General features: G+C 42.0%; 14 protein-coding genes across 14 annotated transcripts; 5 read left to right on the top strand and 9 right to left on the bottom strand.

Annotated features, from left to right (window-relative positions):
• The first annotated feature begins 11,635 nt into the window (after nt 1-11,635).
• Nucleotides 11,636-12,933, top strand: LOC131281621 (proliferating cell nuclear antigen). The gene is made up of 3 exons (XM_058310967.1): nt 11,636-11,764; nt 11,865-12,367; nt 12,433-12,933. The coding sequence occupies exons 2-3, from the start codon at nt 11,872-11,874 to the stop codon at nt 12,717-12,719; spliced, it is 783 nt and encodes a 260-aa protein (XP_058166950.1). The 5' UTR covers nt 11,636-11,764; nt 11,865-11,871; the 3' UTR covers nt 12,720-12,933.
• A 90-nt stretch (nt 12,934-13,023) lies between these two features.
• LOC131283130 (DNA replication licensing factor Mcm6) lies at nt 13,024-15,896 on the bottom strand. Its single transcript, XM_058312704.1, has 4 exons — nt 15,749-15,896; nt 14,630-15,663; nt 13,322-14,535; nt 13,024-13,257 (listed from the first exon to the last, which is right to left on the bottom strand). Exons 1-4 carry the CDS (start codon nt 15,838-15,840, stop codon nt 13,150-13,152), a joined length of 2,448 nt encoding a protein of 815 aa, XP_058168687.1. The 5' UTR covers nt 15,841-15,896; the 3' UTR covers nt 13,024-13,149.
• Nucleotides 15,897-32,223: 16,327 nt separating this feature from the next.
• Nucleotides 32,224-36,183, top strand: LOC131284779 (short neuropeptide F). Its single transcript, XM_058313641.1, has 5 exons — nt 32,224-32,311; nt 33,588-33,745; nt 33,862-34,047; nt 34,184-34,396; nt 34,781-36,183. Exons 1-5 carry the CDS (start codon nt 32,224-32,226, stop codon nt 34,835-34,837), a joined length of 702 nt encoding a protein of 233 aa, XP_058169624.1. The 3' UTR covers nt 34,838-36,183.
• An 8,888-nt stretch (nt 36,184-45,071) lies between these two features.
• Nucleotides 45,072-53,255, bottom strand: LOC131293273 (serine/threonine-protein kinase 11-interacting protein). Its single transcript, XM_058321357.1, has 12 exons — nt 53,037-53,255; nt 51,861-52,922; nt 50,887-51,024; nt 50,268-50,795; nt 50,085-50,199; nt 49,747-50,012; nt 49,420-49,650; nt 47,778-47,819; nt 47,074-47,269; nt 46,149-47,006; nt 45,906-46,081; nt 45,072-45,838 (listed from the first exon to the last, which is right to left on the bottom strand). Exons 1-12 carry the CDS (start codon nt 53,161-53,163, stop codon nt 45,291-45,293), a joined length of 4,287 nt encoding a protein of 1,428 aa, XP_058177340.1. The 5' UTR covers nt 53,164-53,255; the 3' UTR covers nt 45,072-45,290.
• Nucleotides 53,256-54,317: 1,062 nt separating this feature from the next.
• On the bottom strand, nt 54,318-57,676 carry LOC131281531 (uncharacterized). The gene is made up of 6 exons (XM_058310868.1): nt 57,480-57,676; nt 56,424-56,550; nt 55,246-55,424; nt 54,791-55,164; nt 54,532-54,723; nt 54,318-54,468 (listed from the first exon to the last, which is right to left on the bottom strand). The coding sequence occupies exons 1-6, from the start codon at nt 57,630-57,632 to the stop codon at nt 54,318-54,320; spliced, it is 1,176 nt and encodes a 391-aa protein (XP_058166851.1). The 5' UTR covers nt 57,633-57,676.
• Nucleotides 57,677-58,305: 629 nt separating this feature from the next.
• LOC131293628 (protein disulfide-isomerase A5) lies at nt 58,306-60,872 on the top strand. The gene is made up of 6 exons (XM_058321705.1): nt 58,306-58,332; nt 58,433-58,867; nt 58,930-59,150; nt 59,211-59,649; nt 59,713-59,854; nt 59,917-60,872. Exons 1-6 carry the CDS (start codon nt 58,306-58,308, stop codon nt 60,555-60,557), a joined length of 1,905 nt encoding a protein of 634 aa, XP_058177688.1. The 3' UTR covers nt 60,558-60,872.
• Nucleotides 60,873-61,976: 1,104 nt separating this feature from the next.
• LOC131283072 (large ribosomal subunit protein eL24) lies at nt 61,977-63,266 on the bottom strand. Its single transcript, XM_058312635.1, has 4 exons — nt 63,125-63,266; nt 62,972-63,047; nt 62,599-62,846; nt 61,977-62,286 (listed from the first exon to the last, which is right to left on the bottom strand). The coding sequence occupies exons 1-4, from the start codon at nt 63,127-63,129 to the stop codon at nt 62,154-62,156; spliced, it is 462 nt and encodes a 153-aa protein (XP_058168618.1). The 5' UTR covers nt 63,130-63,266; the 3' UTR covers nt 61,977-62,153.
• Nucleotides 63,267-64,444: 1,178 nt separating this feature from the next.
• On the top strand, nt 64,445-65,213 carry LOC131281648 (transmembrane protein 138). Its single transcript, XM_058310995.1, has 3 exons — nt 64,445-64,591; nt 64,683-64,930; nt 64,994-65,213. The coding sequence occupies exons 1-3, from the start codon at nt 64,458-64,460 to the stop codon at nt 65,098-65,100; spliced, it is 489 nt and encodes a 162-aa protein (XP_058166978.1). The 5' UTR covers nt 64,445-64,457; the 3' UTR covers nt 65,101-65,213.
• Nucleotides 65,214-66,060: 847 nt separating this feature from the next.
• Nucleotides 66,061-69,923, bottom strand: LOC131282815 (Krueppel homolog 2). The gene is made up of 5 exons (XM_058312357.1): nt 69,788-69,923; nt 68,384-68,545; nt 67,060-67,309; nt 66,852-66,985; nt 66,061-66,753 (listed from the first exon to the last, which is right to left on the bottom strand). The coding sequence occupies exons 2-5, from the start codon at nt 68,542-68,544 to the stop codon at nt 66,513-66,515; spliced, it is 786 nt and encodes a 261-aa protein (XP_058168340.1). The 5' UTR covers nt 68,545; nt 69,788-69,923; the 3' UTR covers nt 66,061-66,512.
• A 550-nt stretch (nt 69,924-70,473) lies between these two features.
• LOC131282816 (protein-lysine N-methyltransferase CG9154) lies at nt 70,474-71,322 on the top strand. The gene is made up of 3 exons (XM_058312358.1): nt 70,474-70,668; nt 70,732-70,897; nt 70,957-71,322. The coding sequence occupies exons 1-3, from the start codon at nt 70,522-70,524 to the stop codon at nt 71,319-71,321; spliced, it is 678 nt and encodes a 225-aa protein (XP_058168341.1). The 5' UTR covers nt 70,474-70,521; the 3' UTR covers nt 71,322.
• On the bottom strand, nt 71,127-71,836 carry LOC131282817 (prefoldin subunit 1). The gene is made up of 2 exons (XM_058312359.1): nt 71,816-71,836; nt 71,127-71,740 (listed from the first exon to the last, which is right to left on the bottom strand). The coding sequence occupies exons 1-2, from the start codon at nt 71,834-71,836 to the stop codon at nt 71,375-71,377; spliced, it is 387 nt and encodes a 128-aa protein (XP_058168342.1). The 3' UTR covers nt 71,127-71,374.
• A 3,141-nt stretch (nt 71,837-74,977) lies between these two features.
• On the bottom strand, nt 74,978-75,951 carry LOC131281040 (uncharacterized). The gene is made up of 2 exons (XM_058310292.1): nt 75,485-75,951; nt 74,978-75,407 (listed from the first exon to the last, which is right to left on the bottom strand). Exons 1-2 carry the CDS (start codon nt 75,811-75,813, stop codon nt 74,978-74,980), a joined length of 759 nt encoding a protein of 252 aa, XP_058166275.1. The 5' UTR covers nt 75,814-75,951.
• A 588-nt stretch (nt 75,952-76,539) lies between these two features.
• LOC131291401 (mitochondrial import inner membrane translocase subunit Tim23) lies at nt 76,540-77,683 on the bottom strand. Its single transcript, XM_058320612.1, has 3 exons — nt 77,550-77,683; nt 77,210-77,459; nt 76,540-77,148 (listed from the first exon to the last, which is right to left on the bottom strand). Exons 1-3 carry the CDS (start codon nt 77,602-77,604, stop codon nt 76,857-76,859), a joined length of 597 nt encoding a protein of 198 aa, XP_058176595.1. The 5' UTR covers nt 77,605-77,683; the 3' UTR covers nt 76,540-76,856.
• Nucleotides 77,684-79,406: 1,723 nt separating this feature from the next.
• On the bottom strand, nt 79,407-117,124 carry LOC131281093 (insulin gene enhancer protein isl-1). The gene is made up of 8 exons (XM_058310347.1): nt 116,977-117,124; nt 90,942-91,131; nt 90,696-90,826; nt 90,419-90,631; nt 84,170-84,290; nt 81,746-81,908; nt 81,460-81,672; nt 79,407-79,613 (listed from the first exon to the last, which is right to left on the bottom strand). The coding sequence occupies exons 1-8, from the start codon at nt 117,122-117,124 to the stop codon at nt 79,407-79,409; spliced, it is 1,386 nt and encodes a 461-aa protein (XP_058166330.1).
• Between the last annotated feature and the right edge of the window lie 4,055 nt (nt 117,125-121,179).

The following is a 121,179-nucleotide window of genomic DNA, read 5'->3' as shown; positions in this document are numbered from 1 at the left end:
TGCCCTCAACGCTATAAACACTCGCATTTTCCTAAATTACTCTTTTTTTAGTACCCTTCGAACAAACGATCCTTCCAGCAAATGTAAATACTGATTGGCGAATAAAACGTCACTTGTTAAACTAAATTCCTCATTACATTCGCTACAGAACCCTGATTTCCGAGTCCCCCTGGAACCAATATCCGCAGCGGCCGTGATGATAAACCATCGGTACGCATTCCTCCTTATTTTCCTAGTGTGATACTTGGGAAGGAGGGGTTGATTTGTTTTTACTCCTTACACCAACCAGGACATTACCAGGCCGGACATTGCGAGAAGTCGGAAAACGGTCAATAAACAGACTCCTGGTCAACGGGGTTCAATAGCTGAACCGCAAACCTAACCAGCAAGAAACAATGCAGACAGGTAGAAATTATTGGCCTCCCGAGGTACTAAACTTTCCGATTCAATGACTTCCGGATATGGTTTTCCTTTCGCCTATTGCGCATTGCCGCGCGAACCTGGTCGGATGTTTTGTGGTGATGTACTAAATTCCGGCAACTTTTTTGGTCAAAATACCGCAAAAGCAAGTTTCAAACCAAGTTTTTCTTTGGCCTTACCTATGTTACTCTCTGCAACTTACTTACACTCGGTTTATGAGCGGGCGTTGAAAAGATTCCTCAACTCGATCATGAACGTCTGTTCTCAGTCAGAACTGAGCTAAACTTGAGCGACACTTCATTTCCATTACGTCCGGCTGACCAATGTCGCAATGCTAATTTCCACCGAACAACAAACGGCCCGTTGGCGTGTGTCGCGCGGTTTGAAATAAAACTAACGGCCCATGTGTAGTCAAGCTGGCAGCTCGGAACATTTCCCGTCACCAATTCACTTCCTGTTCGAGAGCACAGGAGCTGCCGAGGGTGATAGGCGAGGCCACTACATACTGGTCCTCGAGCCGAGGGCTAGAACGTGAAACTATTTTTATGACTTTCTGCTGCTGGTCACCAAGGCATTTTCCGAATCGTCTTACGAAACGTCATCGTCTTACGGCTGCACCGTACGCCAGCACGCGACGCGGTTTGATTTCCACTTCCAGTACTGTTGTTTATTGTCCTTTTTCGCGATTTACGATTATTAGCGTTCGGTTGCTGTAATATTCATGATATTGCATATAAATCGTCGTTAATATGATTAACTTCCCACTTTCTGCAATGAATGTCGCCACACCTGGCCTGGTCAATACTGAGACAGGGCAGCCAAATGAACGCATATTCCTCGAAGGAAGCAAAAGTTCAAAGGAAAGGCGGAAAAACAAGATAAATAGAATACCCCTTTCGAACCCTTTCCCCCACGCCTCACGGACAAACTATATACCAGATATGTACTAATAAATGAAAGCAATGCAATTGCAATTGTTGAACTTCGTTTGCTAACTGTGAGCTATGAACAATCTAATACGGTGCTCTTCCCACTTACAAGTTTATATATAGACCTTCAATTCTAATTCAGTAAAGTTCCAAAGTTTCTTCAGCACAGAAGAATCCTGCAAACAATCCGCCTGTCTTTGCGATGAGAATTTCAATAGGAACGTAGGTAACCAAAAACTAAGCAAAACCATCAATAGCTCGACATTCATTCCATCCATTGCTTTAATTACACGGACCGGAAAGTCAAACAGAAACTGTCTGAGCGCATAACTATCATTAAGAGAAGTCGAGCAAAGTCAACTGTCAAATGGTAACAAATATTTGAAAAAAATTGAAAGTGTACTGCAACCTTTTATAAACCATTATTTATATAATAATGGTAAGCAATCGAGGCACAAAAGTTCGTTTCTTTGATTGCTTTATTGTATGATTTAGTTTTTTTGGATTCGTTTAGGATATTTTCTGCACAGTTTGTATTGTATTGGTTTTCTTTCTTTGTTTTTCTATAAAATCTTCGCTTATCTATCTCTTGTCAATTACGATATGTTACCGTTATAGAAATTTTTTATATTAGTTTCTTTTCCAACGACGCTTTGCTGAACTCGACGCATTGCTAGAGTATTGTAAAAATAAAGTATAAAAATGTATTTGGCTTTAGTGTTTGTCGTGGGCAAATTATTATTTCACGCCATTTTTTATGAGCTATGAAAGAAGCTTACTAAACTGTTTGTTTATGAAAAGATCTAGGAATTACATATAAAGAAGACATGTTTTTTCTCATCTGGATTGTGCTGATGGAGTGGTTTTATAGGTGATGATTTCCTACATTTACCAACACAACATTGTAGTAGCTTAGTTCATGTTTCTCATCTAGGCCACTAATTTTAAAAAGGCATCAAATCCTTTCACCTCAGTCGCGTGAAGGTCCTGGAATGAATTTCCATAAGAAAACTGAAGTACTCAAGCTACGATTCTTAAACATTACACTCAGAAACGTGCGCGCGGGACCTCTTCATACCATGAATACAACTCGTTGAGTAGAAGACTTCCGGCTAGAACCGTCGGGCCAGGACGATGTTGTGTCCCGGAATGTTGAGAATTGCTTGCAACGGAAGGGATACAACATTGGACTTCTTGTAGCGTAGAAAATGTATGTATCTTTGAAGTTCTGGTAGTCAAACATAAAGCAGACTTTCGTTTCAGTAGAAACAAAGTTGTCATACCATGAGCCACCAATGTCCGCTAGTTGCATAATAATTGATATTCGGACGATTTGAGACGTTACAGACGTTGCGCAAAGAATGGCCTTCGTGTCGTCCAATCGCCATTGATTGGAAATCAAAACGTTAATAATGCAAAAACTCGCCCTCATCGAGATGATAAATGAAGCCAGCAGCAGCAGCACCAGCGGGATCATATTGCACACGTGCCTTGGCATCCGGCATGCAATGCGCGACACGTTTATTTCATTATTTTGCAGCCCGTTCTTCTATTATTCATGAATTATGTGCTCGAGACAATCGAATTCATAAGTTTATTAAATTGTTTGCTCCTCAAGCTGAGACGTACACGGCACCGGAAGAATGTCGCTGGCGGCATTCCCACAACACCGCCGAACAGTATCGAACACCATTTGGTAAAACAATAGTCATAGAGCATCGGGGTGCACGATCTTGTCCGTTGTCAAGGTTCCGTGCTGGGAATTGTTGCGGGCGCATACTATCACACTAATAGGAAAACAACAGCCTGACTCCATTGCATGCCATCGCCACGCATGCCATCTTCCCAGAAACGACTACGAACCTGCATTTTACCAAACCGATAGACAAAACAGAGTTTGAGCGGTAATTAAATTGACCCGATTCAAGTTCAATCTGTTCGAAATTATTCGAAATGTAGATTTTGGGTCAAAAGGGTTTGTGTATAGATTGGGTGTGTTGGTATTGGCATCTATGTCTAAAAGCATTAGCTTCTCATTTAGGAACGCACGGTGCATGTCGATGAGGCCATGGTGGTACACTCCTTTGAGATTTAACAAAACGTGTACTTCCATCCAAATTTGTAGGAAAAATTGTCACAAAACCAACGTCTAGAATAAACTGAGCCAATTATACCATGGTTGTATCGCAGCTTGGAAGGTTTATCACTAGAACTTAGTTGAGACATACTGTTTCGTTTTACATTTCTTCCTCTTTACTCCTGCCTGCCTCCTCCAAACTTAATAAAACAAATTATATGGCCTGTAGTCTATATGTAACAATTTTCTTTCTTTCAGCTTGGTTACAATGTTCAAAGAATGTCGAGGAGCAAAAGCGTGCTAAACAACATTACATGTTTGCCCAAGTCTCACTAATGAATCTGATAGAACCCTTGATGACAATTCATGACGAAACCCTAACGACCGCCGGAAAGGAAGTAGTAAAACGTTACTGACTTTTCTGTACATAAATCACCAGTGCAGCAAAAATGTCTTCCAGTTCCATCAACTTTACGATTCATTCATCACTCACACAAGAGATTTCAATTAACAGCAAATCAAGCGGCTTATCAAGCACGACTATTTACAGTACAGATATTAAATGCCGCTGGTTCATAGCGGTGGTTTCTGTTTTACACCCCAACCATCACATTTAGAAGATTAAGCTGAAAAAAAACACTGAATGTGTGTAAAGACAAGCAGCAAATAACAACATGAATTCAGCGAATGATCGTGCAAAAAGGTAAATCTGTTGATGCGTTTGTTCCAGTTCTCCTCGGCCGCTTTCCCATCCATTTCTTATCTCATTCTCTTTTCGACCCTTTCAGTACTTATTTTTGTTTTAGAATTTATGCCCGTTTTTTTCTTCCAATTCTTCCAATCGTGCACCAAGCTGTTTCAAAGAACTGCTCATTTTCAACGTTGAAAGAAAGCGGCAAAAATGCTCTATTCGAAGGCACTATGAATGGCTAGCGGCCATGATGGTGGAGGTCGCCATCGAAACCCTCTATGATATGATTTATAACGAAAACGTCCATAATACAGCCGCGGCCCATCAGCCGAGCCATACCACCATGAAGCGCCTCCCGGAAGACACCGCCAGTCGTAGTGACCGCCAGTCGGTCGGTAGTTGTCGATGCTTAAAGAAAGGTTTAAGCATAATTGCACAGACTACGAAAATCCTTACCACAAAAATCTCTTTTGATATAACCTTTCACGCTGATGAGAGCATTCTGCTTACAGAAGAAATTCCTTTTCCATCAAACATAGTCCCTATTTTACGCCCTCGCTGTTGAAACTACAGTTGTTTATAGCGAATTAGCTCACCTACTTTATCCTTTAGCTGAAGAACATTCATGCTTTCCGCTTCTCTTGTCCTACATTGTACATTAATGGAAATGTAGAGTACATGAGGCTTGTTAAGAAATATAAAGATGTTAGTGGTAATATAGTTATGTTTTGAATTTATGAAAACTGTGAATCGTTCTAGCACGCTCTTTCGCATTTATAATCATAAATGGAATTCTTTTAAATATGTGCTTGTATTTAATTTATTTTATTTCAATGTATTTCAATATTTGCAACATTCAATAGATTTGATTGTCTTTCATTATTTCCTTAATATATTTTATTAAACTTTTCGTTCCTTTTTATTACTTTCATATTAAACAGTTTTCACAAAGTGCTAATTTAAAACGATTTAAACGAATTTAAAATTTGTGTAGCAATATAAAAAAACACCCTGCATCGTGTCTTAGCTCTTTTCTAGATGTCATATTTAATTTTGCTCTTTACAACCTTCCAAGTATATCATAGTCCCTAACACAGAATCACTTCTATAATCACTTCTTTTCACCAAAACCAACCTTCGCGACTCTCCGGAAAGGTGCCAAAAAGGGGCCAAAGTGCAACGGCAAAAAACCCATCGCTCAACGGCCACTTAAAATTGTTGAACCGTGGTAGCCTTCCTATCAACCTAGCCATGTTGCCGATCGATGGCGGTCATGTGTGAATGAATATCCCCATCTCTCTTCACCTCACAGCCTTATAGAGTTTTGAAGCGAACTAGAACCAGGAATTCGGTTGCGTTATTGAATTCCGCCGTGCGTCAGAACGGAGTTGGCTGGATTGGTGCTTCCGGTGAAAAACTTAGAAAACTCAGATGAACGCTCATGCATGGAAAATCAGAAATCGATACGTTACCTTCACTTGTAGCAGGGGCGAGTGCTAGCCGCAATGACTTCTTAAAATGATTTATATGTTAACTTGTTCTGAGAAAAAATACTTCTACTTTTGGGAAACTACAGCAAAAAGACCGAATTTTGCGTTTTAACATCACATCTCATCATAAGCAGCAACCAAAAAAATGGATGTTGTCAAAGCGCAAACAATAAACCGTTTTAGAAATGTCACACAAGATAAGTGTTTTCTTTGCTCAAATGCTTGCCACCATTTGTTACAGGGCAGCAGGGGTATTTATTCGCGTTATGCGCGAAATAATCAACATCCACGGATAGAGTATCATATATAATATAAGCTGACCGTGTCAGGATTCGTCCTAACGAGCGCGCATAAAAGTACTGAACGAAATTGCTGGGAGCGCTTTTTTCCTCTACTCGTATTGATTTCTTATGGCAACTGCAACTTTATACCTTCGACCCTGTGTCGACAGGCCAACCTCAGGGATCATTGATCCTGCGATCCCGGCGTGATCAGTCAGCTGATCGCTGAAGTACCCTTTTCTTTGATCACTATCGATCGGGCTATATTTTCTTTACCCAATCGATCCATCACAATACCAGCACTTCTTACGAAAGGGTTTTCTCAATCCACGGAGAACAAACTGTAGCAATTCCATAAAGAAAGGCATACGACCTGTAAACTTGGTTAGGTGATACATTATTTTTGATGATTGGTGAATAGACCAATATAAAAAAATGAAAATTACTCAAACATGCTGGTTGAAGCTTGACATGTGTTGAAGCTTGCTTGTTCAAGCCATGTTTCAAGTTTAAAAAAGGTTTATTTCATATTTTTTTTAAATGTGTAAAAAAAATCCTTTCATAGTTTTGTATATTGATTGGTTATTTGACGGTGGTTACAGTACAAGTACAGTCTAGCTTATTAAATAATTTTATTTTGTTTTGGGAAAGAATTCTATACATGATAATGCTTTAATAATTGTGATTGCTTTTGAAGCAGTTTGAAACAGAAACGAGAAACCAAATATTTCTAGATTAATATGAAACAGATAGCTTTAAGGGACATTTACTTGAAGTTTAGTTGATACTGTTCTTAATTTTTACAATCAAGGGGAAATTATTGTTTTGTTCATCGTAGCGATATTCCAAAGTAAGGTGAAACAAACCCGATCTCGTACACATTCGACTGGATATTTCAACAAGGTCTATTCATTCAATATACTTGAAAAATATCGAATTCATACAAAATTCTCATAAATGTGCCTTTCCCGATGTAGGCCGTTGATTTACCTGGGTAAAAAAAATACTATTCAACATATATGTTGACTAACATTCCCCACCATCGATACACAGAGAGTGACCCTTGCAAACATGGACAGTTATCATCTGTTTGAAATCAGTAGACACTGCCAGGGTAGGTTATGCTTTCCGATATTCAATTTCAATCAACGTTAATAGCAGTTCCGCTGAAGATGCGGAATGCGCGTACAGGTCGAGAATCGCGCGCTCACTATCCATTCACATCACGTTTGGCTGCGCTAATGCATTGATGGTATCATGTTTAATACGAACGGATGCAGCAGGGGAAGCAGAAAGTGCAGAAATCAAAGAAGTTTCGCTGTGTCGCTTTCACTAGCATTCCTGTCCGGGTTAATAGATGTATCGGAACGGAGAAACGAGGCGCTGCTTGAGTATCGCAACGAAAATATGAAAGGAAATCAATGTCCAGTTTTTGCTTGTCCATTACATGGGCAAATTGTTAGTCAAACGTTAAGTATCGTACACAACATAAAAACAAATAATTGACTAAGATGAAGCTGGGCCAGGAACAGGAAGACATCCTCATGGTATGCAGTGCTGGTGAAGGTTGCTTAAAGAGTTGAAAATAACTGCGCTTATTTCCTTCTCAGGTGGAGGATGTAAGTTACTGTAAAAATGCCCAATAAATCAAACCGTTCGTCTGTTTCTTAAGGTGATAGCATGCTGCTTTCGGTAAACTTTCTAAAGTGATGTATTGCTCCCAGAAGAAACAATCGAGCTAGTTGAGATCGTTTGTAATGTGCTGCATGCTAGGAAGTACAACACCTCAACATCTACGATGGAAACTGGATGACGACAATGGCGACGTCGACCGCAGAGCGTTAGTAAACACCAATTCTAGTGAATTTTTTCCCCCGTGGTCATCGTCTTCACTTATCTTCCGGTGAGTCCACGATGAGTATACGATTCCCGCTGGCGTAACAGAATGTTCGCAGTATATAGGTTGACAGTAGCTGGCTAAAACAGATGATGATCATGTGGAGGAACAAAAGAGTTGAAAATTAGATAAATTTTCCAGCAAATAATGACAAATATGATTTGTTTAGTAATAACGTGATTAGTGTAGCAAATATCTTCCTTAACTCTGTCAATCGGTAGCAATGCTTTTTTCGGATATTATGATAATTGTGTTGCATTCATTTCCGCAAATTTCGAGTTTTGTAAGCTCTTTTTAAAGTCCTTTCAATTGATCCATTTATTTCGTTTAATTTAATCAGTTGGCTTTTAATTATTTCCAAGCATATTGTGTTTTTTTTATGCTGGACATATAAAATAGTTCGTTATTTTTCTACAAAAAATTATTTTGTAAATTATTTCAAACTAGCATTTATGTTTCACCTGACGAGAGTACAGAAATTGGTTCTGGAAAAAAAACAATCAAAATAAATAATATGTAACTGTCGTGTATAATACTATCGCGTCTGAAAAATGTAATATTATACGCACGAAAATACGGTAAATAGTTTTTTCTAATATTTTTGAAGTACTCATACGCCTATGGAGTGATAAAAATTGAGCGAGAATAATATGTAAAACTGTCTGCAAATGCATTCAAAATTACCGTTAACCAATGACACTATCTGTAGATTGCAGGCTTGCCATTTGCAGGCTTGCAGCACGAAGACAAACAATTCACTTTTCCTTTTGCTTATTCACGCTCATTAGCTCATCTTCCTTTGTCCATTCTTATTCAAAACACATCAATCACTTGAGTATGATTGTATTGGAAGAAATGGATTATGTAAACTTACAGACATCTTCCAGGTGGGAAACTCTTTTCTTTTGGTCATGTTTAGGCTACGTGAGACAGCCTTTCACCAACTACTTCCCCTCTAGCATATCTCAGGGAACTCAGTCGGTGTTTTTTCCGTTCGTAAAAACATTACTTCCAGCGCATGCTTACTTTGCAGAAAAACACGTGTTTAACGACCATCTACGGGAAGTCGGTAATGCCGGTGTGTTCGGATTGCTTTGGGGCGCAAGCATAAACCATAACATGAAACAGCACCGTACAACATGAGGTATGAAACACGATGCCATATAAATGTATTAACGCGCGATAGCGTCAAATAGAAGAATCGCTGCACCGGCTCGTAACGCCATTGTAAATCCGGGGGACATTTGTTGTTTCCATTAGTCAAAAAATCTCGGACCGATTTATGCAAGGGCTATTCGTACCGTACGCCTAACGTCAACCATGCTGCCTCGGTTCCTACCGATTTGACGTAAAGTATAGTCGAACCTACGTAGTTGCATTCGCAACCGAGTCGGGTTTAGGTGCAGCAAGTGATTCGTGCTACATTGCCACAGGCTTTAGGTCAAATCGGTAGCATTGCAGGATGGAAGAAAAACATGCCCACAGCAAAACCTACGCACCATAATGCAAATGAAAAATACCTACGACGTTCGTTCAACGCAACAAAGGATATCTTACTTGAAGAACGATTTCATAGTATTTTAACCCATTTCAATTCTTCTCTTTGCTTTTCTAAAGTTTGCATGACTTCAAAGTTTGGTATTCTTCATTTAAAATCTGACCCATTATCATATTTATGCAACGCTCTGTTACGCAAAGTGTTTTTTTATGAAAACATATTAAAATGCATCCGCTTTGATCTACCTATGCAACATTGAACTATAAAAATCCTATAGATGTAGTTTTTCTCTTCGGGCTATGATTTATTTTTAGACTTCCACAGTTTGCGTAATGCGAAACTCTTTCAGTCGCACCAGGAAAAACATTTTGCACGTTGCAGTTGTAGGCGCCACGATTGTACAAACTATCAATATATCAATTTTAATGATTGTTCCTTCCACGTTAGCCTACAATATATAGATGTATCCGTTTCGTATTAAATTTGAATACTTTTAAATTGCCACCACATCATCCTTTATCCTTTCATAGCTTCCAACAGCGTACCGAACAGTGAGCCTTTATCGGCTAGCCATTTGCTGCCCCGACGCATTACGCCTTCCGACGTTTTCCAGGAAGCCCAACCGACCGTGGCCACATTCTTCAAGACAGTGACGACCCATACTCAAGCACTTTAACTTGAGCCATCAACACCACTGACCAAAAGGTTTATACGAACGTATTATGCTCAATTATATGCAAATTAGATAACACCGATCAAATTCAAATTTACATACATCAGACACGTACACCTCAAGCTTTGTAATTAATTTCTTGCAAATTTAAACGCATCCTCCAAGTTCGTGGTGCTGTTTGTGAACATACTTGCAAACCTTCTGAGCCAATGTTCAGCGAACAACCTTCTATTAGAAAAATGACCGAACATCGACTAGCATACGTGGTACATCATATATCACAAATCCGTCGTACTTATCTATAACAACGTGCCGACAGCGGCGAAAGCACCATCAGACACAACAACCTTCGCCAACAGGAAGACGAAAATGGTGGTCAAATTTTCGTCCACATATCCATCAATTTATTCAGCATCGCGTGAACGAACGGAGGCATCGCATGCCATCTGTTCTTTTTGAATACCTGGTAACCATATACCCTTCGCGGACGTTCAAGTCCATTTTTGAACAATCGCTAGTCGGTACGGTCCTTTTCATTGAGTGAGTGATCTGACCGTTTTCACAATACCAGGTGACTACAATTCTATAGAAAAATACAATAGAACATTATAGACATCACACAGACTGGACAGATAAATTATTTGTTGTATTCTGTTCCACACATTTAAATAAAAACAAATGATTTGGATCTAAACAATCCAGCCACAGTGTGAATTGTTTGTAACCCATTTTAAAGTCTTTTAATAGTGAATTGATACCAACATAAAACATACATAAATAAAGCTATCAGAGATGACGAACATTCTCCATCTCACGAACATTCTGTAAACCACATTTGGTATTGTCAAATGCCATGCTAATAAACCAGCAAACAGTAAGTAAACCGAAATTAATCCGTCTATCGTAACGATCCGTATAACAGTGAAGGTCGATATGGTAAACACAGGGCGATTATCAATTTAGGCAAAATTTTGTCAATTTGTTAATTACTTCTGATTCTTTCAACCGATCTTCACAATTGACACCTTAAATGAAAAAAAATTGAAAAAGACACGCAAATTGACGTGAGATTTTCGGTCCTGATCAGTTTTCACAAAACGTGATGGGAAACTCCATCCTGAAGCGAAATGAAACAGCACCCTGGGGGCGGATAGTGAAAGCGATCTTGAAGACCATTCGCAGAATCGAAAACATTTTTGTATCAATCAACACTTGATTGTCTAATTGTTTCTTTAACACCAGATATGACAAATCGGCAAGTTAGATGTGCGCGAATGAGATGACGGATTATGATTCGGATTCAGAGATCCGGATCTCCCAATGGATTTGAATCGAAAGATTCGAATCCAGCCTTGATTTGATTTTCCCAACACTAGTTGGGAGCTTTAAAGCTCAGCTATGTTCAGGTGATCCAAAACACTACCAGCACCGAGTGTTCCGGAACTGGTAAAAGAAAAACAATCGATTGTTCCTAAATTATTAAGTAACAAATTAACAACAGTGCAGTTATTAAAGACCATTTTCCTTATCGTAGTTACTGAAGATTGAACGATTCATTTTCAATTCGTCTGGCAATTTTTACTATGTCGATATTTACATGGAACTAAACTCATCATTCCATAGTTAGGAACGGTGCAAAGTTGTAGGTTCAATTTAGAACTGTCAACCCTACACTTCGCGCCAAATTGTTAGCATCGTCGTGTTGAAATTGCAGCAAAAATTTTCATTCATCTTCCAATTGTCGTGTGAGCTGAACGTCTGTGCCGATCTCTTGAATATTCCTGTCTGTTCAAGGCCTTGCCCTACTGGTAAGTATTCATTTTGCCACCAAGGCTTCGATATCACTTTGTTGTTTATCCACCTATCTGTACTCGTAAACTTTCGTTTACGTCTTGTTTCAATTTACAGAACCAAAATGTTCGAAGCGCGACTCAACGCTAGCAGCGTCCTGAAGAAGGTGCTAGATGCCATCAAGGACCTGTTAAATGAGGCCACTTTCGATTGTAGCGATTCCGGTATTCAACTGCAAGCGATGGACAACTCCCACGTTTCGCTGGTGTCGCTATCGCTACGCTCGGATGGATTCGATAAATACCGATGTGACAGGAACTTGTCGATGGGCATGAACTTGGCAAACATGGCCAAGATCATGAAGTGTGCCAACAACGACGATACAATTACCATGAAAGCACAAGACAATGCCGACACCGTGACGTTCATGTTCGAGTCACAAAACCAAGAGAAAGTATCCGACTACGAAATGAAGCTGATGAACCTGGATCAGGAACACCTGGGCATTCCGGAAACCGATTACGCCTGCGTCGTTCGAATGCCCGCGATGGAGTTTGCCCGCATCTGCCGCGATTTGTCGCAGTTCGGTGAATCCGTCGTTATCTCCTGCACCAAAGAAGGTACGAGATTCTTCCGCCTGGTATTGAGTCTGATTCAATCTAACAAACGCTTACCTTTACTACAGGTGTGAAATTCTCCGCTTCGGGCGATGCAGGGTCAGCAAACATCAAATTGGCGCAAACCTCTTCCGTAGACAAGGAGGATGAATCGGTTATCATTGAAATGCAGGAGCCAGTTACTCTCACTTTTGCCTGTCGCTACCTGAACTCGTTTACTAAAGCCACACCACTGTGCAACCAAGTGCAGCTGTCCATGTCTGCGGACGTCCCGCTGGTCGTCGAGTACCGAATCCCGGACCTGGGACACATCCGTTACTACCTAGCCCCTAAGATTGAGGACGATGAGAACTAAGTTAAATAATAACATTCGCCTATATTTTTTAACAAAATGTCTTTCTTGTCTTGTATTTGCGTCACGAAGACCAGTAAACTTTTAACGGAAAAACGATAAAGTGGAAACAAGCACAGAAGCATTTTGAATTCAATCATACAGACAGGAAGTACGTTGTGGTCGTTACCGATAAGAATTATACATTAATAAAATTATTGAATCCGTTCAACACCTACATTATAAGTGTTTCGTTGTATCTCATACTTACCTGAGAAAACCTTCGATCAACAACAATACAGCATTAAATAGACAAGCTTCGTTCATGGCATTTACCTAAGTTTATTGAATTCAGATGTGTAACGGCATGTGTAATTAAAAGGTCAGTACACACACACACGATAAATATGGTAAAAAAGTATAAAATACGTCAAACAAATTGAGAAAAAGAGATTTAACTTTCCACGATGTAGTTCGGATGCACGACCAGCAGAGGATCTTCATCTTCGGTTAACGCCTTTTCGCCCAATGTTGCCATTTTCAGTGGAATGATAACTTGGTCCTAAAATAAAAGTAAAACCGAATTTGTCAAAAGAAAAATACCCATCATTAAATCCCATACTTACATGGTAGATCAGACGGTCGACCACCTTCTCGATCAATGTTTTTCTTTCTATGAGCTCTTCTTCGGATTCAATCTGCTCGGCTACTTGCTCCAAATACCAATTGATCAGTTCCGACTTCTTTATGCCCTCTACCTCCGCTTCCTCCGCTTCCAAGCGGCTTTCCTCGTTTCGCATATGGATGACCAGCATGTTCGACAGGTTTTTGTACTCTTCAAAGGAAAGTGTCAGCTTCTTCTTGGACACCGTCGCCCCTCCATCGTGTCCGTTCTCATCCGTTCCATTCGTATGTTGCGGCGTTCCGCTGGCCGTGTCCTCCGCCGTGTCCATCATCGCAATCTCATTACCTTCCTCTTCTTCATCATCCAGATGGATGTCGGGTTGTTCAACGCGAATGATCGATTTGTTCAACAGCCTGTAGGCTTCTTTCACGTGCTGCACGGTGACCTCCTCGCTGCACTCCATCTTGGCCATAGCCTCACTCAGTCGAATCATGCTCTCCAGCTGCCTAACAGTAATGCGCCAGGTGCTCTTACCAGTCGTGCCCGTGTCGCGTTGCCGCAAATGTCCGTAGTTCTCAACGAGCAGATCCAACGCTTCTGGCGTGATGATCGGCTTGAACTGACGAGCAAACATAATGTACCGAAGGACGTCCTCCCGCGAGTATGCCTGCTCGACACGATCCTCAATGTGCGAGTGTAGATCGACGATCTTGCGTGCGATCGCGTAATCTACAAGCTCGTTGCATTCATCGACGAGAATAAAGAACAGATCAAAACGCGACATAATCGGTGCGGTTAGCTGAATGTTCTGTTGCAACGATTTCGAACGGTCATAGCGACCTCCGATGGGATTGGCGGCAGCCAGAATCGACGTACGAGCGTTCAGTGTGGCCCGCACACCTGCTTTAGCGATCGAAATTGTTTGTTGTTCCATGGCCTCATGGATTGCCACCTGATCGTGTGGGTCCATCTTGTCGAACTCGTCGATACAGCAGATGCCGTTGTCGGCCAACATAAGTGCACCAGCTTCGATAACAAAGTCGAAGCTTTCCTCATCGCGCACCACGGCGGCAGTGAGACCGGCAGCTGAAGAAGCCTTTCCGGAAGTGTACACGGCGCGCGGAGAAAAATCGGCCACTTGCTTCAAGAACTGAGACTTTGCCGTACTCGGATCGCCGACAATGCAAACGTTGATGTCCCCACGAAGTGTAGTTCCTAAATTCAATCAAATAATATCAAGAGAAGAACATGGATATTTTTGCCAAAATATTTAAATAGAGTTTTGCCTTTCTTGAAACGAGATACTTACTTTCTAGGGTAGTTTTGGCCACACCTCCGAACAGCATTAATAGGATTCCGCGCTTCACTTCGTCATTCCCATAGATAGACGGAAAAAGGCTATTAATGAGGTGCTGATAAAGTCTCGAATCTCGCGACATTTCATAAACCTTGTTCCATTCAGCATCCGTCATGTGCTTCTTCATGTCCTCCGCAGTGACTTCGCTCATGGGCCGATCGGTGCCTCCGAAACGCGATGAGGTCACTTGAACCGAACAGGCAAGGAAAGCCATTTTATAGTTTAAATCTCGCACACCCAGTGCCTTCAAGCCACGCACTCCCTCTGCCGCATTATCGCCCTGCTTGTGACGTGATCCAATCTCAGCCTTTGCCCCCGGCAGCTGCAGGGCTCCTACGTCCGGGATGACGATCAGTGTTCCGGTGAAATCGTATCGATCGCCCGCTTGCACCGTTTCCACCATCTCTGCGCGTAGGATCACCTCCACCGAGCGGGGAATGCATCCACGCGGAAGTTCTGCTTGTGTTTCCTGAATGCGCACTTTCTGGAAATCAACGAACAGCGACTTGTCCACCTCGAGCATGAACCTGCGCCGATTGGCACACACCGGATTGCGACAGATGGTGGGATTGGTGAACTTGAACTGCTGCTCCACGTCCCGTATTTCTGTCTGACAGTCAAGACAGACGAACGTTCCCGTCACCAGCTCTGGGTGAACCGGGTGCGTGCGTACAACCTGGCCGGAGATGCGGATAAGCGTACCAATTTTGGAAGTGCTTAATTCGCGCACCTTGTGGCGCGTCGGCACGTCCACGAACGATACGTAGCATTCCTTGGGCTTCTTAAGGTTGGTGCGGTCGCGGACAAAGTGCGACACCGACTGACACAGGTAAGGGAATATGCGGTAGTATTCTTCGACGATGGCAGTAGCGAGCGTTTGGTTGTACTTTTCCACATCGTCGAAGCTTACTTCCAGCGTCGAGCGATCAGGATTGACCAGACCCTGCACGGTCGTGAGATACTTGATTTCACCGTCTTCCTTATACCTAAGACAAATTGAAAGAAAAAGGAAATAACACCTGGTAATCGACGCCGGGCGTACAAACAACCAGCCAGTGGGCAGTTACTTACTCTTCCAAAAAGTCCAGGAACAACTTTTGGCATCGAACTCCAACTTCGTCACGTACTCGAAGCTGCCCAACGTGTGCATCAGCTACATCCATGATTATTGCACGAAAGACACAAAATAAAACAGCTTAGAAAGTTATGAAAATGGTCCAGAACAAACAGTGCCTCCACAACAGAGCCCGAAATATTTACGCTTTGGGCGGGCGTGCTTGTCAGTTTGCGCGCCAAAATATAAGCCACCACCTGAGTTCAAAGTCGTATTCCCACCCCTACTGCCTATGTAAAGTGTGTATTAGAGTTGGGAAATGAAGCTCCGAGAAGAGATACAATTTTCACGCTCCGATCCAGGAAAGGAGCGAAACCCTTCATTATCTCCGGGCTCGCGAATAGACAAACAAAAGAGCCCTCTTAGAAAAGAGTCACCATATCGTTGCATTCATTGTATCGATCATATAACGATAAACTTGGTATGATAGTGTACAGTAGCTTTCGAAGCATGTAATATAAATCACATTTTTGAGTTTATTAGTTATTTACACTAAAAAACTATCATTTCAACAGTTTGTCAGTATTTTCTCCCTCTTGTATAAAATTTTTGGCCAACTTAAAAAATACAATTGGTAAAATCCCAAATGAGGCCAAGCCGTCGCCGCATCGTGCAATAGGTGGCACATCTATTCAGTTAGAATATTTGAACCGTTGAATTTCCGTTAGAAGCTGTAATGATTCCAACTAATCGGTTAAACTGGGCAAGATGGACAGCATAAACCAATGATTTGGACTGAGTTTGAAATGGAGTCGCGCCAGATCTATCGAAAAAGGGAGTTTGTTATAAATTTGTGAAATAAGAGGAGCCCGTTGGCACCCCCCCCTCATACCGCACTCCTAGGTTGATTGCGTAGTCGAATTTTCATAAACTCATGCAAGCAAAGCATGAGGGAGTTCATGTTGTACATCCTTTCCAGTATAACCATAATCTTTAATTTAACGAGAAATTCAATTCAAACGGTTCACACAACGGCATTTGTTTCACTCATTGCATACCTTTTAGGTACATCCGCTCACAAATGGTGTAGCCACGACAGCGATTTCGGCTAGGGGGGCTTCATTTGGAATTTTAATTACGTATTTTATGTATTTTATTATTTAAATAATTTTTAAAATTTGACCCAAACCGGGAATTGATTTTCCCAACACTACTCCCAACAGACTGATGTGTACGCAGCCTAATATTTATTTCAAAATTGTTTCGGAGTTAATTCCAGCGTAAGGAACTAAGTTTAGAACGATCCTTACAGGAATGTACGCAGCCGAAACATTAAGCAACCGGCTGAACCGGTTAAAAATATTCAATTTTATGACTGATCCGTGACTGATTTCGGTGAATCAAATCACCGACTTTGATTTAAATAACATGCGATAAAAGTAATCAAACCCATCGTTTTCTTCTCTTTGTCTTCCGTAGTGTATCGTTTATTTGAATGATATTCTACATCTTAGAAACCGGAACTGTTTGTTGTGTGGTACTCTTTTTTGGTATAAGTTTCCGTAGTCACAAACAATTTCATAACATAAAGACACTTTGCATTGAAATTATCTTAATAACATATTAATTATCTCGTCATCCTTGTTAGTGCATATATAAGTTTTCATATAAGAAGTATTAAAGGAAGTCCTGATTATGGTCAAGAAAGGTGCACCTTCCAAACATTTACCTGATATAGTCAGAAAGTTATTGCACCATGCCCCTGAATGTTTACAAAATAATGTCGCTAAATAATACTGGATTTTTCATTCGATTTTAAGTTTTCATCTTAATGAAAATGCAACAGTTTCAACGTTACTTCAATTAAAATAAAGAAAATGTGCCTTATTATAACATATTTCCGAAGGACTGTCACTTAAAGTCAACGTCCTTGTTTGAATGTAACCAGTTATAATGATGTTAATGCGTTTTTAGTTTTTTTTTGCCATTCATTCATAAAACTCATCAATCACTTGATGTGCGAATTGAATAGTATTGAATATCATTTTAATGATTTCCATACACGAAAAGAAGGTACCCTATCGACTCATCTTCAATGTCTCTTTTATCTTACATTACCCTAAGGTCAATTGTTGATGTTCACCATTCTAAATCCATATGCACAATCATTTAAATAGGTAAAAAGTTTATAAACAAAATAAACCTATTGTAGTTTGAAGATACAGAGCTTAGAGTCGTGCACAATTCGGTTAAATATTCAATGTGATATCTTCTAGAAATGTTTAAGTCATATCAAATGTACCGAAATGAATGAAAGTGTTTTAAGAAACATTTTCACAATATTTCACCAAAAAAGGAGAATTATAACCACTATGTAATCTCAGCTGACGTCACCCTTTCATCTTAATTTAGGCCTATAGCGACTTCTATCCACGCAACGTAGATAATTGCAATAAGTTCATGCCTCGGAAGCATATGTGAGCACGGGTAATATAAACGTTTTGTATAGAACTAAAAGCATCATGTCAGATTTCAATAAGAATAACACTACCGAAACAACACAATACTCCAAGTGATATAAACATCAGACCATGAAAAACCAATGGATTTAGTTTGGGATGTTGTCTACATGGTCTAATTTTAAATAGTAAATGATAAATACTTGATAAAAATAGAACAAGTAGCACGAATTTTCGTAACAATATTTAATATGATGAAGTTTTAACATTGTGTTTTGTGTTACACTAAACGTGCTTCGTCGTAGCTTCGGTACAGGAGTGCTTTTCGCGCCATACTTCTGCGCATTGCTACTGCGCTGCTAGCAACGGATTCGCAATTGAAGTTTTGTCCTCGTTCTAAATAACCTATCGAGTACGATTTCGTGGAACTGAATGCAGCATCCGCCCGTGCTTTTTATAAATACGTGTGTACTAACGTTATAAGCGCCATAAAGTTCCCACAGTGCGGCGGGAAAACACAGATAGACCTCCGACCCAAGTTAAACTTACTTTTAACAATTGTTAATATCCTTATTAATTTTACTGAAGGGCGGTATATTGTGGAGTGCCATGTGTTTGTGATTTAAATAGTGTAACCAAACTACAAGTGAATTGTTTTCACTTTGAATATCACTTAGCTAAAGTTTCAGTGATTTTTGAATACCATTGGAAAGAAATACTACGGTGAGCTATTATCAACATATATGTTGCTGTGTATTAATTTGCCCCCCAATATGGTACGATGCTAGTGGTCTTTTGCAAAAACAAAACTAATATTTGTCTCTAATAAGCGTTACAAAACAAACATTCTGAAGCAAATTATTGATTTAAAGCACATTAAACGAATAGTGATTTGATTCATAATAATGTCTATACTTGAAGTGTTAACTTCATAACTCACGACCATGAACAATATTGCCATGAATAAACTCTCGCCAATGCTTAATGTAAAGAATGGCGACACAGAAATAACAGCTTGCATTGAATGAAGCATTATAAAAGTCGGCAATAAGTTTACGCACCATTCTACCTAAGTGATGTGGAATCTGCAGACGGCTGCACGTGTCTTGAACAGTTGATATTCTTACACCTGCTCGTGAAAACCTTCCAATGTTCTGCTACGCGACAATGTGGACTGCATGATTCAATTTAACCATTAATTTTGTAGTCATCGCAATTGCCGATATTTTCCTGTGAAATCCATGTCCTGCGTATTCTCATCACACAACATGCAAGTTCTAATGTACGAGTGTGTACGCATAACCATAATGATCAAATCGTTTTGTATAATCATTATATTAGAAAAAGGCCGTATTATATTTTGTTAAATAATCAAAGCGTTTGAAAAATTTATTAAAATGTAAAATTTACATATTTTTAAATGCAACTTATAGTTTGTTTTGCCAAAAACTACTACAGTCTAATGACTAATGTTTCTATTGCTTTGAGATAACTATGTGTGAATTATTTGTTTCCATTCATATTGCATTCTCATTTGTTACCCTTTGTTACACATATAGAAAAATACCGTAACTTTCATTCATTTTAAGCGAAAGTTTCGAATGATGTGTGTTTGATATATTCTCAACTATACTTATTATTACGAATTAAAGAGTCTGTTCCGTACGTCTTTCACAGTCATTATTTCTAATCTAATAATCTTCTTTGAGACAGCCTTAACATATGCATTCATCGAGGTGTAATTTAACCTAAATTTCCATTTACCATCGCATGAAGTCAGACGGGCTCCAAGTTTCGGAGCCAGGTCGGCAAATCAATTTGAAACTCTCAAATTATTCACATCAGGTATCGGAGTGGAAGTTTCTTTCTAAAGAATTCTTTTGTCACAATTTTGTCACCACGGAGAAGCGAAGAACAGACAGATGATACCGGTGCGATAAAAAGCAAATCAAACCACGCATTCAGTTACCACCACGTGTATTGATCAAATGAATCGGTGAATTTAATTGGTGTAACAGGTGGCAGACTGCTTCAGGTAAAATGACGATGGCGTGGTTTTGGAACCAAAAAAAGGATCACCCTCCAATAGCACATCAAACATATGATGATGGTTAGAGATAGGACACGGAGTGTTTACATCACAAGATTTATTTATAGAATGCGTTTGTAAAAAATAAACTACGTGTGTCCCAGTCGCTGTCTAAATGTTGTTCATACCCTTCCCTTTGTTGGACACCGTTTAAAACTCGTATGCCCTCGTATATGCTTCCTAAAACCCCTGCCATAATAACCACCATTGCGATAAATTACGCACCCTCATCACGTGGGTCTCGCGGCAAAAGGTGGTGAGATAAAACATGCTCCATCAATCCGATGACATGAACGATAATTGCTTTAAATCAAAGCTGACATGAATTCATTATTTTCGCGACTGGAAGCAAACACTCATACGGCCCCAACCCCCGAAGCTGTATTTACTGTGTGAAGTGGATCCTTTTCCGGAAATTATAGTTCCTACCTCGTCAATTGGCGTCAGATTTGTTTTGAAACTGAACAAGCTTTTGTTTGCGAAGTACAAGACTGTTAACCGCTAAAGGAGCAATTGGCGAGTCCAAGAAGTAGCTTATGGTTGTGTTCAGCTAACCACAGGAAATCAACTAATTGGTAAGTTGGATTCTAGCTCTCGTAGATGATATCTTTCAACACTCGATAGAGTGTTTGGGTTAACACAAAATAAATGTCCTCGACATTGTTCTTAAATAACCTATTCAGAGACGCTGCAAACCGGATAAATTTTCAATTTGATTAGATTAAGTTTGGTTAGCATAATTGCTGATTTTATCAGGCATTTAACAGGGCTGTGCATTATAATTTCTCCATGCATTACAAACATATTTTTCTGTACACCCGGTAGGTGTAGTAAATTCAGCTAGGGCCGAGTTTTTAAAGATTTTTCTAATTTATAAAAAATGACGGCGTTTATAAGAATGTCATTTGCGCAATAAATTGAACTATTTATTATTGACTGCATTTTCCCGTGTATAATAACGTCTTTTCTATCCTCAATACTATTTTGGAGAGTACGGTGGTGTTCTACACAATCCGTTTCACCTGTCTTTATTTCGTAACAATTTTCTAATATGCTGTAGGATTCCGCGACCAAAAGACGACGAGGAGTTTTGGCCGGTAAAAATCTGGCACTAGGCACATCTCTTTTCTAATGTTAAATTTTCAACCATTAACTTTTTGTTTAGTCAATAATAATAATAAAAATTAATATAGTTAATAACTTATTTAAAACATGTTTTAAACGTAAGAAACGTACAAAGTTTAACAGGTGAAAATACGGTAGTTACTTTATGAATATTTATTTTGACAGAAATAAGTTTATCTCCTTAGAGTTATGATTAAAATAGCCTAGACCGCTCTGTTCGTTAAGGGCAATTAATTAACTTTTAACACGACTATAGTTCAATTATGATATTTTTCCGAGCAAATCCCATGATAGTCTTGTAAATCCCAGTATTAATTATTTCAAACAGTTTCCCGTTGTCACATGCAATTGTTCAATTGAAGATGATATATGGCGGAATATTTGAAAACTTTTCCCCACAACGCTGTCCATATCGCAAAATCCCAAAGGGCACAAGCTGCTTTCTAAAGGGAATCGACAAAGGTAGGGAATCGTTTTCTCAAACTCGTCCACGGCGTCGTGCCGCAAGTTTTGGGACTCGATGTCCGGTTCGCAAGCATAGCAAATTACCTTCACCAATATTTGATGGACTCAATATCCCCAATCCGGGCCGTTCTAAAGTTGGCGCGCTCATTAATTATTATAATATCATTCAAAGGTGCGGGCCCTGGTAACGAGTGTCCCTTTCACCTTTGATTGCAAATTATGTTTGCATATTATATCGAACCCGATGACGCCTGTCGATAGCGTACAACAATGCGTCCACAGTTTACCGGGGTGGTGCTTGGGGGTTGAAGAAATATTCCAAGCTCAAACGGGGCAGCCTTGAAGAACCAAGGTGCCAAGGAGGGGATACAGGATGGAGAAATTTATAAGAAAACGTTCATCAAATGTTCCCAGCAAGGAATGCGTTATCGATTAGCGTCGGTGCCCAGAAGACACGCGAACCCCGGCTAAAATTGGGCAACAACTCCGGAAGTGCAACAGGTTCGGCAAGGTGTCGGGCTGAACGGAACGCGATGAGTATCGGCTTACGATTTAACGATTTAACGTTTGGAACGCCCCCGTTGGAGCAGTCTACAACAGGTCCCAGTCATGCACTCGCGGTAGATCACCTCGCTGAATTTTGCTTCTTGTGCTTAATTACCTGCGTTTAAACTTGACACGTGAACCGTTAGGGAAACGGTTCTACGCTTCCCAGTGATCGCCGTTGTGCTGAGGTGTGCGTTTGTTGATGCGAACGGCCGCAAAGTTTATTTCCTCCTGTGGACACGTGGGTAGCGGCGGCACATGATTTATGTTCCTCAATTTTTCATCCCATGCACGAGCACACATACACCGCCATACGCCAACTGGCGCTGGTGGTAGGACTTTTTACGGCAATTCTGTTCCCTATTCCCTTATCGTATAATGAAGTGATAATGAATTGTGAAAACGTGCAATGATATACCATTTTGTAAACCATTTAACCATGGAGCTTTCCCATCAGTCTCAGCGTCGTTTGTTTTTCAGTCTTGTTTCACTTCGTCCGTAAAAACAACCTATCTTGTTCGTCCCATCTCTTACACTCCAATAGGCGCTACTTGGAGCCACGCGCCACGCCGAAAAGGGAAAACATAAACATCCCTCATCCAAAAGTCCATTCATCCTAAAGGGATAACGAGCGCAGGATGAGCCCAACTGCATGTGCCTTTTTTCCCATCCAGTGGTCATTTCGATGTGATGTATCTATCGGCCATGATTCAGTGGATTAATCGGCGGCGTAAATTCCGAACCGTATTAAAGAAGTTTTCAAATTAACAGTTGCTCTGTAGTTCATCAACAATGTGGCTTCTTTCCCCTAAAACCCGGCGTTTTTTGAATTGTGTTGTTGTTCCTGTAAGGAATAAACATACAATTTAGCATAAAGGGCATATGCCACTCTCAATAAATGCGACATCCTTCGCTCAACGGTGTCCACCAAATGCTCTCCCAACGCATCCGGATGGTGGAAATTGTGGGAAATTTAATTTTCACAACAAAAAAAGTTTTTTGCACAATCCGGCCAATCCATCATTCTCCGCACACCGAGGCTCCATTACAAACCCCGTTAAAAACAGTTACACTGTTGGCAAATGGTTCTGTTTTATCCACACACACATCCACACGAATGCAAACAAATACAGTTCAGGATGTTTGGTGAAGTTGCACGATGGAGTTTGTTGAATAAATTATTTAAATAATTAAATTGTTTCCCTTTTCGCTCGTAAACGACGAAGGCGAATGTATTCTCTCGGCAGCAGGTGACCAGACCCTGCATCTGGGAATGTGCCCAGCGAAGCGTACGGCATGCCGTTGCAGTCCCATGAAAAGGAAGAAGAAGAATCTGGCTAAAGCGTGTCGAATGATTCGTGTAAACCAGGTGAAATTGTTGAGCGTTACACGCTGGCCGTTGGTACTGAAGTTTTCAAATGAATCGGTATGGTGGTGAAACTTTTTTCCTACCATTCATTTATCTTCTAGCTGCGGCTGTGCTCTCAAGGCATCTTCTGTTTGGTTGATTTTCATGAAGGGCGGTCAACGTAATCAAAGAAAACTGTATGGAGTTCATTCAACTATCAGCTTTTTGCCTAATTGCTTGCCACAACATTGAGTGAGATGATATAACACCTGCTTGTATGAAACTTCTAATGTAAATTTTGATTGTTTATTAACTGTCTGATGACTATGAACAAAAACATGTTTATCGGGTAAAAAGAGACTGTTGATGTTCAATGTGAGGCGTTTGAAACGACGAACCCACTTTCGGTCAAGCCACTTTCTGCAGGAACCAGCAATCTCGCTAGGAAAAAGCGATGACAACCAAGTGCATGTAGTCACTTTACAAAAGAAAAGCCGAGATAACATTATACGCTTATCGTCCACAGATGCCTTGCTTATTATAAGCGTTCTACCAGCAGTGCAAGACGAAGGAGCGTTCGGCTATTGTTGGGCGCAAAGCATCCCGACAATGGGGCACAATTGCAGCAGAAGAATTTTCATTGTCCTCACGCGGAGGGTCCTACATAGCATGCCTCGGAATGTTGACAGGCGTTCAAGTGTTGATGTAGCAAATGCTACCACGCCGTCTGGCTGAGTGACTGCTTGATGGAGAGATGCTCGCTGCGATACTCCCGGCGGTCCCAAGTGGCGAATGGAGTGCTGCAGCTTGGAATTGGAACCATGTACGAAAGGTGTGAATTACATGGACGTAAATAAAATAGCACCAATCTGGGGTTAAACAGCTCATCTCTCATATCTACCTTGCATTCGTCGCATCACATGCAAGACCGTTGCATTCCAAACAAGAGATTATTTTCGCGATATCTATGCGTAACTGAGTATCATGGTAACATAAATGAACATGTCGACATTTTTGTCTTACTGAGGTCAAACTTTATTTGGTCGACGTTTGAGACAACGAGCACGCTTAAGTTATACTTATCCCATTCGAAAGTTGCTTCGTGTTTGTCAGCTTCTCGCGTATTGTTTATCTACACAACAGATGTGTATACGAGTTGCTTGACAATTCTGACAATTTTTATTTTAAACATGTATCGGTGAAAGCCCCGGTCAAATAACCAGACTTCAGTAAAAATATCTCAGCATGGTCATGCTTTTCCCTAGACCGTGGGTTGACAAAAATATGGACTCTACCATAAAGGTAAAAAAATAATCCTTTTTGCTAACCATTTGTGCACACTTGTTTGCAGTGAAAGGAATCCCATGCCCGACTCCCAGAGGCGTATAGGATACCAGTGCGTGGCAAACGAACGCCACCGATGTTGACTGTCCCTTTTTACCAGCGGCATGCAGCTAAAACAAAAATCTAAAAAAAACAGCCTACCCATGCCGCTGAAAATTGTGACCCGAAAAGCGTCATCCGGTCTGCACACGCGATGCGATGGTACCCGCGACGATACCAAATTCAAACATTCGGTTTGTTTGAACAGCGATTCATAATTTATGAAGCCAGTAAGCTTATTTTCCTGATACTGTTCACTTTCGCGCCATGGCATGCGCTGGCATCATCTCATTTGGTGTCTAAGGACGGCAATCGTGTATTGTTTTCGTACGTCAACAAGGCGCGACGACGTCCGGAGCGTGATGTAGGCGACACATTAAAAAGTGCACAAGAAAAAAAAAACAGGAAAGCGCCAATGGAAACCAACCTTTTCCACCTACACGACCTACACACCTGGTCGGCTCGTAAAATGGATAGGAAATGATAACTTTAGAGGAATACTGCCTCGGAATCGATTTTTTCCGTGTTTTACACTCTGAAACGATGGCACCGAAGCCACAGGTCGCGATGCCACCCAAACGGTCATAGAAACGTTGGCATTGGCTCCATTTCAGCGGCAGCTGAGCACAATTGCCAGCAGAAGTCGCCAGCAACGTGGAGAAATAAATGGCTTAGACTAAAATCAACCGCGAGCCACATATGGGTCCCCGCATGCCAACCCCCAGACTGGTAGGCTATTTGTTTATTTAACTGAAATTTTTCACTCCATTAATTTTTCTATTTGCCACTTTATTTGCTTCCACTGGCAAGTGTCCGTTCCATACGAATAATCCAAAGAAATCATTAAAACACTGCAAATGTTGTTGTGAAGGAGGGCAGAACATACAGCGCGTAAAAAATAATTACATTGCACTCGTTTGATAGAGTTAAATATTTTGTTTTACGCGGAAATCCTCTTTTACTGAAAATGCGTATAGTAATTGAATTATACATATAGAAAACATAAAGCTATCGTGAAATCTATTCTATTCCTGGTTGTTATGCATTCGTTGGAGAACATATTCTTCTTCTTCTTCTTGGCGTAACGACCTCTTTGGTCATGCCTGCCCGTTAAGGACTTACGAGACTTGTTTCCCTATTGTACGTAGATAGTCAGTCCTCTCGTACAGGGGAGGGTCCGGTCTCGGTTGGGATTCGAACCCACGCCGTCGAGGTGGGGAGTCCCGGCGCTCATGGGCCGATTTTCTAACCGGCGCTACCGCTCGGCTGTCGCGGACCCCCTATTAGAACATATTAATCTACTTAAATAATCTTTCTAAGTGTTTGATCTCGAATGGTAGATCGATTTTAATTTATCCTTTAACACCATTTGGGCCACCTAAGGGGGCACAGTGTTGAAACACATGCTTTCGTTACCAACCGCCACCGACGGAGTCAGTGTGTCCTCATGCAGAGCTTGGCGGCTGCATTTAGGACGAAATTAATGGAACATATGCTATTAGCAACCATTACCAACCCACTGGTGCTCATTCGCTCACTTCAATGCAATGTTGCCCCAAACTGAACGAACCCACAAGAGATCAACTGTGCATGGGCACCTACTATTTGCTTCCAGACCCGAAGTCAATATTCAAACATAATGTCAGCAGCTTTCGGCGCATCGTTGAACTGCGGGACTCTTGTGCTTAGCAGTTTTCATTATTGCAATGCTAATCGCATAACGAGTACACAGTGCGGTCGTAAGCGAATGTAGCAAGTGCGATATCAAAGGTGTTTCGTACAGGTGCGGTACAGAATACCATTAAACAGGACGGCCTGGTTGCACTAAGTGACCGGTGCTACTACCCGCATTCATGAGATATTTATCAATCCATCGTAAACCTCGCTCCGTGACACTTAATAAAATACCGATGGGAAACTGGAAATAATGTGTTAATGAGAGAATATGTAATGAATCGTCGATTTTATCCTTCTTAAGTTTATTGGGAGTTTTGATGTTAATGTTTCTCCTAAATGTTTTCCCATACCGTTATTTGAACATGTTGATTTATTATAAACATAAATTACAATAACACTCAAAAAAGAAGAGTTTGATTATTTTCTAGTCCATGCATCTTATCATTTCTTTTTATTATTTTAGAATTTCAAATAATTAGTATTAGTATTATCATTTCAATCAAATCTAGTCGCAACATTTAGTTATGCTGATCAGATCTTTCTGTTTTTCTTAAAATGAGATGAATTAACCAGAAAAGCACAAATCCTAAAGAATCTCACAAAAAGTAAGGTTTCCTGAGAAAACGTCAATGAATAAGAACCGAACGGCTAACATCTCTGGGAAGCCTCACATAACTAATTTTACATTTAAATTGATACCCCCTACACGCGCGAAAGTGGTAATCACTTTGTAAGTTGATAGACTTTCTTTCAAAGCGATCCGCTTAGCTCGGATGATTGCTTACGGAGATTGTGTACTTTAACACCGGAGCGTCTACGATGTACAGAAAAGAACAACTTTTCCTCTTTTAACTCCAGCCTTCCCAACGCGCTAGCATATCTTCGTGATTCCCTTCTCGATAAACCTTTTCACCGATTATACAAATGCTTTCGTATTTGTGTGGACAAAATAAAAAGGCGGCTATGAAAGGGAAGGATTACTCGGGGCGTACATGTGAGCATTTTCATTTGCATTTGGAGAGATGAGCCGACTGCGGTACAGACAAATGGTTTGTTCAGTACATCGCATTTTAATGTAAGGATAAGCCACACTGTGAGATCCGTAATGATTTGGTCGTACTAAAAGTAAGAACAATTTTGATCTAGAGCCAACGAAGCCGAGAGCAAAATAAAGTCATATATATAAGAAACGATTTCATGAATCAATTTTAATGCAGTCAAATTAAATAAATCAACACTTAATTTTTAAAATAAGGAATCATTACATAGTTACATTATAAAAACGCCTGGTTAATAAATCCACCACTTATCTGATGAAATATGACTGTCTCTGACTGTGTGAATGGAATCATTAAAACGATATTTGATCCCACTCAATCAACGAGCTCATTTTCCCCTTCGCTATACGATGGAATGGTATTCACTTCATCATCTGCTCATGCATAAGCGATTACAGATCGGTCGCATCAAGTAACTAAAACCTCGCTGTCACTACCTTGCTGCTGCCTGGTAAAAATAATATCGTGTCAAATATAATAATTGAGCCGAAGATTGATTGATCTTATGCTTCCAAAGCTCGAGCAATATGTGATGGGGCGACACTATGGACCGATAAGCCTGAGCATTTCAATTCGCAGCTTCGTTCGACGACAACACTGATCAATTAAGCAAAAGCTCAGATCTGATTACTATTAAATGACCGAACGTGTTACATATATCTACCGATATTGTTGAAAACCGGTCAGTTATAGACACTTGGGTTTTTATTTTTATTTTTTCCACTAATCAGAGATTCAAATTCATTATTTTCTTTCTGCTGTCTCTTAAAAAATCTCTAAATATCGTGCTACTACATTGTAGCTTAAAATATCACCAGGCGAGTTGTCTAAGGCCCTTGAGATAAAAAAAGTAAAACCTCTTCAAATGCGTCAATTAAGATAGCTTGTAGGTATTTTCACTGCTATACAGGCATTGATTATCATGCTTTCGAAAGGGCCAAGTGATCCATTAGGCGACAATAAATCGATATAACTTTATCCTTTATACAACGATCCGAGATGCATACGATAGGGCGTATGCTAAAATCGATGTCCATTAATCTATTATCTTCTCTTAGCTAATAACACCTGATTGTACCTGGCACGCGCTGCAGTGTTCAAACATTATAAGCACGTAGACGTACGCCATTTAAAAGTCGCGTGCAAAGGAGTTAAAAATTACAAAATACATGATTTAGTAGCACTTCTAAAGTTTCAAACACTAAACAATACTGCCTTTTAACTATAAGAAACATTACAAAAGTAATCAATATCATTGTAGTTACGGTATTCGTTTCTGCTTAAAACCGCATGTTGCCATGTTTTATGAGTTTACAATCACCATGAAAATAACAGTATTGAAAGTTGTCTTCTTTTAAAACTTGTAAAGTTCTGTTTATGATGTAAAACAATGTGGCAAAAAGTAACACAATCGAGAAAACAGGAGCACATAATTCATCATTGTCGATCCCGACCGGGCTCGTGGCTCATTACTTAACGTCAGGCGATTCATACTCATTACTGCAATGAGTAGCATGATTTTACACGGTGTTTAGAGACGCGTTTTCTCTGAAATGCAACCAGCCGAGCCGTGGTTCATTCAACGATGAATTATTTTCCCGCCTAACCGTACCTGGCCCGTTGTGAGCCATTTTCACCGTATGTAGTGCTCGTTTTGTTTTATTATGTATCTCCCAGGCGCCAGATACGTTCCACCCGTTTTGTATGACAGGTTTGCGCGCATAAATAGAAAATCGCGGTTATCAGCATGGCCGCAACAAACCGTTTGAGGCCAAACCCAACGAAAAGCTATAGCTTGCTGCTTCAACCATGTTAGGCAGAACACGCTGGCAAAGCGACGGTAATGCAAACTCAGTTATGACCCGTTCGCCACATGCACTATAATCCACTAGGCTTCCTCCTCGGCCCGGTTGTGCGGAAAACAACACAACAAACTCCGCGTAAAAGTTTTTCTTTCATCTTACCCAACGGCAGCACAGCAGGAGTTTGATTCAAGTTTATTCAATAACATCAATGGGGCAGGGGAAAAAGGCATGTTGCCCAACACTTTCCTCCCGTTTTCGTTGGACTTCCCACCGACGGCAATCAGTCTGATCAAACCTGTCAAGAAGGATAATTTGGCAATTTGGGCGCCCTGCCTGATACCAATCGGTGATATCGTTATTGTTTTGGGTGTACCTAATTTTGTTTGAGAAAAGTTCAAAACGAATTTCCTTACATTTTAACGTCACAGCGTGTTTTGGCTATGGTTTTCCTGTTCCAAAGAAGAGTACATGAATAAACTTACGAAACGCAATTTATCTCTTGTTGAAACTTTATATTATCATCATTTTTCTGAATACAAGGCCAAACATGTGTTGCAAAATTAAATATAATTTCTGTACCCTAAACTTACTACAAAACGACCAAAAAAGTCTAAAAGTGTCCCAGCATAATAACGAATACAAAATATGCATCGTGAAGGTGTGCAAATGAGGTTTTCATACATTTTTCAAACATGCGTCCATTCGAAGCCAGTGCTCGCAGCAACATTTTAAATTCGCATCGCTCCGTCGTCGATGCAAATGGTTGACGTGTAAGTGTTCTTGCCCGAAGGGTCAAAAGGAAGGATGATCCACATACACACACAGAGGACCTGTTGCTTGTCGATAGATGCAACAGCGTGGCGTAGCGTTGTTTCATCGTTTTACTGTCCTCTTAAAATGATCCAATCAGATTTGTGAGGTTACATTTGGGAAGGGGTGTCCGTGCAGGTCGGTGAAAGGCAGGGGAATGGAAGTAACTTGGCCGCTTTTGCTGAGATCGTTCGGCATAGCGTTTAGCGCCCGCCATGGGTTATTAATATTTTATTGATTTTACATCACTTCCACATACCTGATACTGATGTTATCGGTGAGGTTGCGCCTGAAGTCCATATGCGCGCCTGATTCCGTCAGGCCGAGGCCCGAGAAGAATGTGACGCTCCGGTTCAAGTCGGAGGGATGGCCGAGGCTTCGCGGCAGATAAAGTGGCGGAGTGGCGAAGCAGGCAAGCTGCCAGAAGCTCTCCGTAAACGATGAGCGAAGAAAGATACCTGTTGATTTTATATCCACCCGGATCGACCCGGGAGCAGGTCCAACTGCTCTTATGCTTCCATCCCGCTGCACCGGGCGTTGTAGTTTGTGAGTACTTTGGCTTTGGTGCAAAACGTGAAGATGGGCCAAAGCAGCTAGATACCCGACTGTTTAAGACTAATAAAAAAATAAACCAACGAAAAACAATAGCACAAACGCTCGGCTGCAAATGTCGGCCTGCGGACAAACGCTGCAAATAAAAGGAAATAAAAAACGGTGTAATCTTCTCTAATACGACTATCACCGTCGTTACGAACATACCCTTGTTAATGGCGGGAACGTGCCGTACGCGGAAAATGGCACAAACGTTGATTGCAGAAGTATTGTTGCGATAAACAAATCCTTGGGTACGCCGACGACAGATCCCTTGATTCGATCACCTGTGAGTCGATACGCAACCCAACCATGGTACCTGTTGCGTGGGATGTACCGAATAAAAACAAAGGCCACCTATTTAAGTGCATCCACGTCACCGGTGTAAGATATCAGCAAATATTTCTTCCAAAACGGTTAACAGTCAACACTTAAACCCCAACATCCGACCTAACCTATGTCTTCTTATACGAGGCGACGCAGCTCGTCAATTGCACTTTTATCGTCAACCATCCAGATTCCGGGTTTTATGGTAAGAGGATTTTGAAAGTGACAATTCATTTTACGAGCAAAACTTTTCCGGTGAAACATAAAACAAATCATCTTGTTGAACTTCTGCCGCTTTGTTAGGGTATACCCAATATATGAGCAATAAGTTTATTGAGATACGATGAAATGGTAGACGATGCAACTGAAAACAAATTTCAAATTCATTAACAGCAAGACGATACAGAATAAAATGCTAATAAAAATATTTCCAGTATTAATATTATTGTTCACATAATCAATATAGACTTCAGACTTCCTGATTCCATGAAATCAAAAACTGAACATAAATTGATGAATAAAATATATCTTTATAATTGAATTTAAAATTTTATTAAATTTAGCTTTATTATCAACCCAATTGCATGACTTTATACATTTTTTTATAATACTGTTTGTATCAAAGTACTTGTTTTTCCGACAATTTGGGAATGGTGGTACCATTTAGAAAAAAAAATACAGACATTTATAGTAATCAGGTTCATCTTAAGTGCCTATTCTTTGAAATCCAAACAAGTTCTTCAATCGTACCAGAGGAGTAATATTGATGATACTTTTTCGTAAATTTCCTCCCCTCTTTTTTGCAGACAATGTATCGAATAAATGTAACCACATTCACATTACTTCTGGTGCTCACAGTAGGAAGCTTGATGTCCGAGACTTTGCAGCCATCCGACGGTAGGTACTGCGGGTGACATTTCCTTTCTTCGTTGCTATTATAGAAGAATGCCAGCGGCAATTGGTATCTTGGTGTGCTTTGAGATGAAGAAAACTTATTACGAGCCATAAACCATGGAAGGGTACCAACCAATCATCGAAGTAAGACCCCCTTTTTAACCAGGCATACGGTCAAAAATTAACACCATGCCCGAAGACCAACTTAAAAGTCAAGAAGGCGAAAAGCAGATTAGGTCTTTAAAGTAGCTATATTTTCCTTCATCCTGCACCGAGCCCACCCATCCAACCTCCCACAGGAGTTTAGAGGCTCCAAGATGTGAACAACCTCCACCTCCAATTCTGCACCGGGGGTTAGGAGCAACAGTTAAGTAATACCACAGCCTCGAAACCTCAAACTCCGCAATTGACCGCACCGGATGAGACGACGACGGAGAAGTAAATGGGGCACCAAGCATCTTCTCGAGGATCGAGAGCCAAACACCCCTCAAAGTACTAAATGAGAACCAAGCCACCAACACCACCACCGCCACCAACAACAGGAAGAAAGGTGGGAAGGTCTTTTGTGTTTGACTTTTGCACCGTCTTTGAATTACAAATGCTGTGCGCGAATTTAACCCGAAAGTTTCCGGTGTCACCCAAAGCAAGTATTTACTTCCTGCAGCTTACGCCAATTCCTTCGGGCGATGGCCACGTGGTTGACACCGAGCGCTGGAAAGACGCCCCAGCAGATGGGCCAGGTGTGAAGCAACCGGTCGGTAGGGTGGTTAGCAAACAAATGCCAAATGGATTTTAGTCCCACGAAAGTCGCGTAGTCGTCTACTCCAATGACCAATGATGAAAAAATTGGAATAATGTGCACGGTATCGTTGTCACCTATAACGACACTCCGAACAATACATGGGTATATTTGTACCCATTAGGGGTTATTATGGAAGTCGCTATCTGCATCTGGGACCTGATGAGAAGTTGTTGGTAGTACTAATTGTGCGAAGACTTATGATGTCTAACCTGGTTTGTTAATACTTAAAGAAAATGAGCTATCCTTTTCACTATAGGATTTATCCCCATAGGTTGACCATTCGCCATTGCTGCAAGCGGGCATAGATGCAAGCATATAATAGTACAGCATTGAAAATAACTGCTTCGTGTATTTAATTATGATGGAAAAAATAGTAATGCAATAGTTGGTTGGAATTGAAGAATCCAGTTTACTCTTGTTTGTGACTTAAATCTTTTTGGCAGCAGAAACTAATTTGAAGCTTTCGTTTTGCCTCAGGTGCGATCAAAGATTTGTACGAATATCTGCTTCAACGGGAATATGCAGCGCCAGTGTCGTATGCAGATCACCAAATCAAGCGAAAAGCCGTACGTTCTCCCTCGCTGAGATTACGGTTTGGAAGAAGAAGCGATCCGTCGATGCCGATACGGCCGGACGTAAGTTTGGAAGGTTTTTGTCGGTAGCCGATTAAAATATTCATCCTGTCGTATGATGTCATTTCGATACCAAAAACTATTTCAACAACAAAAACTCCATCTGGCACAATACGCAGAACGATGACCTAATGGAACAGAAAGTCATCCGGGCGCCTCAGCTTCGTCTGCGTTTCGGACGGAACGACCCTCTCTGGAGCTCGTTCAACGAAAACGCGCTGCTGGAGGAAAACTTCGAAAAGCGTGCTCCATCGCAAAGACTGCGATGGGGTCGGTCGAACCTGTTCGGGAATCTGGCCAATCAGGTAAGATGCAAATATGGGAAAATTGGGTAAACGCGTGCAGGATCTGCTAAGGAATTGTTATGGAACGAAGCACATCGGTTTATAACGCACGCTCCCCCGGCCCTTGTCCATTCCGATTCCATTTCATCTCATTCAGCAGGACGACGTTATGCAGCAGAAAACCATACGGGCACCGCAGCTAAGACTACGCTTCGGCAGAACCGACCCATCCTGGGCCATGTACAATGAACATCAGATCAACGCCGACCCGGAAGCAGCGCTTACCAACGAAGCCAGCGAAAAACGAGCGCCAACGCAACGGCTTCGATGGGGACGGTCGGATCCAGCGCTGGTGAAGGATTTGACGGAGGTAATCAATTGTATCTCATTATCTCGACAAACCAATCATCTTAACATACTAATTCTGTAAAGTTTGGTACTTTTATCGCCTAGATTCAAGCCAATAAACTTTCTTTTATTGCCTTTTCTTGTTTAATCATAACTGATATTTACTTGTTTTTAAAACACAGATTCAAGTACTTTGCCAAGAGTTTCGAATTTTCCAGTAGGTAAAAAATAAACCACAGAAATTGTCAGGCAACTCGGTAATGTAACAATTCCTCAAGACAGAAGAAAAAGATAACGAAAACATTAACTTAAATGGCGAAAACGTATAACCGCATAAGACAATGCACGTTTTCACACCTTCAATTGCACTGACATAGCATTATGTATCCACTCCCATCGCCCACAGGACAACAAGGCTCTGGACGCGGAAGAAAGTGAAACCAACGTTGCTGATGACAAGTAAACACTCGCCGTAATTACCTGAACCCCCTGAAATCCCGCCGTTATCAACTGCATATATATCCTCGTGCTGGAACTCTTCAAAGAACGCCCTTCTACTACTAAACAAAATAACCCAAAACACACACCTAAACACAAAACTACTGCTGTTATAGGCTACCATGGCCCTGCACCGAGAACGCTGATAGGGTCTGCAAGTTCCGATGCTAGATCCTCGTAATTATAAAATGTTAAAAAACTAAACGAAGGGAAAAGATGTAAGGTAATGGATGTTTGTTGGAAATTTTAACCGTTCTACTCTCACATTTTTGTTTACGGCCGATGACGAACGGTCGAGGGAGTTCTTTCCTATGGCTTCACGAATGTCTGCACGTAACATGGAGAGCATTTTCATCGAACAATTACTTACCACATAAGCCCCAAAAGATAGGCCAATAGAATGTTAATCAAACGGTTCACTGCTGCCGTCACTTGCGACACTTGTCCAGTTATAAGTAGCTCTCTTACCGTCATAGAAAACGTACCGAAGCGTTGTTGGGCGCGCGTTGAGTACCGAAAGCGGCAACCTGTTGCGATTTTGCTGTGTTATGCAGTGTAGGTGTAGGGAAACTCAAAAGAAGGCTTTTTAAGGGAACCGCCCGGTGCAAAACCGGTGAACCAGCACGCGCACCAGAGCACGTAAGAACCGCGTTGCCGGCGAAAAATTACCTCGCGGCTCTTACGGTGAAAGTTTATGGAAAAGTTTTCGTTTCTATAAACCGTCGGTTGAGACAAATATGAAGGAAAAACAGGCTCCGTAGAGGAACGGCTTCTCTGCCCGCTGCTAAACACCCAAACAGAAAATAAATAACAAACAGAGCGAAAAAGATAACTATGCTGCGCGAAGAATGTGCTCTTCGGGATCATTCGATTGTTCTACAGCCGTTAACCTCTTAAACATACCCCCCATACATGCACAGTAAATAAAATAAGCAAACATTGCTGCATCACCTGCTTGTTTAATGTGGCGGTGCTATGAGCATACGAGCAGCAATCCTGCAGGCGTGCACTTGTACGCATTCCATTCCAGTCTAGGACGAGCGAACGAAAAGAATTTGTAGCCGCCAACAGTTTAACATATTCCCACTCAACTGCCGGAGTTAACAAACAACCTTGTGGCAACCATAAATACAAGCATTTCCTCAGACTATTACCACCAACCGGATGGAAGCAGTGCTGCACAGTATAGCTGTAGATGATTGAGCCGTTAAAGATGTATACTTCAAATATATTTTAGAGTTCTCTGCAGTTAAACGAAGCAGCAAAACACAAACAAGGAGACAATGTTCATCATGTGTGTGTGTACATATATTAAACCAACATTAAAGTATTACTTAGCGGATATAACCGTAACAGAGTTCATTACTTTTTCTTTCAACATGATGACATTATTGATTCTGTTTTCTCGCACATGTAGTGTACTGATCCCAACCATTCGTTAACCTTGAGTACAATAACATGTTTGCCAGCTATACAAGTTTAATGTAAAATATTTAAAAAAAACGATAAACCATCGGCTTCGTAGGGTGGGAAACATAAGTTAGCTTTTTTGTCGTAAAAGTAGCGCAAAATTCATTGCATTGAAGCATGTTTGCAAAAATGCATGAATCTCTCCTGCGTTGGATGGTGAATTTTATCTCCGCTTTCGTACCAGCCATCGAACGGCATGCGTATATTGCCCGAGCAGTCGGAGAGACTTTAACACGAGAAACACAAGAAACATGGTGAATGTTAGCCTCGAAGAAAACATGAAATCTGTATACAACGAGAAGCACGTGTCGATGTATTTTTTTACTTTTTCTCTGTGATAATAAATAAAGGTAAATTCCATGAGGCACTGTGTTTTTTCTGGTATTAAAGTGTTGTACGATTATACGCGAATTGATATTTCCTAAAGTAGCTACAGTTAAGTTAGCTCAAAAGTGTTTCATTCATTTTAATTGTTCCAGGTACAAAAACAGTGTTGCTCGTTCCATAATGTAGTTTTCATCCTATTAAACCACCGCAAAATCGATCGGCTGCTAGTCATCTCTAATCCCAAGCCAAGTTATTTTAAATCCACGAGTTCTTGATTGTGGCGCCCGTCAGGGTAGAAAAAGTCTACAAAATTCACTGCCCTTCGTTTTCTTCTGAGGCCTGCGGCAGTGAATAAATGAGATAAAATTGTCCCCCAGCATCCTCTCAAGTTTCTGAATGTCCGCAGCAGCACCTACGACCGTTAAACGCTGAATGAAAGTAAAACAACGTTTATCGCAACTCCAAAGTAAATAATTACCTTGTCATGACCAATCGTTCACGAATTGTAACACACCAAGCAAAATTTTGTTAAATGGCAAATCAATTCCTGTCATACTGATTATTCCATATACAAAGGAACTTCCGGTTTTTTTTAATGATTTTTTTTAGTTGGTGGATGCACATAGTTTGAAGTAATTATCATTTGGCAATGAAAACAAGTAGAAGTTTTCAATTTATCTATAACACATCGATTAGTAATATTTTGCAGGGACAATTGGAAAACACTTGCCGTAATAATATATAAACACATTCCTTATCACCTATTTTAAGTTTTCAGCATTTTAGGAACAATTGGGGAAAACTTTGGACGATTATATTTAAACACATTTCCTATCAACTGTTCATAGATATCATTATGTATGCACATATTAATGGTGATATCATCAAAAGCTAGGATTGGTTGAATACAAACAAACATTCAATACATGTTTCACAACAATAGTGCCTTCGCGTCGTTGAACAACTGGCAATGGTGTTGTTAACGCGTACGGTCCCTTAGGTGTCGGATAACTTTCTTCGACGAATTGCCATTGCCTGTTGCAGGTATGTTGACTTCATGTTAAATTTAATTGCCTACATTGCAAATGCTCCCACCTTTGCCACGGACTAGTAGCAGTAGTAAGTCTCTTTTTTGTGTGTGTCAAGCAATCACCTTAACTCCTCGCATGACCGCTCATCGCCAGTGGCCATTGTCACCAACCACAGCAGGACACACGGTTGACTAGTGCAGTACACTTTGGGGGAATCTTACGTCTCTCATCACGACCAGAAACGAGCCAAATCGTTCTGGATGTGAGCGGTGTTATTTATTATTTTATTACGCCCGAGCACCGCCTCGGTTGATGCTGGTGATGATGACGATGGCGATGGTGCCTCCGGAGCTGGTGGTCGCATCATATCGTCCCGCACGTTACTGGTATGGTTCAGCGTAAGGAACCGAGCGGGATAATGACCGGAATGGTTCGGAGGTTACCTACACACTTCCTGGTGTGCATAGTTTTCTCTTCTCATCCACATGTTGTGGACAGTTTCATACTCCTGGAGCGTGTGCATATTTTTGTAGTTGTTAGTACCGGCAAACTGTTGCTAACCTAATGTAGCCTACACCTTTTTCCCATGTGCATGATGATTCAATCTGGGACGAATGCGGCCTAACCTGACACCGTCTGTTCGTAGACGTTCACTTGGTAATCCATGCAGTTACCGTTTAAAACATACATAAAACCTTGGCTGATTATGAGCAGCACTGTTTCATTAGCATCTTTTTATAATTATTTAAAACTTAATTAGCTTTCGTAGTGGCTACAAATTCAGACAAAGCTGACGGTGTCTATAGTTATGAAAAGAATTTCTAGAAAATACAAGAAGTACTCCTATTAACTCGAGTTTGAACATAACTTATATATTGATACTGACTTAGATGGCCCAAAGTAATCATTAGTAATGATTTTCCGTCATAAATACAGTTTTAAAAAGTTTTAAAATAAGTTTAATATTTTTTCTAAAATAAGATTAATGCATTCTTTTGTGAAGATTACTTTATTTTCTTATATTTCTTATATTTCACGAAAAACCAATAATTCTATGGATCTTGTACGGCGCTATTGAGAGCCTCCAAATTAAGTACTTTTTCTTTTCGTTACAATAAGAATTTCACTGCACAATAAGCCACTTCCGGTTGGCAGCAAACGGTTCCCAACAACGGATCTGTTCATAGCTCAAAATGCGTCCAAAAATCAAACTATGGTACTTGGTTCGCGCGGTTGTAATTTGAAACATCGATTTCGCTTCTAATGAACAACACTTGATGGCTGCTGTACAGCCTCTAACGGTACACAGTGGGTTGCCAGTTACCCTTCGAACGGGTGTATTGCCCGAAAGTGTGTTTCGTTTGGCGTTAAATGGCCGAAAGCTGTTCCACAACACCCAGTGCATGCAATCGATAGCAATTTCCGGATGGACCGTGTCCATTGCAACTCGTTGATCGGCGGTAAAGATTCATGATACCTGTCAAGGCATCCGGCTCAGATGCAATTTTGGCAAGTAGAAAAGGACGATACACGATAGGGCAAATGTGGCAAAGTTGCATTAATTAACTGCACTTTCGATCGGAAAACAAGAAATCGTCGAGAGCCATGCTTAATACTTGAAGTGTGTGGAAAAGTTGCATTTCTCCTGAATCACATTGTTTCAAATATATTTGTGCGGCATACATTGTCATGAACTTGATTCATGGAGACGCCTGGTCTTTTGTGAAGTAAATCCTGAATGTTTAGAAAAGGTGTCATATTTGATTGATTTTTATTTGATATATTTTTATAAAATGTAGTATTAAAAGTTAGTGACCTTATAAGTAACACTATATATACATATTATAATCTACAATAACTGTTGCATGATTTAAGTGATTTTTGATTGTAATATTTCATTAGACAACCTTGTTCTTTTGTCATAGTTCTGCACATTTTCTTGTTATCTATGTTATGCTTCGTGCCTAACAAAACAGTTCTACTAGGTTGGCCAATTCGTTTACTCGCATGTATATGGTAAAAACAGTGCAGCTTTTTTCCACACTAACATTTACTTAGAATACATCAATTGAGGTCGTCAGAGCTCACATACAAGTTTGGTTGTTTAAAGATGTGCAATGCACCATGTTGGCTATGGTTCCTTTGCATCCTTCATTACATTATATGATAGGTGCAAGATACTAGGTGCACTAAATATTAGGTGCAATAAAACTGGTTGAAATGAATATCTATTCCAACCAAAACTCTATACCCACATACTTCATGAACCGAAATTTTAAACTTTGAAAATATCATGGAGCGAATAGTATAGAGGTCAAACTTCAAGACTCAAACAACTCAGCAGTTGCATCGCCACATTGTGTGTTGTGGTCTTGTTCAGGCCCAATCTGTTATGTTTTCCAAAGAGATGAAAAATGCAGTAAAAATGTGGTAATAATATAAAAGAAGATCAATCGGAATTCAATCCATTCGATGATGGTCACAAATGGCAATTTAATCGAAGATTTACTTGCTTAAAAACATTGACAAACAATTCCCTTTACAATAAATAAGTAAAAGAGGTAAAAGAGTAAATGAGGCTCCGGGCTTCGTTTTTTCGGTCGTGGCTACACCTTTTGTGCGACGATATACCTAAACGTATGCAATTGGTGATACATTAATTCGTTAAATTCAACATACGAGTATTTGACCCGTAGTGTGTACCGTTAATTTCGATTACGCATTATTTCTCAAATTTATAACAAACTCTCTTTTTCGGTAGACCTAGCGCAGTCCGCTCGCTTCGCTCGCTACGGACGCGCCGCCGTTTCCAAATTATTTCTTCGGCTAAACTCATTGTTTCATGCTGTCAATCATGTAATCATGTATGGTATAATTTACAAAGTAACTTAACATGTAAAAGTATATTAACCTGCATTTAACCTCCACTGCGTGATTAGTTTAAACCGTTATGTTCTTTTAAGCGAACCGTTATCGATCAAATATACGAAAAGAATGCAGGCGTCGCACTTTGCATAGCTTCAGGTGCTTAATGTGAACCAGTAGGAAGAGGAGAATCTAGCCCGAAGCCTCATTTACTCTTTTACCATAAAAAACTACATCCTAAAATTGTTGGGGGTATTTGAAATGTTGTCATTGCTAAATGGTGGAAACTTTATCACGCATACGGTACACCCTAGCAGACCACCAAAGTACAGAAGACCTACACTGCGTCCCAAAATGATAGCCTCACCTAGTTTTTTCTGTGCAGGGCAAATACCGAGTATAGGATTTGTTTCAAAAAATACACAAGTATTTGTAAGTATACAATGAATACTTTTCATAGATATTGTTGAAGAAAACGAGTAAACAATCCCTTCTGCACCAAGAAATTCAAACCAGTTGTGTCCCAAAATGATAGCCTCACATTTTTTTTATTAAATTATGAACAAAAATAGCATAAATGGATTAAAAAGTCATGATTTAGTAATCAGTGGGTCTTCCATTATGATTCATTGCTTGACATTTTTTTGATGGAATGCTCTCCGATAATTTTTCTAACGTATTTACTGATAAGGAACGCCAAGCATTTCGGATAGCATGTTTAAGGTCCTATATGATCTCGTAATGTCTCCCATCTTTATAAATCTCTTGAACTAGCCTTCCACAAACATTTTCTATTGGATTAAGGTCTGGGGAAACGGCTGGCTAAGACATTGTTTCGATACTCGATCGTGCATGGTGAGTTCTTGTTATCTTGCTTGCGTCCACGGCAGCATTTTCTTGCTTAAAAATGAGCTGTTCAGTGTTGTGATTTTCCAGATAAGGCTTTAAATGATTGTCCAGGACGTCGATAAACATATCGCTGTTCACACGTGTTGGTACATTAGCCAATTCACTTCTACTATGACCACTGAACGCAGCCCAAATTATGACCGATTCACCTTCAAAATTGCGACTAGAGAAAAAAACGTGGGTAACGTCTTAAATCGCTCCGGTAATGGATGTTTCCATCCGGTCCATCAAGATTGAACATTTTTTCATCATTATAATCCACCTAACATGAATTATTATAACAATACTACAAAGTGACAACTTACGTTTCTCCACCCATTCTTCCATGTCATATGTTCGGTAGCAAACTCCAATCTGTCGACTTTTTGGTGAAGTTTGAGGGCAGAAACTTAATTCATGGACTCTCTTACAAAATCAGAATAAGAATTCAAAGCTCGCAACACAGCATTTGTGTGTACATTCAACCAGAAATCGTTTTTTGTCCTACGGCAACCTTTGGTTGAATTGAAAGCAACTTAAAAAATCCTCCGATTATCACGCGAGAAATGATTTTGAAGACGATCAGGAGACTTCTAAAGCCCATATTAACTGGAATCTTTTACATAATCGTTAATGACGTTTGTGGATCTATTTACGAGGGCTGACAATAAAGTAAGGTCTCCAATTTTTTTTTATAGAAAATTACATTTATTTACAAAAAGCGATACACCGTTGGAAAGGCCAAGGTCTTGGCTAATTATCGCACGTCGGTTTTTGAGCATTTCTGCCTCCACTGCTTGAACAATCGCATCCGAGACCGACGGTCGGCCACTTCTCTCCTCGTCGTGAACATTAGTGCGCCCGGAATTGAACTCGCGGCTCCACTTACGCACGTTTTTTATGTCCATACACTTTTCTCCGTAAACTTCAACTAGTTGACGATGGATTTCAATAGGTGTCACCTTTTTCGCACTCAAAAAACGTATTACAGAACGCAATTCGCACTTGGACGCTGACGCGAGGGGTACCTCCAACGTTGACGGCTGCTCAGCCAAGACTGACCGGTCGGGGAAGCCTCACCCAGCAGCAAAGTGGTAGTGGGGGAACCAAGGAACACGGCGGTGTTGCCAGATTTCGCCTAGCGCGTGATCCGGCGAAGTTGCAGCTTTGGAGACCTTACTTTATTGTCAGCCCTCGTATTAGCACACCAACTTCACGATTCGACTTGCCATTAAAGTTATAGGCATCAATTTGACTTTTTTCTCGTTCCTAGAGTTATTTTCCGCTTCCAATGTTCTAATAAAATTACAAATTAATAGAAGAGAACTTATAAATTACTTTTGGTAACTGGGGACGTGGCTAGGAACTGGGTTGCTTTGTTAATTTGTATGATTTTTGCAGTGAGGCTATCATTATGGGACACTCAATGCTTTTAATTTTTGACCAAAATGTTATAAACAAATATGTTTCTGATAAACTAGAACTGAAATACATTTCTTTTAGATAAAGAAATATGTTTCGGTCGTTTATTTTACCTTGCGATCATTTAAAGTGGCATAGGAATGAAAAAACTAGGTGAGGCTATCATTTTGGGACGCAGTGTAGCAGGCCGTTCTGTGCTCCAAGAGAGGTCCGTGAAACAGCAGGTCCTAACAATGTTGGCAGTACGTATAGGTGTTCAATCTAAATAGAAAATACAATGTTATTTTCCTTGGAGCTGTCGTCATTTTAAGACTAATGTTTTCTAAAACTTCAGGTTTATGATATATTGGACTATTTAACCCGTTTATCGAGAAAAGTGGCTCACAAAAAGCGAATCTAACTGGCACTGACCTTTAAAACAAAAGAACACTGTGGAGCTTGGCACTCGGGCATGTTTTTCCTAGCTGCTGCCCAAACTCGTTTAATTTTTTGCTATAGGACGGCTTGCCTCGATTCGCTCATTACACCCTCATGCGTTAATAGTGAAATGGTATGGCCTCTCTGGTCAATGACAAGTTGAAGCGCTCAACCCTGAAGATGCAGTCAAAAATTTACGTCGATATCAATGGCTGATTCATGTTACTACGCTACTGCTTCTGCTATTTTTCTACTCTGAACGCCTAAATTGAATCACTACATCTTTTGAACAAACAGAGCCTCGACTTAGAGTTATAGACCACGACCCCAGTAGCGTTGCATTCGCTGCATAACGTTGCACATGCAGGCGATTCTCTTCCAACAAGCTTATCAAGTTAGTGAGCTCTTAATGAGTAATCAAAGAAAAAAAAATAAAAAGTCTGGTAAAACTGTAACCATGAATTGTGCGGACGTCAAAGTGTTAATCGTCCTTATTGGCGTTGCTGACTTTATTCGGCCCGTAAGAAAATGTTAGTGCTTCATACAAAAACCCCATCTCAATTTTTAGCGGATTTGTTCACGTTTTCTTGCCAAGAATGAAGATTAGCATTGTTGAACAAAGTGTTCTTGTTATATGTTGAAAAAAAATTAAAATTCAACAAAAATAAATATGAAAATCTTTCAAAAAGTATTACCCTAACAGTTTCAAATATTTTATCTTTTGCCTCTTTTAATGTAACTTTACTATTTAGAAAGCTTTATACTCTATTCAAAAGGGTACTACTTTCAAAACAATAAATCATCGTTTAAAGCAGGGATGTCAAACATACGGCCCGCGGGCCACATGCGGCCCGCAAGCACATCGGATCCGACCCGCGACCCCTTTGAAGCAATACATCAAAAGTTTGGATCTTTGAGTATTAGCTATTGTTTGAATAGCAAAATGTTTTTTGTTGAATTGAATGAATTGCAAGAGAACTGAATGAACGTCAATTTCAAAAATTTCTTTAAGAAAGTGATAAAAAACTTTGATCCACATCACGCCGATATGTTGCGGTTGACAATAGCAAAGATTTCACACAGATTTTCGAGACAAGCGAATAAATAGTGTTCATACAAACAAACGTCATGAACTACAAAAGCATTCTTCATAAAATAACAGATGTGGAGCAATAAGTTAGCTGTAGTAATAATGCACATTTACTTTTTTTAAATCTTTACCAAAATGCACAATAGTGTTAAAGAAAATTTATCTTTTACTGAAAATTGTAAATTTTATAAAAAGTAATATAATATTTTAAAAATTTGAAGGTGTTAAACACGATTAACTGTTTGGATCAAACCACACTGATAAGAACATGTTTTCATCAATCCAATCAATTTTACGTTTTGGCCCGCGAACCTATTTTGGGGCGAAATGAGGCCCGCGAGGGCAAACGAATTTGACATCACTGGTTTAAAGTATCCGGCCAGCGCTTTCGGTTTCTTTTTAAATATCTGGCCCTTCTTAAGAAATGTATGTCGACTTTAGACCATGGAATTTGATGTACGCCTTTCTGGTTCAAATTGTTTTGTATCTTTGTTATTAGCTTTTGTGGCAGTCAGAGCATTCTTGGCTTGACTAAGTCCCACTCGTATTTACTCGGTTTTAAAATGAAAACTAAAACATAAATTTTAAGTGCACTGTAAAAACCAAAGTCTTCTGTAATCTCATCGATTCTGTACACCACTCCGTTATAGTTTAAGAGAATGAAAACGAAATTAACAATCTTTTGAGTTTATTGAGACACACATACAATGTTTGATGTATAACTTACAATATATTTTGAAATATTTATTTTGTTCTACCATTAACTGAATGGGTTCAAAAGTTGGTACAGTAATTTAAAAATTCCGAGACAAGATATTGCTAATATCACCTTTTTACTTTCGTCGCTTCTACTGTCACTTACATAATCAAAACACACGTAATACGTTATATGATTTCCCTACAAGATTTCAACTAATGTTATTATTGTTGACACTTTTGCTACTACTGGTGTTACGATTGAAGTTATTGTTTTCACTGTTTGTGTTGGTATTATTGCTCGCTATCGCATTGTCGTTCATCAAAGGCACACCGAAAATATTTTCCCATAGATGGCAAATGGTGCTGACAGTGCTTTCTTTCGCCGTTGACGTAGCAAAATCGAGACTCCACGTTTCGTACTTGTCCTCTTTTTCGTCCATGTAGTTCAGCCGACAGGACAGCTCGTTCACGTCTTCCAGCTCAACAATGTTTGTCAAGAGCTGAGTAAATTTGGGCTCGATGGGATAAGCAGAACTCTCATTGAGCCACGTGATGTCTGGTGTGAGCATGAGTTTGTTCTCTGTAACCACCAACGTCGATAGCTGCACGCTTTGTAGCTCATCGTTCGAAAGTACATCACAAAAATTAATGACCATAACCATTTTTACCGATTCACCGCCCGCCGCCTTCCGCAGTTTTCCGTTCAACAAATCCGACGGCTGATAATCGAGCGTGCAATATTGTGGAAGAGGATTTTCTGGAAGTAGACACATACAAAATTGTTAGATATCATTAGTAAATTTCAAAGCTTCCGCAGTACATACCGTTAAAAAACAACATTAATTTATCAGTTCGAACAATGTCTTGTAGGACAAGATGCACTCCACCAATCGCACTGATGATAAATTTAAACCCAATCTTCCACGGCAATGGTTGAGCTATCCCAACGCGGTTGATAGTGCCAGTTATATGTTTCTTCATCCACGTCGAAGGATCATCGCTGTAATTGGAGAATGTTATTGCAAAAATATGGTCAAAGCTCTCTGGACAGGCGCAAGAGTACATACTTTTCAGCAGCAACTTTCTTCATCACGTAGAATTTTGTTGTTGACATTATGAACAATCCATCAAAGCCAGAAGGCCATTCATCTACTCGATTGTCATCAAAGACAATGCAAGACACTAGCCATTTCAATGATTCATTGGCATCCTCGAACAAATTCTGGTACAGATACAACTTCAGTCGATGATCTACGTTAGCGAAATCGTTATAGTTGTATCGTATTGGTTCGAAGAACTTTTTCAACAAACTTTCGTCAGACTTTCCCTTGGGATTCTTGGCCATGAGCATGTTAGTGGACTGAAATAGTCCTCCCAGTACACTAGTTAGGACGGAACTGTCTGCCTTCGAGTTACCTACAGCCACCGTCGTGGAAACTCTGTCAACTGGCTCTTTGCTTGCATTTGACGTAGGTTCCAGCAATGGAGGCGGCAGCTCACTTGCTGCGGTCATGGAGTCCTTTGCACCTGATTTACCATTCGGACTTTCTACTTGCAAACCTTGCGCCGATTCATACGCTGTACACACACTGTCCGTAACCGACCCGGAGCTCGAACTTTCCGTCAAATTTACGTTGAGCAAGAAACCTTTCTTCCCAACATGTGCTGCCGTCTGCTTTGCACCACTTGCAGCTTTCGTAGCCGATACATCCGACTTTCCTTCGACGTTTATCAACGTGGCAGAGGTATTCTTTAGAGTATCGTTAAGATTCAAATCCAAACTTATCTGGCTTATTTCAGAACCCAGTTGCTTGACTTCCACACTTGGGATGGTTGGATTCGCCACGGAATCAACAGTGTTATCATTTATGGTTTCCAGACTGGATATTCGCCGCTCTTCCGAAGCTTTCCTGCTAGGATGATACCTACAACAACAAAAATTCATAAATGCAACAGTTCTCCTAATTTTCCTATCACGAACCGTACACTCACCCACGATCAAGCACCTCAATACTACTCTGGCTAGGATTGCTTAGAACTTCAATGTCGCTATCGTTGCCAAGCAAATCGGCGTCACGATCGCGCTCGGAGTTCGTACTTCCCGCCACACTCTGATTCGAATCGCAGGAACTGCCAGGGTGTGATACGCGAGAGCACGATGATGAATCATTAAATGACTCGCTGGATTCTAACGGAAGAATGGTTTAAACATATATATTACAAAGCCATATTTCAATTATACAAAATAGTGTCTTCCGATGTACTTTCTTATTCTAGGTATTGTAAAAGATAGTGTAAATATATGTATGTTAACCTTCAGCTATATGTTGAACCAATAAATAAATTCTATGATATTTTTTTTTTACTCGAGTCTTTTTTCCTCAAAGATGGTGTAAACCAGTCAAGGCATTAGAAGTAGTAGTTCAGTAGTTTACTTAACAATTAAATGAAGACTAATTAGACTAATTGAGAATTAGTTTTACACATCAATACGTTAACTAGAAAAAGATAAATAGGCACAGAACTGTTTAACTATAGTGTTAAATTTTGCATTATTTTGAAAATAATTCTAATAAAAACCATTAATCCGACATGGGACATTTTAGTTCAAAGTGTAATAATTAAAAGGGTTAATTCTACGACATGATTCTAAGTTGGTAGTGTTATGGATAAAGTATAATTAATCAAGTGCTTACGTATTTTATTTTTCACCGGTGATTTCCATGCTCCCGGATGTCCTAGCCACGCAAACACAAGCACACGCACACACACACGGCACACAGATTTCGGTAGACAGTATTCATAACAGCATTCAACATGTGGTTATTTTTGTTAATTCAAACCAAGTTCCATATGTTTTAAATCGTTGTTGCCATAATCAAAAGAAGATTAAAGAAAAGACGACCATCAAACAAACTATGAAATAATTTGATTCTTTAATACGGAAAATGAAGCTACGGAAAAGTGCAAGACGCGCGAAAATGGATTTCTTAGAATGGTGCAAGCAAGCGAAAAGTGGTTTAAGAAAAACTGTGGTTTAAATCTTTATAAGTTTTTGGATTATTAGCTAAATAGTATTTCGTATATTCGTATGAAAAACATCACCCTTCTATAACACCACCTCAGTATTTCATCTGTTTTACTGAGATTTTTTTTTTGTAACAGAATGTTCCTTCAAGATTCTCTGTATGTATTACAAGGAGTTATTAAAATTATTTTGTATGATTTGGTAAAATATGTTAATCATCCTTAATTGATGTGCATTAAAAAAGTGGTATTACACACGCGAAAATACGATAGTTTGTTTTTTCTAGATAAAATGAAACTATCGGGTAGAGCACGGACTACGACCGGATAAAATCTGTTCGACGGTCGGTGAAAAATGAACTCTGTGCGTTTATACCTTACATGTTCAAAGGTTCCTTTGAAGCCTCCAACTTCGTTTATACCTAAGGCGTTGAAGTGTTTCAATGTAATGGATGATTGTTTCTTTTCAAACGAAGTCGTTGGTAATCATTTCAATAATTACACAATAAGATAATTAATTCATAAAAACTACAAATAGGATCCCCAGAAAAGCGATTAACACTCTTTTTTTAAATAAGCACCCTCAAATTTGCGAATTCGTTCAGAATCCGCGGCTTAAAACCTCGCGGATTTCTTCCCATACAAACGGGAACGAACGGATTTGCCCAAAGAGCTCATTTCGTTCACATTCAAAATGGCAGGTAAAATGAACATATTTAAGGGGAGATGAGTGAAATTTTTCCCGCGCTTTTTCACTTGAGTGACCTTTGACAATTCGATTCGAACGTATATTTTTCGATCGTGGTCCGTGCTCGACGCGTATAATTTTTGATTGAAAATACAGTAGACTCCCGATTATATGCGGCCGAATTATCCACTCGTCGGGTTATATTTAGTAGTTCCAGTTTTTACATTGTCGTTCTTTTATGTTATCAAAAATGTTGAATCAATTTTTCTGACCTTCGTGTAACACCTTGGTGCAATAATTCCCCGAAGACGACGGACAAAATATACTCACTACTGAAAATACCCCTCAGCACAATGCTATATTACAGAAATTTCTATTTCTCTTTCACAAATTTGTACTTGTTTTTAGATTATGAACATTTTGCCGTTTACAGGGAATAATCGGGAGCCTACTGTAATTAATTTTTCTTCTTCTAAAATGTTATAAATAGTAGCATAGGAGAGCGAGAACTGGGCGAAATATAAATAATTGATTTATGCATCAAATTAAATAAACTAAACATTTTTAACACCTACACAAATGCACTGAGAGTTTTGCGATTTTATGGAAAGAACAATACATACCTAAACTGGTCTTGGAAGGGCTCGTACGAATCGCAGCCGGCTCCACGGTACTAGTACCAGACGGCCCGGGTACTACACTTGACGCATCACCAGCACTGCCTAGCGTTGCACAGTTAACCTGATTTAAACTTGCTTCTGCCGGATCAACTACAACGAATGCAGCATCCTTTTCCAGAAGTTTTTCTTTGATTTCAATACAGTACCCTCCACGACACTCCGGACACTGCAGATCTGCATTTTAAATTCCAATGATAAAGCAATGTTATATATAGATATAAGCTGTAATAGTAATTCAGAATAACAACTCTTCTTACTTTCTCAACTTACCGTCGCTCATACGCTTCGAGTTGACTTCTCGAGAAAATTTGGCGTTGCACACTACACACTTGTACAATCTTTGATTCATTTCCGATAGCGGACGTTTCGATAATATATTCCGAAGCCTATACTCCAGCAACTGGCAGTCGTGTGGGTCCATCTCATACACACGCTCCCTTTTATCCCGTTTCATGGTGTCAAATGTAAGCGTAATCCGGGACGAGGTGGACCTTTCACAAGCTTCCAGTGTTTTGATACCCCAACGAGTTTTTGTTCTGTGGAGGTAAAAGCAGAAAACAAAAATTTTAAAGAAAATGTACAATTGCCTATTGATCTAATCTACGTACTTTCCCAACATGTCTTTTTCTTTTATGCTTTTATCGGAAACCACAACCGATAAATCAGTTCCGTTTTCTCGCGTCGAAACATGGTACAAGACTTCATTATCTTCGATTTCAGAGTCTGTTGGAGATTTATGAAACATTATGAAAACATCACGAACAATATTAATGCGCTGTATAATTGTTTACCTTCATCAATTTCCTCCCGGTTGCTATAAATATCCGTTAAATTCAATGAATCCCTCGTTGTAGCTCCCACCGTTTCCTGATCTACTGAAACATACCGCGTATCATTGTCTTCACCCGGGACACTCTTGTAATCTGATTCGGTCGTTTTACTATCTGATGACAACACTTCCTCCCGACTCTTTGCTATCGGTGATTCTTGAGCTGCCTGCAATTGGAACGATCCCTGGAGGTCTCCAACCGGCGTACTTGTACGTTGAACTTCTTCTTCTGACGGGTTTGCCTCTTTACGCCCGGCTGGTATTTTATGAACATTGTCCTGGCCAGCAGCGGTGCCAGATTTTTCCACTTCGGTAGAAGTTTTCGTTCGATGGTAGTGTGCAACACTTTCGAACTCTTTCGTTTCGCTCGGATCAAATCCGATAACACTCCGCACCATGTGTCCCGCCTGGCTTTTCAACCAGTCATTGCCATACCGTTGCCTAAGCGTCTCGAGCGCACGCTTGGTTTCTAGATGTTCGCGATTACTTTCTAAAGAAAGAGAGAAACATCCTTAGTTGGTAGCCGTTTACCAGAATAGTATTGATCTTTTGCTATTCTGAAAACAAATCTTCGTTCTTACCTAAATTTAAAGAACTTGTAGGTTTAGATGTATCAGTGTCATATTTGTTTATCAATGGAGCTTCGTTATAATCTTCTGAAATCAGAGCCCGTCGAACTTTTAATTTCTTTTGACTTGAGACAGATTGGTTCATAAAGTCTAAAAAAAGAAAGTTAGATTATTTTCATATCACACTTTACTGCCCATACTCGCATATGAGTCCCATTTGCAAAATCACCATTTTGAGAAAATAACGATTGAACATTTTTACATTAGAAATTGTTTTGCTGTTATTAGTGATACAAAATACATGATTGGTTGATCACAACTATTGTATTGTAACATAAACATTTCGCTGAGAATGACATTTTATATAAAATACACGTTTTTAATATTAAAATGGTGAAAATAAACTAGATGGGACACGATATGCGGGTACTTTCGAAGGCGAAAGCAAAAGTACTCGCATATCAGTCCCATCTTATAGCATACTTTGTTTACCTTGCTCGTCAAAACGTCGATGTTCGGGATTTCATTCCATACGGATATTTGCAATTTAACAGTGTATAATTCGTTAAAACCACTTGAATTACAACCATTTGTTGATTATTTTAATTGCTTTATATTACAAAATTGTTGAAGTTTCAATAACTAGGACTTTTCTTTAATTTAAGCAAAGTAATCATATATGGGACTGTTATGCGGGTACTTTCAATATGGGACGCAGTCAATTAGGTATTTTTTTCACATTAGCATGCACTAAATGGCCACTTTGAGATTTTTTTTGGAAAATATATTGAAAATGAACATTAGTCATGGGGCTAACTCAAAAGTGATGAAAAGTCAAATGGGACTGATATGCGAGTATGGGCAGTTTATATCAAGCTCAATTACTTCAATTCAATTACTGTTCCATATTTTATGCATGATAGGCATGATAAAAAGCTAGAATATGCAAGAAAACGGTGCTATGTTTATCAAAGGCTAACATTTACCTTTCTCATCAGTTGTTTTAAGGCTTCCACTAGCAGCTGCTTCATAATCTCCCTCGGCCGCTATGGTCGAAGCATGCGATGCTGGTGTATTGCGACCACTCGAATTTAAACTTGGCCCTGGAACCGTTGTGGGTACAAGTATCGCCTTGTAACTGTCGTAGTTGCCAGTGAGAGTTTTTTCATATCGCGAAAGCGGTTCGTTATCCAACACAAACTTCCCATCTGAGGTCGCCTTGTTCAGATACCTGGCAGTTGCCTGTCGATGCTTGGGATGACACGCAAGTGGATTATTCAGCAAGTTAACACTACGCAGTGTTACCAACGTGCTTAGGGGCAGCAACGCCCCATGATCTACGATGAAATTCCCGGAAAGATCCAGTTCCTTTAGACTACCAGAAAGGCATGCTACCCCTTCGAGATCTTCCAAAAAATTGTTGGAAATCTGTAGCACCTGCATTTTGCGCATGGCCTCTGGGTGAAAGACTGGCACTTGATTCAGGCGATTGTAGCTAAGGTTGAGCTCGCGCAAATTGGGCAAACAACGTATAGCAGATACGCTTACCAGCTGGTTGTGGCTCAAATTCAGTACCTCCAGCCATGGTGTAAACTCCAGCGAACTATCAACGTAATCCAACATGTTGTATGCAAAGTTAACGCTGTGCAATGATCGCCAAGGTTTTCCTTCGTCAGTCTTATCCCCTCCACAGCCAATCAGGACATCCGCAATATCGGATATGCTTCGCACACAAGCCAGGTCGTGCAGCTGCGACCGAAGATGTTGAAGGCCAACAATTTGATTCACCGGAATCTTTTGAATCTCTAGCGTTCGTAAGCTACGAAACTTGCTAATATCCACCGCAAACGCATACGGGTCATCGTTGACGAACTGGTTCAAGCTGAGGATGACAGTCTTTTGCACGAAATCGTACACAAACTGCAAATCCCTGAATACATCCGACTTTGCATTGTTCGGTTTCACTACCTGAAAGCTCTGGGGCGGAAGTATCTCATTTTTGTCCACGATCAAACTAAAGGAATCATTCAGAGCCCGCAGCAGTGATCCTACGGAAAAAAGTTTAAAGAGAAGAATAACATATATGGAAAACAAGCGCAGTTTTAGTCACTCCTTATCGGTTACTAGTGATTTTGTAAATACTCATAAAAAAACAACCGTACCTGATAGCGATAGTTTGAACTGCGAGTTCAGCACTTTATCGCCACTTTCTTTTAACAGCTTCGCCAACGCGGTAATTTGTGTAGGATCCATTTTCGACTTTTGATCGTTGCTCACCGATTTTTTCATACGTACACACACTTAATCTACAACGTTAAATCAAACCACAATATTTGTTCATTCACGATTACGTAGACGTTGTATGATGACACTAGCGATCATATTTTGTTCACTGACCCGCAAAACTAAACAAAGAAAAAAGTGGACACCAATGATTCACTTACTCCACCCGTACACCCCAACCAATGCGCAATGATTCTGTTTGTTACTATTAATGCTACTTTCATATTCCCGAACTCAAGATTCACTAGTTATCAATCGCCCTAGAAAGATTGTAAGTTGAATCTTGAAATATCTATCGCAAACTGAGTGGAGGAATGTTTCGCTCAAAATAATCTTCGCGGAAGTGCAACACAGCAATTGCGACAGAGACAACATTCATGTACAAACATTAGAATTGTTTAATCAACAGTGCACTATACCACCAACGAACTGCAATATTTTCTTTATTTCTTCCGGAGAATGTAGCTAATAATTATTCTAGCACAATGAACGGACAAGTACATTACAAGAACGAAACGCATCCAAAACAAAGCTTGTAGCACACAAAAAATTATTTTCATCTGTTTTCATATACAATGTCATTCACTGTCAGCTGGCACGACAAGAGACACGTTTAAAACTGAATGTCCAATTCTGTTAGTTTTGGCAGACCATGGTCCTGCAGGATTCGGGAGACTCTCGAAGATTGGATCCCATTTGACGGATTCGGATCAGTTTGATTCGCTTGGGATTTGAATCAGATTTGATTGGTTTTGGACTCTATTGAATCGATTCTGACTTGATTTGGTACAGAATTGATCCGAATCTATTTGAATTTCATGTTTTGTGATGTGATAAAATGTAAATATGGTTGATTCTAGATCAAGGTCTAATTTACAATTTTACCCTTGGTCTAATGTAATACTCATTATTCATGTATTCATAAACCGTGAATTTTACCGTTGTCTTAAAGCTTTTTTAAAGCAACCCCCAGATGTCACGAACATTGATGGTTAGAAATTGGCCTTTAGGCACTACCTCGATGGCGTGAGTTCGAATCCCAATCTAGAGAAAATTTGCTCTTTTACAAGAGGACTTTCTATCGACGTACTGTAAGGGGTTCTCCTATTGTACACAAACGAGGACTGCATTGGCCCATACAAACGATGTTGGGTTTAAAATTATATAATTGATTTATTGATTAAATTTATTGATTCTTTTGACATGTCAATTATTCGCGCTACTTCCATTCTTTGTTGCATCAATATCTGTTCCAGCAGCTCATTAGTTTCATTTAAATTTGACACATATTTTTCGTAATCGTTCAATTTGCTGCAAGTAAATAAAGGAAGAAATTATTCATAGAGCCCAAAAATTAAAGACCATGTATCTTACCTATCATTTCTCTTTTTACTTTTATCAAGCACTTTCTGTCGTACACATAATTCTTGTTGGCGTTCTTCCAAATGCATTTCAATCTCTGTGCAGTTTGAATTGAGTGTATCAGCCATACTCAACAGACCATTAAATTTTATCTCAGCCTTGTCACATAACGACGTTAACTGCTCTACGTCACTGCGTATAGTCCTACAATTTAAAAAGATAATTTTAGAAAAATGTGTTAAGACTGGGATGTACGTGTATAAAAACATACTTCCAAGAGTCATCTAATGTTGACTGGAGCAGTTTCTCTAAAAGTGTTATGCAAGGTTTCATTTCACTTATAGTTTTTACATGAATAGCGTTTGTTCTTTGCATTATTTTTTCACTTTCCGTTAGTGATTCAATATCCCGTTCTAGTGCCTCATATGTAGCTTTTAACGCACACACTTCTTCGTCTGTGATTTTCTGTTCAGTCAGTTCGACATACTCTAGTTTAAGCAGCACTATTTTGTCGGCCAGTTCTTGCTGGGCTGCTTTTAGAGCCACTAGTTTTTCATGTAAATTCTGTTTACATTGTTCTTGCGATTCAATTTGCCGACTCATCTCAGGGAGTTTGCTTTTCAAATCATCGATATGCCGGTTCATCTATGGTTGTTAAATATAACAAAACAATATTAATTACATGTTTACTGATTTATAAAAAAAAAAAAAGAAATTACTACATACATTACATGCTCGAATTTTCTTCTCCTCATTTGCTGCTTGCTCCTGGTTTAGTTTGGCATTCAATTCAAAATAATTTTCGATGCAATTGTTGGCATTTTCCAAAACAGTCTCTTTTACCATGTTAATGTAGAACAAGTAATTAAGAAGAATTTTAAGCAAATGAATAACTTTTTTCGCCGCTGAAATGAAAAGTCAAATTCATATTTTAATCATTGCAAGCAAGCTCAATTCTGTTTTACATGCTATTCGTTACTTTGACTGAGTTGGGTGAAAATATAGTGGTACATTCCAATGTTTATTACCGATTCCATATTCCAAAATATATAAGCCAGACCATATAATCAACTCAATTGTAAAAAGTATCTTTGCTCTACCAAACATTTGTTATGATTTATATTATTCTGTCTATTTTTGATATTCCACAAAACACTGAAAATACTTAGATGTAGGATATTCGAGTATCAACAAAATTGCAGCGGTTTAAGTCAAATTGTTGGAGTCGTAAGTTGAAGGAGATACACTACATTTTATATTCTTGCCTTCCAAAGTATAAATAGGGAAAGTGCTCCTATAGTGGTGCTAGTACCAATAGTGGATGTAGTGTAATAAAATTCCAGCTCTACGAAGATGAACCATCCCATTTCGTAATAAATTAAGGCTCCAAAATTAATATTTTCCGAACAGGTTGCACTAATATGCTGGATTTCATGAGAATTTATCAGGTATGCTATGATTTCCTTAAGGCTATAAATCACTACAAAATGCATTGGTTTGTGAGAGGTCTATGAGGCCAATGCATTGGTCCTTGACCAAAACAATGCATTGGCCTATGAGTATTTGACTGTTCTGTTTAAAATATGCTTCAAAAATAACTCACAGTCAAAATATATTCAGTCATTTCCAAGTACTACTACCACTATAGAAACGCGATACCACAACTATACGAACCATACCACCATTATAGGAGCAACCAACTCGGAAGAAATATACGCTTTTTCTCGTCTTTTTTTAATGTTTTCGGGGAAAATAAATGTTTTCTAGAAGAAAAGTCGTGTTTTGATCATAATTGGTACAAATATGTAAAATATTGTGTTCTTTTAACACTTATAAATTACATCATTTTGTTAGTTACATTACTAAGTGCATCACTATTGGTACCGTTACACTAACATACTTACTAGGTTTCACAAGATCGACATAGTAAAATGATGTTTGCTTAGAATCCGAGCATAATTGGTAAATGTAATTGATCCGGGCCACGAACTCTCTTTTAACAGTTGAAGTATCAGCCCCCTCGGTGTACATCTGAAATATGAGTAAAAATAATTTACAGTTACGCCTACGTTCAAAATCAACTAGACGAATGCTAGTGCACCGCTGCTAGAAATGAGCCACCCAAAGCAAACCAGAATAACCCTCTCAACCACATATCATATGACCATTCTCAGTACGATCTTGGTTGTAACGCTGTTCTTAATGCCAGGAGAGAAAATCCAACAGATAAAATATAGCATTTTTCCTCGTTTCATTCTCACTTTTCCTTCCAATTAAAATACATTTGCGTTACTATATACAACACTTTACTGACATTTTTTCCAAACTCTCCAAAAGTTTGCATGTTGTAAGATTGTCGAAAATGTTCGCGATAACATAGGAGCTTTGAAAGATGAATCCAAATTCCAAGCTATTTGGGAGTCTAGAATGGTTGCAGCAAAAAATATGTTATGGTCTCAAAGTATTTTCATAATTGCTTGCAGTTAACAAGTCGTATTCTAAGTGTGCTCGATGATAGAAAATCGGCCACGCTCAAGAAATCATTATAGGTTTCAAGCTCGTGAACTTTACTCCTCCAGGATCTTCGTCATTATTATCCTTTATATAGGACAATTCTTGGATGTGTTCCACCAAAAACATACCATCAAATGGATCTAGTTCACAACGAAAACATATAGAAAATCCAACCGGAGTACCGGTTTTACGCCAACAGCGACGACATCGGAATTTGCTTCTATTTGTGGTTCAATTTATGAGGACAAACGAGCTGTAGGAATTGCGGATCAGAAAAACAGCAGAAAGAAAGCAAGCAAAGCATCGATGACGGAATCAAAGCTATTACAAATGAGGCTTATTGTGCCGGGCGTCAATCTAGTATGCATCGGATCTCAGACCAGATTATGAAACTCTAGTAGCAATTACATAGCAACGCATAGCATAGCATTACATAGCATACTCACATGTTCGTAGATCGATACATCGTAATGCATCAATTTGAAAATATGCAGCACTGCTTTGTACAAAAATTGCTCAGTTGGTTTTTCTAAATCTGCAGCCTTGATTTTGAACGGGATAATGCTATTCCAGTCGTCGATAAAAGCCGTGTTACTCATGTTAACTTTCTCACGAACGATATGTTTTCACAAATGGTGCTAACCACAACTGATTCAACTATTTTTACAAGAACTTTCGTCGATGCACGGAATCGAAAGACGCTGCGTGTTCGGTTAGTCTTGTTGTTTTGAAAAGTTTTTCCGTTACTGCAGAGAAAAGTTGTTTGGCAACTAGGACAAGGTATACGCAGTTTTGCAATAGGTAGTGGCATGCTCAGCATTTTGACATCGATGATGAAAAACATTCAGAAGCGAGATTTGACGCTACGAAAATAGTTATCTCTGAACGATTCAATTTATCCACTTATCAAATAAAATCTTTTCAGCTACATCACTAAATATTTCTTCCATACGGGTAGCTTCAGTTGTTTACACTCGATTTGGTTGGCGATGTTTTGTAGTGTTTAATTCCTTAGTGTCAGACCACACTGTTCAATTTCGCCTCAAGAAGTATGTATAAATTTTGAGCTGGCTTACAAAAACCGGCTGTCATTAAGAAAACGTCAACGTCAGCGAAACTAATAAAAAAAGAATACAAATCAAACTACAAAGCGACTATTTTGGCTACATTTTGGAAATCTCCAAGTTCAAAGCAACATAATCGGGATATAATACGTGTTCAGTGAATGGTCACAACTTCCCTGAGAGAAACGTGTATCTTACAACGTATGCGATGAAGCTATTTCATTGCATTGTTCTGGTAAGTGTACCTCCATCAAGCCATTCTCTATGTTATCAACCGTCTAGACGCCAAACTGTAGGCTAGAGAGAAAAAACATCTAAGGAAATTTCTTCCACAGATTGTCTTTCTAGGCGTTTGCCATGTGCAGTCGAAAACACAAAAGAGTTCCGTCGTTGATGGGATAACGGATATGAAGGAGCTAAAGAAACTATTCCGTACTAAAACAAACGTTTTGATACTGTTTGTGGCCGGCTTGAAGGAAAATACCGCGGTGTTAGCATCGTTCAAAGAGGCGGCTGAAACTGTAAAAGGACAAGGAACGCTGGTTCTTTTTGATTGCAACAATTCAGAGGTTAAAAAGATTTGCAAAAAACTGAAAGCTCAACCAGCGCCATTTGTTTTGAAGCACTTTAAAGATGGTGACTACCACAAAGACTACGATCGGCAGCTAACGGCAACTAGTATGGTGAATTTTATGCGTGATCCTACAGGAGATCTGCCTTGGGAGGAAGACCCGATTGGAGTTGACGTCGTACACGTCCCGGATGCGGTGGTATGCTACCGACAGAGCTCGAAAGCGTGAGAAAAGTGATAATAATACTTTACCAATTTTAGACCTTGGGCAAATATCTTAAAAAAGAGACCAGGCCGACTTTGGTAATGTTCTATGCACCATGGTGTGGGTTCTGTAAAACACTTAAGCCAGAGTTTTCGGCTGCTGCAACGGAACTGAAAGGACGATATGTCCTAGCAGCAATTGACGTGAACCGGCCCGAGAATTCAATAATTCGCAAACACTACAACATTACTGGGTTCCCGACGCTGTTATATTATGAGTAAGTACCAATTGTAGGTAGGTCCAAACGAACGAAAATGTAACCTTTTCGATGTTTCAGAAACGGGCGTATGAAGTATACGTTCGAAGGCGAAAACAATAAGGCTGGTATCGTGGCATTCATGAAAAACCCATCCGCTCCTCCTCCAGCCAAACCAAAAGAGCCGGATTGGGCATCAGAAAGCTCATCGGAAATTGTCCATCTAACGACTGGTAATTTTGAGCCCGCGCTCAAGGACGAAAAGTCGGTTCTGGTTATGTTCTACGCCCCGTGGTGTGGCCATTGCAAGAAAATGAAACCCGAGTATGAGAAGGCGGCTGAAATTATGAAAATCAAAAGCATTCCCGGTGTGCTCGCTGCCCTCGATGCGACCAAGGAACCTTCCATTGGCCAACAGTTTGGCGTGAAGGGATACCCGACGGTAAAATATTTCAGTAACGGCGAATTCAAGTTCGACGTCAACGTCCGCGAAGCTGATAAGATTGTTGAATTTATGCAGGTAATGAGAAATTGTAGCCTAATCAGTGAAGAGGTGTTTTTAACACAAATTCATTCAATTTAGAATCCGACTGAACCACCACCGCCGCCAGCCCCAGAGGCCCCATGGGAAGATGAACCGACCGAAGTGGTCCATTTAAATGACGAAACGTTCAAACCGTTTCTGAAGAAGAAAAAGCACGTACTGGTTATGTTCTATGCGCCATGTAAGTTTTTGTGTTAATGCTTTGCTTGAATGGACCATTGTATGAGCTTGTTCTTCACACAGGGTGCGGTCACTGTAAACGAGCTAAGCCAGAATTTAGCCGAGCAGCAGAACACTTCAAGGAAGACTCCAAAACGGAACTGGCAGCGGTCGATTGCACCCGCCATAGTGGTGTGTGCTCATCTTTCGAAGTGCGGGGCTATCCTACGATCAAGTACTTTAGCTACCTTAAAACAGTGCGCGACTACAACGGTGGCAGAACAGAGGCAGACTTTATTGCCTTCCTTAAGGATCCCAACGCTGCCCCTTCGAAGACTGAGAAACCAGCCGAACCATTCGGTGATTTTCCTGGCTCGGATAAGATACTGCTCCTAACGGACGCAAACTTTGATGAAGTTTCGAAAAAAGAACCGAACCTGTTGGTTATGTTTTACGCCCCTTGGTGCGGGCATTGCAAACACATGAAACCAGACTTTGCAAAGGTGGCTCAACTGTTGGACGATGAGAAACTGCCCGCCAAAGTAGCCGCTCTTGACTGTACGATACACACGAAAGCGGCAGAACGGTTCCAGATTCGTGGCTATCCCACGCTAAAATATTTCTCCAAGGGTCAATTCTTGCGCAACTACGAAGGCAAACGCACAGTTCAGGATATGTTGCAGTTCCTACGTAGCGGTGGTTCGCGATCTAAAGATGAGCTGTAGAAAGGTGCAAACAATCTTTAGGGACTGCATAAACACGATAAATCGGTCTCATTTTCTTCTTAGTCTAACAAATCAAATCGAACAAAAGCAGTTACAGACTCATTAGTGTAAATGGGTAAGCCGCCAGCTGCACTCATTTGCACCACCATGCTCTCATAAGGATCATTTATCTAACGCAACATACGTCTACCTCTTTTCTTTACCTACTCGATGTTCTTAGTTGATTGAGTGTATATATTACCTTCTACATGTCGTGTGTAACGAAGAACATGCATTTCTACAGTTAGCAACTAATAAACAAGGTATTAATATGTATATTTTTCTCTTGAAAGCTTTATTCAGAAAGAATTCGACAATCTTAAAGTATGTACCAGTTGATACGTACGAAAAAGTAATTAGGGTAAGTGCTCCTATACCTGGTAAGGTAAAGTAAGTGCTGCTAGTACCAATAGTGGTTGTAGTGAAACCAAATTCCAGCTCTACGACGAAATAAATACAATGTAGATATTTGTTCTTCTATGAAATGTTCTTTGATCTTCTGCGGAGTGTTCAAAAGATAAACCTTTTCATTCCGTAATAAATTAAGGCTCCAAAATTAATATTTTCCGAAGAGGTTATACTAATATGCTGGATTTCTGAAGAATTTATCAGGTATGCCATGATTTCCTTAAGGCTATAAATCGCTGCAAAATGCATTGGTTTGTGAGAGGTCTATGAGGCTCTATTGTCTATTGTCTTAGTCATAGACCAATGCATTGGCCTATGCGTATTCTGGTCGTTCTGTTTTAAGTATGCTACAAACATATTATAGGAGCAACCAACTCGGAAGAAATATACGCTTTTTTCGTCTGTTTTTAATGTTTCACGGTGAAAATAGATGTTTTCCAGAAGAAAAGTCGTGTTTCGATCATAATTGGTAAAAAATCATATTGTTAGTTACGAATACTTACTAAGTGCATCACTATTGGTACCGTTACCCTACCTGTTTTAAATCAAATCAATCATGTTTCAGTATCATTCAAAGCGATTATGCTAATTTTTACTCTGAATAAACATATTTTAATGATCCTTGTAATAGCACAGATACTGGATCAACTCAAACTTCTACTGACGCTATCGCACGTTTCACTTCTGTGGTTAATAGTTTTGACCACTACAATGGATACAATTAATTCTACAAATGAATTACATTGATTTTGTGATCAATATTGATACAGCGAAAATCAAATCAGTTCAATGTTAAATCCTCTTCAAACGATTTTACTACAAAAGTTTGCTATAATTTCACCTACCTGATACATGGACAATGTTTATCAAACTTCAGCATTCCCAGAATAATGTCTCAGTTTAAAAATATATCTTTTAATGAAGAACAACTAGTTTCGGATAATATTAATAACTACAATAAATTTCTTGGCATCCACATTCAACAACCTGTAGCTGTTTTCTTATTTCACATTTTCCAAGTTACATTTCGATTGTGTCTGTTGTGACCGAGTGTAGATGTTTTAACTTAAGCGTCCCAAAAACACAAAAATAAAACACCCCAGGTGTGTTTACGGTAAATGACGAAAAGGGAAAATTTGTTCTCACTTTTTATCGTTTACCTCCAACGCGCGGGGCGGCCTTCTGTGGACCCTTTGTGGCCTTGGTTTTCTGCTGCTTCGGGTTCGGCTGGGCCTTGACCTTCTTATCAACCTGCTTAGCCTTCTTGGCTTCCTTCGCAACCCTAAAAACAAACAAAATTCGTCGACATAAGAGACTTTCAAATCTTTTTCCAAACATCCGTATCGGGTGATCCGCACAATGAAGAGGAAATGTTTCATTTTGAAAGACTACCATTTCGAGCCAGTGTGTCCTAGTAGCTGATCACACCCTAGAAATGGCAGGTGAACAAAATGAATGTTAACCATTTCTTTGGCCCATCGTTTCTGCCGATCGATGCATTACTTTGTCAAACATCTGACCAGTCGCGCGACGGGCACTTCTCATCAACAAACGAAACTGCTAGGCCATATCTGAGGCTGAAATGTCAACTCACTTGATAGCCTGATCACGCTGAGCCTTTCGCACTTCAGGCTTCATATTACGCTTGGCCATGATGTCAGCAATCGAAGCACCAACAATGGCACGCTGGAACTTTTGCGTGCGGCGGGTACGCTTCTTGGTGGCTTCCTCCACAAGACCCTTCTTGTGCTTACGACGGTACAGGACCGTCCACTTCACTTTGCGCGGGTTGCGCTTCATCAGGAACGAGCGTTCACATTTTTTGTTCAGGAACGTAAACGTCTGAAAAAAGTTATCAACATTTCGGTACGCTTAGAACAATTTGGCCGGGATGTGGCTGTTTGGCACAACACCACACGATCAGCGCTACACATCCATCGCCTCTCTCTCTCTCTCTCTCTACCCACCTTTCCATCGGCTTTCACCAGTGTCTTACCACTGGCCGGGTAGATTTTGAACCCGCTGAATGCGCACAGACCGATCCTGCAATAGAAAGTGGTACATTTTAGTGCCTTCCTTCACAGTACATACACATTCAAGCGATTGATCACGATGATTACTTCATTTTGCAAGCCGAAACTAGCTCGGGTTCACAACACGCTTGTTTCCTTTCGAAACGTGGGGCAGAAAAGAACTTGGTCTGTAATGTCACGTCAATTCAAAGCGCTTAGGTTGGTAACACTTGTTGTCACTTTAGTTACCTTTCAGCAAGGTAGACCAACTGTCAAACGACCAAGATTCTTAACGCCACTGACCTCAACAAAACGTCAACAAAAAGTTAATTGCCGGCTAAGGCTGGTGTCAGTGCTTTGCCGCGTCAGGTTTTGACAGACGAAAATGTATGGGATGTTCATGGGATTATAGAGATTTTGACCGATTAGGTCATTCATCTAATTATGGGATGTGACTGCTGCAAGCAAGCAAATCCAAATCATTTGATTTTATCGGATGGACGCATCTAATTAACCGCTGGTCACAGCTTTGCGCAACCGCATGCGGTTGCGTTTTTTCCCATGGGAGAGATAGGAGCTGCCATGGGCTGTCACCGCAGACGCAAGACCTTGCGGTTTCTGTACTAAAAAATCAAACGAGTTTGATTCTTGCCGCAGACTCTTGCGTTTTTATATGTCAACAGTAAATATTGTTCCTAGTAGACTTTAATGAGATTGTATGCTCATATAAGTGGTATATTCAAACATTAAAGTATTATTTTTGGCAAAAAGCTGTGCTCGTTTGACAGATCAAAAACATTCCGCATGCGGTTGCGGAAAGCTGTGACCACAGGTTTACCGCAGGTCCACACGGCGCTGCGACAATCCTGCGACACTTTTGACATACGAGACGGCCGACCTAGGCTATTTTTTGATTACTTTGACACTTCCGTGTTCGCAGAAACCCCGGTCGCAGGAAAGCCATTGCCGAGAATTATTCCCGGTTGACAGAAATTTAACTTGTTGCTGGTATTATGTAGTTCCAGCAAGAGTCCCAGCAATCTGCCATGGAAAAACTTGCCGTAACTACATCCCTGGTGGCAAAATCATCATGCTTTCTCGTTCTGGTGGTATCAATTGTCAATTGGACAGAATGAGAAAGCATGCTGATTTTGCCACCGGCGATGACAGCTGCACAAAATTTGAATTTTTGTCAACCGGGTTGTTATCGTCTGGTTGGACCTAATCAAATCTTTAGAATCTGTCAGATGGGATTCGAATCTTGGAATCCGTCAAATAGGATTCGAATCTTTGGAATCCGTCTAGGGATCGAATCTTCAAGTCTTCCAAATCCAAATCGGAATTCTGCCAACACTAGTTAGGTTTCGGATCCGCATCGCAGCGATTGTTTTCATTTATACGTAAATTGATCTTACGTTGCAGAAGGTTCCACGGCAGTAATATGCTGAAGTTATCTTTAAAACGGTTCGCCACGGTGCTGTTTTTTCAAATGCTGTTTCTGGTAGTCGACCTGGGTATCAACAGCTTCTCGTATCTTGCCCGCGGCAAGCATGTTGCGGTCATTTTTCTCTTCATGTAAGCATAGCAAAAATGCAGAAACTTGTACATCGCGGGTTGTACCAATAGTGAATGATATTGTTTAACACTTTTTCTTTCCATCATTCAGTGCCCAAGACGTTTGTTTGATGCTATCATTTACGGCGTTCGTGTTCAGCCTGTATTCGACGTATGTGTATCAGGCTGGGATGGCAAACGTGCTGTACGAAAAGTTTCGCACTCCTCTGATAATCAGCATGACGTACTTCTTCCTAAGCATTGCTCTCCATCTGTGGCAAGTGGTTGGCCATGCTGAAGCCCCGTACCAATTCCAGTGGCCGAAGGCACTAACGGCGTTGTTCATCATTCACAGACTCTGTAAGTGTGTCCGGATGCTGTTAACATGATGATGTTATTAATTCTTGTGCTATTTCTTTTTAGTCTCTCCAATCTACTACTACTTGTACAAGAAATCGGCTTTAAAAATGAGCGATCCTCGATTCTATGAAAATCTAGATTGGATTGCATCCCAACTATCTATCAAATAGAAAGATATTTCGTTCGGCAATGAACAAGACGTGGCTGATTCATATTACTACGAAATCCAAAATTAATGTCCAAATTATCTCCCTAATTGTAGTGGACATTAGCAATTCTACAAAGCGTTCTTAATTAATGGTTACGTTTTCATCAACCGTAGCATCAACAAAGGCAATATTGGGAACATTTTTTAGATTGAGTTCATGCAGTTGATTAAGTTGTCTATTTATCATTTGATAACGTTTTTATTTTTATCAGAAAAGGATCTCATTAAAAGTATTACCGAAATATAATGCAAGTAGATTTATAGAGGCACGTGACATCTAACTACGACTTTATGTGTATCCATAGATTTCATAATCAATTTCGTATGGAATTTAACAAGTACGAATATTAGCGTAAACAGCTGTAATTGCAAAAGGAGTTTTAATCGTTGCTCCATTACAAACCAAAAGCTGTTTTTCTAGTCGACAAAATGAAAATATCTCTTATGTGAAGCAAATATATAAATGTGTTAAACATATCACAATAAACTGTTCTAAACGGAAACACATTTGTGTAAATCTTTTACTCGAACTAACCGGATATTTCATAGCTGTACAACAAATTTGCGCACATTCGGCAGCGACGAACAGTCTTGTCCTATGACGTTCAAGGCGTCCATACTAATGGAAATAGCCACAGATATTAAAAAAAATGTTTTTGCATTCCTCGTAATGTCATCACGAACATGGCTCAAATCGTATATGTTTTATTTTCGTCTAACCAACAATAAAACGTTTAATTACGCTTGCCATTAGATGTTTCAGCACACACAGAGTGCCCTAAGGCTTAACGGGTTTTTTATTCGTAAAACTAGTACATTTTTTCAGGAAGGCTTAATTTAAAGGTCTTGTTTCTAGCCAATGAATTACTCAACCTCTTTAAACAAAAAAGAATGTTCGGGAGTGATAAATGAAAAACAAACATCTGTTTTGTTTTAGTATTTATTTCCATTTCCGTAATGTTTACAGTACGAATCATTCACCCTAAACATATACAGTAATTAACAAACGGTATGTGTGTGTATGTGTGGATACAAACAATGAAGAGCACGAAAGGGAAATATAAATCGAGCAGGACCCTAAATTTTACACCACAAAATGTGCATGTTCTTGCGGACCAATAGTTGCTCCCACCCCAGTAACATGCTAAAAAAAAGACCTTTCTAGGCCTTGTATGAGTGACATCCAGGGCAATAAAATACAACCCGCACAATACAATTAAATCGGAGAACAGCAGTCAATTAAATTTCTACGCACAAAAGCACAGTAATCTAAACTGCTTAAAAGTAACATACGATGTGTTTTATGTGTTGGTCAAGTGAATGTAGGTGGTGTATGCAAAACAACATTAAATGGGTTTCCACTGTTCCCTTTGTTTACTGTTGCTGCTGCTGCTGCTGTTGCACTTGCGTCGGTGGCGCTAACCGGCTGATAAAGCCGATGCCTCCTTGGAGGGCTTTGCGCAAAAAGGGTGGCGTGCTGGTTCCATTGGCAAAGTTTTCCGCCACCAAACGCATCTCGTAGAACATGTTTCGCGTGTAAGGATTGCGTCGAGACGAGTAACGCAGCACAAGGAATTGGTAGTACACCAGTGGGGTCATAAGTCCCGCTTTGCCACTGTAAAAAAGAGTAAAAACAAAGAAAACAAAATCAAAGAAATGCTCTTTCTCTCCCTCTCTCTCTATAGCATTTTAAGTTGAAGAAGAATTACTTACGAAAATACAAACAGCACCGTGATGGGCATGATGAAAATTTCACTGAACGCGGCCAATCTGAGAATGTTGCGGGTTTGGAACTCGACCAAGGAAATCAGCAAACGCGCACCCCACCATGAGTTTTGTCCCAAAGTCTAGAGTAGAAGAATATTGTTCAACAAGATTACTTAAAAGAGGTTAACGATTTGCATTACTGCACTGTACGTACATCCAGCAGGGTCAACGAGTAGCTCGTGGAATGCAGAACGGCAAACAGCACAACGGGGAAAATGATAAGCAGCATCGGTTGCACGTACAAGAATATTAGCGAAAAGAAAAGATAGTGACAGGAATCCTCCAAAAGAGTTTGCTGCAGGTAGGCACGGGATAGCTGGAAGGGAGGCAGGCGCTGGTGTAACCGAATGGCACTGGTGGCAGCATTTGCCATCAGCACTTTGTAGTATGCATTTATCGGGTTTCTGTGGAAAGATGTTTGCACAAAACAATGAAAATGTGTAAGACATTTTGCATTTGAAATTAGTAGATGATCCTTTGATTACGCATTATTGAATATAATCAACTAAAACTCTCATAAACGTAGCTGCTAGCATAACGGGGAATCTCTTGATCAAGTCGTTGATAAAATCTATAATGGTAGAGGGTAACAACTGTTTCCAAGCGTAATTCTTATTGAATTTCATGTTTTTCGTACACGCTCGTGCACAAATCTCGTTTCCCTCTTTAAGCCATAGCTGGCAAACTTTTGTTATTTAAAAAAATCTTAACATCACTTTACTCGTGCTGTAATTTAAATATTTATTTTGCGTTTCATATGGCGCACCTGTATATTTTACTGTTATAGAAGTCAATGCGCAACTAATATACTACAGCTTCTTGTCATGGGTTATCGAAGGAAAAATATATTTGTTTTCAAGAAGAATAACATTTTCAAAATTGACTAAAAGCTAGCCTCCCTTTGCAACCTAATTTACACTAAATAATATTTCATTTCTGTAATTTGAATTATTCTTGGAGCACCCAGATTAACGAAACTTTATTTAGATAGTTTGCCCTTCGTTTACCCAAAATTGCAATTCCTTCCAGTAAAAACTCAAAGCAATTTTACAACATCTTACGCTTGTATGAACTTATGCCTTTAAGCGTTTTAATTTTTTTTGCTAGTATCCAGCCATGCTATCGTAGTACCCGTTGCCATAACTACACCGTTCGTTCCTCACATGGAGCTAGGAACTGGTTGCTTCGCGATTTCTTTTTCCATTTCATTACGTAAGTTGATATAAGTGGCATACGAGTGAGGCGAACCTGGTTCGTCTTTATGGAGGGGATAGGTAGGGGGTGTGATGTGCAAACGTATACGCATAAACACATTTTTGACCCGCTATCGCCACCGCCAACGATGCAATGCAATCAGGTGTTGCACTTTCAAATCTAGTATCTCCCTCCTTGGAGTGTCGTAATCGGAGAACGTTGGAACGACATATCACCTTCGCCGCGGCTGAAGGCAGACATAATGAAATGTAGTACAAACTTACCCGTAGAGGAACGGTAGGACATATCCAAGTGCGAAGTAGATGGTTAACACACGGGACGCCCATAGCGTTGTATCCAGTTTATTCGCTTTAACATGTGCTGTAAGTGCCTCTATGGCCGATGCCGGCCGTTGCGGCTGTTCATCTCGCTGCTGATCGCTCATCCTAGGTAGGTGGGTTAAGGAAAGTATTGACTTAGAGATACCGAGTACGGAAACACACAGTTTGTGGTAGAGAACTCTACACATTGAAAGCAACAAGTCTCGATTCACTGCGAACCGATTGATAAGCGACGACAGTTTACAGAGCCCTAGCACATCTTACACGTTTATCGTTATTATCAGTTTGAGTTTCGATTTATTGTATCACGGCCCGCACCCTATCAGTTGCTCAACTCAAACTTCGTCCATAGTGAGCCGCCACACAGACCTTTTGCTATTCACAGCCCCTACTAAAACGGCAGGAATTTAATCAAAAGCTGGGTCGAACTTTCTGAGTTTTATCTACTAGTAGCTTTGATCGACGGATGCTATAAGAACTGAAAATGTTAGCAACCATTCCCTATTTAGCTAAATAGTACAGCTTTCTTTTGAAGCAACAACAAAAATACCCGAAAGAAAATGAGGAGAAATTTTAAATGAAAGTACCCGTTATGGTTACGTTTCACTGAGCATTGTTGCATGCGAAGCAACATGTTTTAACAAAAGCTTCAATTTTCTGGGCTTGGCCATGTAACACGTGAATCATGTTTATTATCCCAGCAATACAATTCGTGATTAGTGATTAGCGCATGATAAACGCATTATGTTTTTCCAGCAGATAGGACAAAATTGTTTTTGAAGTAGTTCAAGTGACGTCGCCGAGAAATCTGCGAGCCGTGATCATTCCGTCTTGCATCCAACACGCATTCGCGCATTATCCAAGCTTGCGTATCATTGTACGCAGCACAATAAAATAGCTAAAAATAAAACTTTCCCTTTGGTCGCTGCCCGGACTAGCGCGAAGTAATTCAATATCAATATGTTTCCGACATAAGCGACTTTACTTATGTTTTAATAATATTAATGATCCTCAATTATGAATAATTGAACTCCAAGGGGTGTCCTACAAACATCCATACACACACAAACATGCACGAAGGCGCATTTCACATGCACCCGCGCATGATTCGAAAGTCTGGTGAATATCAGCTGCGAGAAATGGATTCACAGGTGCATTAAGTGGTTGTAAAAGAGTGCCAATAGAAAACTTGCTTTTACTACACTGAGTCTGCACTTTTCTTCCTGCTTCCACCACCCTACGCATAATTCCATAGCACGCTTTACGGTGATTCGTCAACCTCTTTTGATGCGCTGCTGCGAATCTATTTCACAGCATAACTTTATGGAATGATATGTTTTCAATTACCTGTTGAACTATGGGATATATTGTCAATAAACACTTTAATAATCCGAAAGTTCCAAATAGTCTGGAAGTACCACACAACGCGAGACCACAGCTCGTCCGATGACTCGTAGTTTCGTAAACTAAACTTCACGACGTTTCGCTTACAAATCACAATGTGTCGACTAGTGTTGGCAGAATCGCGATTCGGAAGATTCGAAGATTTGATCCCTAGACGGATTCTAAAGATTCGAATCCCATTTGACGGATTCTAAAGATTCGAATCCCATCTGACAGAATCTAAAGATTTGATTCGATTAGGATTCGAATCAGATTTGATTGGTTTGGGTTTTTCATTAATTGGTAGTGGCCAACGATGGCAGTTTCTTCGGGTAACCGATAAAAGTAGCTGCGGTAACACGATAATTGTTTCGATACATTCAGATTTTCAACAATCCATTTCAATGTGTCTGCGCCGGCGGTGCAGTGAGCTTACCTTTTCAAGGAATCTCCTTCAGCACCTTTACTCGTACGCTGTCCGTTTATACCATAGCGTGTTCGTACTATTACGTGTAAAATGCACTGCTAATCAACGTTCAAAGTTGTTTGAAATTAATCGTTTCAAACAACCTTCAAATGAGTTGCTGTCACTGGTCAAGTCTATCTCGTTCTACACATACCGCTTGACTGTTCGCACGCCCCATGAGCATTGGAAGGCGTAGGAAATCAAAACAGAAGAATCAATCTTGGACCAGATCATGGAAGAATCTACCGGTGTAATTGGCGACGATGAGTGTGTTCTACCAGAAGATACGATGCTAATATTGCAGCAATTCCTGCAGGAGAAAGCAATGAGGGAGCGGTCGGAAGCTACGGAAACAGATGGATGCTTTGAAGAAAACTGGGTATGTGTGCATCAGATCGTGCTCGATGGAGAGTGGCTAAAACATTGCATTTCTTTTTTGCAGCAACTAAGTCAATTCTGGTACAACGAGAATACTAAACAAAAGCTTGCCCTTATCGTGGAAACGTTACGAAATCGTCAAGTTCCATTACTTCCCGAATCAAACTTTAAAGTCGCATTACTGTCGGCGCCTTCTGCCTTGAAGCACGTGCAAGCTGTTCATGAGGATGGTTAGTATTTCTGTCCCTGCTGCTTTTTCCACGAATGATGTCTTATTTATATATTTTAGTAATTTTGTTTGAATTTGACGAACGATTTACGAAATACGGCGAAAGGTTTCGCAAGTACGACTACAACAAAGCATACGAACCGGAATACATGGACGAATTTTGCCATCAGTTCGATCTGATTATTGCTGATCCCCCATTTCTGTCTCAAGAATGCATATCGAAAATGGGTACAATAATCAAAAAAATTGCAAAACAAGACGGAAAAGTGGTACTTTGCTCAGGTGCAGTTGTACAGGATTGGGCCAAAGAGCACCTTAATTTAGATTTATGTGATTTTCGACCAGAGCATGAACGCAATCTAGGCAATGAATTTCGATCGTATGCGAACTTCGATTTGGATGGTATCTTAGATAAAGCAAAGTGAAGAATAATTAATTTATTGTTTCATTGCCAAACAAGTCGACACTCCCCGCCCTTTCACTCCGCCGGTTTCCCATTTGTTTCGACTGTTTCCGCCTTCTTCTGTTGCACCAACTCGCGAAGGCTTTCTTCCTGCTCCTTGAGGTTTTTGATGAGAAAATCTTTGTTCTTTTCGCACTGCGCGATCATCTCTTCGTACGAGGTTTGCTTCGACTTTAGTTGTTCGGTGAGCGAAGGAATATCATCCAGTACGTACATGCGACCCACAGATGCGTACACTTTGGTGCTTGGATCGAGTATAGAAATGTGTTTGTTCGTAACCTCGGCCCGTTGCTTCGATAACTTCAATCCCTCCGTTTTGATATCAAGAAGCCGAATCTTCTTGGTCGATTCAATCTTATTCACCTGCATCTCCGTGAATGCCTAAAAAGGGAGAAGTTGATAGGTTTGATATTCCTAGCGACTGCTAAATTACCGATTCCTGGCATTCACACTCACTTTCTTCAACTCCAAATCCATTTTTGATGGATATTATTACAAAAAGCCGAGCTTAAATGTATGTTAAATGGATATTTTTTCGGCAATCAAGACTTGTTTTCGCATGTGCGGTGTCTTGGCGATCTTTGACGATTTTCGTTTGCCAAGGATTTGTCATAGTGTTGGCAGAATCGGGATTCGGAAGACCCGAAGACTCGATCTCTTGACGGATTCAAACACGGTTTCCAGATTGCATCGTCGCGTAACGCGACTACGCCTGACAGGCGCTGAACTCCACACAAAAAAAAGTGACAGAAATCGCGCTAGGTTTTTTTTGTATAGAGTTCAGCGCCTGTCTCGGGGTCCACACCACAGCGCGACATCGCCTGACAGGAGCTGAACTCCATATCACGCTTTCCAGACTGCACCGTCGCGTAACGCGACGTCGCCTGACAGGCGCTGAACTCCATGCAAAAAAAACCTAGCGCGATTCGCGCGACATCGCGCAAGGTTTTTTTTATATGGAGTTCAGCTCCTGTCAGGCGATGTCGCGCTGTAGTGTGGACCCCGGGTATAAAAAAAACCTTGCGCGATGTCGCGCTAATCGCGCTAGGTTTTTTTGCATGGAGTTCAGCGCCTGTCAGGTGACGTCGCGTTACGCGACGGTGCAGTCTGGAAAGCGTGTGTCAGGTGACGTCGCGTTACGCGACGCTGTAGTCTAGAAACTCGTGTGATCACATATCACCCGGGGTCCACTGTAGTGTGAGTGACAGCGACGTCGCGCTGTAGTGTGGACCCCGGGTCACGTCAAAGGAACCGAACCTTTCACCTCGCTTAGGACCCCACCTTGGTTTACATCTCCTCGCGACTGTTTGATGGATTGGGACTCGGATTTGGGGATTCGAGTCACTAGAGTACGATAGCATTCTCTCGAACGTGATCTTTAGAAATTCCCAATTCCGATCACAATGGTCGACAATTCCGTGGTTATCAAAATCCACGACCTGTCCGATGACATCACGGACCAGTGCGTCGCCGAATTCTTCGCTCGCTACGGAGAAGTACGGTCAATTCGTTCGGGAGTATGGCCCAAGCCATACCCGTGTGCCGGAATCCCTGACGGATACCGCTACGTCACAGCGGTTCTTTCTAAGCCGGTGCCGTCATACGTCTCGGTTGGAGGGGAAGAGACGCTGGTGACCTACCGGGGACAGCAGAAAACGTGCCGGAAATGTCGGCTTTCGACACATCATGCGATGACCTGCACCCAAGCCAGGAAACTTGTAGCACAGAAAGCGAACAACAGCGAGAGACTGTCGTACGCTTCGGAGGTGCAGAACGGCACCGAAACACCTGCTCCAGAAACAATCTCTCGGGCGATCACACCGACCTTCCCGGCGAGCACATCGTCCGGCCCAGAGCACACCGTGGCGGCGTCCGAGTCACACAATGGACGCACCAGTACCGAGCAGTCCGGTGCAGGCCGCTAGCGTTGCGGCTAGTGCGCGGACCGTCCCGGTAGCAGCAACCTTCATCCGGGCAAGTGCGTTGACCGGCAGCATCGACCAGCAATAAAATGGCCATCGGTGGACTTCAGGCGGGCACCGATGCTTCATCGACGTTCAAAACTCCTCATGTCCTTTCTTCTTCCCCTACAACTGCATCCCTTTCCTGACAAACAATGGCAGGTAAGAGAAAGCCGGACGATCATACGGACAGTGACGCGTCGTGCCAGTCTGTGGAGGAACCGGCCAAGCGTAAGGCAGGTCGTCCTCCAAAAAAGACTAACGCTACGGCAGCGAAACCCACAGTGGTAACTGACATGGATACACTGTAATTTGGTGAAAATAGATGTATCGCTAAAAACGATCACTATCGCATCGATCCAACTCCACCAAATTAGACGTTAAACGAAGCTTCCTGTGGAATATTGATGCTGACGTTATATTCTTGCAGGAGGTTTATTACTCTGACTTGAAACTTCGCTGGGCAGTTTCAGTTCGGCGTTGCATCAGAGCGGATGGTTAGCAGTGCACGAGGTTCCTGAAATAGTTAGCGGAAAAGTAAGCCACGACCGCGTGGTGTCGCCGAGCAGGAGCTCAAGTCAGAGAAATCCTAGCCAACGCACATCTCGTGCTGTTTGAGTCATCAAGCGGATCACGAGTTTCGTGCGGTCTGACAAACGGAAGGAAATATTCCTTTCGTGACGGCAGGTGAACAGCCGCATTTTGACTGCGCACTAGCGTGGCTGGCTAGCGGTGCTCCTGGCCGCATGGTGGCAGTCAAAATGTGACGCCTACAGAAAATCAGAACAAACACAGAAAATCAAGACATATGGCCTTTAGTTGCCAGTCCTTAAACAATAGAGGTCTATGTCTCCAGGTTAGCTTGCGAAGGCCCAGGAAGCTGGATTCAATAGCCGTACTGGAGTAAATCCTCGACGAAGAGAAGAAGAAGAAGACACTCGCTGGGTACAATATTGTAACGAACGTCGACCACGGCGTCCCAAGGAGACGCCACGCTCAAGCAACAACTTAGCGATAATATCGTTAAGACCATTTTTGTAAGCTCGTAAACTATTTGATAATAAATAGTATGTTTTATGAAAAAAAGGAGAGAATAAATGTTCTGATCACTTTAAGCCTGAATATTTGGCGGGCTACTCAACCCTGCGGTACTAAATTTTTACTACATGTTTGACCAACATTTTTCATAGATTTCAAAATTATATGAAAATTCTAATCAAATCCGGTCGGAGGATCGTCATAATACGAAAAACTAAATTGCTATCAAGGCCCCTAGGGGTATTTTTATTCAATTTTAATAACTAATCGTGACGCTCGATAAAAGTATTTATTAACTCCTAAAATGAAATGCATAGATATTTACGTACGCACGTAAATATGCGTAAAGTTCATTTCATTTGAGCAGATTGGACGTATCAACGAGGTAAAATTTTATTTAAAAGTAAATGGAATGTATTTTGTGCATTGGTTTGTGATGTAGAACTAAGCTACATGTGATGCATAATCTAATACTATCGTTTGTAGCTGCCCAATATTAATACTACCGTTTGTAGCTGCCCAATTTACAAAAGGCACATGGCTGGCTGGGAACATTAAAATGTAAGGCTATTAAAAATGGAACGGAATTGTTTTCTTTAGTCGTCTCTGTGTTCTCCTCTCAAACACGTAGTCTTTGACTGGCACGTGCGCGTTGAACGTTTATAACTACCGTCCAAACCCACAGTGCAATGCAGATCCACGAGCAAGTGACTCCGATAATCAATGCTGCAGCGGTATTAATTCTTCCTTCGCGGCGTCTATCGTACGAGACGTCCAGATGCAAAAAGTCCATAAAATCAAACACTGACGAGCAGGAAATACGACTTTGTATGATTGGTACCAGGCTGCCGTTTGCCTGCATGTACTTGATGAGCTCGTACCGCTGTTGCTTGCAGGTAGCTAAAAACCCGTCCAAATACATCGCTGCATGCACCAGCGTCAGCACCGCCATCAAGCTGCCAATAACGCTTGCTGGAATCCAGTAGTAAGGATTAATATCCTCTTCCTCAACTTCGCTGTTGGTGGTCATGATAATAACGTCTCCAGATCTGCGCGAAAGGTTAAGAACGATTAGCAAAACTGTACTAACTGGTGCAGTGTATCATTGCGTCTGTTGCGTGCATACTTTTGCCGGACGGTTGCTGTTCCAGGGTAACGTCTACGGCGACTGAAACAGACCCGCGACACATGGAAAATTCCAAATATGAAGCAGAATATTATGGGCAGAACCAGTCCATAGGCCGCCCAGTGGCAGTACGCTACGTGACCTCCGGTGAAGTAGGTGGCCGTCGATCGCCCGTGCAGAATGCAGCCGCAGTTTCGCTCGATACAGGTATCCAGCACATATCGCCAATGCTGCCATGCCACCGTCGTTGATATGCAGCATATGAACGATAACGTCGCGATAAGCGGATACAGATACGCGAGCTGCTTCTCACTCCTATACTGATTCATTGCACTGTGACTGTACTTCTTGGGCAAGCGAATTAAAAGTGATCCACACTGCTGCAATTAATACAATTAATTCATTAAATCCACGGTGTCTAGGGTTGAAAGTGAAAACTGGGTGTGTTCAAACAAAAACACCAGCTTACTCTGGCCGCGCATCCACTTCACTCCGCACCTGTTGCGCACTTCTGCATCGACTAATTGAACTAGACGCTAAGCGCTTTGAAACAGCAACACGAAAGAAGAAGCAAAAAAAGAAGTGATCCAACAGACCAAGAACGATTTAACGACAGGTCGGGTCAAAGCTGTTTTCTGCTCCGCCATTGCTGTGACAGTTAGTTTGAAAAGTGCTTACAAACATGCTTCCACTATGTTGAAAATCTTCACAAAAATCCCATAAACGAAATAGGAAACGTTTGAAAACACAATAAATTCAACTGAATCCAAAATCATCAAATATTTGTAAATCGTTTCAGATAAAGATATGTACGGTCCAATTAAATATTATAAGATTGGCGATTCAATAGAAAGTTACTAGTTGTTGGACACGCTTGGGCGACAGCCTTTTACATTTAAAACTTAAGCCGTAAGTTTGCCGGTTTGTTATAATATTTGAGATAATTTGATTATGGCCAACCTGATAGATTCCACTTCTTCCTCAAAAAAATCATTATTCAACGAATTCATTTTTCGGATGTTTGGAGTGGCGCATAGTATCCAATTGTTTTCCTGTTATATCGGTTACATCGTACCGTAGGTATTTATTAGCTTATAATAAAGCGCCACATTTTTAGTACCCCGCCATTCCATCAAGCGTGTGGTACTGGTACAGATACCTAGAACAATGGACTTTGAGTTGTAATTTGTGTCAGAAAACGAACCTCTGGCAATGAACTTGAGATTAATCCTCGTTTCTGTATCACATATATGCCACTATACTGGGTAATTAACTAAGCGCACTATGTGTTGGGATGTTGTTAAAAAGGTCAATCGTGCACATATGTCGGTTTCACAAGTTATCGAATATTCCTAGAGCTACCCAAGTTTGTTTACATATACGATTTAAGATCGCTCAATTTTCTCGATCCACCACCAGTTACGTTCCACAGTACGTACAACGACGTTAACGCCAAACCGATTCCGCCACCGATCGCGCACTTTCGCAAACCAGCGGTAGATTTATATAGTAATCCGGTCGCGCCGCCAGCGGCAATCGTGTTGAAATCATCGTCCTCACCACGGGCATACTGAAGCACTACACCGAAAGCAGAGTACATGACCGCTATCGTGCCGAACGTGTTTGCCGTAGCTGCGCCTTGTTTCATTACATGATTCAACAGTCTGCAAAGTGTCGGAATAAAATATTACAACCTTTCACCGATTGAGGATTCAAGAAACATACTGTGTTCGGCGCAGTTTGCCAGTTTGGTTTGCTAGTTTTGTAGCATTGATTCCGTTGTACATTCCGCCCATTCCGCCGATGCACGCACCGATCATTGCGGACGAACCGATCTGTGAAAAGGCCAGTTCGAACCGTCCTCGCTGCTTGGAGGCTCCCTCGGGGAAGATAAACTCTGGCTGTGCCTGCAGGTAACGGGAGTCATAGTTCAAATATGGTGATAAAGGCTGCAACTGTGGGCTCGCTGTGATTCCTACGGGAAAGTATGAATAGAAATGATGTACCTTGCAGCAATGGGAGAAGGTTGCGTAATTCGTATTGAATTCCGTTTTTATGTACGTACCAGAAGAATTCGGATTCCCAAAGGAAAGCGGTTTACTGAGGAAGTCGTCACTCATCGTGTATTTTGCGCGAATAATAGGGAAATACAGAAAGCTGCAAGATTTCTTTAAAATGTGCAACTCGTGAAGTCTTGTTATGGTTAGTGTTGGCAGAATCGGGATTCGGAAGATTCGAATATTCGATCCCTAGACGGATTCTAAAGATTCGAATCCCATTTGACGGATTCTAAAGATTTGGATCCCACTTGACGGATTCTAAAGATTTGGATTCGATTAGAATTCGAATCAGATTTGATTTGTTTGGGACTTGATTTGATTCGATTCTGACACTATCATAGTGGTGGCAGTATTGAAAGTTTCGACTTGACGAATTCGAAAGGATTGATTCCCATTTGATAGCTTTGCTTCCCAGATGGCTCACGAGAGGGCGCTAGCATAGGCCACTTTGTCTGCAGCGTTCTCTGGTGGTCCAACCTAGCGCCCTCTGATGTGGATATGTTTTATTTTTTCAAATTTTTTTTTCAAATTTTTTCAAATTCAAAATTCAAAAACATCGGAAGGTACTTCACTTTCGAGCCTGCTGTTGGAAAATATGTCTCAATACATTTGAATAGAGGTAAAAGAGAAAAATGAAATCCCATCTTTCTGTTTTGATGTAGTAAAACGCAGGTCCAGACGTGAAGTCTCAAATCGTATGGTCCACAATGATTTATGCTAGCCCAAGTACGTAGCTTATAACACTACACTGCCACTATTTTGGATTTAATTTATCCATGCAATGTGAATAACAACATTTCAGGGAAAAAACACTTTTTAACGTTTTGTTTTAATTTGTTTTATTATCGTTTTTTATATGTATCTTTCACTTTTTTCTTTAAATATCGATAATTCAAATATGATCAGATGATTTAAACTTATCGTCAACCCTACTCCAGCGTGTCTCCCGTTCACTCAGCCACATTCACCCACATTACGCCTCATTCAAACATGCACGCATTCAGTTCTACTCCTCCGCAATCCGGGATGGATTGTGTGTTGGTTGGTGTGAGAAATGGTGGTGTATTGATCTAAAAGGTCTACCTATTTCTTCAACTTCGCTTGTCTGCTTTTATACCACTCGAAATTTGTCCAACGTCTTCAGTTTGCACCTGTGCTTTGTTCTTCTGCTGTTTGGCAGAATAATCATGCGCTATTTGTTTGACCATCATTCTTATGCTAACGCAACTCCGGGGGTGCTGGTTCATCTCTCTTTAATTTTGCATGGTTCAAGTCGACGCAATGTGCCCTCATAAATGCTTGTGTACATGATGGTGAGTGAGCGAGTGAGAGATTGTGTCGGGTGGACGTTCACTAAATGTACTATGTTACATTATTTACAAAATTCCTGCACTTTTAGTTTTCTATCTCCTCCTCCGGTATAGCTCAATCCTTCAGTAAACCGATGTTAAGAGCTAACATTAATTTAATTCCAGTCCCGTTGTCTAGCGTTCCTTCTTCATGTTCACCATAGACCCGCGAAAAGTTTGTTAAATAAAGTTTATAAAATGCCAGCCGACTACTTAAACCTCGAAGAACGAAAACCAAGGACCAATATGCCAACAGATCCGAGAGGATCTAATGGACCGAGGATCGTGTTGCTTCTCATTTGGCTAGTTATAATTAAAGGTAAGAGTCCCCGGGGGCCAACCTCGCGTTTGCTTCGTAGGAGGTTTTCCGGTCCAGCTTTAAAATATCATTCCCTGGTGCGCAACACAATTGCGGTTGATTGTGTTCCTTTTTTGTCCTTGCCGCAAAAGCAACCGGATGGTGTTCGATCATTCCACCGGAAGTGCGCCAACTGCACCGACGTTGTGCCGGTCTTATGGGCTTCCCTGCATACTGTCGTCGCTTTCGAGATAGGTGACGTAAGAGTCCGTGCTGTCCGGATGGTGGTGCCCGCTGAGATCCATGTGCGAGCCTAGAGGTGGTCCCTGTCCTCCCTGGCCCGGCATCGGCGGCATGCCACCGGGGCTACCACCTGGACCACCACCTGCTCCGCCGCCATTGCCTACGTCATAGCCATGCATCTGTGGAATGAAACAAAACGAAAAAGTGGGTCCTCGTTAGCGCTCTGTTGGAAATCTTTTCTGCAAGATATAACACCAATATCTCGCAACATTTTGTTAAGTAATTCTGTTAAGTAAATTCTTTCTCCAAAATACCCAAATCCAACACGCAAGAAAGTAGATCTTATTTAAACATAAATTTAAATATCGGCTCCGCAGCCAGTCTCATGGCAAGTAACGCGCAACTTGAACTGAACAAAGAAACAGAAGTGAATCCAAACAAGCTCACAAGAAAACGGTGATCCCGCAACGCGCCCATGAATTGGTGCATATTTCATGGATTGTTATGGCCGTGGTATGCAGAATCGGTTTCGCGCCGTTTTTCCCCACCCCGTTTTGCGACGCAACCTCGCGGGTTCCAGTTCCCTTTCGCTCCCTTTGGATTGAAACGGATGGTGATGAGGCCATCCTTGTGCCTTTTTTGTGCCACGGGACGACTCGCGCGGCTCGGTTTAATCTACGGATTAACGAACGACAAAGTACGGAGCAAGGAGCAACGAAACAAAGCAACGATGGAAGAAAACGGAACACAGGGAGAGAAAGGAACAACTAAAAGCAGTCGCGATTCGGTTGCCGGACGGCGTTTGTTCAAGCCGACCAACAAATCCTCCATTTTGCATCAATCCACACTCCATTTGCTCCAATCCGCCGTCCCCGGTGGTGTTCTTTCTTTTTTCCAGAAATCCTCCCGAGAAAATTTCAGTCCCATACTGAAATCCCGCCGTCGGTTGTTGCAATCATTTTTATAATTTATGAGGACGTTCGTAAAGGCATTTAGAAGGATTCGGAGAGCGGAACTGTGGAACTGCCGTTGTAGGTTAGTTTGGTTAGCTCCAAACTTTTTTTAACGCGGGCGGCATTGGGTGGAATAACCGTAGCGTTAGGCCACATTTACCCAAGCAGGAGAGGGTCTCGCGGGCCGGAGGGATCTCGTTTGGAGACCCCTGGCTTAGAGGATCCCGGAAGTTCTTTTTTCTATAATTGTTCTGAAATAGTTTAATACGTTGACTGCCTAGTGCACTTTTTTAGTACAATCTTTTTCAATAAAATTTGTTTATAACATTTATTAACACGTTGACTGCCTAGCGTTTTTAGCACAATTTTTTAGTACAGTATTTTTTAATATAATGTATTTATAACATTTATTAAACCAACGTTTTTTGAAGGCTAAGCAAAAAGTTAGCTTCTCAAAGTATTGATTTAATATATTACTATAATTTTTATGTAGCATTTTCATTTATTGATCGGTCACAAACTTTTTAGAACTAGTTGCTGCAGTCACCCACTTTTGGGTGACGTGGTACTCAACGTATTAAATTGATTTCTTCAATATTAAATTAAATATTTTTATTTTATAGATTTTGAGAAAAAAGCATACATAATGACGAATGTGTATCGTTGCCGTATGTTTTAGAACAATTTTTCACTTGTTCGATGGATTAAAATTTTTGGGAGAACCAACCAAATAGATTCTTTGATGGATTGAAATGATTAACATTTATCTTGCAATTTTTGAATAATAAAAATGGCCTTTGAATTAGTTTTAAAAGAGAATTAATAAGGGTTTTATCCACGTGGAAGCACGTATTGCCAAACGTGTAAATGATCCAAAGAAGCAAAAATAGTTTGGTTTACATGATATCATAAAGGATTTTCGCCAGATTTGAACAAACATCTTTCGAAACATGGACTAACTTGTCAGGTAACTTCACAATGACATGGAGTGATGTTTATATGGTTCTATGAACTATACTTTTTTATGTGTTTCTGATCTGCTGGATTACGCGTTGCCCCTCCCGTTACCTACCTGATTGACTAGATGCTGGAACGCGGGTGCGTGCGTGTTGATCGCACCGTTGCTGTCCAGGTCGGAATGGAGGGCAAAGTCGGATAGCGCTTTCCACGGCGGTTGGTAGGCGGTCACCTCCAGGCCGTGCAGGTTGAGCGGTGAGTCGTGCCGGACAGGCGAGCTGGCCACCATCGGAATGCCCTGCATACCGTAGCCGAGCTTTCGTCCTTCCTGGAGTGAGAATCCCGAATTTAGACGACCGAATTGAACGCTTCGCTGGAGCGGGCGACGAGTGACCACTTACCTTCTCCTGTTGCATCTGCAGCTTCATCTGTATCGTTTTCTTCTTGTCCTTGCAGCGCTTGTTCTGGAACCAGACCCGTATGACTCGCGGCGACAACCCGGTCATCTCGACCAGCTGCTCCTTCATCAGTGCGTCCGGCCGAGGGTTTGCGTTGTAGCAGGTGCTGCAAAGAGACCAGAAGGAGCTTGTTTAGAGTGTGACTCGGTACTGGGCGCAAGAGCTGGATTTAATAGGTTGGTACGTCGTGCTAGTGCATAATAAAATGCACTACAACTTTGGTGCCCCGATCGGTCACTTCTGCCCGTCGAGTTTCCGCACCGAAACTATGGGCAAACAATCTTCGCCGAACAGGACCGCGTGCGCAAGTGCAACTCGCGTGCGCCCTACCGACGTCCTCATCCAGCACTGCATTATGGTAATAATTTGTACAATTTGTATTTCGCTGAGCAATCAATATTAATAATGGGCACCGCCGGACGCCCGCCGGTTGTGTTGTTGCTTGCATTCGTATGCACTTCTAATTAGAGGCAATTCACAGACCCTTCCACCCAGGCAGGGGGAGGAAACGGCTTGAAACGGTTCCGGAGGGGGTGTCTTGCTTGCGTGGTCAAGTGGCTAGCGGCGCTAGTGTCTCAAGTGGGTCTGGAGACAACGCGAGGCGCGCTCGGCCGAAGGATGCCATGCAGATTAATGTCGCGACTACTGCAGACTAGGCTTGTGTAAAATTGATGTTTGTATTTGCACAAGTAATTTCTCTCGACTGTCTCACAACAAAGGCCCTGGACGAGGGCAACATTTTTGCTATGCTTTCTTAGCCATAGAGGCCACACGACCATCAGGTTTTTCTTGTTCCAATACAGGACACGTTTGAAGTTACATTGGTCGTTGAATAACGTCGCCAACAATCATTGGCTAATGAATTGTAATAGTATCAAGAGTTGCCGTAAGGTTACGTTAGTGTATCTTTTTTTATCACATTTTTATGAAATAAGTTTCTCTAATCCATTTATGTTAAAGCCTTTCACTGGACTATTTACCTTCACAATCACAAAGCAATGAAGTCAGCCTTCTCACGATACGGAGGCACAAGTCGTGTCGAAAAATATCAGGAAAGCGTAGAAAACATTTACGGACCTTTTGTAGCGAGAACATATTTTAATCTTCTACAACATGAGGACGGCCCCTGTTTCGCAAATTAGTGCATTCTTGTATTGTTTGTGTATATAGTGACTTGGCATATAATAAAAGGTTGCTTATAGAATAGAGCGTCAAATATTACAATAGTTTTTGGTTTTAAAGAACAACCATCTTCAATGCTGTGAATGGCCATCGAAGTCCAATAATTTCAGCGATTTGTAAAATTATGAAAGACATACAAATTTACAAAATACACTTTTTCAGTACATCAAACTGTTTCCAAACGTTTTAAAAGCGATACCCAAATTCCGCGATGATAATTTGAGTGTTTGAAAAGTGAACCCGAAGAGTAAATATGAAACCTTGCATACTGATCGTTTCGGCGAGGCGATCATTTCTTTGGAAAAAGCTTGTCAAAACCTAATCGAATGCAGTTCATAAAAGGAAGGAGATATTTTCATAAAATTGCTTATCAAACTGAACCCAATGAATGATAATTCGTAAATACTGTATCATGCTCGTTCGATTTGAAAATAGCTCAAAACGGCACCCCATTTGGGCGATTTACATCCGTTCGCTTGCACATTTGCTTTATAGTGCCATCGCATATAATTGCAGTACGGTTCGGACTGATCAGTTTCACATTCACACCGAGCGCGAGCAGCGCTTGTGCGCGGAATCCATTTGCTTTCTGCCGCAAATCGTATCATAAATCCTAACCGGTACAAATTGGACCATTTTGAAGCTGCGCCGGAACGATCACCGATTACGGGCGTAATGATTCCGGCCGCATCATTATCATCCATCATCCAGCCTCCTTTCCCTAGCGCACGGCCACCCGGCACTCGAATACTATCTGCCGAAAGCAGCGATGCCAGTGGTGGGGCAGTTCGATGTGTCCGTGGAAAGTATCACATTTCACCGAAATGAGCCCTAAGCACTTATCACAATTTTCGGTAACGAGCAGCGCGGGTTTGCATCGATTCAACTGCTTCCGATCGACCTTTTTCATTTTTCCGATCCATCCAACTGTTTCGCACCATTGCGATAAATGATCGCGCTTTTGGTAATGGGCGCAGCGACATAAACGTTCACAACCGAAAAAAGCAACCCCAACATAAGCAACGGGGTGGGACGAGTACCCACTAAGCGAGGGAAGGTGGAGATTCCAATTGGACCAACGAAAGAGAGAGAAAGAGATCGTTCAAGATTTATGTCGGTCGGTTTAGGGGGCGAATGGTGGGGTGATGGGGGAAGTTTGGTTTTTGGCTTGTGTTGTATACATACCGAAGCGTGTGAAGCTGTTTCTCGTTCAGCACCGTCCGCACCCGCGTCGGCTTGCCGTCCGATGGTCCGGTGGGTCCTTTGCCTCGCAAACTTTTATGAGATCCCGATTCGCTGCCCGAATCTGCAAATTGAAATGAAGAGATGGTTGAAGGAGTGGTAAAGAAAGTGGTCAGCGGTGGTCATTGCCTCGAATGTGGTAAGATGGTGTGGCTTGGTCACGGGGTCGCAATAGAAACGAGTCCGCTAGAACAGCGTCTCGAATAGTTCGCCTCTATAGGTAACCAACTTAGTTTAAGTAAAACTATTACCGACAGTAAGGGCAGATTGCGAATTATACAGTTAATCTAGGCTGAGTTTGCTCAACAATCACTAGTGTTCTTTGAAAAATTATAATGTTTGAGTTAAGGAAGGTAACAATGTAAATCCTGCAGGTTTAATATTCAATAGAACATTACATCATTTGTCCAGACCTCAATATATCAAATAACTGCTTTGTCAACGAATACACTTGGACTTGCAAAGATAATTTGAAAGATTCGTTTCTATTTATTTGTGAAGTTTAGCGTAGAACAGAATGGTATTTTTTCCGACGGATGATGGGCAAAAGTTGGACTAAAATTGTATAAAATTCTTGAGTTACTCGAATTCTAATGATCTTTCAATTTGGGAATCACTACTTAAGACATACAAATAACATTTTGAAAGGGTATTTGAATTTGCAGGCTAGTTTAAAACATTTTATGTAGGATTGATCGACCAAACTTGAGGGAATAAAATAAAAAAAATCTTTATATGTCACAAGGCACCTCATGATCACCAATAGCATATCGTTGAGTGTAATACTCGCTGTTCAGATCACGATATCACAAAACGAAGTTTTATCATGTTGTACTTATTTCTCTATCACATTCCGATTTTACGGCACGAAAGGATGAAATCAAACACATCACGTAAATATCGAACAGCATTGAGGGCAACTTTTATGCCAAATGGTAAAAAAATGACAAAACGGAGGGTCAAAATATCCTCTGATTAAACCATTTCCAACAAACCATAGTGTAAGAATTAATCGGTAAGAAACTGGTAAAAATATAGATTTACAAGCTGACCCAACGAACTTCGCCTCGTCCCATATTAACAATACGCTAATATTGGAATAACAAAGTATTGAAACTCAAGGGGGGCTTTATAGATTCGGTGCATGAAGATGTCGACACATAACAATAACAGATCTATCTTTAAGTCGCGACATATCCGACAAATCCAAAGAATGTTTTAAAATTCCAGTTTTTCCATTTTTTTGTTCAAAATTTCCTTTTCAAAAGCGATGTGAAACATCTTCGGCGATGTCATTTTTATACGTATCTCACAATCAATGGGACTTTTTATGGCTTCATCGAAATAATCTTTCTATTAAGTATAGACACTTTAGTCCTCTCCTTCAATGCCAAAAAACGCCATATCCCATCAGGCGACGTACTTGCAAACTTGTTTGATAGATTTCCCTGAACTTAAATACTCAAAATTCATATGTGTTTAGCAAGAAAGCTCTTTCTGTCACTCAACAAAATACATTCTACGTCTACCAGATCCAAATATACGTGATCTAAGCGATCGCTTGTTGATTATCCGAGATGAAATTATTAGATGATCCGTGAATTCGGACTCATTATTTGTCACAATTGTAATCGGTATGGGTAAGAAGCCTTTAAAATTGGCCAAGCGGTTTTCTTAGTTTAAATTATACATCGTATATTTGATTTGATTGTATGGAAAATGCAATTTTCACAAATCTTTCCATTTTCCGGCTTTTCCTTAGACAATATTAAAGTTGTCTTTTTTTAAACCTGAATAAAAACTAACAAATAATCAAATAATATCGTCATGATTGGCTCAGCCGATTTTGAGTTTTGGCGTTAAAAACAAACAAACACTCATTTTTATAAGTTTCAATTTTTTTATGGAAAAAAGAATTTTTCGAGTTTTCTGGGTTTCTGGCTTTTCTTAAGGATTTTTCTAACTTGTATTGTTTTTATTGGGCCAAAAAAAACAAATCATCAGAAGACTTTGTTGGGATAAGTCCAACCATTTTCGTTAGAGAAAGTAAATAGTTTTTTTTTATATGGAAAAAGCCGTTTTACTGAATTTTCCCATTTTCCGGCTTTTCCCTGGGAATTTTCAAATTCTCTTTTTTTGTAAACCTTTCTTGGGTAAAAAGGAACAAATCATACGAAGACGTCATCAAGATTGATCCAGCCGATTTTGATTTTGAGAGATTTTGATTCCAATTACGTTGCAATCAATTTCAAAGTTGTTACATTATTGTTTCAGTGTTCTGGTGCAATTTCTGTTCCGCTTGCGAGACAAACTCGATACCAATATACCAATATGTTAAACGACTTTAATTACAGCCTATTTTTGTTATCATCAAATCAGTCCTCTCGATTGCTTGCAAATCTCTCCCTTTTCGACGCCCAGAAACGATCCGTCCATTCTGACTCCGGCGAACTGAAGCATCCCCAAGAACCGTACCGTTTCCCCAGTCGTGTGGTTGGTGTGGCCCACGATTCGAATTGATTGAATTCGTGTCACCGTTCAGTTCACACGAATTTCATTCGTGTATCTCTCCGCCACAGCGAGCGTCTTCTTTCGCTTTGTTTTTACTTGAATCTTGAAAACGATCATCAATTGTGCGTTCCCATCGGGATTCAATTTGGCGCTGGCGGGGATGATGTACCGGCGTGTGTTTTCTTTTCGTTGGTACATCATCATCATCATCATCATCATCATCATCGTGAACATCAGAAACGGGCGGGTCACACCGCACAAGGCGATCCCTTCGTATCCTTCCCAACCCGTTCGCTGTTCCTCCCGTTCGCGGTACAGCGCGATTACATCTATTATTGTGATTTCTCGTGTTTTATTGATTTGCCGCCCCACGGGCTCCGCTAGATCACGCCGCCGCCGTTGTAGAAAGATGGTTCGGTGGAAAGGGGGAACGGAGGAGAAACAGCACATGAAAACAACAACAATATGAGGAATAGACCGGCCGCTAGTACACGGTTGGGTGAGTCAATTATTCGGTGTGTGTTTTGTGTGTGTGTGAAACGGGGTGAAATCACCCACGAGCACAACGCTGGGCCCGGGATGTGGGAAGGTTTGGAGCCTGGAGGAACCCCACGGCGAATGTAAAGCAACATCCCGAAAACAATCGAATGCCGAAATCGAGTGGTGAGTTGGGCTCGGCGTGGGGGCGATTCGCGATCGCCTACGATCGATAATTATCAATACACGTCTAATTACGGGCGGGGAAATCGAACCGCAATCGGAAACTCGAGCCACAAATGGACGACCACGGGCACTGGAAGAAAACGAGCAGGACCGGGGGGCCGGAACGGAGGGTCTGAACAGGGAACGCATTTTCACCGACATTTCTAGCCGATGCTAAGTACACTTCGGTGAGCACACAATTATCGGCGGTGCGGCAGAAAGATACCCGGCTGCTGGTGGACCCGTGTCGGCCCAAAGGCGATTTAGTGGGCTGATCCGGGGCCAAAGGGAGGGTTCAAGAATGGAACGGCGGGAGGCCTTCAGAAGCCACCAGCCTGCGATGGCCGCACCGAAGAAGCAACGAAAAGGGGAAGTACGTAGGCATCAAATTGGACCAAAATCGGTACACCCCGCATTTGGTTACTCGCGCTTGTCTTACGATGCTCCCCACAAGATCGGCATTCCTTTGTGAGCCCAAACGGGAGAAAAAAGCCGACACGGGGCTGCGCGCTCTCAAAGGCTTCGGGGAGGTAGTTTTCCTGCCGCGGCCGTGGCATGAAAATTGCTGCAGGAAAAACTGGAACCACTAACAAGCGAAGTAAGGAAATGAGTGTACTCGGTGTGCAAGTAGGTATTGGTCGAATTAATTTGGAAATTTCATATCAATTGTGGAGAAATTCCGGGAATGACGTACCAGTAGAGTTAACAAATGAAAGTATAAAAATAAAAGTATAATAAAATAAATCACTATTTTTAGCTAAATTGCCACGCAAGGAATGAAGATTTTGTGGCAAATTTGTTCTTAGATTTCTTTTCCCCTAAATAAGATCAACATTTTGGTGTGTACAATTATCTAAATAAGTTTCTACAATCCCAAATGTTGGTATTTTGATTACCTCCTAATTAATCTCAGAAAACAAAGAATATTGGTAAAAAAAAACAAAAAAGAAAAGAAAAATAAATAATCCCATTCTGATGTTAGTTTTCAACGACTTTTTACAAATTCTTGAAAACAGACAGGGAGAAATTGTTATAGGAAAACATGCACCTCATTTGAAACATGCATAGTTCAACATCTCTTTTTATCAACAAAACTAACTGGAAAACAAACATAATCCAACCTAAAACCGATCTTTCAAATAAACCAGTTGCATCCAAAAGAGTTTAAAAAAAATGAAACTATTACTATTTGTTATTTGTTTTGCTTCTAAGGCGAAATTTGTTTAGTACTATCATGTAGAAAAGTATCCCAACTGATATTTATTTCGTTTTAGCTAATGTTTTAATTCGAGTTTTTATTCGAGTTAAAATTAAAATCATTTCAAATGTGTTAAGATGCATGGCAGACAGAATATGCGATTGGTGGTTTTTGGTTGTTGCCTCATTATTTACATTTTAACAGCAAGAGTATTTTGCCTCATATGATTTAAAATGTAGTTTTACTATCAGTTACTAGTTAAAATTTTCTGATCCAAATGGTATTTTCTAGTTTTTTTCACTTACTCACAAACCTACGAGAGAAACGGTAAAAAATCATATTCATCTGCAAATTACACGATTTGTCTAACGCCAAATGATTTTTATCCTCCCCGGCGCATCTTGGAGCATTTTCTCCTTCATGCGTTTCATTTTTGATTACTTTTATTTAGTATGACATTATCAATGATATTGATAACGAATCAAAAGAAAAACACTTTCTCGCAGCAAATTAGATACGACTCTGCATCAAATGTAAACTGTGCCAAAACGAAACACAAACGATGGTGGAGGAGAAGATTTCAATCGCGCTGTTGACTGATTTTCCTAGAAATTTCGAGCAGTCCGGGGAACTGCGCGATAGCAACCTGCAGGCAAATGGCGTCGGTATTTGCGAACTCTCTCCTACCGGAACCGCAACCAGCCGGCTCCGGATGTGGCGCATGGCGAAAACTACGACTGATAAGAGACTTGCACAAGAAAACAAAAAAAAAGAAAACAACAACCCGAAGATAGAATAACAGTAGAAACTAATGCCACGCACGTTCGAACGGATGTGGAGCTGGCAGCGAAAGGAGAGAAGGAAAATCCGCTTTGATGTTTTGCGCCACTATTATCATCAAAAGGCAACCGAAAAGTGAGCCCCCTACCTGTCGGCCCCTTCCCCGCGAACAAGGGTCCGAACAACGGCCGGCGACAAGTTTGTCCTATGTAGACCGTGTGTCTGGAGTATTTACACAACCGAACATAAGTGGGTACAAGCCGACCGACCGAGACCGGACCACGGGACGGACGGCGAAGCCGAAGGGGAACGCGCGGCGACGCAAGGCGAAGAAACACGGGCAAAATAAATACCGAAACCGGACATTTTGCGGCATCTGCCCGAGGGAGGTAGGAGGAAGGCTGGAGGCAGTGATCGGTACCGGATCGAGCCGGGCGCGAAGCTGCACGATGTAGTCGTCGGTGCGTCGGTGTGCGTTTCCATGTGGGCGAACCCTTTTGCGCCGATGGCCCGAAGTCCGGAAAGTCCGGAGACAATATTTGCCCGCGAAGCACTTGACCAGATGCCGATGCCGATGCCGGCCGGAGACGATGCGGGCGGATTGGGCGGCATTTCTTTATGCTGCTTTATCGTGTGGCAGACACCTGACGCAAACCCCCCGCCCCGGCCCGACAAGTGCGCATCGTGTCACATTAGGGCGGCCCGGGGCCGGAACATACTCGCGGTACTCGCGACCGACGACGGGCTACAGTTGTTTGCAAAGATAAGGGATTGATTATCTGGCCCGGTTCTGTGAGTAATGAGGAGCCCACGCAAGGGAACAATCAGTGCCGTGTGATAACAATTTACAGCATGATGTACAGAATGTTCCGAAAATCAGTCACCTTACAATCAGTGCCGCTTCGTTTATGAAGTGTCCTCTTCATCATTTTCCGATGGTTTTCGGAATTTAAAATTGGGCGAACAGATAGAAAGAACGGGAACCAAGAGATCTAACTCACCTGACATCGATCCTAGCTCACTCGAGTGGTTGTTATTGCTTAGGCTATTGTTGTTGTTGTTGGTGCTGCTGATATTGTTGTTGTTGGCGTTGCCGCTGATGTTGTTGTTCGGCTCCACGCCCGCGATGAGGCCGTTTTGGGTGGTCTTCTCCAGATGGTCATGATCTTCCTTGCAATAGAGCGAACCACCGTCTCGGAGGGCAAACTCATCACCTGCAACCGGAACAACTGCGTGTTAAAGAACCCCAAAAGCTGGCCAACGCGTACTGTTACATACCCGGTATTAGCTGGCGGGCGCACGCCGAACAGCGGAAGCATTCTATGTGGTAGATTTTCGTTTTGGCGCGCATCACAAAGTCGTTTTTGCTGAAGGAGCTCCCACACTTATCACATTTGGTACCGAATAATCTGCGAAGTTGAATCAAACGGTCAAACCATCGGCCGGATCGTTACGAAAAGTCTAGCAGAAGAAGGAACCACCCCCGGGGGTTCCGGATCCGGCTCTGGTGCAAGCGTTCCTTACCTAACGTAGTCCCGCTTGCAGTAGGTTTTGCCGTCCCGCACGAAACAGGTACAGCTTTCGTCCAGGAACTGCCGGCATTCCTGGCACTTGAGGCAGGCGGCGTGCCACTCGAGGTCCGGTGCGACACGCAGGATGTACTGGTCGTGAATTTGGCCTCCGCATCCGACACACAGCGAAAGGCGCTCTTTTTCTGATGGAAGGAAGAGAAACATAGGTATAATTTTAGTACAATTTAGAACAAAGTGAAAAGATTGTTATTCAATTCCGTGTTTGTTCGTGTCTAAAGAAAATTTGTATCCATAAAGGAAAGCAATTATTAGAAAGTTGAACTTTTTCAATAATAACGGAACTAGTATTAAAAAAAGTCAACATTCGTTTTAAATAACATGTTCTACAAAATAATCTTCCTTTCTCAAAGAAGTAAAATATACTAGCTTTTCTATGTTCAATAAAGTCTTTCTATAGAAGGAGAGTTCTACTTTAATTGGAAATTTCTGACAAAAGAAAATATATAAAATGGTAAAGAACATAAAAATAAACTTGTTCATAGGTAATTTAAACTTGAATAAATAGGCTGTGAAAACTGTAAAATTCAACATATATTTTTATCAACTTTCCTAGTTCTGAATAAGTTTGCTTTTCCCTTTAATCTTAAATACCTAAATACTGCCAGTCATTGAGGTGGATCAAAGAAAACCATTATTACATCATTAAGATCTAATGGAAATATACTGGATTGAAAGTTTATTTCATGTGAACATCACACTCCTAAATGTGAAAATGAAATTCATTTGTCGAAAACAGACTAAAAACATATTTAAATAAAGTTTAAAAGATTTGTATTATATTGGAGGGATTTAAATGTTGACATGTCAATAGCTGACTTCCTAGAAAACTGACTGCAAAACATTTTAGAATATTTTATCGATTATCAGTAGAGGGAACAACATGTTACACGATAGGTACTATATTTGAGCAAAACAGATAACCCCGAAGGGAGGTTTCAAACAAACATTCTGCCGGATTTTTCATCCTTTCAAGCGTGCAACGAAAATGAACTCATCTTTCCGCAAACCAAACTGAGCTCGAGTCAATCATTAAAGACTCAAGCGTTACATTACAAGGACAATGTTTGGGCTTTTTGTGTAAAATCGCCGCACAGCGCAGGCCTTTTTTTCCCTCCACGCACATCATTCAGAGAAGCAGATTTAATTTCGCCCCCGAAGCATGAAGTACGCACGGGAGCGGGCGTCGCGGAAGGTTCCGGTGGTGCGGTGAAGTTTGTGCAGGGCAATAATAATAAAGAACAAGGCGAGCAAGAAAAACAGCACGCAGAACTCCAACACACCAGCACCCGGGAACCGAAACCTGCGCATGTTTGCTTTTCTTGTCCTCCGTTTGCACGGCTCGTATGTACGCGGCTTGCTTAGGTAAAACGAAAAACGCACCGTATTGTGGGCGGGGCCAGCAGCAGTGGCGTGGCTTATGTGTAGCGAAACGCGTATATAAACAACGGTCGACATACACCACTACACCCCTACCTGGTGGAAGTTGGTACAACACATTCGACCAACCCCACGTTAACCTCAATCCCCCCCAACCCCACCGCTTGGTTTACTTTTCTGGTTCGAATGACGAAGGTGTAGAATCGATGAAAACTGTCCACCTTTAGCTTGTGGTTTTTTCTTCCATTTTCCATGCGAAAAATTTCTGACAAGTCCCGAAGCTGAAAAGGAGGACGCCGCTCCACAATGGCCACCGGAGCCTGATGTTCACAATCCGCGAAAAGCTCTAGAACCTTCTCGACAACACATTTGCACACACACGCACACGCAAACACACCCCCCCGAAACAATCATTCGCGTTCGGTGACAGGCTCCTTATCTGGTCACCGTGTTCCCCTTCCCTCCCCGTCCCGCAACGCTTCTGTGGACAATCCGTGGCTCCACTCCCGCAACGGAACGAAATCTCCGAGCAGGGAAAGCGGAAAACGTGTTAATTCCGGTCATGCGATGCGTTTGTGTCCGCTTTCGTGACTCGCTGGACTCGACCGTCCCGTGCGATTTGGTCGCTTCAGTGATCGGCTCACCACCACAACCACCACCCGCTATCACGCGAGTACAGTGTGCCGCACAGTATTCGCCGGGGGCCGAATCGGAGGGCCTCGGATTGTGGTTTTGGATCGCGGTACACCCGCCGGCCCTGGCGACAAAGCGGTACCGATTTGGGGAGTTTTCCTACGGTACGGTCGTAAATTTCGGAATTTTCCAACGATCGAAGCAACATTTTCCCTCTTCCCCTATCGTCGTTCGTTGGTTCGTGTTTTTCTCTTTTATCTTTATGGCGGAAAACACTTAAGGCCGTTGGGGGAACGGCTGGTTGGCATCCCCTGGTCGAATCATTTTCCATCTTTCAGATTTTCCCCCTCGAGTTCCCCGCGGTAAGAACGCGCAAAAGGGCGAAAGAAAAATACATACGCGGTAATCCCTCTCCCTCCTCCTCCCCCCCTCCCCCCCTCCCCGCACCCCCACCGCACACCATCTAACTTCAAATGGCTTCCCATTTTCGAGTGGAAAAGTAGAGAACACGTTTCCTTCGGTAAAGCATTTCCCATTTTCCAACCACTTGGCCCAGCGAGAAACGCCTATCGAGGCAAAGGCGCCCACTACTTTGTCGGTAGCGCCAGAATCGGAGTGCCCTCGGAGAGAGAGCCTGTATTGAACCGACTCCCTGCGAACGCATCGAAGTATTAATATTATGAATAAAATGGTTCCATTGTACTAGCGACAAGGAACGAACTGTTATTTTTAAGGGAGTTTTGTTTTGCGAATCGTCAGGGAGGGAGGGTTGTTTTAAAAGTTTGGTTTGGACCATCTTTTTTGATAAAAGCATACTTTAATCTGCATTCATAGAAAAGTGCTTTTTTTCATCATGAATTTTTAAAATCTAAACTCGTCGGAAAAACAGGCTAGGTGTTCTTTAAGGTGATGTTTTGCGGAATAAGGTTTTGCATTCCGAAGGAGTGTTCAAAACCATCAAAAGGCTTCGGTGAAACTGATAAGCAGCAAAACGGCGCGCACTTATAAAAACCAAAGTAACAGCGAACCCGCCGACGATCGGAATCGGCAAAGAGTCCCGACGCCTGTGAAGCCGGCGAAACCTTTTAATCAACCGCTGAAAAACACCGCCGTCGAAGAACAACACACTGATTCCGCGGTCCGAGAGGCCATCGCTGGGCCGATAGAAACTATTAAAAGAAGCTCCGATCCTTTTTGCTTGCCGATAAGATAAATGGACGGTGGGCTCATCGGGGAGATTCATCTGTTTTGTTTATTTTTTTTGTTTTCTGTTCTTGTTGCTTATTGAGTTTTTCGTCCGCGATTGAAAAACGGAGGCCAAACAAAGCATTTCGAGTCGAAAATTCCACCCATTGCGATATTACATCCTTTAGGATCGTTTTGATCTGGTTCAAGTAGAAAAGTCATCGCGACACTCATTTTATTGTGATTTCGTACGAGTTGTGTTGGGCCTTTAAGTGACAACTGCTTGTTGTGCTGTAAAATTTCCTTATGACACTGTTTAACATTTTTTCACACACCAAATTTAATGGTAAAAAACCTTCCCATAGGCCTACCAAAGAGCCATGAAAAACATAAAAAATACCTAAAAAAATACACAAAAAAAAACAAAGTGTGTGGAGATGGAAATGGTTTAATTATCGCGGAAAAACGGTCCACATTAACAACTTAATTCGTTTAAATCATTCGTTCAATTAGTGACAGATTAAAGCGGCACCAAACATTGCTTAGCAAATGTCTCATCCCGGCGGCCATAAAGCGTCATTCAGCGAGTGTGTGTATGTGTTGGTGGTTTGCGAATGCGATGAATGTTTCTGTATCATTCGGGATCGTTTCTCTCATTACTCGCCGCTCGACTACTCGGAGCTGCAATCATGGCACGAGTGATTGAAACATGTTCTTTTTTTTTGTTCCAGTTCTCATGATAGCGGCTTTCGGCGGTTGAAAGTGTTATGCAAGTTGTGTTGGTCGCTTACACCATTTTTAGGAAGTTTTTTCGTGGGTCTTTTTGTAGCTCAAGGGCATTTAAAAAATCTTTCATCTCACTGTAAGGATATCAGTATTTTTTCACTCAAAACCATTCCATGGATGGACTATTTCTTCGTGTAAATGAATTATGTACTCAGCCAAACACTGTAGCACACATGGAAGTGGTTTGTTGGGAAATTCTAGTGTCCACGCAGCGCAAATCTGAGAACGGAGAACCGGAGTTTGTGGCTTTCAAGTTTACGTTGGTGCTTTCAAGTTCAAGTTGGTGCTTTTGTTCTTAGGCACAGAAATAAACATGTCCACCCTAAACATTCAGTGAATACGTTTACATTTTTAACTTTACTGTTTCCATTTAAGTTTGGATTATAAGCGTTTTCTTATTTCGGGATTTTTGGCCGTCTATTAAAGTGTAAGATGATTCAATCGAACAACTGGGAAACGATTCTAAGATTTGGTTTGGTCTGGCGGGATCGATTTATAGCGATGAAAAATATGTCTACAATTATAACATAGTTTATTTTTATGCTTTTGTGCTAAGTCTCTTTTCATAAAAGTCATTTGGAGACAAATTTAAATTTAATCTGATGTCCAGAACTTTAAATTTAAAAAAAAACAAAAGTAGAAAGGATTTTGAAAACTCTTATTTTTCCAAATACTACCCTAATTTTTCCAAATAAACTAGCAGAAATGAGAATGAAAAATATGTTTGTAAACCAGTATATATCTGCGGAGTGCAGATATGCCATTTTGGTGGCAACTCAGAAATATATTTTTTTAAATTTTTTTAATCGTTTGTTATGAAGGATATATGGCGATGTAGAATAGCCAGTCAAAATGGGTTTATGTAAAGCCAAAAGAAGCACACAAACCCTTCAGTCTTCATTTAACAACCGGTTCGAAACAATTATTTTCTTATTTCACAACACAAGAAAAAAAACAGCGAAGTCACAGATAACATAATTTGCAGAGTCTAATTGACAGACTTCTTCATAACACGATAAAATGCAACAATCTGAAAAATCATTAGACCCGACATAATGAACACAAACATGGAATCTTTGTCGGCTCTTTTGTCAGTGTTTGTGTGTGTATGTTTTATCGAAATTTCATTAGTCTATCGAGCATCATTAGCACTGAACAAAACACACCGGTGCGATTACCCGGACAACATGCAGCCCGATGCAGCTTCGGTGAACCGATGGAGGACATGTTTGAACAACTGTACGCGCGTGCCCACGCTTCCGTCACAGTAGAACGATTTTATGGTGCGATTAATGTTACATTTCCGCCGTTTTGACTGCGCGAAAAGCAGTTCCTAAATGTCAAAGGCATCAAACGCCAAAGCGGAACCTCACAAAATCTGTTACAAACCGAGACCGAGATTCTGGCGGTTCGGTCGATGATAAACAGCTGAATGCAGGTAACATCAAGGTGAAAACCGTTGATCGTGGCTCGTATGGCTATTCACCGATCATGTATGGTGCTTTTGATCTTTGGGTTGATCTAGTTTTCGGCCTGGAATAAAATTGTTGGCAAATTCACTTTTGGCTATTTGGGCGCTCTTCGGAAGGTGGGTGTTGTTTTGGCTGAAAAAGGGAATCAACATCGCATGTAGGAGCTTCCCCCGACCCCGAGGATGGTGATGGCGCTGTTGACAAGTGACAGAGAGAGGTTGACCTTCTTGCAACGCACGACCTGTCCGAGAGGCAAAGGAATGAAACGAGCCGGAGGAGGACTGGCGCGTGCGAGCGGGAAACGCAGCAACGATAAACTTCGGAACAGGTATCTTGTTAGGTTAATTTGAGGGTGTTTTGTTATTTGGTGCCTTTTTGTTTCTGTTGTTTTAATTTTGCTGCCCACCCCTCAAAGCGTTTCCCAAAATACCTGGCCCGTTCGTCGATCGCCTTTTTTTTACTGTGCGTTCTTCAGAGATTTGTCGTTTTCTTTTTCTGTGCCGGAGTCTGCCTTCTAGTCTCCTTGGGGGGAGATGGTTTTTTGCCTTCCCATTTTTATTACATCTTTATGATCACTTTTTTATAGTCTTAGAGATGCGTGTTGCCCGACCGGGTGTAGTGGTGCGCACGTGTTGCGCAGGGGGTTTTTGTTTTTATCAGCTTTCAATCTGCCGTTGCGCGTCGAAGATGTGCCTCTGCCGAGGTGCTGGATGGAGTTCTTTTCCCTTTTCTTCTGCCAGTCGCTAACGGTGGCACAACTGGCTGGCCAGATTCCTCTGACAGACAGATCATCATCGTCGACGCGTCTGAGTGACGTCCGAAACGTCAAGTGATGATGTAAAAATGGCTGGCGAACTCACCCAGAAGTCTGACCAGGGGGGGAGTTTGTTGGATTTCTGATGCTCGGGGGGGTTGCAAATAATGCTGGGAGTGCTGGATTTTCCCAGTTCCTTCCACCGACACCGTGTCTTTTCCCCATTAATCCTCTTTCCTGGCGCGCCCTGTAGATTTTTGGGTTCCCGGGTGAAAAGTCGGTAGTGTTTATCTAGTTTATTACGGACGCCCGTCAGTCCGGCTCGTTGTGGTGGTTGGGCATGAGAAAGCGTAAAAAAAACGGTAAAGAAACAAAGCCAAAGAAAAACCCGCGTTTCGGAGGGAAAAAAGCTCCTTTACGAGAATCGGGCGCGACAGAACCGTCCGCCCCGGACCAGCATCCACCGCCAGCCAGGTCGAAGGCAAGCCTGGTTTGATGGCCGGCGACCCTCGCGAGCACATAAATATGTTGTTTGGTTTAGCTTCCAACCCAGGCGCCGTCATGGTCATCGATAACTAGCCGCCGCCGTCGCCGCTGCTGCGGGTCCCGTTTGGATGGCCATGCATCGATGCATTTCTATCTCCGTTGTTTTAGCTTTGCCCTTACCTTTCTTCCGTGTTTTTTTCCTGTCTGTCTTCCTAGACTTTCGAGGACCAACCGACCGCTTGGTCTAAGACGACAACAACGGTCTTCCTGGGGTCCAGGGGTGGCTCGTAAACAAACACCGTGGCCGGACCACGTTGTTTTCCGACGGTTTTGGGATGCTAATGATGGTGATGAGGTTGATCGTCATGATGAAGACGATCGATTACCGGAGCCGGTGACGGTGAACAACACCTACAAAATGTGTCACCTTCGGAGGTGACCGTTTATGGGTCCGGGGCGGCCCATTTGAATTGGTAATCTTTCACTCCGAAATCGCGCCCGGACCCAGCCTCCTCCCCCCAGTCCAGCTGATGCTGCGGTATCTTTCAAACGAAGCCAGCCTCCCCTCAAGGAGCTCGATGGCATTCCGCGGAGAGGTCTGGTAAACGTTAAAGCATCGATGATGGGTATTTTATTGATAATTACAATCGATTGCATACGGCGATGAACAAAGCGTTATAGACTATTAGCGACGGAGCCAAGAGATTGCGGCGGGCTTCCAGGGAAGACACGCACGGTTGTGTTTCTATTTGGTCGATTTTGAAGTCGTTGCCCCACATCGGAATTCCCGGACACATTTCAATCCATCAACAGCTAAAGTGGCAACGGTGGAATGTGCCATTCGGTGCCATTGTGCAGTATTCTCGGTTATTCGCACCTCCTGAACGCCACTTCTTGCTGTTTTTTTCTCGACCACAGTCCAAAGACATACATCGTCTCAATCCTCAAAAAAACGACGAAAAACGAGTCGGCCACATCAAGATAAAACGGTTTTCCACAGGCGCCACCGTCTGGCGTGTCAAATAACACTCGCCGGGATACGGATGTCTTCATTCGAGACTCCGTTTCGGGGCCTCCGTGCCTTGCCAGCAATCAGCACGGCGTTTCGGTAAGCTTTTGGCCCTTGAACAACCAGGCCATTTCACCTCAGCGTCGAAGTCTCGATCGGTTGGTGATCGTCTCGCTTGCCGGACGTCAAAACGGCACAACATTTTGACACAACGGCTAGCAAATTTTCAGACCCTAGTGAGTAATCGCACTTAATGACCCAATCAACCCCGAAGCCACATGGTGACACATCGAAAATGAATGTCTGTCATCGCGAGTGGCTTTGCCGGGAATGACGAATGTTCCATTCGGCCGTTTTCATCTCTTTTTCCCTCGCTTCTCTTCCTCATTGACTATCCTGAAGTTCTTTTGTTCCTTCTTGAAGATGGGGAATGGGGGGGGAAATTTAAAATCTGTTACGAACGGTGATTGAAATTGTAAACAATCTTTCTCGAACGACCTGACCGGCGCCGTCTTTCACTGTTCATGGCGAGAAAGGTCATGTTGTAGGTTACTGCGCTGGTAAAGCAATCCAACGGAAAGAGCTGACAACTCAGCAACATTTTGCCTCAAAATGACATTCTAACCAAAGCAGAAAAGGGGAAAAATACAGCAACAACAAAAAAACCTAACCCATGGAAAACTCCCTGCTACCACAAGCTAAAACCGGTCTCGAGATTCGTGGAAAGAAAATTGCCCGCGCGTTTGCCGGCGAGAACCCTGCGATGGCAATAATTCTCGTTTAATGGTTTAATAATTTGATATAAATTATGCTTATTTGCCGTTCGTTTGCGTTCGTTTTATGGCCGCCCATAAATCATAGTCGAGTCGAGTCGAGTTGAGGAGGCTTCAAAGAGAATAAACATAAAAGGTTGGGCGAAATTCGGAAGACACTTCGGGTTTCCTTCGGTCTCGGTTGGGAAAGCGCGGGGGAAAGAGCAGATCAACAAATCTAGTAGATAACGAAAGCGACCAGAGGCTCATCAGGGACGATTTATGATGTCTCATGTCGAAGATGCTGCTGTTTGTTTGTTCGCTGACGTCCTTCATCAAAAAGGTGCACTCGAGGTGTTTTCCCGGCAGGAGTCAGTGTTTAACTATGCAAATATTTTCGGCACTGGTTGCTTTACGGCCATAACTTTAGGGCAAGATATAGGTTGGAGAATGGCTTTTAAATGCAGAGTTTAACAGTATTACAATGGACACATTATCTGGATTCCTCCTAAAAATCATATACCCGATTTCAAAAGCGCATCACGTATTAAAATACAACCAGATTTCACCATTTTGGAAGACAACTTGAAGTCACATCATTGTATCCCATTTAGCGAGACGGTTAAATAAAAATGTCACAACTGACAGAACATTTCAAAACGTGTTCATGTAGGAGGTCCATTACGAGATCAAAGCAAGAATGCAGCTCGGAAACCATCATACGTGATGCAATCGCCGGGCGTACGACGCATCATTGACCTCAGCGCGATCGGCACGTATCCTTGGCGTTAGCGTTTTCCCATGCGCACGATTTTTCGAAAGGAGGAAAAACTGAATAAGCCCACGAATAAGCACACAGCGATGCGCCGATGCACCTCCCGCGCTTAGCAAAAAAAAAACCACAAATCGAACAAGATTCAGCTCGCCCTCTCACTCCATCTCAGTCATTCTGTCTGGTCTCTGGCTACTAACACACTCCCACAACGTACTGCCCCGAGGTGCAATTGCAAATCAGAGAAGGTGGAGGGGAGAGATGTAGCTCTCGATGGTGCACTTCAACGATCATCAAAGCGCATCGCCGAGCGATCGTAAGTTGGCGTTAAAATATTGTTCGGTCCCGCGAGAGAGCATTATCGGACGCATGTTACTGCCTGCTGGCTAGTGTTTGTGTATGAGTGTGTGTTGCATCGGATAGTTGCTCTATACCCTGTCAATCCCCCCCCCCCCCCCCCCGCCCCTCATGTTGGTGATGGCATGTCGAAGCTATTAGGCAGGCTGATCAATACGAATGGCAGAGATTCTCAAGCATCATTTGGAAAAATACTAGCTAATTTTCTGCGAATAACAGAAACAATTCGAGTCGGTGAAAATTGAATAAAAAAATTTCTAACAGCACCTGTCAACAGAAACTTTCCTTGAGTTTACGTAGGAAGGATTTAAAAAGCGAGAAGGTTAAAAACGCAATTTTTACAATCGCTGTCGATGGAAAAATAAATTGTCACTCACATCAAATTCCCGAAAATACTTGAAAGGTTGCATAAACACAGAAAATATTCGCAATTCTATTATGAATTCAAGACGCAGTTATATTTTGTGGAAAGTGGTATCTAGAATGGTGAGCTCAATTAACAAATAGTTAGAAAAATCATGCGTTTCTTTTGGAAGATTTAATTGAAGTTTTATTTTAAAAGTATCGTCTGATTAGTGAATTGTTGAAAAATTTAATTTGAATAGCTAGAATTAATCAATTTGAAATGTGTTCTAAATTGGGTAAAAGAGTAAATGAGGCCCCGGGCTAGATTCTCCTCTTCCTGCTGGTTCACATTAAGCGCCTGAAGCTATGCAAAGCGCGACACATGCATTCGTTTCGAATTTTTGAACGCTAACGGTTCGCTTAAAAGAACATAACGGTTTAAACTAATCACCCAGTGGAGGTTTAATGCGGGTCAATATACTTTTACATGTTAAGTTACTAGTAAGTAAACTATACCACACATGATGGACAGCATGAAACAATGAGTTTAGCCGAAGAAATGATTTGGAAACGGCGGCGCGCCCGCAGCGAGCGAAGCGAGCGGACTGCGCTAGGTCTACCGAAAAAGAAAGTTTGTTATAGTTTTGAGAAATAAGGGGGGCCCGTGGGCCCCCCTCATACCGCACCATTAGGTTGATTGCGTAGCCGAAATTAACGGTACACACTACGGTTCAAATACTCGTAGGTTGAATTTAACGTATTAATGTATCACCAATTGCATACATTCAGTTTAAACGTCCACAAGAGGTGTACCCACGATCGAAAAAATGGCGGCCGGGGCCTCATTTACTCTTTTACCCTAAATTGAAATGCGTTTATTTCACTTAAATCCGACTGTAACGTTGAGAATCACTGCATCCTGGAACAGAATCGCTTGTCCCCGGATTCGCGCCAGAATGGAGGAGTAGAAGACGAACCGACCAGCAAATCGTTCGATGTTTGCAGCGGAACAGTGGAGTGTCTGTCGCTTGGTGGACCGTTGTTTAAACGGCCGCATTTACTACTTTGAACTTCTTGCTGAATCAATCTCTCTTTGTCCGTCGGTGGTTGTGTTGTTGCGATTGTTTCACGAATGTGCAAAGGAATATGTTTTGTTTTAATGCCGCGCGCCACTCCGGGTCCAGCTTCCACGGGATTTATTTGACTTTCGCACCTGAGGTGTTGTAAATTTATAAATTTTATAATATCTATTTGTGTGCCCCGGGCCGGTCACCGTCTCGGAGCGGGTGACGTTTTGTGCTGTGGGGCATGGTCCGAGGAAAAGTTCCCATTGCAACCGTGCCGGTTCGAGGGAAACTATTTTACGCGGAAAATGAATGATTGCGATTGTTCTCAACGCTCAAGATGGGCGATCAAACTGTCTCCGGCTTCCCGGGACCGACCTCCGTGCCGCTGGTGTCGCCTTCTGACGCATGCCCAGCTCGCATGCGGGCTCAAGGTTGTGTGTGATGGGCGACCCAGGGCAGCTGCATCGCGAGTCGTGCGATTGTGTGCCGATTAATGTTTGCCCCGCTGGTTAGCGGGTATTAGCGGTGTGTGGGGCCAATTAGCACGTGCGATCATTACCGAATCCCAGGCCACGCACCGGTAGTGACCCCACGTCGAGCTCGCCTCCCCATTCCTCCCGGCTCGGGCCCCGGCTCGGGCTCCGTTTGCGGGTATAGGTAGCGAAGATAAATTAGCGAATATCGCCGTGTCGGGTGATCGTGTTGCGTCCCGCGCGAGCCGTTTCGTCATCGTGTGCCGAGCCACACTCCACAGCCACCTCCATCCGTACCGCCAGTGCCCTGGTATGAGTCGTATCCATAAGTCAGTGGATCCGAGGCAGCAGCAGTAGGAAGCAAGCAAAAGCCGTCGGTTAGTAGTGTTCACCGTGCACGAGGATTGTATCCGTATTTTACCCCTCCCCACGGCCTGCCCTCCCAGCGATTCTCCTCCGGATCACCGGGCAGACCGAGCTTCCTGGCGGCCGGTTTTATTTATCGCAAGACGCTGGAGATGCAAAGCAGCGCCCGGGATCACCCGGAACCGGGACGGGGGAGAAGGCAATGGGGTTGACGCGGAACAACCGAACAACCACGACCGATAAGGAGGCCATAAAAACAGGACGAACCGAAACCGAAAAGTGTCTTTGATCTTGCTGCGAGCTGCTGCTCCTCCGTTCTGGTGCACGCGCGTTTTTCTTTTCACCCTTTCTTCTTCTCCCCAGCGGAATGTGATGCCGGGGATGGAGTAACCCCTGGGAGAGATGGGAGAGGAAGAGGATAAAGATGGCTCCGTGGCGGGGATTAAGGTGAAGAGGACGATGAAATGCGAAAACCGGGAGGGGAAAAGGAGGACGAAAACACCGATGATGAAAAGCGGAGTAAAGAACGGCATGAATAATGTCTTCCATCATTCTGCCGGCGTGAGCGTGAGCACGCGGGAAAACTGATGAAGTACCGACAACTCCTAGCCCTCGACCCACGAGAGGCCGCGGGGTTGCGTTTAAACCGCGAGAAGCTGTTGAAAACGGCCGTCACGAGATGAGCCATTCAGCAAGAGAGAGAGAGAGAGAGAGAGAAAGAGAGCAAGAGAGCGAAGGAAATAAATCGATAGAGTTTGTCAGATGGTTAGGTTGGGACAGGGGAGGGTGGACATGGAATGGGGTTGCCGGTTTTTTTCCCGCGCCGGGGAAGGGTGGAGTGACAAAAACATCATCGGCATGAAACTGTATATGGCAAAGGACCGGCTTACCGCTTGGAAATAAATTTTCTCGTTTCGGAACATAACATAAGAAAACAAGAGAAGAGACAAAAACAAAGAGTTACGGAACAAAAAACGAAAAAAACAACAACATCGGAAGAAAGATACTCGCGGCGACAACATATAAACGGTCAGCGCGCGATGCTGTTCGGTTCCGATGTTTTGGTAGACTGGAGAATTTGTTTGAAGATAAAATACTTCCCGAAAGGCCGCAAACGGTTTGGGGTGTTTGGGTTTGGTTGGGCGCTGGTCAACCAACTCAGCCGGCGGGGGAAGTAATGCTTCATCGGGTGTCCATGGTATTGCGGCATGGTCCGGCGGTGGTACCGTATGTCGCAGCAGCGCGGCCAAAACACCTGACCGCTGGAATGATGGAAAGCGGCAGGCATACGCTATTCGTTCACTTTAAAATCCATTGCCCTGATTAGAACGGCTAAACAGTTCACATATTGTATGTAGGATTTGCACAATATTTTACAATAAACACTAAAACTACTTGTTTTAAAAATTACACAGGTATTTAGTCATTATGTATTACACAGCTTTGCAAAAATCTTGAGAGACCTGATTGGAATTTTCGTCAGCCGTCGGTGCTTTAGCACGCTTTAGTTTCTGATACTATTATCATGCCTTTGGCTGTATTCAAACATTGCATAACGTAATCTACCCTGGACGGAAAAGTATGCTTTTTCTAAGGCAATTTAGAAATTGTACATAAAGATTCGACAGCTCAGTTAAGATACATCCACTTGATTAGAATATATTATGGCTTCATTAGATATGCTAATGTGAATCAGAATAAACAAACAAAACAAATCTCTGAGTTTAAACTCGTTTGCTTGTGTTTGTAATGGTTGCTTAAAGGAATATTAGAAAAATAATTATTAGATAAATGCCTCAATCAAATGTAACGTAAATTAACTAAAATTTGAAAAATACTCTTACCACGACAAAGCATAATTTAAGTGGATTAATTGTCAAATCAAATTGTAGAGGTTATCTCATACAATCATGGAATAAGCTGAAGCTAACAAAAATACGATCAATTACGATCAAGTTAAAAAACATATTAAAGGTATAGTATTTATTGAAAGAATTGAGGAATTGCAATTATTCGTATTGCATTTTGCAATTATTCGTGTCGTATTCGACGTCAGCCAAGATAAAATTCCTGATCTTTAATTGTCCTGATCCAAGAATAAAAATCAGGAATAGGAATCAGGGATCGACATAATAAGGTGAAAATGTTTTACTAAACACTACATGTTTTACTTTTGAAACTAAATGATGATTGTAACGAAAGTAAATAGAAAAAGGTTTCCATTTTAATACACTTTAATGTTTGGTAAGTGTTTTCGTTTATGAATTTTTATTTCAAAATCATTCGAACAAAACTACACTGTGGCAATTTTTTAAAAATAACAAAAAATCGCCTAAAGTACTTTTCCTTAACTCACAGCCAAAAAATGCTTTGAAATAGAAAACCGGTTCACGAATATCTCCGCGTAACAACGGTAGCACGCCGTTCGTAACGATCAATATTTTTAAACGGAAGTGTGAAAGCACGCTGTGCCCACGAGAGGCCCAGCTTGTTAGCAATGCGTGTCATCTCGCATCCAGACGGGACCAACTTTCTGTCGGAGCCGATTGCGGTTGGGAGCAAACCGGGGTTCCCAGCGGCCCTACGATGCACGATGGCTGCTACAAGCCCGAGGCCCTACTACCGAGGCCTGGAACGGCTCCGGCGAACGTTAGGTTTTGTTTCATCGTCTGCCCGCTGCGCTTTGTGCTGCGCCTTCACACTTCAACATGTTAATTTATGAAAAATGTGACTCTAATAAGAAAAGTATACATAATTTGTTTATAAATCTATAAAACCCGACCACACACAACGATCGATAGTGTGTGGCACACGGACGGTTGGCAGGTCGTTTTTCTCTCCTCCTCCGGGCCGAGGAGCCGTCGGACTAACGCTTTCACTACGCCGTTCTCGCGCTCGTTTTGGTCGGTCTTGTGCGTCTTGATCGTCTCGGTGGTCGTGGTCCTCTGTCATCGCGTCATCGTTTAGTCAGTCCGTTGACTTGCGTCGACTGTCGTCAAGAAATCGTTAGTCTAAAGGGGCAAACCGGCAGGGAGCCGCCGCACAAAGTCGCGGCCGAGTGCGATCGTGCGAATATGCTGATGATGGAGGAGCCCGCGAGTCGTGGGGGGGGGGGGGGGGGACGGCGCTCGCCGATCGCTGCTTTGGATATTTATTGCACCAAATCCAGAAGGTGGCAAATTGTGACGTTAGCGAGCGAGGTAGCGATTTTTGAACCGGCTTCAGCGCCTGGGAACGGGCCGCTTTATTCGTTTCCTAAGCTCAAGCCTTATCCCCGATTTTTGGATCCACAAAGAAGCAAAACCTGTTCCCCGGTGGACGGAGTTCAATTGCTGCCGCCGCGAAGCTCCGCTATCGCATGCTGCTTATCGCATTTCCGATTGACAGATTTCCGATTCCAGTTCATCGGTGCCTCGCGGGAACCCAAGAATAACGCGCAAGGCGCACAACAACGGGCAAATCAAAGCGCCCATCCGATCCGATCCGATCGCTGGCCGAGGCCCAAAACTGTTTGCCCAATCGATCGAGCTTCCTTTCCTTTCGCCTTTGGGCGCTGTCCCGCGCGTGAACCCAATGGCCGGTCTGGTTGGCCTTTTTATTTTTGAACATCACCTTGTTTGCCGCTTGTTGCTTTTGTCTTTTGGTCGTTCCTTGAGTTCAGTTGTGAGTCCTGGTCCGCGGTCGGTTTCCTTTCGGATGACCGCCGTTTTGCGTGGAGCTTAATTTGCATTAACATGGCGGCAATTCCTTTGCCGAGAAGTACCGAGGACCGCGGGTTCCTGCGACCGGCAACAGTCGGCGGCAACGATCAGACGTTGCGAAAGTGGAAAAAAGGGAGGAAAATGAATAAATAACATACACCCAATCACACATGGACCATGTCGCATAGGCCGCACCAGAGGAAAAGGAAGCGCAAGACAAAAACCGGACGAACAAATCGGAACCCTACGGAGGTTGCCTTGGTTCGGTGGATTCTGTGTGCTCAGCTCCGCTCTGTCTACCGAAGCTGGTAGATTTATGCAATGAGGGTATGATACTTGGTTCGCGAATGGTCACTCGGAACTGATGACCATAGGTTGCTCTTCTTCATTCGAGGATCGTGTGTAATGTAAAAACCGAAGTATCTATTTAGTACCAACCATATTTGTAGCCCTTCTGATTCCCTTCCGATTGGAACCCAAAGATGTAAGTGTCGGCCATTGTTGAATTGCATAGAATCACAACTTGTTCTTCTCTGCAAAAATGGAATCCCTTATAAATTCCACAGGAAAAAATCTGCCAAAACGAAGAGTCCTTCTGAACGGCGTGCGCAAAATCTTTCTTCCGGAAGCCAATACTGGCCGTGGATTTGCCGATTCGATCATGCGGAAAAGGATCGCCACTGATCAACAAAGTGTAAACGCCGCTAGAAACCGGCAGCTGTGGAACCTTTGAAGCCGCGCTCGGAACTGCGTCCGCGTGTGTGATAGAAAAAGAGGCGGCAAAGTGGGAGAAAGATACCGCCACCAACAGAGAAAGACACGCGGTGGACAGTGAGAAAAAGCAAAAGGACACACGAAATTGAAGAAATAAAAAAAAGAACAACAACCAACCGCGACCGCAATGATCCCGAGTGCGAAAGGAGACAACAGAACTGGAACGGAACGGAACCGAACGGAATGGTAATCAAATTTGCATAAAAATCGTGGTGTGTCGTCATGCTGCTGTCCGATCTTGCAGCTTTGCCTCCTGCCCCCTTCCGTCCTTACCTTATTTCTTTCGCTCTTTCTGTTTCAGGCTATTTTTCACCCTCCTGTTCTTTTTGCTTTGCTTTGAAGCCGCGCGCACGCGGTGTGTATTGGTTTTTAATAAATTATTTTGCAAATTTATTTTGAAGTTAATAGAGGAATTTAGGAAATTTATTTTGCTTTATTATTCGCTGCGGCATGCGGCGGCGGTTTATGGTGTTGACTTTTGGCGGTGGTGCTGCTCTGTTCATCGGGGTGGTGAGGTAAATTAATGGAAGGCAAGAAGGCGAATACAAATAAATAAACATACGCACAGAGGAGAATGCCGCCGCGATCGGGAGGGACATCTGATCGTGGAAGGGTCGCTTCTTAGCCGTGGCCGGCCGGTCGGGATTGGGGCAGGTGGATTGATGTGCACGGTTCGACTTTCGATTCCTCGTTTCCGTTTCGTCTTGGTCGTTTTAGAGGGAACGCTGTTTCCGTTCCCGGCAGAGAAAAAACGGGAGCGACAGATTCCAAATTTGGGACGACGCGATCTGCTAAGCGATCGCAAGGGTTCTTATACGCGTTATGGATGTGTTGCACGGGTGGGTACCATTATGGAAAGTGAATTGACAGAGCTTAGCGCTACTGTTACACAACAACGCCAACATGCGGCTGGTCACTAATATGGCCATACCGTTCTGTCGACTGGCTAGATCCCGAACCGTCCCCCAACAACCAATACTCGAGCCTTGGGTTCATTTGGCTCGGATTCGATCGGGATCGGGTGGCGGGTGCGATCGATCGGATTCACGTCACGTCAGATTTACGGAGTGATTAATTCCTCTAATGCCTAGTCTCAAAACCGGCCGGCGGGTCCGGGAGTTGATACGTGTCCACCGATGTTGCCCGTTGTAGCTCCGACGCATGTTTGACGGTCGGTTGACGGGATCTGTCGCTGTCGATTGAGCCGTGTCCCGATCTGGTTTCGATTCGAACCTTAGAGGTGAGCATTTTTCGGCCAGTAGCTAGCAATTAATGTTATCCAATTAGTTGCGACCGGAGAGTTTCGTACGGTGACTTAGATTTTAATATGGTTTGATCACATAAACATGCGTTCTCGATACTAATTTATACATTTACTCAGGTGTGAGGTGAGGTTGTAACATTGTCGTAAATAAAATATCACTTTTACACCACCCAGGGCCTTTGTTACCGGACGGAAACGAGAGGCATTTTTAATACTTCCCCCCAATCAATGCGCGGGTTGGGGATGTTTCGAGTGATAAATAGAACAGGATGACGATAATGACAAAGCGGGAGTACGAGGGCAGGTAGCCATGCCGTGTATCGAACCACAACCGAATCCGGGAAATAGACGATCAATTTTTCAATATTCGGAAGTCGTAGTGTAAACAGGGATTTCGGGAGCGAAACGGAAAACCACCCGAGTTCCCGTTCGTCCGGTGCTGCGGAAATGGAACCGAGTTCGGAAATGCATATCGAATTCCATTTCTTGAGTCCCGCCGGAGTGATGATGTAAATAAAATACGCCATCCCATTAGTGAAATGGACAATCGGATGCACCTGCAACTTTTCAGTCCGACATCGCCGTAGTTTGCGGCACTTCCGCAACGGTGGGTGGGATGGTTGAAGGGTTGATGGTTGGCTGGGAGGGTTCCGATTCATCGATCACCGAAATCAGACTCGAAGAATGTAATCAATTTGTAATGAACGCTGGTGTGGTCCCTTGGACGCGCTATAATGTTCGCGTCTAGTTCGAATTCGTCCAATTAGTGAAAACCGGCCGAAGCGCTCGTTCCCAGAGTCGGTATGGGGTCAGTGTGAGGGACGGTGGTCAGCGACGGGGGAGACGCGGTCCGCCCGGATTGTTTGTTTACACTTCGTCGACGGAAAACACCGAAACGGTCGTTCGGCGAGGCTCGATCGGGCGGCATCCGTCAACATGATGTTTATCGAGAACCGGGGAGCGGGTTTCTCGCGGGATTCTGGGATTTCTCCCGGGGGCATTCTCGCCGCCACACGGTTCCCTTGGGAACTTTCTCTTCCAGAAGAAGAATCTTCTGGCGCGTTCGATCGGCACGGATGAATAATTGCTGCCCCCACGGTATGGTAATTGAATCAACAACATAGAAACATGTTTGCGATCGTCGGCAAATCGAGCGTCCCAAGTGTTCCGGTTTGCGTGCCAGACCATGTTACGAGCCGGGCAGGTGTTGGGCATAATTGGAATATGATTGCTGGAGTTGCGACTTTCCCGGGCCAGCTGCATCACCGAAGCTGCTTTGCAATGTAATTCGCCCAGGCTTCGGATCCGAACGGCAAGAACGAGACTAAACTAAAACAGAGATCATCGCCTTGCCCGTGCGTGAGAACGGTAAACAACCGAATCTGCCCAGACAAGTGGAATGTTTCCACCGTGCGATAGTTTGCAGATTACTTTTGTTTAAATACACAAATGGCATTCAGTAGAAGTTTTCTAGTTTCAGTTTATCACATCCGGGTATGTTGTACGTTTTGTCTGGGAATCTTTGGACACTGGAACTGAAGAGCAACAAAACGTTTTGTGTGATGACTACAAAAGGATGTCTTCTTTAGTATTCTTGAACATTTTGATTTTTAGGTAAGCATTAGAGAATGGTATAATGTACTTAGCTTAAATTTTCAAAAGTATTTATCTAGTTTAAGTCTGTGTCTGATAGAGCCGAAGCTACAGATTTTCAAAAACTAAAATCCATGGATTACCATACAAAACGTGCGACACATCCGTGTATGTTCGGTGACGTAAGGTGATTGCATAACGGAAAAAAGCATTCACCTTTTTTCGCTCTATACGTAGACATTTTTTTAGTGTACGAGCTTATTTATTCCAGAAAGTTAGGCCTTCTATTTTTAATCGAATTTCAAATAATTTTATCTATGAAATTCGATTATCGTAAATTTAAAAATTGAAGAATGAACTTTGAAATGAAGCTTTGATTATCGTAAATTTCAAAACTGAAGAATCGAACTTTGAAATGAAGCTCATTGTTTTGAGTAAATTTTCATTAAATACGATGAGTTGTTGTCAATTGAGTTTACATCGGGTATTTTATATGATTTGTTTAAATTTGTTCACAATTATGTTTCCTAACTTTTAGTGATAAAATTGTTTCACTGTATTAGTGTCTTATTCGAACAGTTACAAATTCTCCTTCTTCTTCTTCATCGTCGTCTTCTTCTTCTTCAGTGAGTATTTACTCCAGTACGGCTTTTGAATCCAGCTTCCTGGGCCTTCGCAAGCTACACTGGAGACATAGACCTCTATTGAGTTAAGGACCTTCTACTAAGGTCGTATGATTTTCTGTGATCCTGACTTTCTGTGAATCTAATTGCTGTGTGAGTTATAGTTTGACTGCGACCAGGAACCCCGTACACTGCTAACCAACCCCGGTGGTGCGCTGTTTTCGACTGTCGCGACTGTAGTTAACAATTGAAAAAATTATAGGTTTGAAGTATGTGATATAAGCTGATTGAGATTGTGGTAGGACAGGCACGTGAATAATTCTAAATGGTAATTAATCATTCTTTAAAACGCTCTGTTCAAGAATGCGATCCTCCATATTATAATGCAATTAGAAGAAAAATGTGCGGAAGCTCTCTAAGTAATTTCTAATAATGCAATAAAATAGCAATCCTACTTTCAAGATATTTAAAAAATGCAGTTTTCATGGAAATGGTCGGTAAGACATAAATTTTCAAAATGGGATCAAACACATTGCACCATTGTTGCGTAACTTCTAGCACCAGTTTTGTCTCTTTATACAATGTATAAACGAAAAGAGTCCACTGGAAACAAGATTATCATAATTTTATCCGCTAGCTAAAAGCGCCGCTTTTCCCATACGATGATGGGATAATTTTATGCCGTTGGTAGCAACTGGATTAACTCTTCATGGCCGACGCTTTTCGTAGACCGACGAGCATGACGCACTGGAAGGAAGGAAAACCGGCCGAGTAGTAACGCTCTTGCGCAGTTGCCTTTAACGGATTTTATGATATACGACATGATGCCGGCCAACATTCTTGCCATCTTGGTGCGAGCCTAGGGATGCAACGCAACGGGAAAAGAATAAATTGGGCTTCCCGATTGAGATGATGGTCCGAAACGCAACCCTGTTGCTGGTGCTACTGGTTGTCGGCCCTAATGAGGATGATTGAGGTGGTGGTGGTGGTGGTGCTCGGTTGAGTGGAAAATAGATACACCAGAATGGATCCATCACCACCGGCCAGGCAGCGGGGTGAAGGCGGGGAACCGGGGGCCATGTGCCAAAGGCAGTTAGGAAGAGAAAGGAAGAAGGAGATGAGGGGGTTATGTGTGCCCGTAGGCATTTGGGGCTCCGTTTTCGTTTTCGTGAATTCACATTTTACAAACTCATCTTGGCGTGCCTTTTCCCAACCCCCATCGAAATGTTTGCATAAACAAGAATAAACCATATTTATGGTAATCCATATTCATATTCCTAACTAATTCTATATTTTACTGTTTATTAATCATGTGTATGAATAATGCGTGCTCGTTCGGGTTTTTATTTTATTTTCTCCCGCGAGGTTTTGACACTTCCAAGTGGACGGTGTTGAGTAGTTTCCGTGTCCTGGTCCATGTGATCCAGCGGCAATAAATTTGAAATATGGAGTGGAGTAAAGCCAAAGAGAGGAAAGAAAAAGTTGTAGCAATTTATGCATCATCCAAGCTCGGGGTTGGATAATCCTAGCACATTGGTATGCGGGACATTCGTCGATCCGGACGGGACAGGACGAAGGCTGTAAACTTTACTTTCCGTGAAACCGAACTGTGAGTTGGCAAGTAATATCACGCGTTTGCCGAATACCTCTTCCCCGATGGGTACAACCTTTTCTTCGTGCCCTTTTCCAACACAACAAACGAAACAAACGAAGCAAACTACATGTGGAAAATAAATTCAGTTGTGCAAAACTGTACACGAGCGGTCTGGTTCCGTTTCAACAAAAGACCGACCGCTAAAAGGAACGAAAAAGTTGGGAGGCCGCCGCCGCGAGACCGAACGGTCCTAAAAGAAAGGCTTTAGCGCTTGGCACGCTGGCAATTAAATAATTTTCTTTCACTATCGCCTAACAACAGAAAATCTTGCCTTTTAATGGTTTTGGCGCGTTTGACGGTCTCGGAGTTGGACGCGAAAATCGTTAAAAACGTAGGGCCCCGCGAGAAGGAGGGAATGCGTCGCCTGGGAGGAGGGCAAAAATGGGGAACCTAATCAGGTGCGTTCCGGCGGTCATTCCAGAGCGCACGATGGTCACATGGCACAAGCCCGAACACCAACCGCGAGGATAACACGAGGTAAGACCGGTTGAAAGTGAGGAATGAAGGAAGGGAAGAAGAGACAGGAAAACGGATGGTGAGGCTGGCGGAAGGTGGAATCACCTTCGGGGGATGGGAGGGGGGATTCCAAACGACAAACTGGCCCCGGTTCGTCGGGTCGCTTCGCCGGAGTCTGCGGTGTTCGTCCCCGGGATCTCGGTGCGATCGTAAAATAGTGTGAACTTTATATTCACCTTAAATTATCTGGTCGTTTATCGGTTTTATGGAGGTTCCTGCTTAGGGTTCCCAGTTCTCTCTATGACGCCGCGCGGCGTCGCCGACAGCGCGAGTGTCGGGAAAAAGGCTGGAAAACACCGTCATCGTCGTCGTGGCCTGATGTCGGTGGCGGCAAACGCTTTACTTTGTGGCGGTTAAGGAAGGCTAAGGTATTTTTTGTGTTTCTCGGTGTGTTTTTGTTTTATTTTGGCTTTGCGTCGACAATCACCTTCACCGTTCAAAGGTGACACCGGCCGCTCGAAAAAGTGTGTGAGTGTGTGTGGTTTTTATAAGTTTAATTTAAGGATGATTCTTGGGCGGCATTTGGTCGCCGGTCCAATTATGATGTACTTCGTTGGGGTCGGCATAAAAGCAAGACGTGAGCGGGCAATGTCGGATCGCACTTATGGTAGATCATCCTGGACCATGGCACCCTTTGAAGTCGGAGTCCCATCGGGGCGACACACGTCTACGCACATTTGAATGGACGCTTTCGCTTCTTTTATTTCCAAAGTAAGAGAGTTGTTAACCAAAAACAAGTCCAATTTAGTCCAGTCGAAGTTACAGCTTAGAGTGACTTGATGTTTGGTATTACAGCGTTATGGGCCGATTCAAGAAGAATTGAAACCCAAAACCTGTAGGATTGAAAAAAGCACTGACTTTAGCCAACAGAAAAACGAGTCGTGAACAAACCAATCAAACAATTGAGTTAGTATCAAAATCTTGTTTAAAAAACCTGTTCCTCGATCGTCTCGTTATCATAAACGTTACTCACTCATAAAGCTTATTAAAGATATTCATTACATACGTTTTGTGTTTGGTTATCACTGAAAGCAAATATGAACATTTATTTGTTGTGCCAGGAGTCATGGCTTTTATTTGAAGAGTATCTTGTAATATTAATATAAAAATTGCACAGCATAACTACAAAATAAAGTTAAACGAACCGTTCAAAAGAAGCTTTAAATGATGCACGATTGTGGTTTTATTTAAGACTAAAAAATGGAAAAATGTTGAAGTAGAGAGTTTTGAACCAATTTTTTATTGTTTTCAATGCTGCAATTTTATTCTTACTTGATTGCTGTACGTATGAAACTTGTGAAAAGTATTGATCGAAACATTTTACCCGACATTCCTTTAATAGATTCCATTGTTTGAATGGACCGACGTAAACAATCGTAATATCGATGTAGGTCCTCAGATTCAATTCTAATTTATTCTTCATTTAGCATACTAATGTTAATAAAAAGTATAAACAACCCGAACAGGTATGCGTTGCCTAACGTTGTGGTTAGTTAATTCGCAAGGATTCGCCACGTGCTAATTTAGCAAACGCCGTCGGCGAAATGCACTAAGACGCAGGTTGCACAATTACATCATACCAAAAACGGCTCACTTCGTCAAACTACAGAACACTGATGAACTAACGGTGTTCAATGGAACCAGCAGTAAGAGAGTGTTGCAATCCATTTGATGTAGCACTAAGAGAAAACCTATCTGAACATGATTGACAGATTCAAACAATCAAGGAAGACAGATGGAATAAATATTACCCAATAACAGTCTTGAACTATGCCCGCCACAGTGTTGTGATGAATGTGTATTTATAAAGGAAAAAATGCGGTCCGCGAGGCACCCGAATGCGTCTGTACACATGTTTTATTTCCTCACCTCTCCCTCCCACCGAAGTTGCCGTCGCTTTTCCGGCCGTCTTGATCCATTTTCCGACGGCGGTTGGGGAAAAACGGCTGCTGACCCCGCAGGAAAGGGCGAGGGGCAATCGTGAGTAGCCGAGCCTCGGGAAACAACGGGAAAGTGCATTTTGAAGTTGGGATCGCGGACCAGACGACGGTGGACGATCGCCGCCAATGTACCATTAAAGTGAAGTGAACTATCCAAACTGTGTCCCTTCGAGCCCTCCCACACACACACACACACACACACAGGATGGATGGGTTCCATTACGGAGTGAGGCTGCTAGGCGGGCTAATGGAGCCGGATGGAAACTGAAAATCGCTCCGATCGTCAATAAAACACTTGCTCGTCCGCTCGATGATGGATGACGCGTTGGATTGTATAACACGCGTGCGAAGGAGCGTGCGTTTCTTCTCGCCGGGAAGTGATGTGTTTGTGTATGTGGGTGTTTGGATGCGTCGTCGTCTGTGACCCGCGGTGCAGCCGAGAGATTGACACTTTTGTGCGTACTGCGTAATGTGTTTATGGAAGATCCACGCCAGCTGTTGTTCGAGTCGCGGGAGTCGGGAAGGTCGGTAATGGAATCTTAAAAGGGAAACCCGGAAAGTATGAAACGTTCTCCCCGACTCCGGTATGGCAACCGTTGTAAACACCAAGGAACAATTTAACGCTGATGGTGTACACTTGAGTGTCATGAAATAAAAAAAAAGAAACTAATTTTCGACGATATCCTAAGGTCGAGAAACCGACGACCGGTGGCCAATAAATTACTCACCAAAGGGAGGCGAATCTCAAAACCCAGGCGCGACTGATGAAGATCGACATTTCACACCTCAACGCGCATTTTCGCTAACAGCCGTCGGGTAGTTGAAGAAATTTGACTACCAAACGCTTGCCAAAAATGCCCGCGTTTCAATGCAAACTACCGGTTTTACTCACGTCGACCCGCGCGTTTCAGTGTTTGGGGGTACTTTCGGAGGAAAGCGGCACGAAGGTGTGGGAATTTCCCTCCGAACCCGAAGTGACCATTTCTAACCGGCTCGTTGTAGGATTTCCCAGATTAGGTGTAATACCGGGACGTGCAACGTACGTAATCCGCCAAACAATGGTCCCGGAGGTTGGAGAACATGCGTTAAATAATTTGGAAAAACGTCAATGAACCCTAGGGAGGATCTTTCTAGAAATGCGAATGAGCAAATGCGTGTGTCACTTTCTCACCGTTACGTAAATTGTGTAATCGATGCTCTCTTAAGCATGACTGTATTTGATTTAAACAACTTAAAGTAATCTACATAAGATGTTCATTAATGTGCATGAATTTTGCTATAACCAGCTCAGGAAACGTATTAAATTATGATGGTAAAAAAAATGGTTATTATGGTTTTCTGTACATTTAGTTCTGCACTCGATTTTCCTAACCAAAATCCAAACATTTGCTTAACATCTGTTCTGTTCATGAAATCGTGTTTTCATCTTTTTAAGAGACTTTAGAACGTCTTAACAACAAATCAAAATATCCCTACTTGCGATCATTCCAGGACTTGCATTAGAAAGGAAATGCCTCCTAAGGAGAAGCTTTAGCAACGATCGTATCAATGTGTCATCCTCCTTCTATATAAAACTTCACAACTCGAATCAATTCCCGGCTTGCAATAGTTCTACCTTTCCCGTATTCAAATATTTAACATTTTCCCCAGAAAAGGTTATTTGTAAAAAAAAGGGTGGAAAAGTTACTTCAAATTTGGTTTTCAATAACCATTCCTCAAACGCCACCTTTCGCATGCGCCTTTCGCATTAGTCCGATTCAATTAAACATACCAAAGATATAAGTATCAAAACTTTATGAATAGCTAAATATGCGATAAAATATTTCCAGTACAGATATAAAAATGTTGCGTACGTGCTTTAGCACCCAATGTCATACGCAATCATATCAATGACATCTTTTGTAAGCTGGTCTTTTCCCGCATGTCCTTTTCAATAAGAGAATATCATGGGATGAGATCCGAACGATGCATTAACGACTTTTCTTTTCAATGGTTCTTCATTACAACAGACAAAACTTCTGCCTATGAATTGTAGACCAACTAGTAGAAACAATTGAGTAACACTTACTTGGATGTATGTTTGGTCCATGGCAACCGCTACTGTCCAGGGAGTCCAGGTGGTGGTTCATGACCAGCGACGGTTGCACCAGTCCACCTCTATGATTGTGTAAGGGTAGTTGGTGTGCCAATGGGCCACCGATCTCTGCCATTACCATATAGGAAGATTTTGGTGGGAATGATGTGGTGGAGCGATCGGAGGCGCTTTCAGCTTCCACGGCTAGGACTACCTGCCACGCCGAGGACTATACAGGGGGACCACACTGAAGTCGCTTCCGTCGCCGGAGCTTTCGCTTCCACAACCGGTGCGTCCGGATTCGCAACACTACTGGCACGCGTGTGCACAGGATGTACCGGATCCTTTCCACAGGATACACAATTCTCTCTTCTATGCCCCTCTCTTTTTCTTTCTTTTTGTTTTATTCAAGGCACACACGGAATGCTAATTCGGAGGTTTGCGATCATTCGCTCCGCTCGGTGTTGTTGTATCCAAAGAATTCTCAGCACGATAGATGAAAGGGGTTGCATTAGCACCGTACAATTCCTACAGCGAACAAGAACTGCATATCACTCGTGCACATATTCACTATAATCCTGGATCGTAGAGGGACTACTATCATTTAATTGCACATCTCTACTATACTTCAATAGACTTTCCTTGCCCGGGGGTCACTTCTCTCTAATCACTAATCCTTCTGGCGTGCGGAACGACGGGGTAAACAGGACGACAGAAAGGCAAACATCAAATCAGTGAAACCATCTTCGAAACGTCACCAGTGTCACCTCACAATTTTTTCCGGACGTGAATCCAAGAACTCGAACACAACCATTGAGCTGGAGAGTGGTGGAAGGTGAAACGCACGTCTGACTCCTGCCTTGAGCCTCCGATGTTTTGACGTTTGACGTTACAGAAGGGCCACGAACGACTCGATCTCGCGGGTTCTACGCTTTTACCACACGACACGCGTACTCACGAACGGTCTAGCACAGACTGAATCGTTCGCGTTTGTGTGAACCGCTATTCCCGGTTCGATGACCCTGCGCTACCGATTCGATGACCTCTGCTCGAACAAAACTTGCTATTCGACCGTTTCACGAACCGCTTCGATTACCGGTTGGGCGGACCAATCACGACGCTTCGTTCTATGGATTTGTCACTTACACAAACGCAACTGGCACGCAATCAACTGCGATCGACACACACACTACTGCTTTAGGAGTCCTACCGGTTCAAGAAAGTACTCACACTCTCACAAGCTCGTACCGGTTCGATACTTTGTTTCACCTTATCGCTAGCTTTCTTTTTCCTTCTTCCGTCGAAGGCGGAGTTAGTGCGTTAGGTATCGCCGATCTCCTTCGCTCTGGCGTCGGTGGTTGCTTCCGTTCCTCTTCACACTGCCGGAAGGTGTCCGTAAGCGAATCAGATTCTTCGAACACATAACTAGACAAAGGCAACGGGCAGAACAAAATGGTCGACGACGGATACGCGTTCCGAATATCCGCGTTCGAGAAGGTCGAAACGGTTCCCTCGCTTTTTATTGCTCAAACAACCTGTGCCCGACTGTGCGGTAAGGATTTGGAGAGTTTTCATTCCAACGTCCCTTAAGCTTAACCTTCCTCCCGGGGACGGGGGTTGAATAGAAGCGGCCGTGACGAAATGTGATCAAGGTGGTGTAGGCGCGTACTTTCCTCGTAACTCGCAAGGCACCCTTTAATGCGTGCACCTCCACGCTACAGCAATCACAGGATCTAGACAAACCGGACCAACACGCTGGTTGTAGTACACCGACCCTCTCGCCATTGTCCGCCGCCCTGATCCTCTCAAGGGAGGTCATTGTACGTGATTTCACGTGTCCGCACGACGAGCCAGTTTCATCGACAGCCGGGAGCGTTCGTTGTGGATTGTTGAAAACGGTATTTTGTCGCATGGCTTCGTTTGCGCAAGACACGACACTCCGCGTAACCGCCATGTTCTCCATCCACGACCGGTGGTGGCGAAGAAGGACGAGGACGACGGCGACGATTCTTAAAGGAACACCTCGGCGCACGCAACCCGCGCGCCGTTACGTTTTTTTTTTAATTTTCCTAATGGATATCGATTAGGAGAAAACCTCGACCGGGGCGGCGAAATGGAGCGGTGTTGCGTATACCGCTTTTTTATTGTTTGTCTGTCTTGCCGGATGCGTTTAACCCCTTTCGGTGCCACCGGACGAGTCCTTCCGTTTCGAATGGCGCGAAGCTACGAAGTCCACCTTCTATCGAACGCTCGCTGGGTTTTCGTTTGGCTATGTGAGGTTGTTACTGCCTAACGAGCAAGTTGTTTTTTACTACCGAGCGAATGACTCGTAGTACATATTTCACCGCTGACAGCAGTCATTGATGTGAGACCGTTTCATTGGGTACAGAGGGCCTTGTATAATGCTACAAAAGTTCCTCTCGAACGAACGAATGAAACAGCACTTTCGAAGACGTGCTCCAAAGAAAACGGGCTATATAGTTCTTGTTGTTGCTTGAAAATTCGATCCAAATATTTTCATATCCAATGGAAAATCCGTCAGGGCGGTGAAGTTTTCGTGGCGTTTCCCTTCTTTAATAAACTTCCCGAAATAAACAAAGCAAAAAGTTTCCCCGCGCCAAAAAGGAAGTTATAAAAGCGACTTCGAATTGGTTGTTTCCGCCCGGTAGGAAGTTTTTAGCGAGCAAATAAGGAAACGAGCGAGCAAAAAGGGAAGCAAAAGCAAAGCCAGAAAGAGGAAAAAAAGGAAAGATGGCTACGGAAAAAGACAAACGATGGGCAGGAAAAAAAGGTGGTGGTTTGAGTGGTCGGCGGTAAGAAAAAAAACATCATACCGCGTTGCCATGGAAACCCATAACCGCATTTCGGTGACAGTAAGCAGAAGCAAAAAGCGGTGGATTCCGAATGCCGTTCCTCGCTCCCGTCTCTCGAGCATAAAGAGACGGAAAACGGTTTCACCAGCGTCCTGTGAACGATTGTGAAAAAGTATTTCCCAGGACCCCACCGTTGCGCCATTCTCAGCGTTACGCTTCAAGAGCCGACTAGCCGGAAAGTGCTTGGGAAAAGAAGAAAGTAGTTTGAAATTTGATTTATGCCACCGCCGATCGTGGGTGGAGCCGCCGGCGCGGGCCGCGGTGGCTGTGGCGATGAGAGAAAGGAAAATCTTTACGCTCTTCGGGCGCTCTTCCGGGTTTCACAGGAGGAAGGGTGGCAGGTGGTCGTCGGAGGGTGGGTTTTTCTCCATCAGATGCGTAGAAGCGTTGATTATGATAAAGCGAGTAGTTGAAAATGGATGATGGAACCAAACACTTGAAGCATCTCATACTTCTAAAGTACCATTAAAGTTGTACCGAACGTTTCGGGGTAAGTTTTCCTGGGTTTCATTTGAATTCGAAAAGTATACTTTTTTAACCATAAAATTCAGCTTAAATAAGACAAAAAAAAAGTAAATGAAATAAGCACGTTGAAAATTTTGTCAATTAAATTATACAAACAATAATAGCATCAAAATGAGACAAAAATACGTGGCTCATTGGACAAATTTGCTCAACATTGCTAACTAAATTGGCTTGCAGCATCCAATTAATGTTGTTTCGGAGCGGAGTTTCCCATGCCAGGAGACTTTCGGAATGAAGAGTACTTGTAAATAAATAAACATTCCACCAGATTCCGGGAGCAATCTGGTGGTCCAATTTATGGACTGGTAATGAAAGTATGAAATTATAAACACTAAATCGTCCGAAAGCGGGATCGCTTCGTGTGTGGCTCGTCTGCTCTTCTGAAGAAGGCGGTTTAAAGTGCTTGCGGCATGATTGTTTATTTTCAACCCACGATCAAACGGAAGATTAGACCAACAGACATGGTTAAATGGTTGCGGCGTAACAGAAGAAGCTCGGTCTAATTAATCACATTCGGCAGCTCAAAAAAAAAAAAAACAAAAACACGCACACAATCGCCTCGGGAAAATGGGAATTGCTCTTAGTTCGGGACTTGCGATTGAGGCGAATCGGTTTAGATTTGATTTGAAAGTAGATGCTTATTGTTTTCTTTTGAAAATTTATCTCTTTCAAGATACAGTCAATCAGCTTATCAATTTTAATATTTTATTAAATCATCTCTAAAACTACAAATGTTGTTTGATTATGCATTATTGGTTAGTTGGAAGTTTATAATCAATGAATCGAGGAGAAATCAATT

This window comes from Anopheles ziemanni, chromosome 2, assembly GCF_943734765.1.
Source record: "Anopheles ziemanni chromosome 2, idAnoZiCoDA_A2_x.2, whole genome shotgun sequence".
NCBI classification, from domain to species: domain Eukaryota; kingdom Metazoa; phylum Arthropoda; class Insecta; order Diptera; family Culicidae; genus Anopheles; species Anopheles ziemanni.
The sequence above is the reverse complement of the archived record's forward strand: the minus strand, read 5'-3'. Positions and strand labels throughout refer to the sequence as shown.

Excerpts from the sequence above, each read along its gene's own strand:
- LOC131281648 (XM_058310995.1), top strand. The coding sequence starts at position 64,458 with ATGCTGAAGTTATCTTTAAAACGGTTCGCCACGGTGCTGTTTTTTCAA. Across the intron at positions 64,592-64,682 it reads GCGGTCATTTTTCTCTTCAT|TGCCCAAGACGTTTGTTTGA; the intron begins GTAAGCATAGCA and ends TCCATCATTCAG. Across the intron at positions 64,931-64,993 it reads GTTCATCATTCACAGACTCT|TCTCTCCAATCTACTACTAC; the intron begins GTAAGTGTGTCC and ends ATTTCTTTTTAG.
- LOC131281093 (XM_058310347.1), bottom strand. The coding sequence starts at position 117,124 with ATGGTAATGGCAGAGATCGGTGGCCCATTGGCACACCAACTACCCTTA. Across the intron at positions 90,632-90,695 it reads CGCCCGCCAGCTAATACCGG|GTGATGAGTTTGCCCTCCGA; the intron begins GTATGTAACAGT and ends TTCCGGTTGCAG. Across the intron at positions 84,291-90,418 it reads TGAGCTAGGATCGATGTCAG|ATTCGGGCAGCGAATCGGGA; the intron begins GTGAGTTAGATC and ends TTCAATTTGCAG.
- LOC131291401 (XM_058320612.1), bottom strand. The coding sequence starts at position 77,604 with ATGAGTGACGACTTCCTCAGTAAACCGCTTTCCTTTGGGAATCCGAAT. Across the intron at positions 77,460-77,549 it reads TGGGAATCCGAATTCTTCTG|GAATCACAGCGAGCCCACAG; the intron begins GTACGTACATAA and ends ACTTTCCCGTAG. Across the intron at positions 77,149-77,209 it reads GGCAAACTGCGCCGAACACA|ACTGTTGAATCATGTAATGA; the intron begins GTATGTTTCTTG and ends GACACTTTGCAG.
- LOC131282816 (XM_058312358.1), top strand. The coding sequence starts at position 70,522 with ATGGAAGAATCTACCGGTGTAATTGGCGACGATGAGTGTGTTCTACCA. Across the intron at positions 70,669-70,731 it reads GATGCTTTGAAGAAAACTGG|CAACTAAGTCAATTCTGGTA; the intron begins GTATGTGTGCAT and ends TCTTTTTTGCAG. Across the intron at positions 70,898-70,956 it reads GCAAGCTGTTCATGAGGATG|TAATTTTGTTTGAATTTGAC; the intron begins GTTAGTATTTCT and ends TATATATTTTAG.
- LOC131281621 (XM_058310967.1), top strand. The coding sequence starts at position 11,872 with ATGTTCGAAGCGCGACTCAACGCTAGCAGCGTCCTGAAGAAGGTGCTA. Across the intron at positions 12,368-12,432 it reads TATCTCCTGCACCAAAGAAG|GTGTGAAATTCTCCGCTTCG; the intron begins GTACGAGATTCT and ends CCTTTACTACAG.
- LOC131281040 (XM_058310292.1), bottom strand. The coding sequence starts at position 75,813 with ATGAATCAGTATAGGAGTGAGAAGCAGCTCGCGTATCTGTATCCGCTT. Across the intron at positions 75,408-75,484 it reads ACAGCAACCGTCCGGCAAAA|ATCTGGAGACGTTATTATCA; the intron begins GTATGCACGCAA and ends CCTTTCGCGCAG.
- LOC131282815 (XM_058312357.1), bottom strand. The coding sequence starts at position 68,544 with ATGAGCGATCAGCAGCGAGATGAACAGCCGCAACGGCCGGCATCGGCC. Across the intron at positions 67,310-68,383 it reads GTCCTACCGTTCCTCTACGG|AAACCCGATAAATGCATACT; the intron begins GTAAGTTTGTAC and ends ATCTTTCCACAG. Across the intron at positions 66,754-66,851 it reads ACGGTGCTGTTTGTATTTTC|TGGCAAAGCGGGACTTATGA; the intron begins GTAAGTAATTCT and ends TCTTTTTTACAG.
- LOC131283072 (XM_058312635.1), bottom strand. Across the intron at positions 62,847-62,971 it reads TGGTGAAAGCCGATGGAAAG|ACGTTTACGTTCCTGAACAA; the intron begins GTGGGTAGAGAG and ends AACTTTTTTCAG. Across the intron at positions 62,287-62,598 it reads CAGCGTGATCAGGCTATCAA|GGTTGCGAAGGAAGCCAAGA; the intron begins GTGAGTTGACAT and ends GTTTGTTTTTAG.
- LOC131283130 (XM_058312704.1), bottom strand. The coding sequence starts at position 15,840 with ATGGATGTAGCTGATGCACACGTTGGGCAGCTTCGAGTACGTGACGAA. Across the intron at positions 14,536-14,629 it reads GGCCAAAACTACCCTAGAAA|GAACTACACTTCGTGGGGAC; the intron begins GTAAGTATCTCG and ends GATTGAATTTAG. Across the intron at positions 13,258-13,321 it reads TCGACCGTCTGATCTACCAT|GACCAAGTTATCATTCCACT; the intron begins GTAAGTATGGGA and ends CTTTTATTTTAG.
- LOC131293628 (XM_058321705.1), top strand. The coding sequence starts at position 58,306 with ATGAAGCTATTTCATTGCATTGTTCTG. Across the intron at positions 58,868-58,929 it reads TACACGTCCCGGATGCGGTG|ACCTTGGGCAAATATCTTAA; the intron begins GTATGCTACCGA and ends TACCAATTTTAG. Across the intron at positions 59,855-59,916 it reads GGTTATGTTCTATGCGCCAT|GGTGCGGTCACTGTAAACGA; the intron begins GTAAGTTTTTGT and ends TTCTTCACACAG.
- LOC131284779 (XM_058313641.1), top strand. The coding sequence starts at position 32,224 with ATGTATCGAATAAATGTAACCACATTCACATTACTTCTGGTGCTCACA. Across the intron at positions 33,746-33,861 it reads CGATGCCGATACGGCCGGAC|AACGATGACCTAATGGAACA; the intron begins GTAAGTTTGGAA and ends CACAATACGCAG. Across the intron at positions 34,048-34,183 it reads TCGGGAATCTGGCCAATCAG|CAGGACGACGTTATGCAGCA; the intron begins GTAAGATGCAAA and ends CATCTCATTCAG.
- LOC131281531 (XM_058310868.1), bottom strand. The coding sequence starts at position 57,632 with ATGAGTAACACGGCTTTTATCGACGACTGGAATAGCATTATCCCGTTC. Across the intron at positions 56,551-57,479 it reads ATGTATCGATCTACGAACAT|ATGTACACCGAGGGGGCTGA; the intron begins GTGAGTATGCTA and ends CTCATATTTCAG. Across the intron at positions 55,425-56,423 it reads TGTCGATCTTGTGAAACCTA|CGGCGAAAAAAGTTATTCAT; the intron begins GTAAGTATGTTA and ends TTTTCATTTCAG.
- LOC131293273 (XM_058321357.1), bottom strand. The coding sequence starts at position 53,163 with ATGAAAAAATCGGTGAGCAACGATCAAAAGTCGAAAATGGATCCTACA. Across the intron at positions 50,013-50,084 it reads GAAAAAGACATGTTGGGAAA|AACAAAAACTCGTTGGGGTA; the intron begins GTACGTAGATTA and ends TTACCTCCACAG. Across the intron at positions 47,270-47,777 it reads ACCGGTGAAAAATAAAATAC|AATCCAGCGAGTCATTTAAT; the intron begins GTAAGCACTTGA and ends TTCTTCCGTTAG.
- LOC131282817 (XM_058312359.1), bottom strand. The coding sequence starts at position 71,836 with ATGGATTTGGAGTTGAAGAAA. Across the intron at positions 71,741-71,815 it reads TGGATTTGGAGTTGAAGAAA|GCATTCACGGAGATGCAGGT; the intron begins GTGAGTGTGAAT and ends CTCCCTTTTTAG.